The sequence below is a fragment of the Gymnogyps californianus genome, chromosome 7, assembly GCF_018139145.2.
Source record: "Gymnogyps californianus isolate 813 chromosome 7, ASM1813914v2, whole genome shotgun sequence".
Lineage (NCBI taxonomy): Eukaryota > Metazoa > Chordata > Aves > Accipitriformes > Cathartidae > Gymnogyps > Gymnogyps californianus.
This window is the reverse complement of record NC_059477.1, coordinates 9242850-9363198: the sequence shown is the minus strand read 5'-3', so window position 1 is coordinate 9363198 and position 120349 is coordinate 9242850. Positions and strand designations below refer to the sequence as shown.

General features: G+C 39.3%; 2 protein-coding genes and 2 long non-coding RNA genes across 6 annotated transcripts; 1 reads left to right on the top strand and 3 right to left on the bottom strand.

The window, feature by feature from the left end:
* Window positions 1–1849: 1849 nt before the first annotated feature.
* Window positions 1850–30869, bottom strand: MFSD6 (major facilitator superfamily domain containing 6). Its single transcript, XM_050900424.1, has 7 exons — window positions 30817–30869; window positions 20756–22355; window positions 15444–15541; window positions 9688–9849; window positions 9005–9103; window positions 6565–6845; window positions 1850–4058 (listed from the first exon to the last, which is right to left on the bottom strand). The coding sequence occupies exons 2-7, from the start codon at window positions 22300–22302 to the stop codon at window positions 3876–3878; spliced, it is 2370 nt and encodes a 789-aa protein (XP_050756381.1). The 5' UTR covers window positions 22303–22355; window positions 30817–30869; the 3' UTR covers window positions 1850–3875.
* A 19928-nt stretch (window positions 30870–50797) lies between these two features.
* HIBCH (3-hydroxyisobutyryl-CoA hydrolase) lies at window positions 50798–99248 on the top strand. 2 transcript variants are annotated; one of them, XM_050899776.1, is made up of 14 exons: window positions 50798–50879; window positions 52295–52337; window positions 53068–53208; window positions 54642–54726; window positions 55636–55716; window positions 57818–57870; window positions 76685–76763; window positions 81837–81982; window positions 82895–82981; window positions 84957–85015; window positions 85818–85899; window positions 91955–92074; window positions 93283–93316; window positions 98434–99248. In XM_050899776.1, exons 3-14 carry the CDS (start codon window positions 53071–53073, stop codon window positions 98547–98549), a joined length of 1080 nt encoding a protein of 359 aa, XP_050755733.1. In that variant the 5' UTR covers window positions 50798–50879; window positions 52295–52337; window positions 53068–53070; the 3' UTR covers window positions 98550–99248. The 2 variants fall into 2 exon arrangements, with proteins under 2 accessions (XP_050755733.1, XP_050755732.1); XM_050899775.1 differs by lacking the exon at window positions 50798–50879 and adding an exon at window positions 51251–51282.
* On the bottom strand, window positions 64977–97272 carry LOC127018264 (uncharacterized). Its single transcript, XR_007766733.1, has 4 exons — window positions 97198–97272; window positions 96096–96148; window positions 65353–65488; window positions 64977–65056 (listed from the first exon to the last, which is right to left on the bottom strand). It is a non-coding gene; the product is annotated as an uncharacterized LOC127018264 (long non-coding RNA).
* A 5330-nt stretch (window positions 99249–104578) lies between the features above and the next one.
* On the bottom strand, window positions 104579–114052 carry LOC127018261 (uncharacterized). 2 transcript variants are annotated; one of them, XR_007766732.1, is made up of 5 exons: window positions 113880–114052; window positions 109071–109145; window positions 108381–108457; window positions 105827–105991; window positions 104579–104744 (listed from the first exon to the last, which is right to left on the bottom strand). It is a non-coding gene; the product is annotated as an uncharacterized LOC127018261 (long non-coding RNA). The 2 variants fall into 2 exon arrangements; XR_007766731.1 differs by lacking the exon at window positions 105827–105991.
* Between the last annotated feature and the right edge of the window lie 6297 nt (window positions 114053–120349).

Genomic DNA, 120349 nt, shown 5'->3' with positions numbered 1-120349 from the left:
AAAATTATTGCAGAGTAGTCAAAAAAGGATACTTGAAGAGATGTCTTAATGTTGAATGTTTTTTGCATGTTTTAAAGTACACAGGTTTTTTTCAGTGTACTTTGTAGTTAGCTAAGACGTCCCATCCATGTGGTCTGAGGCCAAGGGGGAGAATCAGATTTGTCCTAGCTTAAACCCTCAGTTTTTCTGGATTTCCTCTCTTTACTGAGGTAGTGATGATTATCCTTCCCATAAGTAAATAATATGTATTTATATACAATAGCCCAGATAATACATTAAGATAATATTTTACCTAAGCAACGTGTTAAACAGAAAAGCCCCCCAAAAACAGGCAATTACATTTTTCAGACACTGTCCCTTTTTCTAAATTATTTAGAACAGTATCAGGTACACCTACTCCAACACGAAAAAAATAAAAAAATCAACCAACTTTTTATGTAGCTGTGAAGTCCATCATTTGCCAGGGATGGGTAAATACTATCCAAAGTAGAGCAGGGAACTACTAAGTACATCCAAGATGGAAGTGCAGCAACATATGAGAAAGATGACGACTACTTCAGTGGACAGCTGATACTGACCTTAAAAATCCTCCCAAGCCTGTTCCAACATTGGAAGCATTTCATAAACAAAACCTACCAAAACCAACTGCTGTCATTGGAGCCCTTTGCCAACAGTCAGTTTACTTGCACAATGCTCCTGTGATATATGGAGATTACATAGGTTTACTGAAACACAATTGTTAAGTACTGTCCAGTGTTCAGAAAATCTGGGAACAGAATCTAGATGTTAATCCATTGCCTTAAGCGTTCTGAAAGCCTTTCTTCCTTAACAAAGGAAGAGTTACATTTATCTTGTTTCATGGTGTTTAAAAAAAAAGTTAGAATTTCATATTTATTTTGTATTCACGGTACAGCATACTTGATATACTGTCTTGTACTTTCAAGATTTTTTAAAATAAAAGTATTTTTCAACTATGTGGTTCTCCTCCCTTATGCATTTACTCTCTTCAGAACAGCAGGACATATGACAAGGAGGCGCCAAGCAAACTGGGTGTGTTTATGTCCTGAGGTTTTCTCCCTTGTTGCAGATTTAAGCAGCAGTAACTGTGCATTAGCTGTGGTTGCTCCAGAACGCAGTGTCCCCTCTACCTTGAATGCATCTCCCTGCAGGGACTTGCCATTCCCATTCTCCACTCATCACAGATCCAAACAACCACAAAGCCAAATTCGTAAGGTGACAAGTGAGGTCTGGCAGTTAGACACACACAAACAACAAAACAAAACTAAGACCTCTCCTTGTCATCGCTTTTGTATGCATACCAGTTAAGCAGTTGAAACAGGAAAAATTTAACTCTCCTACACCTAAGATAAAAATAAATTCCAGACAAATGTGCCACTGTATAGGGCAGGTGCAATAGTGCAAATATATTTCATTAATCAGAAACAGAAATTGGAAGTATTTCCATAGAAGCTGACATGGCCTGCACTTGGCAGCCTCTCTCTCAAAACTGCTAGGTGACAAATGTAGTCCAATTTTGACTTTCACTCATGATGTCCTGCACACTTCCATATCAACCTGTTTATGATGCACACTGGTGTGCATCCCTTACATTCCCCTCACACCGCAGAAGGGAATTTGTGCCTGCAGTCAGATTTTACCATGAAACAGATTGTAACACTGTGCAAGAGCAGTTCCCAGGCTCTGGGCTCACTATCCTCCAGGCACTGTCCTCCAGTGAACCTAGCAAAAGGGTATTATCAATGCATTATTTTCAATTCAGGGGATTATGTTCACTGCTGGCACCATAATACGAGAAAATGTAGTAAAAGTTCAGATTGGTACTATTAAATACATTATAGATATTTTATATTTCTTACCACAGTTTTTACAGTTTCACAAATATCAAAACCCAGGTGTACATGTCCATTTTGCAACATAGAGTGACTATACAATTCCAAAAAGAGCAGGCATTTCAAATACACAATTCTGAAGTGTAAACACAGTGTACAAGCTCTTCGCCTCACAATCCAGGCGCTATGCAGTAGCAGCTGAGGTAACACCGTACAGCATGAACTCAACAAATGGTTGGTTTGCCTCAAGATGATTTTTAGCATCCTTCTGTCCTGTCACCTGTTCAGTCTTTAGTTCTCCCCCAAGTTATACAAACATACAATAAATACATTTCTGATTTTAAAGGACACTTAGACAAGTCATGAGGATTTACGTGAGTACAGTACATTTAAGTTCAAGTGCAAAAAAAGTAACTAGTGGCTAGTCATCGATGTTTCTTTTTATTGTCTATGGTGTTGGTCCCAGGCACCACCAGAACATGGGTTGTTCTAAAAGCACAGCTAAAGCACAGCTACGGGGCACCCCTTCAGTCAAGCTAACTGGGTGTCAAAAACTGCGCACCCCCTTTCCTGCTTGGCTGCTGCCATCTTCCCTAACCCTGTGCTCCTGTTAGTCTTGCCTCTGGATCACTGTACAGTCCCACAGCACGCACCTTCCCCACGGAAGGCCTGACACATCACATCCAGCTGATTTCAAGGAGGGCTGAGCAATACTCACTCAGTCCCGTAGAAGCCGAGTGCTCAGAGTCTCCCAGGAACGAGCTGTTAACATAAGCAAATGGGCCAAAACGCTGTCCTGACTGAACTCCCCAGACTCCTCCCTGAGCCCAAGGATTTCCCTCCAGCAGCAATTTTCACTATGCACCAGCAAGCGAGCTGGCTGCAGTTAATATTGAAAAGCCTAACAAAACATAATCCAAAGTCTTCCAGTGTCTTGACATTGGGCAAAGTAATTTCCTAAACATACAGCAATTTCGTTACGTTTGCTTCCTCCTGAGAATCTCTCACTCTACTCGATTTCTGCGTCAACAACTTTGCCCCTATAATCCTAATCATTAAGATTTGTAGGTGATTCCTCCCTACCCCCCACCTTCCCTAGGCACTTAAAGCTTACTGTTTTCTTAATAAATAACCACAGTAACTACACTGCATTAAATAAACCATTGTATAGATGATGAAATAAAAAACCCAAAAAGACAGTGTGTCCATTGAAACCCTTGATCAATCTCAGGTTGTGCAATCTTGATCAAAGATTCTCGTCGCAATACAACATCAAACCTAAATTACCCAAACGCACACAACCTATGCCCAACTGAAGGGCTGCAAGCGCAGAGGTTAACTTCTTCAGAAGCCTTCCTCCAGCTTTTTTGTTTCGCTAAAGCGCCAGTTCAAAATCTTTGCTTTGCAGAACTAAACCTTTATCTCAAACAAGATAACATTAGCTTCAAAAACATATTCTTTGAATATGTGTGCGTTTTACTTAATCCATCGCCATAACATGAAGATACGCTTTCTAAAGCTTCTCTGTTTCTGAGAACTCTTTACAGAGACAGTTTCATGCTGTTCCTACATTTATTGGATCTGATATATTCTAATAGACTATGCAGGGAAACTCAGTTCCTCTCCTAGAAAGTCTTTTCATTTTGTCTTGGGAACAAATTCAAAGGAGAAAATTACCCAATCAAGTCAGACACTCTGTGCCTCAACAAGTGAGGAGTGAACTCCCTCTTTCTACAGATGGCAAAGAAATCTCATAGCACTTGACTCAGCTTTAGCAAAGCAGCCAAGAATTCTTCCTACCGTTAGATCCGGCCACATCGCTTCCCTCAAGAATTCCGAACTTTTGGCTTCCCTGCTCATGGTGCTCTGTGTATTCATATGAATATTCTTTATATAGTTAAAAGCTTGCACTGCATCACATTATGATCGTTACGATGAAGGAAGTCCTACTTTTGAGCTCCTACTCCAGCGTTCCCAGGTGAGAAGCAGAATTCCATGCACTGGATTTGATAAGATGAGCGCATCTCAGGGCCCTGCAGCAGCAGGCTGAGCATCATGATCCAACACAACGCGGTCACCATCTACTTGGGCATCTGATGTTGCTGTAGGTGTTGGTGCTGAACAATTTCTGGACTGCCCAGAATCTGTTGGATTTGGGGGTTGTCTTGCTGAGCTGGCTGATGAAGCACTGCAATTCTCATTGATTTTCTAAAGAGGGGGGAAAGGATTGCATGCAAAAAGTAAGTATAAACACTCAGGACACTGTCCCCAGTGGTACACCCCCAGATGCATTCAGGCACTTCTGGAAATTCACAAAGCGCTTACTTTGAATGCCCGCAACATAACAAATCAAACTTAAGAAGCAAAGCAAAAGTAATACATTTAAATCCAGATGACACTAATAGCAAGCAGACAGTAGCTTACCTTCCATCTCTTTTCCTAACTGCACTTTCCCAAGAAGCATGCAAAAAACAAACTTGTTGTGTTTCAAGGGAAAAAAAGCAATTAACTGGACTTCAAAGTGTTCAGACAAGATCATTCTTTTCACCAAACAATTCTATAAAATTTTTTTCGCGCTCCTTACATACACCTTTCCTCAATAGTTCCCTCCCTCCCCAAGATACTGCTCAGAATTTCTGAATGGCAGACCTTTTGCAGTACTGATGTACAATTCCATCCAGTCTACTCAAACAGGCCTTACTAAGGAACCTAAGAGCACATTTAAACACCGGTTACTTTCCCCAGGGTTGAAACAGCAAGCCTTCACATTAATAGATTTCACATTAGAAGATGACACACTATCTATGATTATTTGTTTTGCATTGAAGAACAGAGAATATGGCAAATAGGTCCCTTTGCTTGAAGGAATATAAGCAAGCAGTAGCAAAATCGAGCCAAAATCTTAATGAAATAAGGAATAATTTTTGTCACTAATTTCATTTTCTGTGCACCGACCCTCCTTCCAAAGGATCTATTTTCATTTTAAGGAGGCTATTTAACAAATCTAGTAAGAGAGCTGGGCAGCCTTTTTCTAGTTTCAGTATTTTAATATCGTCAGCCTAAAATAAATGACTGAGCACAAAACCTGAAATGTTTTGGAGCAGGTTTGTCCTTTTGGGGCACTGAAACAGGGATAAGAAATTTCGGAGAATACAGATGATGAAGAAAATAATACACTGTGGTGCACTGAATTTTCGCACATCAACAAGAACTACTTTTATATCAGCACTGAATTTTTACAGGAAGGAAAGAATAATGAAGAGATCATGTGCCATACAGAACAGGCACGAAAGCCTTTCTGGCCTCTTCACAGTTCTTAGTGAAGAGGCTGGGTGGTGTCCAGCAGTGTTGGACAAGTCCCTCTCAGACACCACACAACTGCAAAACATTCTCTTCTTGCCATGTTCATTGCATAAGTTCTGTCTGACTGCTCTTCTCTGATTTCTCTGTTTGAAAAGGGACAGCTTATACTAACCAAGCCCCTGAGGACATTTACCAATGGGAAACAGAGCGGTTTGTCTGGACAAATTACTTTGATGTCAGAGACCCAGTGGTATCTTCAGTGTCACTATAAAAAACCACGTTCTTAGACTCAGGGAAGTTCAAAAACAAACAAACAAAAAACCCAACCAACCTAAAGCAGACATGCTGGTAAATATATTTTCAAGAATAAAGACAAATAAGAAAGGCAGGAGACCGCTGACCAGGTGAAATATATTTTCAAGAATAAAGACAAATAAGAAAGGCAGGAGACCGCTGACCAGGTGAAATTCCTACACACTCTGCTCTGCTGATTCACACTCATATCCCAAATTACCCATTTCTAAAGACAGCAGTTGTGGAAAAAGCATTTCTGTGTTTACACCTACCGGGTGCATAAGAAGGAACCTCACCCACTCCTTCCAGACAGGTAAACACAGTGGTTTGAACATTAACCATGCTGTTCTAAAACTTGCATTGACAGCATTTCCCTACTTTGCTTAAGCAGTATGCTTCAGCTCCATTCTGAAAGGCACGTCCAAAGCATTAGAAGTTCAACATCCAAGCCCATCCAATCATTGATGAAGCTAAAAGTATTAAAAGGTATTCTGGGGGAAGACTGGACAGAAGGGAAATGGTGCAAAGTAAGCACCAGCAATCAGACATTTTAAGTCACGGAATGGCTCTTATGTGGTGTAACTCTAGATAAAAAAAGAGATTAACTTCATTTGAACAGAAGGCTCTGTATGCCATCAGTAGTTGTCTGGAACACCTATTTCTGCAACCACGTAGACATTTGACACCATCACCCAAGGAAGCAAAACTAAATACAAATCATTTTACACTCTGTTAAGCAGCTGTGCATCTTCAAGTTCAATTATCACCTTGTAAATTCTGCAAAATGCATAACCCACACATTCCAACTAATATGAAAACAAATGTAAACTTAAAGGGAATTCAAGTATATCCAAGCCTGTAAAACAGAGTCTCTTTCTATGTCTCTCCCTCTCCTCTTATCTTCAGGAAGATAATACTTGCAAAAATAGTTATTCCTGCTGTACTATACATAGAAAACAACTCTATTTCATGCAGTATTTCAACTACTGTGTCACAACTCCAAATTTATTACAAGCTGACAGAGAATACCTGCCAGGTACTAACAGATTTACACAGCTATAAAGGTTTTCAAGCATCTAATAAATACATAAGAACTTCCTGTACATTAGAAGATTACCTGCAAGGGCTGATTCTCGGGAGTTGGATTGGTTTTGGATAGTTTAACCATCTCTTTTATCTGGTAGACAGCATAAGCTAAGGTGACCCAAGGAGAAGAGCTGATGCCCCAGGCAGGCTTGTTCACATCCTCTTGCTCTTCTTGGTGTTTAGTTTTCTTCAGAGGGAGTCTGGGCTCAGTCCGAGGCATGATATCTTCCGATTGCTGTTGTACAAGGTCAATAGTTGCTATGGGAACAGGACTGGAAGGCACTGGGATCCTTTCCGCCAGCATTGTCTTTTCTGAAGTTTAAAACAAAATAATCACTGGCAAAGCCAACGAGCTTAAAAAAAAATGCGAAGCAGACAATGAACACAAAGTGCTTCTTGCTTTCATAATAAGGTTATCACTGTACGGAAAGCAGAATACTGGCACAAACAGCCAGGAGCAAGACCCACCACAATCTAGTTAGGGAAACGTGACGTGGATGTTGCCTTACAAGCAAGGCTGTTCTGCAACTGCAGCGAGGTATGTTAGATGGCTGCAGAAACAGGAGGGGCTAACGAATATGAAGCGGTCCATTTGTTCCCAGCTAGCTATTAGAAATTCATATTTTCATGTTACATGGAAGAAGTAATTTTCATGTTATATGCAAACTGGAAATAAGTCTTTTAGACTTGTAGCAAACTTCTTTCTCTGCATAAAGCCTGCATCTTACAACTCACTTGTACTCATAACTAAACACTGGCTTCAAACAGGAACCATTCAGTGAAGTCGCATGGCCTACATCATCAGAACAGCTGTTTCTGATCTTAAAATTTCTAAACCTACTGATTTGACTTAAAGAAGTTGTTTGACATCTTCACCACTTTTTTCTATTTAAGAAACAAACCATCCCTCCATAGTTACTATGGAGTTAATGCAGTTAGTGAGAAAAGAACAAGGTTAGAGTGACACACTGGAGGAAACTAAGTATCTGTCACGGAGTTTCAGGCAGAGGAAGAAATCCTCCCAACAGACCTTTACCTCTAAGGTCTTTCGATAATCTGAAGTAGTTTTCAGAACTGTCTTGAAATGTCACCCATAAAATGACTGTCATAATCCAACACAATGTGCCTTACAATCTTGAAGAGCCAGAGTATTTATATATGAGAAGTAATTAAACAGATTGTTAGAAACTGTTGGATATTTTAAGTAATAGCTGTATGTTCTCTGTGAGTCTGTAAATAACACATTCTGTAAATTTTAAGAAAATATTTTTTCTAAGTAGAAATATTTTACCGATTAAAAAGATCTTTTTTCCAAAATTATAAAATCATATTTTGTTTAAAGACTCTTAGGTAGTACTGGATATTTTAAGCAATGGCTGGATGTTCTCTAGTAGTGAAGAAATGAAGAGACTAATCCTGCACACACTTGACCACATGCTTAGTTTTACTCATCCAACTGGTCTTGTTGAAAGCAACCTAATTACTGCCATGCTTAAAATTAAGATACACACTCTTAAGTGTGTATTAAATGAAAACCAAAGACTGAAACAAACTAAATAAAATAAGGCCACTAAGAACAAACTATTCTTTTGCAGGTTCACATGTAATTAACCGAAAGTTGATGGGGAAACTGAAGCAGCAAATATCCTTTTCACCTTTCCATTTTTTGCCATTATCATTCAAACAGAGGTGAAGAAAACTCTAGCAAAATAAATATTTGAACAGTTCAGTAGAGGCAACTTGATAACTAGTCAAGGACAATTCATTTAATATTCCAGCTAAAGAAAACTAACTTTCATTTCATACTCAAAGCTCATATTGGAAAGTAACATTGGGGTAAAAAGCAGCTCAAAAATTCATGACTTTTCAGAATTTGCCAAAGTTTTATTGTCTTTGTAAGAATTAGAGTTATGCTAAATCCTTAACTTTGCACTAAGTATTTCATTTCTGGTTAGCCTTTATATTAATAAAGGTGGAGATGAAAAAGTTCAGGTTCCACTTGAGGGGAGATTTCTCAGGTGCCAGAACAGAACTGAGGCAGCTATAAAAGTCTGTGTCCTCTGAAGCCGTCTCTACAACTTCTGGCAGAGGTGGCTTGGACTGGTAGAATATGAGAGCATGCAGTGGTCAAGGTGACCTTAAAGAACTGATGCAACTGAAATGACTCACTATACCTGTTAAGACTAACCTAAGGGATTCCCAGAACTGAGAGGACATACAGGTGGTAAAATATGTTATGCTTTCCTCCTATCGACATCCAAGAACTCAATGCTGCCCTTCTTAAACAAGAGCACATCACCTCAATTTCTATCATTGCTCAGGAAAAAACTTCTCACGTGAAAACAAACTGTTATGTAAAAATCTGAGTAAAGACATGAAACATACAAAATTAAAGCTGCAAGGAGCAGCTTCCGAGATATCTTTTTTCACTAGCTCTAATTTTGTAGTGTCTCAGTGACATGAATATTTACCTTCTTCTTCATCAGGAACCAACAGCCACTGGATCAATGCAAATAGAAGAAGAATCACTAAACAAGCCATCCCTATTCCTCTGAATGTGGCAGCAGGACCTGTAATGAGATTTTTTTTTTTTAATTGAGAATCCACTTACTTAATAAAGTAATACAAGATGAGTTAGCATTATGCGCTCCTTGGGTATGTATTGTCCCACGTAGACTATTAGCTTGTTTCATTACATTTTCCTCCCCCAACACTTCTTCAACAGGCTTTGCAAAGGATTTTTAACCAACTAATTAGATTATCATTTTTTCATCGAGAGGCTGCATAGTATCAACCTGTTCTCTCACAAAAGATCCATTCATCTTACTTAACGATCAGGTTGGAGCTTTGCTCACACAAGACTAAAAATATCTAGGCATAACATATTTAATCAATCTGTAACACTGACAGGACAAAGCCATAAGCAACCTTGTCTGAATCCAGTGCTAACCTTGCTTTGATCAGGGGCCTGGACTGGAGATCTCCTGAGGTCCCTCCCAGCCTGAGCAGTTCTATGATTCCATGATTTATACAAAGTGCATTACTCTTTAAAACATAACAATACTTTAAGCATAAATAAGTTTAAAGCTGGTAGTTCAGTAAAACCAGAACTTCAATAAATAAAATAAAAATCTTCAATACAATTTTTGCTTACCGAAGTAATTGACCAAAACCCCTCCAACCATAGCCCCGCATCCTCTGCCCAGACCCAAGTGGAGACCTTGCAGGATTCCCTGGGCTGACGTTCTCAGCTCCGGAGGCACTGCCGCGCTAAGGTACGAAATACAAGCTGCCCATATAGCCGCATGTGTGACACCTAGAGAGATGAAACATTGTGAAGAGTACAGGGTCCAGAGCGTACTAACACAACATCAGAGCAACTGCACTCATCAGTTGGAGAAAACCAACAAAAATCTCTTCACTGACAAATGTCTGTGAAGTACAAATCAGCTTTGGTAATGTGATACTGGCAACCAAGCCACAGGGAGACACGATGACTCCTCCTTCTGCAGAGTCTGTCAATAGCTCTTTCTCCCTCTAAGATGACCTCACTTCTCTTCTTGAGACACAGGCCCTGGGAAGACTAAATAAAGTGCCTTAAAAGTCTCTCTGCCAGATTTCTTGTCCCTTCAAGAGTGACCCAGGGCCTTTGAAATATGGTCCTGATTTCATAAGCTGCAGGCAATTAAAGCATCGCTGCCTCTCAGCAGTCTCCTTACTGCCACAATGAAGGCAGTGCAAAGGTCATAGACTCCAAACATATCAGAGATATCCATGTCATTTCAGAGGCAAGAATTAATCCCCTCCTGCCCTTCTCACTCCCCCCCCGCCCAAAACCAAACGCCTCCAAGCACACTCCTTCTGAACTCAACACCAACACGCTCTGCATTTAGCACTGAATGGTCTGGAGGGGAAAAGCACGCAAGCCCCTCAGGGTAGGCCAAAGATGCCGATTTACACGCCTGCTGCTTAGAGGCAGAGTCAGCATGCCCTTCCTCCCGCTACGACTGCATCCTGCATAGGCACTGCCGCATGCTGCTGCTGCCTCACATTTCACCCACTCCCGCCCCGGGGCCCGAGCACAGCAGAGGTCCTCGCTGCGATAAACAACGGCCACATATCCAAGACAGCCCCAGCTCTCCAGCAGAGAGGCTGGAAGTCTCTTTCTGGCACGTGCCTTGTAGGTTCGGGGTTATGAACATTTTTTTCCTACCACAGCAGAAGGACAGCTAAGGGGAAAGACAGTGACTGACCATCAGCATGCAGAAACGGGCTGCAGGTGGAGCCCTCGTCTTGGAGCTCGGTGGGGGTCTTGTGGAGTGGGGAAGAACAGGACGTGAAAAGGCAGGGTTGTGCAGAAGTTGGACAAACAAAACAGTTTTGTAGCTCATCACGCATTAAATAAGCCTGAACTATTTTGCCACCCTCAGATTGAGTGGGAATTTTTTTTTCTTATTTCAGTGGTGTTAAAAATAGCCATCATAGTTTACCAATGCCTAAGCTCTACTGCCTCGGTTTTAAAAAAATGTTGGCACAACTGACGATTCAGTCAACATGTTTCTGGCCTCTACACTTGACTTACTAATGAACAGCTGGACACTCAATAATTACTTAGGCATTTAGGCTGAAGATTCATAAGAGCAAGAAAACGTGATTTTGTAAAATACAGAATAACTTGGATTTTGCTTAGTTGTAAAATGATAAATAGCACTGTATGGAATTGATACAGTTCAGGTATAGACATGTTAGATGTCCACGAGGCTGTACAGTTCAATTTCATTCCAAATCTAAGTAAAAATTTCTCAAGCTTTGGGTTTGTAAAGGCCACCTTTATACATTGCAGAGCTGGTTTTGGTAATAGTACATCACCTTGTTGAAAAATAAAAGCTTACATTAGGATTAGCGTATTCTACCTTACCATTTACAGTTTAAGGCTTTAAAACTCACAGATTTTCCATGCAAAAAGCTCAGAGTTCTAAACCTCACTGAATACCTGTTTTTTTTTAATGCAGACCCATCTATGCATTGCAAATAGCAACCAAGAACTGTCCCAATAACAAAGCAAAGCTAATCTAATATAGATAATGTGTTTTTGTTTTAGAAAGGATATCAATTAATGTAAAACATTCAGTTTTATCAGCTGTTAAACAGTGAGTCTAGTTTTAAAGCCAGGCAAATCAAAAACACATCAGAAATTACTTGAACCGTGAAGCACAATACCACTGTATTTGTTTGAAAACAAAAGGCCATAACTTAACCAACAGGTTCTTGGATGTTTTCACGTTTACTAGGCAATCCAGACAGAACATTGTGTTCCCAGTTCTGCTGAAAACAAATCCATACCTTTAAACCAGCTTATTTCACTTGCCTTTAAAGACATGGCCTTTTTTTTTTTTTTTAGTATGTGTACATTACTAATGTGATTTTTATTATAATTATTTATACAACTGTAACTATTTGGAACATTTTTTACAACAACTTTTATAAGAAGTCTGGTCTGGATTACTGCTAACCACAATTCTTTTAAAAAGAAGTTGTTCACAATATATATATATGGTGACATTGATTGCTAAAACCACTAACCACCATTTCACCATCTGGACCATAGTTCCAACAAGTGTAACAACCCCAGTGTTATGCTTAGAATAATAATGTTTAGCAAACTTAGGATAATTTACATATAAACCAAGAGTTGAAGATTTGGGGAGCCAAATTTATTTCAAGAGAGATATAGCCTAATTATTACCAGTTAAAGACCCAAGCTTTTTGCTCTCTAGACATAACTGTGTTGCTGAAGCATCAGTAGGAGTCACTTCTTAGAATAGCACTTGTTTTGGAGTCTGTTGGATAACTGCCAAGTGAAAACAGCTAATTTTCAGGTTATCAATATAGTTTTGTAATTTAGAAAATTCCTGTTATGCAAATCGGTGAGCTAGCATAGCTGTTACCACAGAGTTTGGACCATTGCTTTGGAACAGTAAGTTGCAGCTAACTAGCATATCAAAATTTAATCTGTTAAGTGTGAAATGAACAAGATTGCTTGCGTGTTCGCAGACTGATGACACATATATACACTATACACATTTGCCTATGAGGTTGTCTTGAAATTTTCAGTTATTAAAGATTCAGCCTAAGCCCTTATTTTCATACATTGCATGTGCAAGTCAATACAGCATACAGATTCAAAACTCTAAAGAAGTGAGTTTACATCTCCTCATTTACTCCTTTGAGAGTGCAATGCACTTAAAGAGTCCGCCCCATCCCAGTTACAGACAGCAACTGAAACACAGCGTGGTTCTTATTACAATCAGTAGATGCAGTTTGCATAGTCATCTTCCAGAAATCTCTCCATGCCCTTCAGCACAGCACATGGAGATAATCCTTCTTGTATTGCAGAAACATATTAAAAAGAAAAATAAATTCTTTACAAAAGTCAGCTGAAACTGTTGTTGACCTTAAAGCCCCTCCAGCTGATGTAACTGGAATTTACACAGAATTTGACAGCTTCCTGGAAGAAGTTATGTACAATTGTAACAAGGACTTCACCAAAAGATTTAAGAGACCTATCAACTTGATGCAGTCATGCGGCCCACATGGTACCCACATGTTCTGCACAATCTACTCTTTTTTTGTTTTTAAATGGTTCTAATCCTTACATGTGCAAAGCAGCTACAACTCTTACCTCTCTCTGTCAACAAACTCACTTAACAAAAATAAGAGCTTCCACCTCACCAAATTTCATTAAGGTGTCACCTCTTATCCCTACCGACAGATTCAGTGGATAAGTAGGAAACAAAGCAGAGCCCAAAGAAACAGGATTTGGTAACTGCTGCAAAAGAAATAATGAATCAAGAAGATATTAAAACCAGTAAGAGCAAGGAGGCGAAAAGAATAAAGGGGGGGGGGGGGGTGTCAACAGTATTTCTACAAAGATAAACTCTATCTCCCATTCAGCAACACTGAATGAGACTACTGGAATGTAACAAATGTAGTGGCAGTAATCAGACACACACATAGCGTACCTATGGACTTCATGGACACTAATAAACCATGTTAGATGCAGGCTGAAAAGTGCACGTAGAACATGAAGAAGCTTTCGAGGGTGGGAGGGGTTGTGTGTGTGTGTGTTTTGGTTTGGTTTTAACTTTCTCATTTGCTGACTATAAATAACTGCAAATAGCAAGATTAACCCAAGTGTACATGATTCAGCAGTGGCTAGATATAGAGAAAATTTGGCAGATAAATTTATGAGAAAGTATTATTTTGAAGGTCCTTAGTTTTTTCTTTAAATCTCGATTACTCAAGATTACACCACACAAAAAAACCCACGAAAACAGCTCCCTCACAGCCTTGCTGTAAAAGCAAACCTATTAAGCAATTCATATTGAAATTACAGCAGAATAAAAACAAGATGCAAAGTAAAAGAAACTTCTTTCTCAGTCATGACTATAGGATGCTTCTGGGCACAAACTTAAGACTGTACTGTTGAGACACAAGTTTTTTCCCTATATTTTTAGTTGAGTCTTTAAAACAGGATTATCTAGAGGGTAATATCCAAAGCTTTGTATTCATCATTTGTTCCCCCTAGATGTTTAAGCGGACAAGAGTATAACACGCATTCTTCAGGTTCTTTGTAACATTTGCATATTTTAACATTCGGTATGAATGATGGTTTTAACTTTCTCATTTGCTGGCTATAAATAAATCAATTAAATAGTTGTGGTTCCAGTTTTTTTGATAACAAAATTCAGAAGCTTGCTGTTGTGGCAGTTTTATTACAGTAAATTGTTTTTGTTAGCAGGGAGGTAAGGAGCCAGGACACAAACAGATCTCTTTCTACATATATGTAGAGATCTACACAGAGCTCTCCAATGGCATTTTATAACTCAAGTTAAAATCTACCTTACAAATTTCTGTAAATATAGTAGAAAAATCTAATGCAAATTCAAATTATGCTGCACATAGAAGAATAAAACTTCTAAGTAGAATCTGTGGAAAATTTTCTAAGTCGTATCGTATAAATCCAAAATACTGGCTTTAACAAAGATGGTACAATTATTTTTAAAGGCAGGGAAAACATTTTCTACATTTAAATTAACCATTTTCATGCAAGCTTACAAACCCAAATACTTCAGTATTCTTCAAACACTGAAGAAACAGAAAGTAAAATAGTTTAGATTTTTCCTGGTTTTGAGAAGTGGTACCCACTACAAAGACACAAAAAAAGTCACAAAATCTAAGTTAGAACAATTTATACTTTAACATTGCAATGAAGGTCTTACAGGGCTTGAAAACAGGGCTCAAGTTACTTTTCATAGACCACACCTCTGTCCTTCTAATTAAATTAGTTGAAGGGCAAGTATCTTAAAGAAGCTCTATTAGCACAAAGCTATTGAAAGAAATTCCTCTCCAGCTATTAAAAAAAATAATTCTATAGTTTAAAGGTATTGATCAAACAATACCACTGAAAAACTACAAAATATTTTAAGAGACAGAATGATCCAGACTACATTTTTTTGGTTTTTTTGGTTTTTTACAGCATCCTTTCAAGAACCATGACCTTTTGCATTTCATGAAGTTCACATTTACCACCAAACAGGATTTGCAGTAGGTGTGTAGCCAGCTCGTGCTTCTGTCTCTTTGTTTAGTTAAAGGGTGTGTTGGTCTCGCACAGTTCTGTTTGAATAAACAGAGAACTGTGCACAATCAAATGCAAACCCACCCTTTTGACGTCAAATATTTCCCAAGATAAACAGTAATGTTTTATGAACCTGGGTCTTCTGGGATATTTGTGGTCAAAAAAAATATAGAAATACCAGATTTTTACTTACTCACAGTTCACTTGAAAACAAGATAAATGTAAGCAAGCACTTGATCTTATACTGGAAGGACATTACTGCACTGTCTTACCTTGAAGTACTTCCATCGGAAGAACAGTCCAGGCGTTTTCCAGATACGAGATGTAAATATATCGAGCTGTATTACAGGCAAGACCAATATAAAGCACTCTAAAGGAAGTAAGGAAAAAAGAAGTCGGGATAGTTTGCACTTTCCTTTTTTGGTATGTTGTAATATAGCTTACTGCTTCAGAAATCATTTGCACATATACAAACAGTTTGCCAGTCTAAAGCATTTACTCAACACAAAATACATTCTTGAAGTCCTACACCCAAACCTAAACTCGCCTCTTGCCCACTCCAAACACATATTCAAACTGAGGCTAAAGTTAAGACTTTCTTCAAAATCCTAAGGGGGGGAGGGGGGGAATCAAAGGGACAGCAGATCCACTGAACTTTTAACTAAGCTCTGTAGTTCCATGCCGTGCTCTACCCAGGACTGTATTTCAGAGAGACCATTTCTAAGCACATTCAACATCCCTTCCAAACAATCTTCTTTTCTAATCATTCAGAGATTCATTCTGCCATTTTAATGTAAGCCTGGTGCAGGTTTGTATTAGATGAATTAATTTTACCTCAATTAATATAAGTTTATAGTCCCAGTATCTGCAAACTGCTCAGAACTACTCTAAAAACACATCCCACAGAAGCAATATGGTTTATAACAACATGCCTCAGGATAAAACTTAACCATCCTGTTGAAAAGCAGCAGATGCTGCATCTCAGAACCAAGAGAAAAAAAGCTTATAACAGTTTTTAAACAATGAAGCACAAAGACTCTTCGTGCAGTGCATTTCCCATTGCATGTTTAACCTGATGACTTTTCCCTTCCAGTTTTCAGATTTAGCTTAGCTTACCTCTGGGGTGCTTATTCATCCAGCTATCTTTCTCTTATTTTTAGATGGATCTTAGGAAACACCGACTTAATTCAAAACATGTTTTTAGCTTGAGAAAAGATGCTATTGCAACCTTTAAAGATTTTTTCAGGGACAAGGATCATTTATTGTCCAAACATGGCTTCTTGGTTGACCCCTGGTTTGACACAAGTGAAATAAATGCAATTGATAATTAAGGTGTGAGCATAGACACTGTGAAAGGGCTCGTTATTCTTTGTGCTGCTTTTTTAGTTAGTTATTCTACAAAAGCAGACCAAGATTTAATTAAATGGTACATAGCCACTGAAAAATCTGGAGTGAGATGCAATCATAAAAATGCAACATCTTGTTAACATTTGAGCTCTCCAAATATACATGTTGACAGCTTAAAAACCAGTACCATAGTTTTCATCATGTCAGTGATATCAAAAAACATTCAAAATTATAAAGACAGGTCTGTGCATTTCACAGCAACATGGATTTACAGAAGACAATATATTTTACTTTCAACAAGTTGGGTTAGCTTGCAGGAAGTTCCCCCTCCCAAACCACACATCAGACCAAGCTGTGTTGCATCCATATACATATGAGGTCCATGAATAGCTGGTTTAAGCTGCCTTTAGGCAACACAAGCCCAAGCATTCATTGAAGAAAACACGGGAAGCCATGAAAAAGTTCGTTATTATACAATAAAGAGAACAAACTTGTTCTTTGTGCCATGCATCATAAATTTCATCTCCCCCTTTAATTAATGCCTTCTGTTCCAAACAAATAACTTAGTTCCTTTCATAGCCACAACTTAATGTAACTCTCATGTACAATCACATTTCTGAAGTGTATTAGGACACATTTGCCACAAAAGGTAAGCAAACATACAAGGTCTGCAGGATCCTTTCTTTATTCCCCTGCTAGTAAGGCCCAGGGTGATGCACATTCTTGGGGCTACAAAGGAATCACCTCACCATACACTTGTTTTTCCTCATCAGCAGTACAGATGCGCTCAGCTCTCTGTTTAGGACCAGTTCTTGCCAGCTTAATTGCACTTTTGTCCAGCAAAAACTTTGCCTGTGCACCAAGAACTTTCTTCCCATCTCAGCTGTTCCCTATCGCAGCCAGACCAGAGATATGAAGAGGTGTCCTCCTGCTTCATAGTTTTTCCATCACCACTAACACACTCGGCTACCTGTGCTTTTCCGCCATGTTACACTTGCAGAAAGATTTGGATTCAGAGTTTAAGAGCAGCAATTTAGTCAGATTCTACCTTTTAATTTTTTAGAATATGTACAGAGTTTTAGGTAAATGACAGTTTATGAAGATTTCTATAATTAAGCTTTTGGAGGGGTATGTCACACAAGAACTTTTGTGTATTTACGGAGTCTTTTCAAATATGTATTTATAATAATCATTTAGGCTCTTTATCAGACCTAAATGGATAACGTAAACAGATGTTCCTTATGAACCCTACATGCAGTATCCACAGAGACACCATATGCAATTTACAGGTTAAACATTTAAAGCACTGGATCTAGATTTATGTTAAGGAGGCTAAGCTGTTTACAGCCATGACTACCAGTCTCTGCTTCCTATAAAAACTCACATGCTGGAATTGTGGTCAGACAAACACATTCAAGCTTCAGGTAGGAGGTTATTTTCAGAGATTAACATCATCTTCCTAAACTCAATGGCAGTTATGAGTGCTTCTACACAGGATACCATTTAACAATGGCATCTAAATATTTGATAGCCAGTTTTGTATGCTTTTTCATCGCAATATCCTCTCAAAGAACTTGTGGCCTTCACCACACTTTCTGATTACTTATTTCTTTTTAACTCCTTAGTTTACTTTTAAATGAAAATCTACTCTGTCATCTCTCAGAAGGTGGCTGGAGGACACGAGGCAAAAAATACCCTTCTAACATCTGCAATACTCCCTCCCCTCATAAATCTGTACAATCACAGAACAGCTTTCTAGCGGAACCGATCACTGTCATTACTCCAGATTCATCTAGTGATCTGCTAATATACAATGTTAGAAACACTAGCAGCATGTATAACATGTGCACTGCATGTGTGCGTATGCGTATGAACAGTAAAGCTAAGGAAGTCAGAAAGCAGGTATTTTAATCAGCACGTTTAGTGTGGTCATGCTTAAAATGCTTGGACAATAATTTGAGTATTAGTTAAAAAAAAACTGTGAAAACCAATTAGGTTTCAAAATGTTGTAAGGGTCTTATATGCCAACAGATACAGTGGTAAAAACAGAAAGCTTTACAAGGCTAGAAAAGGAAAACTGAGCTTCTATCTGACAAGGGTGTAAAGCCTGTTTTCTTGTAGTTCTACAAAGGACAGTCAATAGCATTTTTTCCTGCTACTGTGACAGTGCATGCAATTCTGGTACTCATGCCTGTCTTCAAAGAATTAGGACAGGAAGGAAAGATTGAATGATAATGTTCAAATAAATACTGCAGAAAGACTGTCTACATCTAGGAGTCTAACAACCCAGAAGAAAAGAATTTTGAGCTATTAAAAAAAATATATAAAATACTGATCCCAAATGCTTCTGGCTAAAACGGTTCCAAGAAGGATATATAGTTGGAGGCTACTGGTTCTTATTAATGGGAGAATGAATATCTGCACTGTAAGGCAGCAGACACATACAGAACTATCAAAGAATATGAGCTATGAACTCCTATATATTCATCTTTAAAAAAAAAAGAAAATTGCCTCCTCTTGAACAAACCATGCATTATACAAAGTTCAAAAAGTACAAGAAGAAAGGCAACTGGAAGGAGACATCTTATAAACTGTGATGACTAAATACAAGTAAGCATTACATAACATTAAAATATGACTAATGTGCATTTCCCAGGTGTAGGTATAAAGAACGTTGTTTCATTGCAAATAGGAGCTAGTGTTTAAACAACTTAATCTTGATCCAATCTTGGCTTCATAGGCTTAACAGTGCAAAGAAAAAAAAGAAAAAAAGAGGAGTTAATCCTGTACATCATCTTTCTTTTTACTGGCCAATGCTCCTATCCCCTTCTAGTTCATCTTATTCACAAGCCTACCATTCTTGTGTTTTTCCTTCTTTCTCTAGTGGAAGTCTAAGCCTGAATTTTGTAGTATAACAATATACATTGACAGAGCATACCCAAGCTATCTTTAGCTATCAAGACTGTGATCTTTTCTCACCACTCCTCCATCATCATATCCTTCCTCCAGTCTTTGCATGCAAGGTGTCATATTTTCTCATACTAATTATTGTCAAATCCAGAGATTAAAAGACTGACTCAAAGTAAAGGGATCCTCCCCAGTTTAAAGGAAGAAAAAAACCATCTTTTAAGTAACCTCTCAAAGTACTGTGCTAAGCATCTCAAACATTTTTAGCAGAGGTCAAATGAATCAAAAAATTCATCCCAATAAAAGCAAAACAAAAAAAACAAAGAGCAAAACCACAGAACAGAATGCACAAAAAGAACAGTGCAGACAGCTTAAAAAATACATCTCAATGGCTGTATGATTATAAACAGGGCATTTGGAAAGGACATGATGCTAACAGCACTCAGAGCTCTGTGTTCAGTTGCACAGAGTACCTGAGTAAAAACAAAAAAACCTCTTTATGACTTCATTAACTCAGATTCCCCCCTATCTTTCTTCCCCCAAGCTTTTTTTAAAGAGTAGTGAAGATATTTAGAATATGCAGAAATTAAGTCAATTGTGAATTTAGTGGAAAACAATGTTCACTAACATGCTGGAAGTAGTCAGTTTCGCTTACACAAGGCAAAAACTACGGAGAAGCCCTGCACAGCCACCTCACTTCAGTAGCTAACACACGCAGCTGCAGCCAAAGGAACAGAGCAAGGAACTGAACTGGTAAGCGACTACAACCTCATTCTGCCAACACCCAGAGTCTGATTACAAGGGCATATGCACAGGAGGTGCTCACCTTGCTGCTTCATCTCATCCTCCTCCCCTCTCAGCGTGCAAGTGACACCTTTCCAGGCTACTGTGGGGACAAAGAACTGCCCCGCAAGGAGAAGCAGGCTAAAGCAGGAGGTTTCCAGAACACTGCTACTCACACGAAAAAAACTGTAAAATTAATGGTATTTATATGTCAAAACAGACAATCCTTGAGTGGGCGGCGATTTGTAAAGATCTCTAACAGAGCTTTGCATCAGTGAACTAGGATGTCTTCTGGAACCATCTGCAAAAGGTTACGGTGCCAGGCATAATGCACGTACTAACATGCAACTCAAATGCAAAGGAAGCATTTCAGAGCATTTTCAACTCCTAAAACAATAACAAAAACTCCATCAGGCAAGCTATGTAACTGAGCAGGACTTGGAATTTTAAAATAAAAGGATTAGCTTGAATTTCACTTTGTATCACAAGGCTAAGCCTGAAATTCAACATTTTTTGTATAGCGCTCTGATGATTGCTAACATCTTACCTGATATGACCAACCAATTCAATCAATTTGTGGCTGAAGAAGTAGGCAGTCAGCTCAGACACATGACTGAGCACAGAACAAACTCCAAAGAGAGTGGTGGTGCCATTCAGGTCTTCTAAGTGCCAGTAAAGAAAGGTGAACACAAAGCCATATCCAAACCCCATGAACCACGCCACGAAGAGCACTGAGCCATACTGGATACTACACAGCAGTTTTATTAGGTCCCAAAAACTGAAAGACTGCGACTGGGTTGTACTGGTAGGAGTGTTATCGGAGGATTCGTTGGAGGCACTTCTGTCCACCTGTGAGATTTCTACTTCTTTTCTCTTATTTTCATCTTGCTTGAAGTGCGCATAATGAAATCGAAACTGGGTGGCCACAATTAATGCCATTGTCATCAGAACACCAAAAACAATGAAAACTATCCTGTAGTTCTTGTACTCAGGAGCTTTACATCCTTGACCTTCAATGCCAACTTCCGTATGGGTATAGTCAATGCCAATTCCCACGGAGAGCATGGCCAGCCCCCAGCCCAGAGACCCCCACATACGCTGCAATCCATACCGGTCCCTGTGTTTGCCAAGGTACTGCAGAGTTACAGTGTCCACAATAGTAACCGAGGAAGCACTGAAAAATTCTCCTATTATGACAACCAGCAGAATGAGTAGAAAGATGGCTTCTACTTCTTGTTGATCATAAACGAGCACAGCTTGGTCAGAAGGCATCGGCTTTGTGGTGACAGCAGCTGGGGTGGTACTTGGAGTCACGTTCCCTGGTGAGACTGGGCTAGCAGTGGTGGTGTTTTTCAAAATGAAATGAGTACTGTTTTCCAAGACAAACTCCACATCGTTGCTCTGTGTAGGTAACAGGAATGTTATTTCAGGATTAGCTGTCCCTGTTGTTTCCAAAGTGACTGGACTGGAAGTGAGCACGTCTCTCTTCCCACGAACCTTCGGGGATGCAGTACTCACTGTGGTTAGCGGAGAAGACATTGAGGCGTTTTGCGAAACTGTTGTTAAAAGGCTGCTTGCATTGGTGGGATGTGCTGGGGGAAGGCCCTTTGGTACGCATCTTAAGGTGGCTGGTCTAACAAATCCAATCCCCAGGTTAAATAAAACCCAGCATAAAAGCGAAAACAGGAGGACGATCTTCCCTTTCTTGAAGCGATCTGCCACCACTCCCCAGAAGGGAGCACTACAGAACTCAATGAAGTACCTGATGCCCACCAGAAGTCCACTCTGACTGGGTGACATACCCAGCTGCTTGTAATACACAGGCAGCAAGGGGTAGAGAGAGCCATATGCAGAATAGAAGAAAAAATAAAAGACCTTTGAGATCAGAAGATCATTGTTTATTTTGACGCAGTGCTTTTCTAACCAATCTAGCTCTTCATCTGGGACAGTAGTTGTCTCCGTCGAAGGGGATTCATTATGGGGTGGCAAGTCTTGATCCTTGGAAATGCCATTGAAAGGATCAGCAAGCACATACTTTCTCTTCTGTTCTTCTTCGTCATCGGTTAAAATGGCAACCTTATCATCAGCTGCCATGGTTTACCACAAGCATCCAATATCTGGTGCACTCTCAAGGAGCTAGGGCTACCCTGCGAACAAATAAAACATAACATGGTGAAGGTACCGCACAGTAACAAACCTGCAATGCCAGTCATCAAGGACAAAGACAGCCTCTTTTTTATAAGTGACATTCCTGAGCAATAAATGTAATATCAGAGTGGGGAAGGCCATTTGTCTAGACTAGTGGTAAACGGTAGCATCAATAAAAATGTGTTTTATGACCAATTCTGTGAAGCTCTCCCAACAGCAGCTTTAATATTGTGCAATAAAACATCTTTCATGTTTAGGACAGAGAATAATTTATATATCCAAAGTTACTGTGGCAATTAAGTGCTAGTATTTGCAAGTCTGTTTTCAAGTTGTCTTTTCTCCCCCAAGGCTAACTGCTTTATTTCCAGTATTCCCTATTATACCAAAGGATAGCCATGATTTTGTAATTAAATAATGCAGCCACATATATATCTGGGTTTTTTTAATTATCAAACCAAATAATTATCCAAAGCCTCATGATAGCCTTCAAAAGGTTCGTCAATCTCCTCTTGAAATGTGATTTTCTAAGCACTCCACAACCACAGCAGAAATTGGTGGGAGGCTTGAGCTTCTAGGCTGAATGGGAAGAGAGGCGGGAATTAGGATGGGGCTCTAAGATTAAAACAAGGGACCCTCAAAATTAGGATAACAACCTCAAAGGCATCAAAGACCTGGAAGCAAAGAAACACAGGGACAGAAAATAAGTACAGGCCCTACAATGATCTCTTCAAGTCAAATTCTGAAAGTGAAGAAAGGTGGATTGGGAGATAACGGTACTGCAGCTGCCCACACTTATCTTTTGCAGAAGTAAAAGACTGCAAAACTGACAACCAACACTTGAAAACAAATTCACCACTACTTAGACTTTGATTTGACCAACTAGCTTTCACATTTAAAAACAACAAAACCATTCCAATAAGCTAGGCTAGCTAACAGAAGCTTTCCTTTCAAGGAATAAAAAAAAGCTCTGCCAGCAGGCTACCAGCTCAAAATCATTATATTAGGCAACTATTTTTGCTATATTAATATCTGTAAATTTAACCTAGGAAGATTAGCTCCTGTTCATTATAAGAAAGTTGAACATTTAATATACTTTGGTTTTGTCATCCCTTTGCTGTTTGGATTAATGTTACTATCACACAGGAACCTTTTCAAGGACCAATACTTGAAAGGAGCATTTTATTCCAGAAGAACCTGAAATTTCTCTAAGAGTACTCAATTTATGATTGGGAATATCTTCTCTAGGCATTGGAAGTATTTTTTTGCAGGTCTGCACTTTAGTCCCACTAGAAGAGCTCCAATGAAATCGCAGTCTTTCAAAACTCAACTGAAAGCACAGTATTGTCCCCTTAAAATTAGTCATGCATTGAGATATCCAGTGCCTTTAAATTATTTAATTATAATTCAGAATTTATTTAAATACTGACCATGGATTTGCAAACCGACGCAAGGCTAATAACAGAAAAGAGATTCTAACATTCACAAGTATGTTAAATTAATTGTTTCTTACTGATCCAACATACGCATAACAGCTGATAGAACAAGCCATGGATACGTCTAAAAACAACAGTCCATTAAAATAATCTAAACCTTACACAGTTCAGTGATAGACAAGTCTAAAAATACCATCATTAAAATCCCAAACACTCATGAGGTTTGTGTGTGTTTTTCACTTTTAAATGTCATTTCTATGGGATACTATCTACGAGGATCTCTGGTTTCACTTAGGGAGAAAAGGTTGCATAAAAATCTTGGAACCTTAAATATTCATGTATTCAAGGACAGAAGTTAATCAAAACGATGCCAGCACATACACACAGACTGCTTTTTTCTCCAGTTTCTTCAGAGACAATCCAATTTAAAAAAAAAAAAAAGTATTTCAAGTGTCAAAAGATTAGAAACAGTCCTGATTAAGTTGTTAGAACAGTCAAATGTGAAAACACATTTTCTTGCTCTTACCTGCTACCATCAAAAGCCACATGAACCAAAAACCAGCAGCTGTCTAGTTAGCTCCTGCACTTTTTGGTTCAGTCAGCCACTTCCACCTGACAGCTGGAAGGACTGTGGGATTTTTGCTCATATATTTGCCCATTTTTGGCTTCTATGTCCATAAAACAAGTCCTTCTAATGAGTAAATTAGATCAGTCATCATTGTACTTTTATTTTCTTTATGCCTTGCCTTGCTTTGACAACAAAGACTCCAGAACTCGTGCAGGGCCCCACTTATGTCAAGGGGACGTAACTGAGGTTTCAGTGTCGTTCTTGTGTCCCACCAAAACCAGTATATGCTCATCTATTTACAGCAACTTGCTTACTAGCTGTATCAGAGCTTTACAGCATTTAATTTTGAAGAATAAATTTCCTCTCCTGTCCCCATGACATGACAAGATAGAACTCACATTGTAACCACTTGGATATTAGGACAACTTCTCTGCAAGTATGAATTGAAATTATACTGATTTAAACAACGCAGCCATATTCCTTATCCCTATATATGAGCTCTGAACCATCTGATTTCATATAAATTACACAGAAGGCTTTTAGAGCAATTAGTATTCGATCTCTTTTAATTCAGTTTCCCTTTTCTGTTGGAATGGGACTTCAGTTTTGTATGTTTTATGAATAGTGGGTATATTAAAAATTGTTATACTGCTAATCTTTAAACACTTCAGTTGCTGCATCTTCTTCCCCCCTCCACAACTTGTATCTGCCCCAGCATCCATCATCTTCTAACCCGTTGCATGCAAGGATTAATCCAAAAGATCCACTCCTAGTATTTTGACTAGAACATCTCGGGTTAGAATGCTATTATGAAAAGTATATTTCATAATAATTTCAGTAAATATTTTCCCACCCTGAGAGTGTTTCATTGAATATTATTAATAACACAGAATATACTCTTCAGAAATATAACAGCATCAAGACTGGTAGGAGCCATATGGCATTCTTTAATGTTTTGATCACTAGCTTGTTTAGGAGTCAGGTTTTTGAAAGTGACTTTATTTAGCAATTTTTTAAATTCTAAAAATAAATTACTAAAAATGAGAAAACCAACAAAGTGGTATTGTTACTGAAAAATCTACAAAAACGTTAATAGTCTACGGGGCTTTCCTTCTCCTGACAAAAAAAACATGCCAGTCTGGGACTGAATGTGCCGCAAATCAAACAGATGGAAAACCAACGTACTTCTAAGTGAGAAGAGACTGGTTATCTACTGGTTATTTTAACAACATCCTTCAAATACTGTATCTTCACTTTGCAAAAACTTTTTCTGATCCACAACACAGTAGGAGAAGACAGCACTACTGGCAAGTTTAAAATGAACAACAGAGAATAGGAGTGAGGAAGAAAGGTTCAGAGAGTAAAGAGAATGGATTTCAGTGTGAATATAAATTTTAACTCATTTAAGGCTGAACGGAGCACAAAGTTTTCGTAGAGGCCTGTTGAATGGCATCAATTCAGCCAGGACAAGTGAGACCAGAGAGGTTGCAGAGTGGTAACATGACTCTGAAAAACAGGAGTAACAGTTTTGAAGCTATCTTCCCTACACTTAGGTTAAGTGCACAAACATACAACAAAGCCCTAACACGCAAACTGGAAGAAACTTCTGCAAAGATCCTGAGAAAGCCCTGCAAAGGGAAAGGGAAGAGGCGTAGCCAGCGGACAGCACAGCAGATGTACAGCACAAGAAAGCACCTTGGTCCTCCGGCAGACAAACAAGCTTTTGTCTTCCCACAGGTTTATGTTTCCAAACCACTACAGAACTCAGAACAGGGAACCGAGTCTTTGTTCCCTCATCATCCCATCACCCCTGACGTGGCTACAACGGAAAAAGACTTCATTAAAATCTGAACGGCCTGCTTCTCCCCCAACCCATGATCCTATCGTACCAGCCCAGGAGCATAAGTCCCTCGCTCGCAGCTGCACAGGAAGCTTGCGGCCGACCCAGCTTTCTCAGACTGAGCGTAAGAATTATTCTGCAAGATCACTCGCGCTCTGAGCCTTTTTATGCACAAGCGCATGCACTTCTTTTCAGATATAAAGAATACACTTGTTAACCACAAGACTGTTCTTCCTTCAAGCTTTGCACAGATAGGATTTTTTTAACATAAATACTAGAGTCCATTATTTTTTCTAAGTTTCCTGATACAGATTGCTGCCGCCTGGTTTATATCTATTCCTCCAACAAGTCAAAATCCACTTTCAAACCCTTACATCTACAACACGTCTTTCATCCAGTCATCTTCTGCAAACAGCTACAGCAACTTTCCTGCAGACTTGTACCTTTGAGCAACTATCTGAGGAACAGAGGAAAAACCATCTGTCCCAAGGAATTCAGTGATGACAATGCAATCGTCATTTTAATGACTGCAATGAGGCTCTTTGGCAGGTAGGTGGAAAGAGGCAAATATGGGTATTCTACATTTAGTTAAGTATCTTCTTGGCATTCTTGCCTTTTTTATTTCTTAAATCGATCCTCATTTACTCTGGCTCTCCTAATAATCACGAGGATTTCAAGATCAGAAAGGATAAAAAGCTAATCTATTCAAGACAACCTGACATTACAAGAAGTTCCCTATAAAACAAAGGAAAATGATAATAAGGAATAATATAGTGTATTAAAAACTCAGCTCTCCCCTTGGAGTCACTCTTCCCAAAACCTTGGGGAAAAAACCAAAAACACCTCAAAGCACCTGCTTTGCACTGTATCTCGGGGGAAAAAAAAAAAAGCCAATCAACAGATCGGACTGGGGTAGCAAATCCCTAAACCTCTCAGGGAAAATATCATGGCACTTACAGCACAAGGCATTAAAACTTCACTTGCAGACCAACAGAAAGTTAGATTTGGGGTGAAGAAGTACTGCTGGTTTTAAATAAAGTTTAATTCAGCATAAATATTCCATTCACTAGGCTTTGACAATTAAAGTATAATTAAGACTCACAAAGCAGAGCCTGAAAATCAGGGTTTGGATGCATACTGAATGTAAAAAAACAAACAAACAAAAAAACCCAGGACAGTTCATCAGAAGACAGTGCAAATGATCAAGAGTAGCTTAACCTGTTAATACCTAGCAAAATCACTGTAGAAGATTTATATTTATACAGTCTCAGAAAACATACTCTAAGAGTAGAATTTCAAAACAGGAAGCATGAATTAATCTCTCAAGCAACATGCAGCTGTAAGAACGGGGCAGACTAGCTTGCTGTTTGCATTGTGTGGATAAATCAAAGCCAGCCAACATGGCATCACATCTTATTTTACCCCTTTCAGACTTTCATGGACTAGCAAACTGACTCTGTAGCAAACGCATGAAATTCCACATGAAGTTTTCATATGAGCAGTTCTAAATCTGCTAATAGAAAACATGTTTCTTGAATAAACCTTTTTTTTAAAGTCACTAATTACTGTTTGATTCAGAACAGGTCTGTGCTAGAGAAGTAGACTTAAAAACTATCGATCTTCCAAAGAAAGCTCACCTCACTCGTCCATCGGCTGGTGAAACTGCCACAACAAGTGCATCCATCATATTGCTCATGCACACTACCTCCTCCTCAGCCCCCCTTGTCTCATTGATCTAAACTATAAAACCTTTGGATCAAAGACTTTCTGCTATTATCTGTGCAGCATCTCTCAGAATTACGCCCTGCATCCAGCAGGCCTACAAGGCATCGCCGTAATAAGATGAATAATAGACCATGTTTTCCATTTCCAAGCAAGTTTCACCCCTGAGGATCAGCCTGGTGCTGTCGCCTATGTCCATGCCAAAAAGAAGGAGAATGTTATGCAAACAACTTACATCATGACAGAGGAGTGCATAGACTTCATTTACTCTTGCATCACGTTCCCAAACCTCTCCCAGGTAGGCCGATCTCCAGGCAGAGCCCTTGGAGGGGCTGTCCCCTGCCAAGCCATACAGACCAACTCGTGCAGGCTGACCCACCTGCCCCACATCACCACCCCTGCTCTCTAAAGGTAAGCAGTCCTCCTGTGAGGCCCCAGCATGGACACCTTACTCAGAATTTATAAAACCAGGAATAAATCACATTTAGTGAATTAACTTGGTGCTGAGAAATATATTTGTTTCAAGTCTGAAGCAAGACATCAGTGTTGTAACATTAACCACCATAATTACGGTTTCCATGAAGTGAAACCACCTCGTTCTAAAACACTTAACTCTTAAAAGTGCTTTATTTTGTGTTGCTTGGCATGCACTTATTTAATGTGTTGGTCTATAGGTTTTTCTACTTCATTCAATACGAATATAAAACCCCACATACTTTGACACATTTAGTCAATTTGAGAGACGACAGTATGTCTGAAGCATGTCAAGATCAGGTTTATAATAGGTTTAATGCACTTTATAATAGGTCTGAAGTTGCTAAGTTGATACAATACTGTATCGACGACAAGAACACTATCAGATCCTCATCTGTTAAAGAAAAACCATTAAACTCACGTCTTAGGACTCCTGCTTTCCAGTCACGTTTTCCGTTTAATATGTGCAAATTAAGATGTCCTAGTAGACTCTATTTTTTAATCCGTTCATTTTTAGTCAGTATTAGACTCCAATTTTTTAACCAGTTTTCAATTTACCAACTACGTATCGACACTGCCAAGGTTTACGCTTCATTAATGATGGTAAATAACAAGCGTGCCTTCAACTACAGGCCAGGCAAATGCCCAGAGTCAGAGCCGCAGTACTCCCCAAGCACAGCTGCTTCCAGCGCTGGGGAGGGAGGCAGGCACCCAGCTGCACCACCACGTCTGGCAGCGGCAGGAGCAGCGGTCTGTTTCAAACCGGAGAGGCCTGCCAGGCAACACCCAGCCTCAGGGACCCACCGCTGCGACTGCGGCCGGATCACGTCACCGGTTCACGCTCTCCCACGCTGCTATATAAACTCAGGCCCGTTGCGCTGTAGCTGAAGATTAAAGATGAATTTTAGGTTGCGTTTAAGTTGTGCCCTAGCACCAGCTACATCAGTGATCAAGCACAGCTTCCTCACGTTAGCTCCTCACATCATCAGCTTTTGCTCCCATCTTCTCACTCCACCCGTTCGAATTTTTTTTTTTTTAAATCTGCTTAGGATTTTTACTGGGTTTATGACTGCTATCACAAACCCCACCCTTAAAAAGAGGATTGTTTCCTTCTCCCCTACTCCCCAGTGGGTCTTCGGAGACTACAAAGAATAAAATAAATGTCGCCTTTGTCCACTATTTATATCCAGGGAAACAAATACAAAAAAATAACCAAGCTAGAAAACTAGCATTTTACAATCTTTTTCCTTGGATGTTACTAAATACAGTGGAAAACTAGACCCTATATATCTTTGTAACGTAATAATGTTTTGGGCGAGTTTTTACTGAAATACTTCAGTGTTATGTTCATACAGCCACTCTCCTCTCCCCTAAACTCCAAGTTTATCACTCTTCAACACTGCATTTTTCATTAACGCAACATTTAAAAAGACCCTGCTGTTAAAACTTTAGAGCTGCTGACCACACATGGGTTTTAAACTCCATCTAACTTAGGACATAACAGGCATCTGTACCTCCAGCACCGATTTCTTCAACAAGCATCTATTCCTATACTTGTTTTAATAAACAGAGGAGCAACTGACAACCTGCTTACTAAAAATCATCGTATTTTCAGGATTTAAGGGTTCAGAAACCGAGCGACAGCCACACATAACACTACGCCTGGATGCTGGCAGCAGGGACAAGCACGGGGATGCCTGTGCAGGAGTTCCCGTGGGACACGGCCCAGCCAACGGCCACCTCCGGGGACCCCGACACTGTTGCCAGTGGTCATGCAGAGGGCACGGGGCATTTGGCGCTGGACGGCTCAGTCGCACGTACGGTGGTCACGCTTCAACCACAATGCTGAACTTCTGGAGGTGAGGGCCGGCATCCTAATGAGGTCACCACTTAGCCACAATTAACGTCAGGGGACCTCAACAAGAGCGAAGCCAGAGCACACCCGACCACCGGGCTCAGCTGAGGAGCAGCTGACGGGCTCCAGCGCGGCGCAGGCAGGAAACACCTCCGAGAAGGAAAAGCTGAACAGAGCAGCCGTCAAGGAGGGAAGGAAAAGGCTGAGGAAGGGCCCAACGGCAGCACCTTGGGCGGCTGCGGGGACAAGGCCCGTCGCCCCCGGTGGGGAGGGAGCCGGTGCCGGGTCAGAGATCGGGGCGGGAACGGCCTCACCGGCCCGGCGGCTGCCCGGCTCCCACCGGCAGCGGCGAGGTGCGCCACAGCCGGCCCGCCGGCCGCCTCGCCCGCCGGCAGCCCCGCCGCGCGGCTCACCGGGCCGCAGCGACCCCCGGGTCGGTACCCGCCCGCCGCCGGCGCCCCGCGGAGCGCGGGCAGGGGGAGGCGGCGGCGGCACCTAGCCGGGCGGCCTGCCGCGGGCCTGGCTGCCGGCCCGGCCCCCCGCGCACCGCGGGGCCGCGCTGACTCACCTCGCCCGGGGGCGGCTCCGGGGGGGCGCTCAGCCGGGAGCATCGCAGCCCCCTCCCGCCGCCGCCACAGCCTCCTGCCCGCCGCGGCTGCTGCGGGCGGCGGCTCCGCGCACCCTTCCCCGCCCGCCGTTCCCCCCCCCGCCCCGGGCCGTGCCGGGCCGTGCCGCGCCGCCGCCGCCGCGCAGGGGCGCTGCGGGGAGGGACGGAGCCGCCCCCCGCCGCGGGGGGGGGGGGGGGGCCGCGCACCCGCCCGCCCGGCGCCGCCTCCGCGCCCCCCGGGTCGGCGTCCCGTCCCAGCCCGGCCGGCGGCCACAGGGCAGACGGGGGCTGCGGGCAGGCCGGGGAAAGAGTCGTTTTACTTACGTGCTATGTTGAGGCTGGGGATGGCAGATCTGTACCGACGCTGGGCCGCGCGCTGGACGTTTGGTTTAAAAATAGTGCTTGGGGAGCGTTCGTGGACCCTAAACAACCAAATAACTCAACATTGACAGCACTTCCTGCTCCTCAGAAGTTCCAAACACGTATTACAGCATTAAGTATTAAATTATTACCTGTAGTGCCTTCCGCAGCCACTGGCATCATCCCTTCAGTAACATTGTTTCTAGAATTCTATACAAATAAAATTACGTAAATACTTAAAACAACAACAACATAAACTCCCCGAGCCCCGCAGTAATTATTGAGGCAGAAAAACACAGGCAAGGAGGATAACTTCCTGAGCTAACTGAGCCGTGTTGCACTATCAAAAGGTCAGCGGTGTTAAGCTGAAGAAGGGCAATAATCAAGACAGAAAGTGAAAGGCCAGCCTGAGATTTGGGGTGTTTATCAGCCCTGAACTGAACAGGAGGTAGTGAAGTTGTTTGAGGATTAAGCTCAAGCGCTCAAGTGATGGTGTTCTGTACACAAGAGCTCAGACTGGGCCACAGTCCAAGCAGAGTCCATAAAGCGAGTAGACTCCACCGGCCATCCCTCTCAGCGGCACAGCACAGGCAATTTCGACCCAGGACAGTGACCAGACTGCAGACAATGTTAACTGGGATACCACAGGGCAAATGCATTACTGCTTGCATCTTCTTATTTGTACCTCTCTTTTCTGAGGGAGGATCCCCCTTTCCTCAAGGAAAAAAAAATATTTGCATTATTTTGCCCAAGGGAAGAAATTGAGAGAAAACTGCAAGTTTGCATAACTGAGGCAGACGGAGAGGAACAGGAGCACCACGGGTGTTCAACCCATTTCATTTGAGTCCTCACCAAAGTGAAAGGGACACCAGTCCTCGTGGAAGGCAATGCTCTCTCAAGGTTGTTCCCTGCCACGCTAACATACCGATGGGGTGTGATCTTTGTATGTGGGTACGAAGGCCATTGAGGACACCACCCGATTAAAAGCTTGCCTACCCTTACAGTAAAGGCCTCTCCTGAAGGAAGCAGGACACAAACGCTGAATTTCATAGGTGAGGTGACCTGGGGGAGGAGGCGGCTTGTTTATTATCTGTCTCTGGAAGGATTTTCAAAACTCTTCATGTTTGAGAATCTCCCCCACGGCTAATTAACGCCAGAGAGAAACCACGTCTGAGGAGACCAGGAGCGCAGGCCTCCTGTAATCTTGCAGAATTCAGAGACAGACAGCTATCGGCTCATATAGTGGGGGTTTTATTACAAAATATTACTGTGATAAACCAGATGTCCGCCCCAACCGAAATTATTTAATCTTGATGGAGACTTTTTGGCAAATTACTACAAATGCTTTTAGGGAGAACGTGTATTTCAAATCATTTCCAGTCATTGTGAACTGAAAAGGGAAAGCTGATCTTTGTAGTCACAGACTACATTTACTGGAGCCATAAAAGCAGTCTTTCCCTAAACTCTGATAACTCAGCATTGCCCACCACACACTAAGAATGTGATCATCTTCTGCAGCTTTGCTTGTATTACCTTTTCTCGGAGCTGTGTTTTTGAGGAATTACACTCTGATCATCCTCCTTCCTTCTACTTGTTTTCGGAAGCGCCAGGGATATTTCCTTAAAAAAACCAAAACAAAACAAACCTCTCTGAATGGAGGAATTAAGACAAAATGTGTAACATTTCTTTGCAGGCTGTTGCATAACCTGGTATGTGAACAAGAAGTTACAGCTGAGGACCAGAGTATAGAATATGATTAATACAGAGTCATTTACCATGTTTTCTTTATATATATAAAAAATATCTTTATCTATATAAATATGTATATATATATCTTCTTTTATATGTATATAAATGGTTTCTTACTGAGTTTAAAAGCCCAATCCAGTACTGACTGAGTTTGGTCACATAGCTCAGACTGGGGTCCGCTGCCTCCATACAGTAAGCATCGTAAGGTAAGCATTGCGAAAAGCCGTAGCATTGAACAGTATTATTCCAACCTGACAAGCTACTCCAGCATGAGCAGAACTGAACATAATAGGGCTCTGCGTGGTTATTTCTTTCAGTGAGGCTCTGTGTAAAGATCTGGATTACAGCCTGTTAGAAATTATTGCACTTGCTCAGAGAGTTCTTTCTCTGTTCTCTCAGCTATGAAAATGAGGATTAGCAAAAATGGAGAAAGTGCTGCACTGCACACAACTGTCCTAATGTATTTTCATCACAAAAGGCTATATATTTCTAGCCAAAGCAGTGTTCAGAGACAAGGAAAGGTAGTTGCGAGCTACTTAAAGTACAAGTTTTCTATTAAAACACTTGCTAGTATAAAACATTACAGAAAATAAAAAGCTGAGTGAGGTGTAAAATCCATTTAAATTAATTGAAAGATCCCTTTTTTCAAAGACCTCTGGATTAAGGTCTGACTCACAGTAAAATGTGATATATAAATGTGATATACCAAACAACAATCTTTTTCTCTTAGCTGATAGAGTGACACTAATGAATATGTACCTGACCACTGGATATTAGAATATTCAGAAATAATACTTTATAAAATAAATATGATTCATACATATATATGCCATATAATAAACTCTGTACTATAAACCCACACCTGGGTTAAACTTATCCATGAAATTGGAAGAATGCCTGTGGATTTCTGTGGGCTTTTGGTTCAATGCATATGTTACTTCATAAAGATTTCAATTTATGTGTCCTATACCACTTTACCATATATCATGGTGAGAATACTTGCCAAAAATAGTTACAAATGCCTTACTGCTTAAAAAACAAACAAACAAATTTAATGTCTAAAAGAAAGCCCCAAATAAACTGAAAAATTAAAGCAAAGTAGCCATCTTTTAAAAGTAAAATAAACAAAATTACATACAAACACCTGCTGGAACTGCACATTGCTAACCATAGTAGTTTTTGCTTGAAAAGGACTCAGTAGTGTCAGCTGACTCAGTGACTTGTTCCTTAGGTTAGAGGAAAAATAAAGCAAATATAGCATAACACACAAAACTTCCATGGAAAAACATCTGGTATGTTATATGTATGATAGATGCATCTTGTGCTTCTGATATTTTCCAGTAATGGCAAAGGTAAAGTATCTGAGCCCCATCTTATGGAAATGGTTTCCAGGAGCTTAAATTTTAATGTATAGAAAAACTTCTTGCTTTCTTTCATAAGGTAGGGCTATACTTTGAAATCAAGAATTTCTGGCTGACACAAAATATTCTGCTGTCCTTTAGCAGCTTTTAACTCTGAGCCAAAAAAAAAAAAAAGAGGAAAAAAAATCTTTTATATCAGTCAGATTAGAAAGATAAATTGAAGGTGAGATTTGTGCTGCTAGGACTTGCTCCACAGTACAATGGAGACAACAGAAAAGCTTTCATTTCCATCAGACCTTTAATATATTTTGCATAACATGAACAAAACTACTTTTTCAGTCAATCCTTTGCTAGGAGAGGCACTGCATTAAGGCAACTATGGCATTTGTTTCTTCCTGTAAGTTCTTCGTAACACAACAGTTTGTATGTATCCCAGCGTAAATGTGGGAAGAAGTTAAGTCATTATGAGGAACAAAGTGGCTTTTCCCTACTATTTCAAAGACTAAAAGCAACTATATTAGCAGTAAGAGAAAAATCCTAACGGAACTGAGAAATAGTCATCCAGTGAATCAGCAAATCCTACAAGCTGCAAGCAATGCTAATGGTAACCAAGGACAAAATACTCACAGCTGGTAAGACAATGAGCTACCATTGCAGTGGTCCGTCTGGTTTGGGAGGGAAGCAGAGGATTCTCTTCCTCTGATTTTTAATCTAACACTTCTAGAAGTATTACATTCATTAGCAAAGAGAAGGCAACGCAATGCGCAAAAGCAAATACTAGTTACAGAAACTGTGTTTACTGTGACTATGTTTACTGCGTGTGTATATATATACTTTTTCCTGGTGGATAGGCGTTCTCTCCCCCCCCCGCCCCCCAAAATTAGATTTGTGTTTGCATGGTATCTGCTTATGTAGTACCTTACACAGTCAACCTTTCCTCACCCCAAGAACCTTTGAACCCACTGGCAGATGTCAAATTTGATGTGTGGTGACAGTCTCACAAATATTAAATTCCTACAAGGTTGTGTGAACATCAGTGGCTGGCGAAAAAAAGAAAGGCAAGACAGTGCCCTCCACAGAAGGAAAGCCCATGGCCTGAACTCCACAGCAGGCTCCCGTTTGTCCAGTGAAGCATTGTTCATGCCTGAGCAGCAGTTAAGTTACTCTGTGAAGAACTGCGGTTCGGGTAAGGGAATAGAGGAGGGAACTGGAGGGAAAGGAGAAGGGACAGCTGAGGCTTTTAAAGTGGTGGAGACAAGGGAGAGGATTGTAAAAGCGTAATACACAAACCCATAGGAAATCAAGCTTCATTAGTTTTGCTGTCCACAGAGCAAATTGTTTACGTTGGGCTGCTGCTAACATTGATGCCATTGAATACGTGCAAAAACATGATGACCTTGATCCTATCATAAGCTCCACTGCTACAGATTGGAGAGTGTGAAAAGACCCACTGACTCTGTAGCCCAGGCAGGAACTAGAGACAATTTATGCAATTTAGCCACTGAACCTGCAATGAAATCTGCATTGGCCTGTCTTCACGGAGGTAGGGAAGCTTAACGGCCAGGGCTTTGAGATGGATCTGCTTATACCTTCTTTTATAGTGGGTTCCCCAGAAAAGACGAAACTTCTCAAACTTAAACAAACAGCCCCCACATGCACACACATTTTATTCTAAATAAAAACTAGAAATGTTAAAATAAAAATACAAAATGACTACGGCAGGCAGAACAGTTAAAAATATGACATACACGCCCACCTCCTCTGCCCACTGTGTCCTGGCAGGATGGGTCCTTGCTTTCACACTTGGCTTCAATAACACAAATGTATGCCTTCTACGCTGTATTCTGAGCATACTAAATAACTATTGAGCCTAACATGTTTTTAATAACTGCAGGTATATGACCAAGGGACAGCAAACCGACCAGTTCTCTCTGATCCCTAGGGAGTTCCTTCTATCCCTACTGAGAGCAAAGGGTTCAGCAAATACTGGCATTCAAGCAAGAAATTCTTTTCTATCATTGTCCTTTACAGCCACAAAAAAATGCATATAGGGTCAGATACCCCTGTTTTCCTAATTACTAGTCAATGACTTGAGGTCAATGGGAATTTGAGTTCTCAGCTTTTGACTAAATTAAGTTTCTGAGAATAGCTTTTGAAGGAAATACAATACCACTGCACAGCAAAATACTCCCTGACCAAAACAAATTTTAATTGAGGTTCAGTATTCTACATATTGAAAGATTATTCAAGAAAATGACTTCTGATTTTACACAGCATTATATATTCTTGTCCTTTAATCCAAGGACTAGCTCTCACCATTTATATGGCTAAAAAAACCGGTGATAGCTCAAAGCAGTTTTTAACTGAACTGGGTTTTTTTGAATCAGATACAAGCACAGTCATATCATCTTATCTCCCTGATTAAATTCAGGTCTTCTACAATGTAGCTTTGTAAACCTAAACCAAGACTAAGACAGGCATTTCTATTTAGTACATGCAAATGTGATTTTTGATGAAAACTACTTGAGTGACACAAGCAGTGAAACAATCTTTTGTACTGAGGGACACATTGCATCAAATTCAGGCTAATGGTAGCTGCTGACTTCAGAGGCCTCACATCTAACTTTCTCTAGGGCTGAATTTGCCTCATTGTAAACAGGAGCAGTAAATGTCACTTTTCATACAGAAGGGAGTCACAGTGTTAGCCAAGCCATCTAACTTCTTTCCACAGAAAGCAGATTGATCTTTTTTGTTTTGTATTTAATCTCAGGACCTCCAGCATAACTGATGGGTTAATCTGTTTTAAGTTATTGGTTAATATGAGAACATCCAAGTGATACTGGTAGTTGAATTCAGTTTCAAGGTGAATTTCAAACAGTCCTCCCTCCCCAAAGTGTGAAAACAATGAGCAATTTACTGATGCCCTTCTTAAATTCTCGAGATGATATTCCTCACTATAAAGAACAAAGGACCGTAGTACTTAAGTGTCAGTAGGAGAATTGCCATAGACTTCAGTACACTGAGATTCAAAGTAGTATCTCTGGTCAAAAATGATCGTGAAATAAATAGAACCTTTTTAGACAAATAGAAGCACTGATCTATTTAAAATGTGTTTAGGACAGGTAAACTATGTTGTCAGTCATGCCATGGAATAGTAATAGCAGCTTTAATGTTCTCTGATAATATCAGAGAATAAAGTAATGTTTCCATTTTTGTATTCAGATTTCTGGCTGGAAATAAAAATCATTAGTAACATATAAATGGTTTAGATGTTTTCTTTTTAGGGCTATTGGTGCAATGTGAGATAAAGACTTCACGTAATGGTACAAATTGTTTCAGAAATATTGTGCACAGCTATTCACCTGTTTCCTACAATATCCCGATAATCACAATGTATTTAAGATAGGACTTAACATATTGTAGTATTCTCAGTGGAAAGCTTCAGAACATCTGTTTATTTCAGAGTCTGAAGTTGAAGATAAAAATAAGACAAACAAAATCTCAGAAGATATTAATAGTTCCATACTTACCAAGCTCATTAATAAATTCATTGGATTGCTCCCCAGCAATGTTTCTTTTCCAAACCTGGAAACTAAATTGTTGACAGTGGAAAAAAAACAACATATGTTTAGTTTCCAACAGAATGTTAATTTAGGTTTGAAGAACCTGATTCTGCAGTGTATTGGCCTAAACTTCTGTTAAAACCAGGGACAGTTGGAGACACACTTCAAACAAAGCCCAGGTCCTACATTAGTAGTGTGACATTGTATTTGGCAAAGATTGAGAATGTATAGCTTATGTCAAGCTAGTTGCCATGATACAGCTACTGTGAAACTCAGCCTGGTTTCAGGAAGCAGCTTCTCTTCAAAACAGAAACACATCGTAGAGAAAGTTTGTCCTTTCCACTTAATGTCTTATTTTACCCACAGTCATCGAATCATCCTTCTCACAGTCACTCTAACAGAAATAGATTGTCGAAAGATAAGAAAATGGACCTCAGCTATATGTATATGGCTGGAGGAATAATACCACTCCCAGGTTTCAGTGCAGGACAACTCCTTGGTCTTCCAAAGTCTGTTTGGAAGTGTCAGCAAGATCTAAATGACCTTATAAAGGGAGTACTCAAAGAGAAACAAAGGGATATTAGACTGTTTCCCAGTTTTGATTTTTTCACTGCCTTGTTGGACAAGGACAAGGTTTCAACCCTATGCTAAGACACTTCACTAAAGTTAAGGTGTTTTGGAGGCAAAGTGGAAAAAGGGAGCAAACTTGATGAATGCTACCAATTCAGAGTACACGAGTACTGCCAGAAAAATTATGGTGTAAAAGATACGTTCTGATTTAGTGGCTCTACAGTGTATAAAAGAGTAACTGCCTCTTGTGTTTTAGCTTCACAGTAAGGAACGGCAAGCTGCCTTCTTCTCATGTCATTGAACTGTGAGCTCCCAGAGACGGGGCTGGATGTCATTCTCTGCTTGGCACTGTGACCGAAAGTGCCAACCTGGCTGTTCCCCACTGCTGCACAAGGAGCACGGGTTCCTCTGCTGTGATTAATAAAGCATTTCAAACTGAGTACTTCCACTCTTGGAGACATCTGAAATCTCAATCCACATCTAAATTTTTCAGCTAACCTTTTACAATATTTCCATTCTCTTTGTCTCTTGCAGACTGTGATCTATTTATAACAGCTCAGCTATTTCTAAACCTCAAGCAGACAGAAATTGATGCGTCATTGTAAGGATATGCCTTTGAAATGGTTGGGTGGGAAAAGAAAAAAAAACACAGCAAGGTGACAAAAAGCAGAAAAAATAGTCTTTGTCTATGTAACAGTATTAAGATTTCTTACCTTTTTCTATGCCATATCTCTTGACTTCCTAAATCAGCACACCAACTATGAATTCTAAGTACGTATGCATTTTAAAGTCATTTACTAATTCCTTTTCTTCTTTCCCCTCTCTTCCCCCTGTTCTACTAATAGTTGAGAAAAGGTCTGTTGCCTGCAGGGTTGGACAATTTTATCTGCTTTTAGGATGTACAACCTAGCTCCCTGAGGATTTCTTATATTGCTACAGTGTGCTGTTCACTGTTTATTACCAGAAGGTTCAAAACTGTCAAAGTACTTATGAGGGGGAAAAAAAAAAGAAAGATTATAAGTGCAAAACCAATTGCAAAGTAAGAAAGAATTCTATTTTAGCATAATATATGGATTTTTTTTCACACGGAGAGAAATTCAGACATGGGTCCCATATGAATTATAGGAAAAAATCAGTATGGTCTCCTCATTTCAAAAAGAATATACTAGAATTGGAAAAAGTTCAGAGAAGGATGCTCAAAAGTTTGGAATGACTTCTCTGCCTGGAACAGCTGAGTAGCCTAGTATTCACCAGTCAGGAAAAGAGGCAACTTAGCAGGGATATAGCAGATTTACAAAGTCATGAATTGGAGAAAGTAGGTTAATTTACTCTTTCTTCTCATACATGGGTTAGGGAACATCAAATGAAGCTAGTAGGAGACATGTCCAAAGCTTGCAAAGATACTGTGGTTGCTAAAAGTCTGTCAAGTTCCAGGGGAGGCTGGACAAATGCATGGAAGAGAAATCTGCAGGTTACTAGACAGAAAAAAAATGCCACCACATCCAACTCAGGAGTCCCCTGAGCTGAAAACAGAGTGTGAGCCATGTTTGCCCTGTTCTTACTTTTCAGCCCCTCAGGGTCATTTTTTGGGAGACGATGTCCTGGGCTAGACAGTCCTTCAGTCTGACTCGGCATGGTTGTTTTTATGTCTTTTTGTTTCTAAGAGCTGTAATCTTCTGGGGAACAATTAGAAGAGATTAGAATAACAATAAATCAATAGTTCTCAAACATTTTGTACCACAGTTTATCTTCCTTTCAGTTTTTCCAAATATCATGCATTCTTATAATTAAATGTTTCAAGTAAACACTGGAACTGTTTTTGCAGATCACCTTTGGGCCACTGATGGTTTCATGGACCCTCGAGTTCCCTAGGCCACCATGTAATAAGTGCTACTAACCCTCATGCTTTGCCTTAAAGAATAGCTTATAGATGTACTGAGTTAGGAAGGCATTTTTCCTATTCTGCAGAGCCATTCTAATGTATTTGAAACAGTAGCATTTCCTGCTAGTGCAGGTCCGTCAGTATACGAGTCACAGGAGAAGCCAGAGCAAGCTATCAGCAGCTGGCTTCTTCTTAACATCAGTCATATCTGAGTCAGAAAAGCAGTAGTCAAATGTTCCTTGTGTCTTCCATTGCCTTGGCCACGGATAGCAGCAACAGCAGGGAATGTTGAGGAAAGCCTAAGGTCTCTGTTCCTTCTTTCTTTGTAGCACGCGTGCTGAATAATATCACTACAAAGAGTGCAAATGCCATCAGCTCTGAACTGTAAGTTTTTTTCTTATTCAGGTTGTAGTGGAATAAAAAAGTTAAACAATTACCCTAAACACTATGGAGGACAATTGCGAATCACCCCTCCTGATGCCTAAAAACCCTTCTGACAGCACTCTCAGACTTCTAATCTTGAAAATTCTCCGCTAAGCTGGGCTATTTATAATTTCCATTAACAAAAATGAAAATGTGTATGGACATAAATGTACATGAAACATAGGTTGCCTGTCTACCTTGTATGTCTCTCTTACTTTCTAAATTAATAATTTAAGCATCAACTACCATTCCAAATAGTAATACTGGAGAAGAAGTTTAAAGACCTCAAACTACAATATATTTTAAATTTTGACCCAACAGTACTGAATTTTAAGTCAATGCGGCATCACTAAAATAGAATGCAGTAATTGGTTTACAAAACCTGTCTTATCTTACCCACCTTTAGATGTATTAGCTAAACAAAACTGGTAAACCTTTGGACTCTGAGCGGGGTGGGGGTGATCTCCTTGCAACAACAGTGGCTGAACAAATATACAGGGTTTATACACAAAAGGCTCAAAAGGAGGAAACAGGTATTGGAACGTTGGCTACTAATTAACTCAGGCCTATCTGGGAAACAGAGACAGAAAGTGAACTGAACTACAGTTTCAACTCTATAGAGTTGAACTTTCATTTAGCTATTTACTGAGCTGAAGCACTTTAAAAACATGGCTGAGCTATAGGTTTTTATGACGTGGGTAAATACTGCCCACATTCTACATGTTAGATAGGTGTGAAAGATTAACACGGCTCTGCAAACAGTTCCCCTTCCTGGACAAGAAAGGTGAAGGTTACACAGCATGGGTTACTGAAATTTTTGGCAAAAAGTTTCCAGGTATTTAAGATGAAGTGACATCTTCCAGGGAGGATGTTTTCCTTCACCTTCTAGAAATAACTCCACATATTCCTGAGAGATCTGCTTCTGGTTGTTATTATGCAGTGACAAAGTCACAATCCATTGTTGCAGTCATTTTGTAGTGAGTAATTATGTTACCTACAAGCATTATGACTGCTTATTGTGAATAACTAAAAAAAGTGAACAAATTACTGTGAAACAGAGAGCTGACTGCTTGTGCAAATACCCTACAACCTCCTGAAATTGCATACTGGAGGACCTGACAGAATTTTGGGCTTTTTACTTCTGTAAATACTAGGCTTTTTTTACTGAAAAAGTGAAGAAAGAGGGAAATTCCCAGATAGGTGTGAAATTTCCTCAGAAGAAAAGATAATTGAAATACTCTTGACAAGCGTGGCTGAGTGAGCGCATTTTAATATGGCATGGATTTGTTTGTCCTGTGCTAAAAAAAAATTCCTCATTTCCTTCTGTAGAGCTGGGTAACAGCTGATAGATGGCAGCATTACAGGCTTGCATGTGAAGCAGTGGTCAGATTATTTGTTTAGAAGGAAAAAGCATGCATCCCTTCGAACATACATACAAGACCCTGGTTGGATATCTGTTTATAACAGTTTACAGAACAGCTTTTCTTTTCTTTTTTAAAGAAGCGGAAAATATATTCCATGTGTTGATTTGTAAAGCAACACAGAAATTCAAGGCATGTGGTACCTGAATCCTCTTCCTCTGGATCCCATAATCCTGGGTCATTGTGCTATGTGGCATTTTCTGGTATACGCGCTGCAAACATATAGATAAACTATACTTATGCTTTAGCTCAATAACAGGAGCTATCTTTTTTGCAATGACAAGATGCCATTTGTTATCACCAGTGTATAGCATCTTACTGTTTCAACTATAAAGTTAATGTTGATATAAAGGTTACTTTCTTCACTTTACAGAAGTGAAAACTAAAGCAGAATAGTGAAAAAGCTACAAACTTATTTCTCAATGTCTGCTTCTTCTGACTATTTAAAGAATGTCGAAAATTGTATGTTGCTATTGTAATTAAGATGACAGACAGCTGTACCTGCAAAATTCAGCTGTCTCTTACTAGGGAGAAACTAGTCAATGGTGAATGTTCCAAAAGGCTCACAAAAGCTACAGGGATGCTAGTGGTGGCACAGGAAGAGGAATGCACAGTCCAAATGTGTTTCATGATTCTCCTGCTCAGTCATGGGGAAAAAAAAAAAAAAGATTTCCATTAAAATCTCAGATTGAAAATGGATTTTTCTTTTTTTTTTTTTTTAACATAAAGTCTCTGCTTGCTTAGAAAATTGTTTAACTTTAGCATAAAACAAACAAAAGATGTTTCTTCTTGGTGCTGGCCAGAACTTTCTCTTCTTTAATTTTTTTTTAGGCTACAAATGTCAATAAAATCACTTTTCAAAGTGTCTTAAATTTACAAAATAATGTCCCAGGCTAATTGTACATGGTGCTACGTCTCCTAGGCAGAAGCACAGCCTTTAATTCAAGCAACAGATTTGTGTGCTTTAGTATCTTGGCAGGTCCCAGATTGAAACCCTGCTGTTAACTCCTGCAGTTAACCATATAATAAAGCATCTTCTCACTCCTAGAGCCTGAAGAAGTGCTCTTAGCAACAGTTCTATAAGGTAGTGCCTGCATTTTTCTTGGCAGACAGAGGTGTGTCAAAGTATGACTAAATCACACTGTGTTGCATGTTATTTCTGAAATAATTACATATTCCCATATACTGCTCTTAGCAGCATGAACCTCCATTCCAGCCTGCTATCGCAGAGACAGAGAATGAGCGCGAGAGAAGGAGGGACTGTCCAGGTCTGGACAGGAGAACCAGTGGCATCATGCAATCCATGGGGCAGACGGAAGATTGAGATTACAGAGAGGAACTAACGATATTAGAGACCATGTATTTCCTTGTGAACAACTTAGCTCTACATTGTGCCCTGCTACGGCTGCCACTGCCTTTCTTCACTGAGCAGTATATCTCTGGGGAAGTATATCTACTGAATATACTTCAGTGGGCTGAAGGGAACCAAGTACTCCATCCCTGTCACTTCCATTGCAAGTTTCTTTATGATCCAGGATGACCATATTTCTTTTTTAAAAAAACAAGCAAACACTTTCCCTTCTGACTTGCTACACATCTTTCTACCAGGTTAATAATTATACACAGAGCTGGTAAATTGAGTTGCATTGAAGCTAGCATTTGCTCACCATATTGGAGGCTGGTAATTTATACTTACAAACAGAATGGATCTGCAGCAATGAATGATATGTGTTTATTTTTTAATAGCTTAAAGGCCTCTATTTATTCTGCTGACCTATTTTTTTCCTCATTTTTAAGTCCTCCAATCTGCTCCACTGTCCTTTGCATCATTTGTGGCATTAAATGAGATATCTTTCCCTAGGCAATGTTCTTCAAAGGCATTATTTTAGGAACAGTTTTAGTTGTACTCCAGAATTAAATAAAATAGAAAGAAATTTTGAAAAATATTCTTAATATTGACTTTTAAAATCAAATGTAGATCTTTTCAAGTGAAAATTAAATACCTGTGTGAGGTGTCAGATGAGTAACGTGGAAAGGTTTGAATACACACACATCCATTTAATAAGATACTGACTGTCATGCTGTCAGCCAAACTGCTCTGCTGAAGAGCCTCCCTTTAATTTAGAGCAACAAATTCTTAAAATAAACATCTGAGGTGCTCTCTGTACTAATCAAATCCCTGGACTGTCAGAAAGCTACTAATTAGCATCAAATGCTTTTGTGCTTAATTAACTATGATTTTGATTGAAACAAAATGAGGTAACTAGATGTTCACTACGACCCCTGAGAAGGAAAGGTTCAGTACCAGATGGTTCAAGACCAAAGCGTGTGACATTCCGGCTGAACAACAGATAAAACAGGGAGGCCAACAGGAATGTTACATACAGGACTGAGCTCCTAAAATAGATTTTTAATGATTCTAAATGTTTGGGGGTTTTTTTTACTGCTTCTGGAATAATATCATTCCACCACAATAGATCATATGAGGAAAATTTCAGGCTAACAGTAGTTGGCAAGATAAGCATATAATCTGCGTTTAAAATCTGATGTACATTCATTGATATAAAAGGTATGAAAAGCACTACCTTTAAAGTTAACTGAACCAATGCTAAATGCGAGACAGAATTACAAGCAGGCCAATAGTGCTTCAAAATGCTGCTGACAAAGGAATTACTGCAATGTTTTAAAGTAAATCAGTCAAGTGACATGAACTTACTATTTGGAATATTGTTCCTCCTCAGGGTGGGTATGTAATTCCAGTAGATTATAATTATGAGTTACATAAGATTCAGTGGAAGGTTATAAAGATATATTTAAAATATTAATCACCATTCAGAAATAAGACTTTTAAACCATCAGGATAATTAGTTCCATTAAGGTTACATCTCCATTGATACCGCTCTAGCTCTTGCTAACATAAGTCCATCAGCTGATCTTTATGTTGTGTCACATGCAAATGTGTTAATTAGGCTTGTTCATAACTTCCTTTGTTTCTGAGCTGTTCAGTATAAGGAATTATGCCTGCATTTTTCATTCCTACTCTAGGGTAAAATCTCCAGAGCTACAGGAGACAGGCTGGTGGGGGGAGGCACTGAAGTCAGTGAGCCCAGTTCCCTACTGCATTGTATCTGTGCAGTCTGGTCTGTGAAATGGGTCTGGCAAACTGCTATGTCTTGACTGGAAGGTACGTTGCCTTGTGACGGGATTTCACACTCCGGTGTGCACTCCTTTTCCATGAAGTTACTTCACAGGGCTAAAACCATTCCAACGTCAAGTTTGAGGTTTCTACTCACTAGGAGAAAATTACATGCCCTATGCAATATTTTTTAAAAATCTCCTATACTTTGAGAGTCAAATTTCATTAATTGGCTGTTATTGCATCTCTTTGAATCATTACAGACCACATCCTGTTATAAGATTCTGCATCAGTAATACATATGCAAAGTCTGATGCTGGTGAGAAATCTAGTAAAAAAAAAAATTATGGGTAGAGTTTTGGATTGAGAAGAATGCATGTAACTAACTCAAGTTAGGACAAATTTCATTAGGATTACATATTGTAAAACCTGTATTCCAGATAGAGAAGTCAAACCAAGTCAGAACCTGAAAGCTGTTCTGTACCCTTGGTTCTTGGAGTCTATCAGAGAGATTTCTTAAGAAACAGCAGTACCACTTTGCACTCTATACCACTAGTCTTACAAGTTCTGTTTTCCTATACTAGTTTCACTGCTATTTTCATGTAATACAAGCAAAGCATCTCAAATAACATCCTGTTAACACAAATAAGCTTGAATTTAATTTCTTATAGAATCACAAATTTAGAGTAAATCTTGAATTAACTGATATTCTGGGATAGTGCTATTTCAAGAGGTCCAACAGGGATAGTATTTTGAAATACAGACCCACACTGTGTGAACACCACATGCCTTCTTCTCTTCCTACATACAGGCAGCTCTGACTCTCACAGAATCAAGCACATACATCGTGAGCAGAACAAGAGACGTGATGACACAACGGGATGCAATACAAATATCATTTGCTAAGCAGACTCCTGAAGTCTTGTAGGCAAGCTTCTCTGAGTGAGGAGTGCTGGCTGCCATTGTACCATCACTTGCACTACCATGGAAAAAGAAACGCAGTTTCATTCTTTCCAGATCTGGGAAACTCAACCTTAAGAACTAATTACACACCCAAAGACACCCTCAGCAGTAAGATATCCTTGGGGGATTTTTTTGGTCCACTAGAAGTTAACTGTCCTACCAACAGAAAACTCACTTTCCTCTGGCCCCATTCCCACACACACTCCCTACAGCTATTTCCACCCACACTACAGCTCTTTTTAACTGTGTTTAAAAAGCAGAGAGAGAAATGTGCTGCTGCTGCTAGTGCTCCTCCTCCTCAGGTGGGCGGGTTGGTAGCTGGTCAGTTTTCTGCAGCATTTCTCATTGCTGGATGCGTGGGAGGCCGAGAGCAGGAAGGGAAGGAAGCCGTCCTCTTAGGAAGGGAGGCATATCAAAGCAAGTGGGAAGCAAATAGCCCCTTCCCACCTGCACATGTGCAATTATATGCAAATGAAAAACTAACACAATAGATCTGCAAGCAGAGCTTTCCAAGCTGTGGTCCTAAAAGGCATCAAACAGCTTGGGTCTCAAAGCCAAATTCAGGGGTGACCAGATCTCCAGGAAGATAGCATTTTTCACCCACGAAGAAGAACAGACCCGTGGGGAGGGAAGGGAGAAGGGAAGAGGGCGTTTCTTACAGTTATGGTTTTGTACGTAGGTGGAGGGTGGTTCGAGGGGAGGAGTGACAGCTTGCCTGTGGCAGCAGGGAAGAAAGACGTAGGAGGGTGTTTGCCCAGGGTCCCGTCTAACCTGGGGGGTACTGGCACGGTGGATGCAGCGTGAGTGGTATGTCAAAGCTGGGGTGGTGGGAGGGGAGGAACCCACTGGTGGATGGACCTTGCTTGGAGCCTCTCTCCCGGCCTCATCAACACGGCAGCAGTGTCTGCAGCAGCACCCAGCCACCCCCACACTTTCCCCGGTGCCCTCTGAGGCCAAATGAAAATGGAAACTACTTCACTCACACAGTTTCATTATGGATTTGCTTTCATCCTTTTCCAAACACTTCTAGTTCCCCACTGATAAGATGCAAATTAACTGGTAAAAAAAAAAAAAGGCAAAAAGAAAAAAAAAGGGTGTTTTTTTTCCCTCTCACACACTTTCTTGTTACAGGAGAAATTCACTACTGCATGCCATTAGCTGTGCCCTTATCCCAAATCTATGACTTCAGATGTTATATGGATGCATTATCTGAAAAGTCTCTGACCAAAAGCCCTGGGGAAGGCACTCTGTTCCCATAGGATTACTCATGTTACAGATGAAAGCAAAAATTTGCTTCTCCATATTACCTATGTGTTTCCTGTGTTTCAGTCCTTCCCTGGGCTGGCCTATTGTTAGAGAGTGGAGAAACAGATTAGTTTTCCACTTATTTTAAGTCTACTTCTACTCTCATTTATCTCAATGGAAGACTCTCCACTGCAGACCTGAGCCTTTAGTACTAGGTGTCCACGTTAGTGCAAGGAAATTTGAACCTGTGTCATCTGTGGAGGTGTTTTAGAGTATTGTCAACTGAGACTGGACTGAGAAAAAACAATTTGAGGACTGCTTTTCAGTACAGTAATAACTGGTTAGCAGGAATGAACTGGAAATTTTCCCATTCTATTCCTCAAGCCTTCACAGACTCATTTTTCCTTACCTTCATACACTGTAAGGACGCGCTTACTACCCACACATAGAGAAATTAGATACTAGCTGTTAGACCAGCAGAGGAAAAGATTAAATTTACAGCAAGTCTGGATGCAGAGGCATGGGACATGATGAAGTACTTGTACCATTTATTATCTGGTCTTGGTGAACTACACTGTGAGCTCTCAGAGGCAAGTGAGAGGTGCAAATTAATGATTAATTAGGGGTATATATGTGGCATACAGAATGCAGCTGAGCTGCTCTTGGAATCCTTCTTGGGAGCAAGAGCTCCCACATCCTGAAGTTGTATGTTTTTCTGGAAAAGAAACCAAAAAACCCCAGAAACAAATCCTGAAAACATCTGCTCAACTCTGAAGTCCTCCTACAGTCTGCAATTTGTTTTCTCTTTCCAAACCTGCTGAACACACTGCCAGGAAATTTCTCCAAGGGGAGGAATTACAACCTGCCTATCCTTCTGGCTATTGCACTTATACTCCCTGAATTCCTGGCTTGGTTACTAGGGGTGCTGCTCACCCCTAGTATATCCAGTCTCCTGCAGCCCTCTCTGCTAATAGTAGTATCATCCATAAACTCCCAGGTTAACGGTCATCTCATGCCACTTATTCTCATGCAACTCCATGATTTTGACTCTTTTTCCTATTTCTACTTATAGAAGTCTTTTATTTACTTTTTAGAAAACATTTTCACTTTGATATTCCACTCTGCAAAAAATGGGGTGTGCAGGAGAACTATTAAAAACCAGGATGATATCTGAGTTACTTTTTGGACTGGCTTGCAGTCACTAAATGGCTGTCTGTGAGAAAATTGCAATTTTCTAACACCTACAACCCCCCTACCCCCAAAAAATCTATAGGTAAATTCAAGCCATCACCAGCATGTTGTAAAATGAAGAAGAACACTAGTCTCAAGGAAGATGGCTCTTCTGTCACCACCCCTTCTTCTTGAAACCAGTTTAAAAAAAAACAAAAAAAAAGGAAAGAATTTAAAGAAAACATTAAGCATAAATTCAGTGTCAGCACCGTGGAAAGAAATCAGTAGCCATCACACAAAAATGCTTGCTGTTACTTCATTGTTTACAAATGAGCAGGCCCCACTCTTGTTCTAAATCAGACATACAGCTGGAAGATAACAAAGAAAGGACCTACACCATTATTTATACTGAAGCCGGAGGGAACAGATTAAAATCAGCATAAGTAAAAGATGAATCAGACCACCGACTTCTATTTTGGACTCTAGAAACAGACATCCTATGTAATCATGTCCTGATCACAGCCTTGCCCATGTGCACCATGTGCAGGTGGAATTTATTAAGAGATTTCCAGGGGTTTCAAACAGCCTCCACCTGCTCTTACCCAAGGTTAGCTTCCACACGCTGATTTCTTCATTTCCACAACAATGCTAACAAAAAGATTATCCTACAGAAAGGTTCTGTTCATATTTGTCTGTGAAATGTACAGACTTTCAGACACAGGATATGAAGTACAAAAATGTTATCTGCTTATCAAACTCCCCATAATTTGGTTATGCCTGGATGAGAGATGCAGAGTTATCTCATCCTCAAAAATCATTTTTAAAATATAAATCTAAGTAAGGGTTCAGATTTGGCAACTGTGATAATTTGGTGTCATTTAGACTGGGTTAGATTTAATTGCATGGTACTTGCTGTAAAACAGCATATAGGGCTGTATATACTCAAGATGACACTAATAGGCTACATCTTTGTTGATCATATAATCTGTAGGTAAAAGTTCGAGTAGTCTGGATTGCCTAATGAATTCTGCAATTAATTAGTTTGCAGTAGGCAGTCTCCCAATGCCTGCAAAAGCACCTCATGTTCTGTTCTCAGTTATTTTTTGTTCACAGTGTACAAGACTGAAAACTGAGACTGCATAATACAGAAATGTTCTCTGTCTTTTTGGTGCCTATTTAGTTTGATTAAGATTTTTACAACCAAATTTAATATACCCTGAGAGTTACTGCAACGGAAATGCCAATACAGATGACACTGCTATAAGCAGGGGCTGAATCATTTCTTGAAATGAAGAGCAAGGTTGCCCTCTGGGGACTTCTCTAGAAGTGCTTCAGAGAGCTGGGATTTTTTTGTTCCAGCAAAATAATTTTGCTACAAGGTTTTAAGGTTATTTTTTTAAATACAAATGTGAATCAAGACAGTGCTAAGAACTTGCTACATCGAGAAATGAAGAAGCTACATTTCTACCTAATGCACTGTATTGTCATTTACTTCATGGTTCATCACACTCTTCAGTATCAGTCTCATGCTGGTATGTGTCAGCCTAAAAAAATCCATGGAATGGTCTGACTTAGCTACTGAAATAAAAGTGAATTTAGTACTATGGACTCCTAGTGTGACAGCCATAAATTGTCAAGTGCCTTAATCTTCTATTTTTAAAAAAAAAAGGCAATTTTCCCAGTTGCAATTTCTGAGTCTATTTATGCTGAACACATGCTGTGTTTGAGCTCACAGTTCTGTCTGTAGCTACTGTCGGGGCAGTAACCATGCTAGCTGCTTAAACCCTGCAGGAGTCAGGTTTTGGTGGGATGTTACATTAGAGCAGCTCCTTAATCACGGCTCACTAATCTGTGTGTCAGTAGCTAAGAGGGCAGCACAGGTGTGGCTGCAGGTGTAAAGGATGAGGAGAAACCGGGAGGCCAGAAATTAAGAAACTGGTTTTGCTGCTGAAAACAGTACATCGTCAAAATGCAGTTCCAGTCCACAAAGTTCAGCTCTGAAGGTAATTTGGCAATGCCGGCCTTCTCCACCTTGGCCAGCAACCACCACGGTTCATGTCATTGCTACATACGGCATCATTTGCTTCACCGACGAAGGAATAGCCTCACCTTCATGTCCTCACACCTCCCGGCCTAATCCAGGACGGGGAGCAGCACCCCTTCAGCCCAGATCCTGTCAAGGTAAGGAAAACCCTTCATAACAACTACCGAGCAAGGGGCCTGCAGCCTTCCTGACAAACCCCATGCCGTCGCCCGGCTGACATTCTACCTTTGTTAGGCGCTATGTTGACTGGAAAAGGGCTGCTCGGCGGAGATGGGGGGGGGAAGCAGGCGGCCGGCGGCCCCTCAGAGCGGCCCGGGAGCAAGGGGCCCCAGAAAAAGCGGCAGCCCCTCAGAGCTGCCCGTTTACCCGGAGCAGGGTGAAGGGAGAGGGGTTGAAGGGAACGGAGCCTGGCCCGCCGGTGGCGGCTCCCCCGCGCATGCGCCTTACCCCACCCCCGGCGGTCGTACCGGTTACCCGATGACGGCGATCGACCGCGCCGGCTGCCGCCATGGCGGCCCGGGTGCTGAGGCCGCTGCCCAGGTAACGGGGAAGCGGCGGTGGCCGCCCTGAGGAGCGGCGGAGAAACTTCGCCGCCCCCCCCCGCCGCTGAGGGGCTTTAAATGGCGCCGGGCCGGCCGCGCCCGCAGCTTGGCGGTGCCTTGCGGCAGGGAGCGATGGTCTGGGAAGGCCGCTAATGCCGGGGATTGTAACCCCCTGAACTGGTATAAAATGTAATTTAGGCCTAGATTAGCCAGGCCTAGATTAACTTTCCCACTCTAAAACGAGCATGTACTTAACAACTAGCTCAGGACGCCGGGACGTTAGCATGTAACATGTTAATTGGCTGTGTTTTGTGCTCTTGAGCAGCTGAAACATGAAGTTGCTCGTTAATGTTGATGCAAGCCAGATGTCTGCAGTCCAGCAAATGCCGTTGTTAACTGTCTTCCTCAATAGACTACAGTGACAATTAATAAATAACAGGCTCATTACTTAAATTGAGTAACATGTTCACAAAATGTCCCAGCATAGGTGTCTCCTGTCAGCAACAGAAGCATGAGCCTTGTTCAAGCTGTTACATAATTGCTATGTAAATGTATATACACACAAGGACATGAGGGCAGGTTTGTTGTAAAGGAAAATTTGGAAATGCACAAGTTTTTGACAAGACCATTTTTTTTTAAATGCTAGTATTTAAATGTCTGGGAAAAGGCTGTAAATCTTTAAAAGACACACACTGCTAAGTATCAAACATATCCCCCAAACTCTGTCTTATTATTTCCAGGTTCTCCTTCTAACTTGAACACTTGAACACGTCAAAAACATTAATAGTTGGCATTGGTATCTACTATCTATTTACTAGTAAGCAAAGACGTTTCCAACTGTTTTGATATCAAAATTGTACTCTATTTTACTTGATTTTAAAAAGGAGAATGTAGAACAATTGTGTTCAGAAATTTTTCTGACAAAGCTTTGCTTAACCCAGCAGTCATATATTTGGGGATTGTGTAGATGGTTTATGGTTTTGGCTATCTTTTTAATATTTCTTTTTCAGGCTGAAGCCATTCAACAGACTGCAAGTAATATTACAACATTTGGTAAGAACAGCATCTTGTTTGACCGAGTTGGAAGCTTTTAGGACTCTTAACTCCCCTGAGACAGACAGCACATGCAACTTGTAATGTGTCTGCTCACAGTGGTTCTGAATGGCATCATTTATTGCTGAGGCAATAAATGTTGCCCACGTCTTTGAGCACTTTGTTACAAGTTCCTATTATATTGTAAATTAAGGCTTAATTATTTTGGCCTTACCTACTTTTATAGTTATTCCTATGTTAGCTTCCATATATTCCTTAAATATCATTCAACTGTGAGTTTGAAATCAATTGTGAAAATATTTTAGTGATTTGTTCTCTACTGTTAAAAGTTACTTACAGACAAAGCAGTGTGTACGTTTGGGTTTGCAGTGTCAAACTGCCAGTAGGGACACGTGGAACTGTCATTGTTATAATTGTTGCAGGTATTTTCAGAATGTCAGTCTTGAAGAACTATGGTTGTGTGTTTTATTGGGTGGTTGTTTTTTAATGAACTCAAATGTCATTGTCAAAGAGTGTGTGGCTCAAAAACCTGTCTGAGGTTTATTACTCTGAAGGACTCAAACACAAAGTGGTTTCAAAAGAACTGTTTAGGAATGCAAATAAAACTTGAAGTACAGTGGGAAAGCCGTAGCATTTTGAGAATATATTTCCATAAACACTCTTGTAAGTATGTTACTCAAGGTGTCTAACTGATGACATTTGCTGTATTTATTTGTTTTTGCATGTACAGAAAATGTCCAAGCAAACAGATTCGACAGCTGAAGTGTTGTTGGAAAAGAGAGGAGGTGCAGGAATAATAACTTTGAATAGACCCAAGGCTCTCAATGCGCTAAATCTTTCTATGATCCAACAAATATATCCACAAATAAAGGTTAGTAGCTCTGCTTCTACCCATCCACTATTTTAAAATTCAGTCTGACACTTCTTAGTGTACTGATTTAAAGAATGCAAGTCTGTGTGAGTGCATTGGCCAATAAGCTCAGATTTAGAGGATGGGAAAGAACAGACAGTTTCAAGCAAGTCAGAAAGAGAAGACACGTCAAAGAAACAAGCTGTCAGACAAAGTTAAATTTAGCATCTGGATAGATAAAGAGACACCCATATTAAAACCAGAACTGAATTAAAAGCAAGCAGTGCTCAGCCTTTATATGTTCCTTTTGGCAACACCCAGCTGGTCAGTCGGCATGCACGAATTCCAAGCTATACAGTGGTGTTGCCTCTTGATTGGGTGTGCGTTTTGTGGGAAGGCTGCATGGCTGAAATAAAAGATACAAGTCTTTAGGAAGCAAGGTGCTGTCAGTGTCATTCCTTAAAGAAGAGCCTTATGGATTTACAGGCACTGTTTCTACAAGCTAGTAAAGTAATGTGAAATTTTAAGTATGCAAATAGTCCTTTTTAATTTAATGATATTATTTATCATATGCACAAAGTCAAACTTATTAGATACCAGTATTTGTTGGATAGTTGCCCGCCTTTTGGTATTTTGATAGATGGTTGTGTTGCAAATTTATGCATTCTTTGAAGAACATTTAAAGAAAGAAATACTTAATCTGTAGTGCTGAGTACCGGGCTTTATTTGAAGCACAACCTTAAAAGGTGGCATAATTTTAAGTACAGTTGCTGGTATACAGAACTGTCTTGTCTTTCTTTTATCTGGGTACACTTACTTGAATAAGGGATATATAAGCGTAGTTTAAGGGGGAGAAAAGGCTGTAAAAGGCATCTTTTTCTCAATAACAGTTGTACCACTGCTCAAGTCTTGTACCAGTGTATTTGATTCAGAAAAAACCCAGCCATAGTCTTTGTACCGAGCAAAACATCTGTACACAAATTGATTTGATCCAATCCTTGATTAGCATTGATTGCAGTCATTTTGACAAAATCCATCAACAATTTAAATGCTGTTTTCCTTGCCATGCATCTTAGATTTACACAACTTTCATGATTTGGCCTGAAACATTGTTGTTATATCTTCCATATTTCCAGCTTTCTGCCCCAGCATTGTGTTCCTATTGAGATTTATGTTGGGCCCTCATTTAGGGAGTGCTACCTTTCTTCAGAGATTGGCAGCTCTGCACAGGCGTTTTTCTGAAATATGCGAGGTAGCTCTGCTGATCTCTGATGTCAAGGTTGAATAGGACACAGGAGTGGCAGAAAGACATTTAGCTCTCAAACTTCAGATTAAGACAAACTATTTTAAGTATGGTTTGATTTGCTTTTTGAAAAAGTATTACAGACAGTATACAGAGAAAGCATTTTTTGCACAGACTTTAATCTTACGTGGAAACATTTACTTCTTTTTAGACTTGGGAGCAAGATCCTGAAACTTTTCTAATAATTATAAAGGGAACTGGAGGAAAAGCTTTTTGTGCTGGGGGTGACATCAGAGGTAAGGACTATAGTCACTTAAACATTTGACATATCTTTGCCAGTTACTACTTTGCGTTGATTTCCTTTATTTACTGTGACTCAGGTAAACAGAGGCTTGCTACACAACAGTAAGAGAGATTAGTTGTGCTGATTTCTTATGACACCTTGATGTGCAGATGCTATTTAAGTTATTTGTCAGGAGACGGCTGTCAGAACATTGTATAAAAGAGTAAAAGTTGGATTTTTATGAATAACTGGTAATAGCAGCCAGTCATTCCTGGGAAGAGAGGGTTCTTGTCTCTACCTTTTTCTTCCCAGATTTTCATTACTGACAGCTTCTTTACAAGAAATTTGAAGGGTCCTAATAGGTAGCTCTGTTACTATTGGATAATTTGTGTCTCATGTTTGAGATGGCTAGATACAGAGCTGACAATGGTGATCAATGTATCTGTGATTATTTTGTAACTATGAACTGTAGGAAATCTCCAGACTGTGAAAATTAGCAGTTGTTTTAAATTTTCGGTAAACAAGCAGCACAGGTTATTGTTAAATTATGTCCTGCTCTAATTGGCTTCTCATTTTTAGTCTTCAGAGTCTTCAGTATAATCAGTTTTAAGTGAATGTTCTATATATTGATATGAAATATCCCAAACAAGACTACCGGACATTAGGAGGGGTTCCATAGCGTAGAAAATGGACTGCACTCCCACAAGTATGTGACAAAGTCTCCAGCATAATAGAATTGACTCAAATTTGAAACTTTGCATTCATAATTAAGTTTGAGCAAATTTTCTCAAATAAAATAAAGCAGGATTAAGTTGCTGTTTGATTGCTGTAGGAAAAAAACTGTTATCATGTGATAGTAATTTTTTTACTTGTATTTTCTATTAAACTTATAGTTATCTTTAGAATTTTTGTTTCTCTTAAGCCATCACAGATGCAGGAAAAGTTGGAGATAGACTGGCACAAGATTTCTTCAGAGAAGAATATATCCTGAACAATGCTGTTGGTATGTTTAATAGCAAATTCTGAAGCAGTACAGTTTTCATAATAGTGACTTTGAATGTAAGTTCACTTTTTCTCTTTGCTAATCTGTAAAAGACTGTGGTAACATAATAGAAGTAGTAATTTTTTTTTTACCAAGTTCAATACCAGTAGTGTAACATATCTCATTTTTATACCTCGCACGCAGAATTTGTTTCTTTTGTTTAAGCTATTATGATAGCTACCTTATCCCGTCCCATTGTTCTGGGTAGTTATATTTCTGTTATGGTTGAATTAAGTCTTAGGTGCAGACAGTGCAGTTCTGCACTAAGTATCATTGATCTACTTCAGAGAAGACCTGGGATAAAAATAGATGCACGGAAAATCATTAATATTCAGTCAGAAAGCAGATCAAATTATGTTAAGGCTTTCCATTTAAATAAACTGCATAAATGAATACTCAAGCTAGGAGTTAACTGCCTTAGTTTATTGCAAAGAACCTAGGGGTATGTGGTCTTAAAATAACTAGCAGCAAAGACACTGGGTAAATTTTACTGGGATAAAGGATATTAAGAAAGGATATTAACTCTTTAGGGTAAAAGTCAAGAGTTGAATGTTTTGGTGAGAAGAAACTTCTCCAATCATACTTTAATTGAATACAGTTTGAGTTTTTAAACATTGTATCCAGTGTTAGTCACTACAGGAGGAGAGGTAAACATGTTGCATGTCAACTTAGGTTGACAGAAGAGCATAGAGTTATTAGAGTAAGAGTAATTTCTGAAAAGTTATTTTTACTTCCTTTGATAGGGTTTCCAGTTTTACCATGTTTGTCATGTACCTTTCTTGCCTCCATCAAGAAAAATAGTTTAAGGTTTCATGTACTTGGGAAAAACTAGTATTACCATAGCAGTTGGACTAGATGATAGTTGTAGGTCCCTTCCAACTAACTATTCTAGTCTATTCAAATATTGCAAGGGTACATACTTTAAAAGTTTGGGGTTTTTTTTAAAAAGATTAGGGTGTTCTATGTCTATAATGCATGCAATTACAAAACCTAGATTTTTGATAACTCTGGTATGATTGTATTCCTTTAAGACTGAGATTTCTGCCGAAAAGATTTATTTATATCTTATATATTGCAACTAAAAAATAGACAGGGGAGCTGCTTTTACAGCATTTGCTATTGGAAAGGCATGCTTCTATAGAAATTTAGTTCGAAGACTAGCATCTAGAGCCCGTGCATTAGCTTATATGTTCATGTAAGAACAAAGTTAAAAATGCAATTGTTATATTTTCTAACTACTAATTTGAAGGATTGAACTGCCTTTTAAAATAGTTCTTTTTTTAAACAAGGATCTATAGTTGCTGCAGAAATGTAGCAACATGGTTGCAGTGGATACACGTATCAGCAATCTGACTGAACTTTAAGTCTGACCTGAAAATAGTGAATATGAGGCAGCGGTTTCATTCACAGTGAGCTTCTGAATCTTTCCATGAATGGTAATTGAAAGCATCAGGTCTTTAGTTTTATGCCTCCTAAAAACCCCAACAAATGAAGTTGATAGATAAAACTGCGGTACTTTAGGACATTATCATCTCGACCTGCCTGCACCACATTCAGGGTTGTAACACGCAACAGAGTTGGCGAGACAGAACATATTTGCATTGCGGTAGTTCGTAGTCACATTTTGGCTGAAACCTATCAATGCATCTGGCTTTGTAGTAAAGTACTGGAGTGCTGGTACACACTCTATGCTGTTAATCCAGGCTGGGAGATGGGGCGAAAGGGAAACTGTTGTGTCCCAACATCCCACAAAGCTATTTATAATAGCCAGATGCGGCTAAATTGTCAGGTACTCACACAGCAAACAATCTGACATTTGATGGTTGTATAATGTTTGCTTACAACACTCAGAATGCAGTAAGTCAGTAACTGGTGTTTCTTTTCATTGCTTAAGAATTACATGAAGTACCTTCATTATAAGTTGATATTTTACTGTTTAATTTACCATTTATTTTCTGTTGCTCTTGCTGAAGTAAGACATGGGGAAATGTGACATGTACACAGTTAGTCACAGGTCCACTCTTTTGAAAAAATGTACAATTTTTTTTTACATTTCTTACAGGCACTTGCAAGAAGCCGTATGTGGCACTTATTGATGGCATTACAATGGGAGGGGTAAGTTAAGTACCTTGGTGTGATATCTGATGTAATTTGTTTTAAAGTAATGCAATATTCTGTACTTGAGTTGAATGAAGTGCACACATGGCATTTCAAACATTTCAATTCAAGAACAAGCATCGTAACCTGAACCTTTGTCTCTTGCTTGTCAGGGTAGGTTGCTGCTCTTCTAGTGCTTCTGCTGTTCTTTGATAGCTAGTGCAACTGCTTTCTCTGAGGATCTGGGGATTGTGTTGAGAAAAAGAGCAGAATCCTGTCACTGTGGGAAACACCCCTCACAAAGGTTTTTAGAATACTGAAGTGTGAGTTTGTAGATCATACAAGAGCTGAGAAGAATTTTCCACTCACAGTACATTAAAAAATAGAACTATATAAAAGTACAATTAAAGGATGGCTCTTTGAAAAATTGGAAAAATATCATTCCAAGCTATACTTTAACAGACATTCATGAGTTCTGTATTTTTCCAATAAATAATCTGGAAATGCATCTACTTTCTCACCTCTGCAGTACTCCTAAAACATGAGTTATAAGATCCTGATTCCCGCCCCCCCCGCCAAGGCCACACCTTATTACTAAAGCAACATGGAGAAGACTCCACCACGTTGCTAGTTATGCTTAGTGCTAATAATTGTTTCAGCAATTGTTGGCTCTAAACACCATGAGTAGGTAGTTAAAAGGGCAATACCATGCTTTGCTGCGTGCTAAAATGCTATTCTCTTCAGTTTAACATCTGTTGGATATATTTGCACCATAGCAGGGACTAGAATACAATAATCTTAATCATTTTGAACAATGAGTTTGACAGTGATGTCCATCTGCCATATTGTCACTTAGATTTATATTGTTTTCTTGCACGTCAGTATGATATGGGTATACAGTCTATTTAAATTAAGTTTGTCAAAGATGGGATGCAAGAAGTGGAACACTACATGATCCGTCACCTGCCATGACTCTTCCCTTTCCATCTTTCCTTACACATTTCATTTTGTCTATTTTGGTTGCGGTCTTTTTAGCTTGTGGTCTAAACATGCGATAGCTCTCTTCCCCTTTGCTTCTCTGCTACCAAGCCCCAAAGATCTCAGCTAGATAGCCATTTTTTCCCCCCAATCTAGTATATATAAATTGTTTCCAGCATAAGGGGGACTAGTCTGGTAGCTCTTCTTGCAGAAAAAAGTTTTTTATTGAAGATAGGAGACCTAAAGATTTGTGGATAAGAGATAAGGAGTCCATTTATTTTATGGAGTTTTGAATAATAGCCTGGATAGCTATGAAAAAGCAAAACTGCCCAGCAGCTGATGTCTTTTTAGAGGTCCTGTAGATTGCTCATTATGATTGTGGCCTAAGCAGGAATAGAATTTTGTCTTTTGAAAGGAAAGTATTTTTTTGGACTGAAAAGAGTATAACTGAGTCAGATGATCCTGCGTTACTAAGATTCTTTATTAGTTCCCTTTCTTTTAAAGAGCTTTTAAAAGACAGCAGCTAGTCTGGAACTTTAGTTGGATACCCAAATTTTAGTATAGGATACCCAAATTTCAGTGGGACCTTGACAGAGTTTAACAGCCATTAGAGTTTGAATGACAACTTACTTGCTTATCCTCAGTTTGATGATACTAGTAGCAGTTATCTTCATTTGGGGGTAGGGGACTAGATTTTGATGGAGCAAGTACACAACCTAACTTAGGAGAACAAGCAGGTAGGTCTCAAGTTCCAGGCTACTTTTAAACTTTTTTTTAACCTTGAGTGCTATTTAATTTCCACTTGTTAACACAGCTGCAGTTTACTGTGAGATAACGTCCTTCCTACAGGAGTGCATGTTTTCATCAACACACTTCCCCCCGCCCCTCACTGGCAGTACATGGAAGTATCTACTGATAATTTAACAAAGGAGGTCAGCAGTAGTATTTCTCAACACTGATTAATTTTTGTGTATGTGTTTTGTGTTAGTTTTGAATTGTCTTCTACGCTTTTCCTTTCAGCCACCTCCCCTGTCTGTAAGATTTGTTTTGATTCCTCTAAATGGATCAATGCTTACATAGGAAAAGTGCATTAGCTCCCATCTTGCCCCCACCCTCTTCTCCTCTTCTCACCATTTTCAGCACTGGGAGCCTCATCACAACTGATATTAACCAAACTTAAGGCTTGCAGCAGCTGTTTTCTATTGTGGTACAAATAGGTTCACTGCAGTGGGATTTTATAGATTAAAACCTCCAGAACACCCCTTGAACTTGTCATGGTCATACTGTTATCTTGTTCTGCTTGCTGTATGGAAGTACTCTGTCCTACTGTAATTATTCACTAGAACTGCATTCATACGAAGGAGTTATTCTATTCATAGTATAATTAAATGCTTTGTTTTAAATCACTCAGATGCTAGGTTCTATCTTTTTAACACAATCAGGTCATATTTCATCTATTTCATATGCTCAAGATCTGGCTATCTTAGTCCCTACAAGTCAGTGGGAGCTAGAAACATTTGGTACTTACAAACTACAGTAAATGCCTTTAAAAAAAATTTACATTCAGGCCCTTGGCTGTAGAAGCAAGTGGTTTTAGCTTGGGCTTAAACATCAAGGGACACCTCTTAAACACTGCAATTTCACTATACACCATTTATCTATGAATGAAAATGCAAGCAAGGCAATCTCAACCTTGCTCAAAAAAGCAGCACTATGCATATGGAGTGCTCTGTTGTTCTAATTTAAAACAAATTAAAAATCACACAAGTGTATTAGAAACTCAGTTGTTATGTGCTTAGGTAGTAAAAGTTGCTACTGATGCACAGATATCATAGATTTGTGATGGTAAAACTTGGAATTGTATCCAAAAAATGAACTGGTTCCACTTCAGCATTGTTGGCTAGAGGCTGGTAGATGGCTTTCCTGAGAGCCTAATTAGCCAACAGATGGGGCTATGGAGCTTGTTTTCTGCACCGTCTTGTCTATACTCCTGTAGTTCATCAAAAATTGATATTCAATATAAACGTATCTTTTCATCTTTTTGTACTTATTCAGAGCCGTAAGTTCAAGTGACAAGTATGTTTGATGAAGCAAAGATGACTGCATTTTACTAAAAAATAGTAAAACAAGTTATAAATACCACATTTACTGCTAAAGGGCATATACTGTTGAAGGGAACACTGGGCATATACTCTTATGTTGCTAAAAACTACTATTCAGATTATTTTAGTTTACTTCTATCCATAGATTTTTATTTCCTTGAAATGAAATAGTTGAACAGTAGACAAGAAATGCGGAGTATTTAAACATACTTTTTTTTTAATATTATTGTCTGTAAATGAGATCCTAAGTTTGGGCTTCTCGGTTCTAGAAAAGTCCTAATCTTCGGAGATGAACAGAAGTGTGCTTTATAAGCTCAGTCTAAATCTATGGTTTTAAATAGAGCTTTGGCACAAAATATATTACTGTGTCAGATACTCTCTCTAACAGACTAAAAGGATTAATAAAAATTTATTTTAAACCTGTTTCAGAGCCAAATAAAGTACACTAGACAGATTTGAGTGGTGGCTTTCAGATGACTAGGCTTAGAATTCAAGGTGAATATTTGACAGCAAAAAAAAAAGAAATACAGGGCATAGACTTTGGAAGTTAATGAATGTGGTCCAGGTCACTGGACTAACTTTATCTAACTTTATGTAAAGCATACTTAAAACTTAAGTGGAATCTGTCACAGTGTGTACAAAGTACCTTCTTCCTTAGTATCGTATTCTAGAGCACACACGATTTAGAAATTTCCTGAGCTAGGCTTTATTTCAGAACCATGCTGCTAAATAACCATCAGTAATCACACTCACCTCTCTATTCATCTAGTATTTTTTTACGTTAAGTATGCTTGGTCTTCAGAAAGGCCTGTGGCAGTCGGTTTCACAGTTGAATTTTGTGCTTTGTGAAGAGCAGTTTGCTGCTGTTTCAGGCCTATTGTCTAATATTATTGAATGCTTATGTGTTTAGTTATTAATAAGGCCAAAATAGGTCCCCAAATATTTATTTTTTTACTGATGAGTAAAGACTGTTGCTCAAACATAGGAATTCTTGGCTTTGGACAACTACGTACAGGATTTAATCTGTTAGTCTGACCTCTTACACAGTATATTTGCTAAGTTTATTTTAGCAAGTTACAGATTTATAAAGGTTATAGAATCATAGAATGGTTTGGGTTGGAAGGGACCTTAAAGATCATTTAGTTCCACCCCCCCTGCCATGGGCAGGGACACCTTCCACTAGACCAGGTTGCTCAAAGCCCCATCCAACCTGGCCTTGAACACTTCCAGGGAGGGAGCATCCACCACTTCTCCGGGCAACCTGTCCCAGTGCCTCACCACCCTCACAGTGAAGAACTTCTTCCTTACATCTCATCTAACTCTACCCTCTTTCAGTTTAAAGCCATTACCCCTTGTCCTATCACTACATGCCCTTGTAAAAAGTCCTTCTCTGGCTGTCTTGTAGGCCCCCTTTAGGTACTGGAAGGCTGCTGTAAGTTCTCCCTGGAGCCTTCTCTTCTCCAGGCTGAACAATCCCAACTCTCTCAGCCTGTCTTCATAGGGGAGGTGCTCCAGCCCTCTGATCATCTTCGTGGCCCTCCTCTGGACTTGCTCCAACAGGTCCATGCCCTTCAACAGGGCCCCTGTTGAGGGCCCCAGAGCTGAATGCAGGACTCCAGGTGGGGTCTCACGAGAGCAGAGTAGAGGCGGGGAATCACCTCCCTCAACCTGCTGGCCACACTCCTCTTGATGCAGCCCAGGATATGGTTGGCTTTCTGGGCTGCAAATGCACTTTGCTGGGTCACGTTGAGCTTCTCGTCAACCAACATCCCCAAGTCCTTCTCCTCAGGGCTGCTCTCAATCCACTCATCACCCAGCCTGTATTTGTGCTTGGGATTGCCCCGACCCATGTGCAGGACCTCGCACTTGGCCTTGTTGAACTTCATGACATTCGCAGGGGCCCACCTCTCAAGCCTGTCAAGGTCCCTCTGGATGGCATCCCTTCCCTCCAGTGTGTTGACCGCGCCACACAGCTTGGTGTCGTCAGCAAACTTGCTGAGGGTGCACTCAATCCCACTGTCCATGTCGCCAACAAAGATGTTAAACAGTATCCCAATACCGGCCCCTGAGGAATGCCACTCATCACTCCTCTCCACTTGGACATCAAGCCATTGACCACAACTCTTTGAGTGCGACCATCCAGCCAATTCCTTATCCACTGAGTAGTCCATCCGTCAAATCCATGTCTCTCCAATTTAGAGACAAGGATGTCACGCAGGACAGTGTCAAATGCTTTGCACAAGTCCAGGCAGATGATGTCCGTTGCTCTTCCCTTATCCACCAATGCTGTAACCCTGTCATAGAAGGGCACCAAATTTGTAAGGCACGATTTGCCCTCAGTGAAGCCATGTTGGCTTGTCACTAATCACCTCCTTATTTTCCATGTGCCTTAGCATAGTTTCCGGGAGGACCTGCTCCATGATCTTGCCAGGCACAGAGGTGAGATTGACTGGCCTGTAGTTCCCCAGGTCTTCCTTTTTTCCCTTTTTAAAAATGGGGGTTATGTTTCCCCTTTTCCAGTCAGTGGGAACTTCCCCGGACTGCCACAACTTCTCAAATATGATGGATAGTGGCTTAGCCACTTCATCCACCAGTTGCCTCAGGACCCACAGATGCATCTCATCACGTCCCATGGACTTGTGTACCTTCAGGTTCCTTAGATGGTCTTGAACCCAATCTTCTCCTATGGTGGGCGGTTCTTCATTCTCCCAGTCCCTGCCTTTGCCTTCTGCGTTATACAATTATGTTACACTTCTTGCTTTAAAGATTAATGCTTTGAGTTTTAGGATGAGAAAACATCTTCCTGTGGGCCAAGTAGATTTTAACTTATATGGTAACGTGCAACATTTTCAGTACAGAAATGGAGTTTGGTAGAGTTGCCAGCTCTCTTAAATCCTTTGCAAAGCCCTCTGCTTTGAGTTATTCCAAGAATCTTATTTTCTAATCTTCATGTTTAGGGAGAGTAATAGGAAGTTGGAACTTTAATATAGCTCGCAATTTAAAGAGATAAAGGTCACCCAACCTTATTTCCATCCCTGACTCCCTCAGATTCTAGGGCCCAGTTTGTGAGAGCAATAGCAGTACGCAGTACTGACTGCTTTATTCTCTCCTCAGTAGAGAAGGACCTCGGGTATACGGACTGGGAGTATGAGAAGACAACCTGTTAATTGGGTCTTTGGGTTCATGAGTGGCTTTCCATTAGTTTTGTCAACACACGTAGCAGTACAGTTTTTTTAGGCAAGGTCTTTTACTTAAACTGAGAGTCTACATCTAAGTTACTTACATAGAGTATCTTTAAGGTGACTATTAGAGAGTAGAATTTTTTAAAGAACTGTTTGAGTCTATGTTAGTGACTCAGGTAGTAATGTCAAATATGTTAAGCTTTAGACTATACAGAAGTATAGAGCTGAGAGGAGCCTCAGGATTTTTTTTTTTTTTTTACACTTGAAGTAGGGTTAAATATAGCTAGATGATTGCTTAGCAGATTTTCACCTAATGTGTTCAGAACCCTCTAACAGCAGGAATTCTGTTTTTTCTAGATATCCCACCTGAGTGCTCAGTTATTCTTTCAAGTTAAGATTCCTTAGTGTCTAACTTAAGTCTTTAGTATGTGTAATCAATATATTCCAGTCTTAGTTGCAGCTCTCTAAGAACATTTTGAGATACTTGCATTCCTTGCTCCTAGCCATCTCTCTTTAATAGGGATAAGGATAGTTATTCAGCCTTTACCATAGATTAAGTCTCTTGGTCTTCTCGGAATCCTCTGGAATCTCTCCAATTTGTGTACTTTACAGTTCATTACCAGACACCAGACAATATTTCAGCTGGAGGATTCATCAGAACCAAGTAGAGCAGAATAATTATCCTCCATATATTACAGAGATATTCTGTCACAAATAGCCCATGTAAATAGCGGCTTCTCAAAGCATTGGGTGCTAGGAGGCCACCACTTCTAGTTATTCATAAAGCTATTACTCTTACCTCTTTCCTCCTTGCATAACATAAACTTCCATCACAGTACATTTCTTTACCGCTTACCTTTTACCAATTTTTAAATCTTCTTCCTTGAACAGAACTTGTTTGTCAAAGAGTCAGTCTTGCGGAGCTACCGTTTTCCTCAAAGACTACAAAGAAAAAAAAATAATACTCATTTTCTCCTTCAAGAAACCTGAGTGCCATTTCAGCTGGCATTGCCTTTTATAGCTCCACCACATCAATCTGATAAGGCTTCCCAAGTGTATTAAATCTAGGCTGAGTGGGTACGCTTCAGCCCTTTGGTGCCTGCTGGTAGAGACTCTGCTGTAGCATGATACCTTAAGTAGTTCTTTTTGCAACAGCATTGCATTATTATTTGTGTTAAGTTCATGGTTGCTATAAACCCCTGAAAAATGTCTAGGCATTTGTTCAATAGAAAACATACTTGTAATCTCTGCATTTGATTCTGCTTTCTTAAGTGTAGTTGTCTTCATTTTGTTAGTTTCTATCTGATCTCCAAAGTGAGATGGTTTTGAATTCTGATCTTGCCCTTCAAAGTGTTTGCCTTCCCAAAAAGTAATCTGTAAATTATAGAAATCCTTGTTATTTCATCATCCAAGCAGATAACGAAAATATCAAATAAAAATTCATTAATGATTGGCTTCTGTATGACCTCAGCTAGGGTACCCTCTCAGTTTGATTGCAAACTGCAGGTAACTTAATATACTTTCAGATGATTGTGCCCTCCATTTCATAGTGATATCATCTAGGCTGTGTTTCCCTAGTTTGTTTATGAGAGGAAACTGCTGTGTATGGGGAAGCATCAGAAACATTACAGTTCAAAACATGAAGCTTTTTCAGAATGCTGCTTACTGAGCAACAACGTCATTTTAATCAGGGGGTTATGTAGGGGTTCCAGAGAAACAGATGCAGCCAAATTCCTGAACCTACTCTATGGTTTGGAAATATTCCTTCTATTGTGCATCTAACTGTGCTTCCCTTCTGGACTACAGATTCAGAATTACTGCGTCTTTTTATGTTGCTGTAGAAGAGTGAACTGCATACCTAATATTTAGCTTTACGTCTTTTTTGTGTTAGTGTCACTTCATTTTCAGCAAAAGCTTCCAGAGGCTGACATTGTTAGAGGAATCTGACTTCCCTTGTAAATCAGATCTCAGGACCTTTAAGGCAGAAATTTGCTTAGTTGAAATTTGTATCTTTCCTCTGTAATTATTCTCTGTTGCATCATGTAAAGTCCATTTGTCTTAGTGAGGGTTTAAGGAGAATTTGACTTTTGGGGAAGGATGAAATTTTAACCCTCTTCAGGAAAAAGTAGAACACTTCTCTGTTTTAAGCTTTTACTCTGCTTTAATCAATAAAGACTTGTCAAAATTTTAATTAGTAATTTTCTGGAGGGAGTTTGCAGTGTTTTATTTCAATTTTAGCCTGGCATATTTGTGAAATTTTACCTCACAACATTCTGAAAAGGTTTTATAATTATAGAAGTTTGTTCAGTAATGCTTTGTATATTTCCAATGTTAACTCTTTATAATAATGTTCTGAGACCTATGGGGAAACACTTGATAGCAATTTACATCAGATGTGTAATTTTTCTTGGTAGCAAGGTTCTTCAGTAGGTGAAAGTAAATGCCTGACATGCAAAAATATTAGATTAACTGCAAGTGCTAGTGAAATCAATCAGCAGTTTTTGAAAATAATAATAAAAAATATTAGTCCCTTGTGGGGGATGTTTGTTGCCAAAAAATGTATGTTGGCATGTCACAATAGGAATTGGCCTACTTCCCCTGGCTGCCCTGTATGGAAAAAAACATAGTCGCTTATTTCTTAGTTGTTTGAGGTTCTTGCATGGAATAAATAGCCAAAAGCTGTGGAGGAATTTGCTCTAAAGCTATCATATGAAGTTGTCGTCTTTTTTCAGGAATTGGTATTTCTAATAGAAATCATTCTCAATCACAGAAATAAGAAGAATTATGTGAAAAGGCGGCCAGTTCCTAAAATAAAGGAAGTTCTTACAAGGAGAGGTGAAGTCAATTTTCAGGAGTATTTTTACACTTTGCACTGCTTACATGTAATTTAAGCTGTAACATCTTTTTCTAATGCTTATTTTAATAGAAGAAACATCTAAAAAGTTTTCCAACTCAATATTCAAAATATCAGCTGCATCTTGCATTTTTCTAAACTACTTAAATTGAAATGTTATCGAGGGGAAGATGTTCAGTCAGTATTTTGTTTACTTAATGTATTAGTTATTTATTAGCATGTCTGTATGTTACCTTATGTAACATATAGCCTATATATCAGTGCTCTGACAGATCTGGACCACATTCATCAGAGAAAATGAGGGCTTAGATATGCAGTACAAGTTTAAGAGATTTTACTGAGACTAGAAATGTAATTTACAGCGAACACTTTCCAACAGCTAAATTAATATGATGTTTTCTTGAACAATGTTGTTAAGAGGCTTGCTACAGGTACCATGCAGATTCTACCAATATAGTTACAAACGTCTAAACTTACACTTTAGCAGGATTTGGTCAACAGTTCTTATTACATTAATATTTCTTATCAAGTAAATTGGTAGTGATGTCATAAGCAGCTTGTGTATTATACATTTTAGTCAGTAGAATTCCAGTACACAAAGGAGCTGGAGTTGAGCAATAGCTGTCCTTATCCTGTCCCATTTTTATCCAGGCTGTGTGGCTGTAACTCTTTAGGAATGTTCCTTTCACCGCCAACATATATGTAAAATTTCTGGCATACATCTGCAAATAACATTTTTTTTCCTTGTTCTTCCAAAATATGTTTAAAAAAGTGATCATCAATGTTGAATTTAAATTACATATTTGTAAAGTGGAATTATTTGGTTTTTTGATTGCCTGATGTTCTGTAGTCAGGACCAAAGCAGCATAAGAAAAAACACACCTTTCTTACTGCTGCAGATAAAAGCCACAAATAAAATTCTTTATTCCCAGGCTTTACAAGTTATCCTCTGAGTTACAACTGGCTGGACTGCTGCAGTAGGTGGGAGGAGGAAAGGGAGGGAATGTCTCAAAGATTCAGTGGTCCACAGCCTGAATCTGCCCCCTACCAAAACCAGTTCCCAGTGATGTAAAAGTAGGAGAGAAGAGTCTGTCCTCGCTGTCTGTGCCATTTGTGGGTATGGACATCTACGCAGACAGAGTCTTTCCTTCCGAGCAAGTTGCCTGGCATTGCTGTCTATCTTTTCTTGCAGACTAGTGAAACAAAATCATTGTGAACATAACACCTGATGTTTGCCTGTTCTTTTCCATAAAAAAAGTATTTAAATAAAAGTTGTGAGCCTGTATCTAAAACCAAAGTTAAAATCTTCTAAACCACTGAATAGTGGCATTTTGGTATGTTTAGCTGAAGTGACTGAAGACTGAAAGAGGAAGGTGGGAAGTGTAAAGACAACCGATTGCTTTACTTCATCATGATCTCACTTGAACTATGAGCTGTTAATAGAGAATCTCCGGAAAAAGAAGCCAGACAAATATCATAGGCTGCAATAATTGCAGCTGCTACATAAATGTTTAAGTTAGGTGTCTTCTGATATTCCTCAGGCATATAAAATACTAGGGGGGTGGAGGGGAAGCTCCTCATTTTCCTCTACATTGTAATATGTCTTTCCATCTGTTTATTTATTTGCTTTTAGGATGTATTTGTATAAGTTGTGTGCATATAGCTTTTATACAGAGGTGTAGATAGCAGCATTTTAGACTAACATTCAAAAACTAGGAAACATTAGAATTAACCATATCTGTAAAATCTCACATTTTTTGCCCACTTGTGATACAATTTTTAATTAGAGGAATGTGCGTTCATGAAGTGCACAGGTGGATATTGCTCACAGAACAAACAGCTATTAATTTGTTGTTTAATCTGTGGTGCAAATTTTATTGCAAACTATAGAAATTCTGCTTATTAGTTATTAATATACATATGTGCTTTGGGTGACTAACTGCAGCATATAAAAGTTCATGAAAAATTATTATTTTACATAGCACAGCACTTCTATACTGTAATGGACATTATTACCCCTTTAACCCTTTTTTTACAGCTAGGAAACTGGAACTTAGAAATGTTAGTGCTTCTTGTGACTTCTCCTGATTCTTCTTTTTCTTCCTTTTTATAAATATGTCATGCCTCTTGTCAGTCATCATGCTCTGAAACTTGAACATCTTTGGTTTTGTTTTAATTTATGCTCTAAAATCTGCCCTGAAGTAAGAGTAATTGTCATACTAAACCTAGATAAGCTGCTTTCCAGTTCTCTCTCTTCCTCTCCCCCTCCCTCTGGAAACTCGTGGATGCATACCACATAGAAGCTTGCGGCCTGTTTTGTTGCCAGTGCTTCAAAGCTGAAGGCAGCTTTTACTGTAAAATAGAATACAGATTTTGCAAGTAGTTATTTGTTGTACTTTGAAACAAATCTTTGTGAGATTGACTTGTGTACCACTTAGCTTCTGTAATATAGGATGTTGAAAGCAATGCTGAGGCAATGCTACGAAAGGATTCGCTCTTTGCTGATACTACAGTATATTTACCATCTGGCACATTGGTCTGCCTGCTAAGCTCCTGAGTATGATCATAGGGACAAATGGTGCACTTCATTTTGTAGCTAATCGGACTATAATATCAGCAGCTCTTGACACAACAGAAAATAATCACTGAATATTCAACGATTTGCATGTGATGTTACTCCCCAAAGGGCTTATCATAAAGCACTGTCTTGAAAACAAGTATTTTAAATTATGGGTCAGTACTGGTGCAGTAAGTAAAACTCCTCTCCCCTCCCTCTCCCAACTCTACAATGACCGAGTTGTTTAACGTACTCTATAAAAAGGAATGGATGCCACTATTTTACACCCAGAAAAGAAAGGCAGACTTCCTGAACGTACATTGTACAGATGTTGGTATTATACAATTGTACTGCACTGTGTTTGCATTTCTGTGCAATGTAATGACATATAGATCACATCATACAGCAAACATCACTTGTCTACTCTGAGACTAAAGTTGAAGTTTTAAGCTGTGCTTTCTAGATTTTTTTTTTTCCCCCCTGAAGCCTGTGTATGTTTAAAGGAGGTTTTATTTGTGGCTTTATGGGAAGCTTTCCTACCCCTGCACTGTTGACTGTCATTGCAGAGATTTTTGCAGGCTTCTGCACAGATTTGTTCTTTCCATTTAACACCAGACTCTTTCTTGCTAAAAGTTCCACTATTTTTCTCTAATTCTAGGCCTTCATATAGATGCCTAGTCTCATATTAAGAGTTCTCTCATTATTTCCCTCTCCTTCCCTTTATTACAGATCAAGGAAAAAAAGTTCTGAAGAGAATTATCTTTGCCTGCTTCTCCATTCTTTCATATTTCTGCTAATTTTTCTCATTTCCAGAAGAATTTGAATGCTCATTTTCTCCTTGAGTTAGTTTTAATCTGTTTTATACTTTCTAAGCACTTTTTCCTGAGAAATAGAACATCATTACAAAGTCCCCTCAATTCACGCCTGTCATCCCAAATAACTGTGCCCCTGTTTAAATAAAGTTCTGTTGCATCTACCTGTCTTTAAGAACAAGAAGTGTTTCTTCAGTTTTAAGATAAAGCCTAAGAGCTTAGTTATGCATTGATGCAAGTTGCTGAAACGAGTTCCCTCCCACTTGCTTGCCCTCCCTGCAGACATTAAGATGTCGTGAGATGGACATACAGATTTCTTGCAGTAGCTACATTTTTAGGTGATACAGAGGGACAAAGGGACAGAGCTTGTCTTCCAGAATTTTAGAAGTAATAAAACCCCCACACTTACTGTCTTTTTCTGAACATACATGGCCAGTTATGTATAGGGAAACACTGGAGAACAGCATTTGGGAAAAAAGAATGCATTCTAATTTAACACTAGAAAAAGTTTCACTTGCTAGTAATTAATTACTTTTGCTATAGGCTTTTCAGATCTAAGTCTTCTTACATCATCTCTTTTCTTTCTGTTGCAGCAGAAGTCTTGTGTCCATAAAAAGTTCTGCTTCCTCTGACATGAAAGAGTATTTTTTAACAGACATAGCGGACTGTTGATGCCAGGAAGTTTTGTAGGCTTACTAAATGTAAGTCTTAGAAAGTAATACACAGTAGTGAAAAAGAAATGAGGAAAACATTCTTAATTCTGGAAATAAGTTATTTCAGAAAATTCTAAGTAATCAGAAGGAATTCTTGGTAGAAATTTTAATGTTTGCATCATGGTTGTCAAGGCGCAGTGTCTGCAGGCCAGACTGGACCATGAGACCGAACTGTTCAACCGGCTGCTTTTTGCTTTGGAGGAGCCAACGTACATGGAAAGGGAGGACATGAAACTGCAGGCACTCAGTCCCTGCTGCGGAGGCATGCGTTTAGCTGCCACCGTGGCTTCTGTATGGTCTGCCAGGTAGGATCGCAACACTAGTCTGGGTGCTCACCATCAGAAGACCAGATCAGTCCCTGCAGGTTACGCAGGGGAAAAAATATGGCTATTGCAGATAACTACCCTAATAAAAACGGTTTGAGATCATTGATAAGTTTTGGCTGGTAGTAGAAAAAAAAAAAAAATCAAAACAGGGCTTTTAAAAAGTCAATCTAAATTCTGTTGATAAAGGACACTCATTGTAGCAGCATTGGTGCACAGAATGGCCTATATATTTTTTTTTCCCAGGTTTCACTGTAAGAAGAACCTGACCTAAATGATTACTATTAATGTAGTTGGATCAAATTTGTTTAAATAATTAGGGGTCAAGAGAACAAGCCTGAAACATCAGATATTATTACAGATAATCTATGTCCAGTCAGCTTATTGTGCTTCTGTATGTCTGTAGGAATTCGAACTGAGAATCTCTAATACATAATCAGTATGTGGAAATTAATATTTTATATTTAAATTACATTAATTTTTTATGTTTTAAAATACCACACTAAATGATTGAAAAGCTCACAAAAAGCACTGTTTTTTAATTATATTTTTAATACTTGTATAGAGTTGATTTATATGTCATCAACCAAAGAAACTGATATTCTTAGTCCAGATTGATCTGTTATGCTGCATTGCTCTGGTTCACTAAGTCATCTTGTCTGTTAGTATCTACAGATAAAAATGGATTATGCTCTTTGGAGTGGTCCATAACATTAATGATGAATAAAGATTAATTTTGATTCAGTTTAAGATTTGCTGTGTCTGGATGCAGGGGGTAATGCTCTTACATCAGTGATTTTTGATCTAACATAGCTATAAGCTCCTGCTGCTTCCTGAATCAATTCCATTCGCTTACTTTGCCAACTAATGCTTTTGAAAACATTTTTGCTGCACCTTGGCTATTTTTACACATCTGTATTCAGATATATTTGCTGTTTGTTGTGTTATGCTCAGTTTGTTTGTTGATTGCCACATTTCTCTTGTGGTTCTAGCCCTACCAGGAACTGTATTCTCATGCAGTTAAAAATGAGTGTAATCATTGGATGTGAACTGTTACAGCAGGACCTGCACTGCAGACAATATTAATATTGTCTATTATCATAAAATTGTTTGCTTGAACAGCTAAAAATTCTTTATCAGCCTAGTGAAGATGATAGAAGCAACATTCCTGAAGGCCTTTTCTGTTTGTATTTCTTTTATTCTGTCACTTATGCTTTCCTAGGCAGTGATTCCTTTACTGTCTGAGTTAGGTTATTTAGTAAATAGACAAGTGTGATTTACGGTTTTGCTGTGACACAGATCTACTTTTCTGTATGTGAACAGATGTTTATGTATGTCATTCAGGAAGGGCATATTTATTTTGCTCTGTATGGTTCTCTGTTGTGGTAGCCCTCAATTTCTTAATAACTTCCCTAGATGTGATTTCTCTGATTTACTAATATGGGTCATTCTCAATTTAAGATAATACAGCCTTCTGGCTACAACTTAACTTTTATGATTTATAGTAGCTGTATTCCATTTCTCCATCTATCAGTAATTTGCACCTTGTTTTTCATTAGAAAAATACTTTTAATAAGGTTCTGTATTCATCATGAGAAAAAAATGGAAATCAGTGATAAATTTTATATATACAGTCACATAATGACTTTTGAAATATGGCATTGAGTAGGAAATATGTGTATGGGAAGTAAAATTCAGATACCCTACTGGCTTTTTCAGAAGCTTGTTGAGGAATTCAGACCAAACTGCCTATAATATTACATGCCTCCTTGAGGTGCGCTGAGTCTAATGCTGAGTTGAGTTGTAACACAGTGTTTTTAAGATGAATATTTTAATATCCATGTAGTAATAAATCTGGAATTTGTAAGCAAACACCTTCATAACCAATCTATCTCCAATAATATATTTTCAGACCACCATTTCTGCTCTTATCTATGTTTTTGATTAATTCATATATAAACCCTACAGAAAGATTGTTTAAATTGATTGCTTGTTAATTTCTTAGCTCCTTAACTTCTAGTCTCATTCTTCAAGTATCCTTTACAAAATTCAAACATTCAGCTGTCAGTGGAAAAAAGTTTCATGCCGGTATTAAGATAAACTATCTGGATTAAAAAACAAGCCTGATTCACCATAGGAATCTATTATCTTGGAAAAGTCTGAAGGAAGACATTAGCTTTAGTATATATTTTAAGATCATGAAAGGTAGGACTCTGACAGTGCAGGATATAGTGTATTTTAATAAAGACATTATAGCATCAAGACTTGTATGTGTAAATGCTGGGACTATTTGGTGAAGTGAACACAGCCCAACTGCAGATATTTTAATAGTGTGAAGGGCCTCCTAGGTGGGACTCTAGCTGTGTAAGATTTCAGTTAATTAAAAAAAATAAATTACAAAATCCAGAAATGGAGGAGGAATGTATTTAGACTTCTGACTGGAAGAGTTTGTTCTTTACACAGGATACTATTAAACTAATAAGTCCTCTATATTAGATGGAGCAGGTTAACATACAGTGAATGTGTTAAAATAACCATTTGGGAAGTTGCAAATAAACATATGAAAGCACATGATCACCAGTTTAATAAATTACTGGGGTTTGTACCCTCAAAGCATTAACTCATTTTTCTCTCCTAATTTTATCTTAATGTTGGATTATTTAGAAATTATCTTCAAAGTAGTAAGGACATATTTGCACCATTTTCTTTATAATGGATAAGAAGAAAATATAGTTTTACTCTTTTAAATATATATCTGAAATTAAGCTCTTATCTATACTATAAAACTTGAAGTCTATCTAGAAAACAAATCCAATTATGGCTTAAGCACTTGAGAAAGTGAAATCTGATTTAATTACTTCTTTTAAAAGAAATTACCTCTTTCATCTTTTTATTACTAAAACTCTACCGTTATTTTTATCACTATGAAAAAGAACAAGCTTGGAAGAGAAGCTCTCTTCATGGAGTTCACACTCTAGTCTTTGTTACTTAATACTCAGCAGAAAATTTGAGTCCTTATACAAACTTCTGATTGTCTAGAAAATAAGCCAGAAAAAAATGCTTTATGATAGATAGCATTTGTATTCTTAGATATGGGATTAGAAAAAATTAATTTAAACATTAGAAAGAGCTAAATGGGCATGCTTTTTTTTAAGTTTAGTTATCTTTATAAAAAGGTCGTCATTATTGCTGAACATGCATAAAAATAACAGCAGGCTTTACCCAAATGCAGTGAAAATATGCTGTTAGGATATAAAAAAAAAAGTTGGACGTGATGAAGTCACATTTCCATTTCATTTAAGAGTTCTAGAGCTGGTTTAGGAGTGAATGTAGCTTTACATGTAGCTTTGCGTTAGCAAGAGAACTAAATACAGGGCCCTTGCCCTTGCGGCTGCCCAGATGAGATCTACAGCCTCTGACCAGTCCTCAAGTGAAAGGGCTGAAGGACAGATAAGGGATGAGACATAAGATTGTACCCTATGCAAATAAGATTCAGATATTTGCTCAAATCCCATTTGGCTCCTTGAAACAGCAATACCTCATGTGTATAGATTTGGCTTGGTCTGTGGATATAAAATTAAGTATGATAACCAGTTACTTTAAGTGTCCATTTCTCAGGAAATTAGACTGGAATCTTAAAAACTTCATACATCTATATTAAAACTCGAGACTGGCAGATACTCATTTTACAGAAAAACTTGAAGATATTTTCAAATTTAGTCATATATCACTCTAATGGAATAAGCAGTGACAATTAATTTCTTGCTGGGCAGAACTGTAAAGAGAGGCCAGGGAAGAATGCATGAGAATGGTGTGAGGAAATGGATGTAATTTTTATTAAATTGAGATAACTTTTTAAAATTTTAATGTAAAACCCACCCAAAGATCTCTGTAGATAAGCAAAATGAAAAGCTGTTCTTCTATGTTCTACTCTCTTCTTAAAAGCCTATAAAATATATAACGCTGGTCCAAGCAAGTATTACCCAATTAATCTCAGTGTTTTTGATGGAAAGTATGAAATACTGCAAAGACATTTGTGAAGACTAGTAGCCTTAGTTGGGTAAAGTGCCATTTTTCTAGCATCTAAACAAGTAGAAATGTTACTTAAAAATCTATTACATCTTCATTAGACACTGACTTCTTTTGGCCAATGATATTTAAGATATCTTAGTTTTAATAGAAAAATTGGATGGATAGAAGGACTAAGCAAAGGGAAATTTAACAGTGAGGAAAGGAAGTAAGCTGAAACAGTGGAAAGGAAGAGAAAGAAAATATTTGTATGAAGAAACTTCTTGTGAAATAGTAGAGGGTTTTGTCTCCAGGTAGGATCTAACACACATTTCTATTGACATGTATCACGTAGATAAGCTTTGAGAAGTGGGACTCCTTTACCCATGTGTTGTGGTTGTACCCACTAATCCAAATATTCTTGGATTACTTCAAATATTATTACTAAATAATAGTAACTTTGTCAGATAACCATTTTTCTTTAAATTTGTCAGTTTGCCTCTTGAACATTTATCTAAATTAAATTAATTGTGTGAACTTAAAATATGTATTTTTATTGGGCCTTGCTGCTGCTCACTGCCTAAATCAGAAAATATGTGATAGACAACACCAGGAGCTCTTCTGCTCTTGAGGGAAGTGTCTCATCAGGAAGGACTGCTAGAGAAGAGGGCTAGACACTTAGAAATGTGAATTCTATTTCTGACTTGGAGAATAAAAGTCCCCAGGTTAAATAAGTGAGTTTCTAACCACATACTTTGAATTTTAATCAATAATGCTGAAGGCTTTCCTGCTTGAAGTACTATGTTGGTAAAGTAGGTAATTATCACATTATAAGAATAGTTAATTATTATTTCTTTAAAAAGTATTATAATTACAACTTTGTACAATTCAAGTATATTCAAAAAGTATTGGCTTTTTTTTTGTTGGTGGTTTGAAGTATGTGCAAAAATTATAGATGGGGTAACATTAGCAAAAGGATGTCAACTCCCTTAGTAGTCTAATGGAGAAAATGGGGTCACTCGTTTCTGTTGCTGTCACTCATGGGTTTTTGAACTTAATCTCTGTATGACTCATCAATCTTTTAAAGCATAGACTGCTATTTCAGCCAAATCATAAAGGTAATATGATGCTTTATTAGTATTTGAACCATAAAAGGCCTTGTAATATTTTGTTGAGATGTGCATGGTAAATCTAATATTTTAATTGTAGAGCAAAGCAAGAGGTGTGTTACATTGGATTATGGTTATGATTATTTTTACCGGTAATTTTGTAACTGTGTCCTTTGCTTATGCTCCATGCATAGGGAGTTGGCCTCTCAGTCCATGGACGTTTCCGAGTTGCTACAGAAAAGACACTTTTTGCAATGCCAGAAACAGCAATAGGTAAGTATTTTAACAGATTATCACATGTTAATGTGTTTAAAGTTTCACTGTTTGTGTGATCAGGATGAAATGTCTTTGACTGAAAGCAGTGGCGGTAATGAAAGAACTTTAAAAAGGAATTGGAGATGACCATATATGGAAAGTATTTTCTATTAAATTAATAGAAACTTATCTGTATTCTGGGAGGTTGATCATTGAGGTTCTTAACCTGCGGTTTACTGTCTAGAGTGACACAAAGACTGTCAGGATACAATTTTTCACAAATGGAAGTAGATCTGAGGAACTAAGTTTTTGCTACAGATACAGGCAGATGAAGTCTGAAGATCCCAGTGCAGGTATGTCAGCTTTACATTTGGAACTCAGTACGAGTTGAACTGGCTGTACTACAAGCTGATCTGCAATGTTAATGAGACAGATTTTGAAATTCCAGCTTTTCTTGTAGATTATTAACATAGACCCATTACAGCTGTGTACAGGTGAGATCACAGTGTCTTTTTTTTTTTAAATAGCAACATGTACCTTGTGTTTTCTAATATTTGATCCTACAGCTTCTTTGTCAACTCTGAGAAGTACAAAAGAAAGTGTTGTGTCTGAGAGCTATATGAAGATGGTGGTATGGCTCAAGAAAATTCAGTCAGATTAAAGTGAACCCTCCTGTGAAATCATTCACGTTTCTCTTCAAGCCAATCCTGGCACCAACAGGGTATCCACATTGAACCTATTATTGTCTGGCATATATACTCCATTAATGCTTTCATCAGTGTTTAAGTCCCTTCTCCCTGCCTATCAACAGTGTTTATGAAGAGTGCTCAAAACCTATAACCTATCCTGCATTTCTCTCCTGCAAAATTTCTAGTTTCTACATCTTTAAGGCAAGGCAGCTGAAGGATGATTGCAATTGTTCTTATCTTTATGTCCTCGAGCAGGAGAATGAGGCTAGTCTAATATGTGGCCCTATTGAGCACATTTATTCAGAATGGAGAACGTTATCTGGTGGTTAAACAGCTTAAATGGCACCAGACATGGTGCTATTAGGTTCAATCATAGTTTCACCTCAAAGAATTAGTTGTAAGGAGTAGTGACCATTATTTTCTTAAAAGAATTTCCAAATAGTTACATAATGTTAAAACTAAGAAATAATGTTAAAAAAAATCAGGACTCAGTTCTGAAAAGAGAATAAAAGTTATAATATTCTGCTTTTGTTGAGAATATTTTAAGTACAATAATGTCATTACAACTAAAATTAAAGTGCATGCTTAGCTAGTGATTGGATTTTTGTACTGCCCCCATTAGTAATGCTTAAAAGGTCTAGCATTTTTCATATTTTTAAAGGGTGTCTTACACATATTATCTATTGTTTATTGCTATCCAGTCTTTTTGAAAGATTTCACAAGACTTATTCTGAAATCCTTAAAATATTAAATAAGCTGTGAGCATCAGGTCAAATAAAACATAATAAATCTCCCCAAATGTAAGCAAGCTCATTATCATTTTAACTCCTGAAAAAAATATTAGAGCAATTCCTGCTAGATGATAAATGTCGTGTAATTTTTCTGAACAAATAAGTTTGGGATGAGAAAAACAAACCTATCGCAGCCCTCCAAATATTTTTCTCTGCTGAAGGAAAACTTAGTAAACTAAATAGTTCAAGCATTAATACAACATGAATTTGCTAAACTCCTGAAGTTCATAATCAGTTGTTGTACAAGAAAACCATTTGAAGGAAACAATATATATATTTTTTTTAAAACTAAACAGAGAGGTTCTTTGGCATATAAAATTGTTCTAATAATAAAGATACCTTCTTTGCTTTCTTCTTCAAAGGTAAAGATATGAGTAGTCTTATATTAACAAAAATGATGTACTTTATGTACGTTTTGTGTTGACAAGGACTTAAACAAAAATAGACTGTGAAGACATGTAAAGGAAAAGCTTAGAACTTGCTTAGGAAAGAAAGTAATTAAAACCCTTTTAGGATCAATTAGAAGTAAAGCCACTGAAATCTGTCTGGATTAAAGGGCTTAGCTGTTTTGATCTCTGTGGTGTATGTTTAAAATGTCTAGCTGTCTAGATACTGTATTAATCAATTTTTTCATATGTTCACTTATTTCAGTAGGCATTACACCTTTTCTGTGAAATGAAAACAAAGCGTTCATTCAGCTGCTACATTTTCACACAACTATACTGCATTTATACACTACCATAAATAAAAAGATACAGATAGATATACCAATTTGCAAATAGAAATAAAAGGCAGTTCTAGATTATAGGAGTTTGAAACTGACATAGATAAGATAAAGCACTGGAAAGCAGCTTAGATGTAGGAGGGTGTGGAAAAACCACTGGTAGGAAGAACAAAAGGTGAAAGTATATTGTAAGAGGTGGGCATTAAGGTGATGTTATAATAATAGTGGACACTTTCTTGTATATCCTTCTAAGTTTTTAGCTTTCTATAAGTCATTTACTAATAAATTTCCAACCACCTCTGCAAGATAAGGTAGGAATGTAGTAGCACTACCTTTATCTTATGCTTGGCAACTGCAGCGTTTCACAATTCGGATTATAGTGAAGTGTGTTGCATCTGTCTCAGCACAGATTGCAAGTCAGCTTTACAGCATACAGGTTTTTAGCCTGGTCAGCCTAGCAGACATTCAGTTCTTCTCTTATTTAAGTAGGGATTTGAGAAATAATTGGTAAACGCTATCAAAAGGAAAAAAATCAAGTATATGGAATACGTTAAGAGAAACCCAGTAGCAAGCAGAAACATATGGGAAGCATTATTGAGAGAATTAAGAGGAATATGTAGAACAGGGACAAGAGGAGTAAAATTATAAGAAAAAAGGAAGACAGGGACCTTGAAAAGGATACAGTACAAGCTATAGCAGACTACGTTTATGCAACCAAGTTTGAAGGTGTAACTAATCCACTTTACTAATCCTGTTTGTAAATTCCTTAATAATTAAAGAAACCTTCATTCAATTTAGTTTTATTCACCTCTAAAGCAACTTAAGCTAATCAACTTCACAGTTTATTTAGAACTAATTTCCCTGTGTATGGCCATGTGGAAGGGCCCTATAGATCCCAATAGGAAGATGGCTTTTCCTCTGGAAACCTACTGGAGCATGGGGAGAACAGTACTTCAGCATCGGTATTTTAATTACAGCAAACAGGAAAAGGTTGTTGCTCTTGCTGTCCTAGTGGATGGGGAGAATAATAATTGCCTTTTTGCTTTGGAGGGCATTTGTAAGAGAAGTTTCATTTTGAAATGAGGGATTTTTTTTTTCAGTACTAGAATATCCAAGGGGAGACAGATGAATAGAAACATAAAATTAAATGACAGTCTTGGCATCAACATTATAGATATGATGGCTCAAACTGAGAAGGTAAAATGCAGAGTAGACTATTCAGAATGCGCGTACAGATGGAAAAGAAGGTAAGTGATGAATTTCGGTTAATACAGCTTAGGGCTTTTAAAGGGCGCCAACAAGACATTCAGCATTTTAGGAGAAGAACTGTATGTCTCAGTAGCCTGTGGGATGAGGAATAAATCAGTTAATGGCAACACGCACACCAGTGGGAATGGGAATAGAATACTACAACTATAACTGATAGGAAGTGGCTCCTAAAAACAACGTTGTGATGTATTAGAGGCAGCAGAACTAAGGGAGGACCAAGAGGGAACCAGAGGAGAAGCTGAGAGATGGGTGAGAACATAAGGCAGTGATGAACTTTAAAGATTATTGAGAAGAGGAAAACACTGAAGAGAAGCTGTCTGAAAGAAACCTCCCCTTGATTCCGTCCAAGGGGGAGGAATATTCAGGGACCACTAATTTCCCACATCTTAAAATACTTGTAATAGGGTCTTTCTATAATACATACATTGACTTTTTTGTCACTGAAACCAATTAATTGTGAGTGAAATATTACCACCTTCTATCAGAACCCCATTTAAACTCCTTACATACATCTTAATGTTCCCAGTTAATATCTCCGCTTTGGCAAGTGTTTTCCAAGTTTCTTATTGCTCATTTGTATTCTTTTTCATTTATTTTCATGTTTCATTTAGTCTCTCAGTGAAAAAAAACAACACCATACCTTTAATTTCTTCAAAAGACATTCAGTTTCATGAATGCACCATTGGTGATTATTTTGAAGTAGTAACTGGACACTGCTTCTTTCCATGTCAATGTCTGAGATTGATACAGCTAAGCTTAATTTTTAAGTTTAAGTATGTTAAAAGTTACAAAAAGTGTTTGAATTTATTTTGTGATTAATGTATATAACAGAATAAGGTAGATGTTAACAAAGTGATGATTTTAAATACTTGAGCTTTGATAAAACTAGTTATCTATTTCTCAATTACAACTTTTAAAAGTCTTTTAAATTTTATTCACAGCTTTGAATTTTTAAAAGTTACCCTACTCTGTAGATTTAAAAAAAAATATAAATGTAAGACAGTCACTAAACTGGAAAGTTTTATAGTTTTTTTTAAATTGCATGTTAGTTATAGTCCTGTCAAAAAGCCAGGTATTAGGTCAGCATCTCATGCCTCCACCTTCAGGAAGACCCTGGCAATATTGTTGATCTATTAATGAATTCTCAGCCCCAAAATTTGTTCAAACTTGGCTGTGCAAAAGTCACTTCATCATTGCTAGATATTTTTATCATAATAAAAGATTTCAGAGAAAAAGCAGCATCCAGTTTGAGTTTGCACAAATTATTTCACAATTCTTTGTGTCACTTCTGTTTTTTGCTGAGAGCACGCTCGATTCTTCAGGCATCTAAAAATTTCTCAAGTTGTTGCCAAATAGAATGAACACTGTTGTCTGGTATAAGTTTGTAAATTATGTGCCAGTGGAAAGGATACAGTTTGGAAGGTGTTCAAGAGTTTGCTTTTAGGAACGGTTTTGATGACAGAGAAATGTCAAACCAAGTCAAAAAGAAACTTGGGCAAGAGAGCAATGCCTAAGTCAGGGAGATAAAAGTGAGACAAGAAGAAATGGCTACTAAGTTACATGCACGATTAGGGCAAGTTCTTCTCCCTTCACATTTTTTTTGTTTTGTTTATTGCAGGCCTTTTTCCTGATGTAGGTGGAGGATATTTCTTGCCAAGACTATCAGGAAAGATTGGCTATTACCTTGCACTAACAGGATTTAGGCTGAAAGGAAGAGATGTACTAAAAGCTGGCATTGCTACACATTTTGTAGAATCCGAAAAGGTAAGCTGCTAACCAGTGCTAGCAAGGGCACAGCCTACAACCATAATGACAAATGAGTTGTGTAGCACACCAATATACTTTTACCAACTTGAGCGTATGCAGAGGCGTAATTATATTAGCTGGCCGTGCACTGTGAACGGGGATCATAAGATACTCTCAAGCTGTCATTGTAACACTTGCCAGCTAGTGACAGCTTTGCTTGGAAGAGGGAGCAAATGTTGCTGTATTCATGGTTCTGCTGTTGAGGGGCATGATTTACTGAGCATAATTGAAGTTGCTTGAAAAATTGTATAATTTAGACAGCAGTGTCTGAAATTAGAGATTATTTCTACAACTGCAAAGTTTTTAAGCTAGGTAACACCCCATTAATGTGTTCTTTATCAGTCTCCTTAACAGATATCCTATTTGTTTCTTAGAGTGGCTGTAAGAAAGTGTAAAAATTAGTATATTTGATAAAGTCAGTCATAATATTCCAGTAACTTACATGGACATAAGTGAAGGAGAAGCAATGACTTGCTTTCCTTCTCTGTGTAAAGACCCGTGACTGTCATTGTGGAGCTGGTTAGATACTATTTTGAGCATAGCATGGTTGCCAGGCTCCTGCTCTTTCCTCTCAGACTGTTGTAGGCTGGCTTTACCTGCTGCAGCTGTAGCACTGCATTGGGGGTCGGCTTGGGAAGCGGAGTTCTTTGCTGCTCCCTGCAGACGTAATTAAATCCAAATGGTTCAACACTGAAGAGTGAACTCTGGCTCCTTGTCCTGTTTACTTGGTACCTCTAAGATCTGTCCAAAAGTTGGTGGGGTGGGGGTGTTTATATACGTATATACTATATAGTACTATTACCATAGCAGTAATAATCCAAGTAGTACATTTTGTTGTACTTACTTTTAATTAAATCTTATTTTTAATAGCTACCTGCCTTAGAGAAAGACCTGATAGCACTGAAATCTCCTTCAACAGAAAATATTGCAGACTTATTGAACTCTTACCATGTGAAGGTAATCTGATCAGTTATGGAAATCAAGCAGAATTGTTAAATATATGTAAATACAAATTCTTTTTTATCCATGCTACTGATCATTTGTTTTATGGTTAAAAAATAATGGGTTTCCAAACTCTTTGCACTCTATAAAATACTAATTTGTAGCACTAATGCCTACAGTGGTCAAAATTAAAATTTAAAAATCTTTCTTCACTTTTTATTCATTTTGGATACCCCTCAAATTCCTATTGTGATCAGCTCGCTCTCTTTCTGTGTGTGCATGGAAGTTTCCAGCCAGTAGCATGATGATGCAGAAAATATATTGCTGCTTAATTTTCCCCCTGTTATTCTTGGATTTCTAGCACACTTTGCAGAAGGCAAAATAGGTAGCCACTAGCAGACTGCACTTGCCATCATGTACAACTCCCAATCTGGGGAGTTAGCCTGAAATTCAGGGAATCTGACAAACACAAACTACAGGGGCAGAACTACTGGCCTAGTCCAGAAGCTGCAGAAGTTATAGTGCCAGTTACTAAATGCTACACTGCTGACTGGGAAGTGGATGTTATACTTCCATCCCAGAAACTTTATCGACCTGAAGAAATATTTTGCTAGCTTGATGCATTTGATGTAAATCTTAGCATTATTTTGATGCAGACCATCTGCAGTCCAGATTTGAAGCCTGAATTTAAAGGCTGAAGTTGTTCCTTTAATTTCTCAAGTATTTTATATGTTTGTAACCTTGAGATAATTGAAAGACTGTGAATAAGCACAGCATTTATCAATAGGATAAGTATTAGCAGAGTACGATACATTGTAGGGAAAGCATCTGAGGTCTTAAAGCAATATTTCCAGGGGGAGAAAGGTGCTGTTTTCCCAGTGGACAAACTCATAGTTCTCTGTTGTGATTTTGGAGGTGAATGTAACTGTATTGATAATACATAATTAGTATTTGTAGTAGTCCCATGTAACAATGGGCATGAAAATAAAAGGTTTTGGCTTTATAATCAGTTTATTCAGTGGTTATTTGAGCTGTTTTGATGTGCATTGTAATTTATTTCAAAAGAAACTTCTGGAGTCAAATCAGGGTTCAATGTATTCAGTCATTCTGAGTATTACTCCCCAGTTGTTTGGCTTTAAAATGAGCAGTGTCTACTCTTGTTATTTCTGGTTTGGAATTACTAAGTTCATATATAAAGATTAATTAGAAAAATAAATGGGATAAGCTAATTTAAAGAGTAGTACTGATTATTGTGACAAAATAGAAAGCTATGAAATAAGAGTGATTACATGTTGCAGTATACTGCTTTACAAGATGATATTGAATGGAGAAGGAAGCTGTGTACTTTTAGTTATCAGAGCTGAAGTGACAGGGAACCTTTCTCAGCTTCAGCTCTGTTACTGAAACATCTGCTTATGTCCTAAACCGCTTAATGCCAGAAGATATGAAACATTTGACAGACTTTCCACATAAGGCCAACAGATCTTTCACATTCTTTAGTTGTCTAAATAAAATTTTGTAAAATGACAGAGAAAAGCTAGAGAAATGCATTTTTTTCTTTTTTAAAAAAATAAATATATACATGCCTGTATATTTTTTAAGAAAATCAAACTTTTTTTTAAACATTCTCAGGTTTTTTAGTAGATTTATCTACACTGGTTTTCTTAGTGTATTTGATAGAAATGTATTGATAGAATAATCATGATTACTTGTGTACAAGATAACCACCCAGTCAAATATGCATACGTAGTAGCTCAGAGCAAGCACTGCATTGAGGTGACATCTTTAACATTCACAAGATAAAGTGACAAGTTCATTTATACACACTGCAAAATTGTAATTCATTAAAAATGTCAGTGTCTTATGAATATTAAATGTTCAGTTATGATATTATGATATTTCTGTAACACAAGTCATTGAAATTTTTCAGTACTGATAAGCTTTTCAGTCTAAAATACCGAAGTAAAATATGTATTTGCTTTTTAAATAGAGCAAAGTTGATCAAGAAAAGGAGTTTGTACTTGATGAACATATGGAGAAGATTAACAGGTATTCACCAATCTTTCCTCTTTTTTATTCTTTTGGATAGAGAACATGAAGTTAAATCCAGTAACAGTATCAGTGTTCCACAGATAAGGTGATAGAAGTGACATTCAAGTTAGTAATTTAAACTATTTTTGTCTTTAGGGAGCTTTATCTGAAGCTCATTAAATATTTCACTCATCAGTATATTAAATACTTCAGCATAGTTGCCCGATTCATACACCCTTATATTAAGCAACTACCCTATGGCACATTAAAATGAACATTTTCTATAGAAATTGGATGGAGATTTGTGAGAGTAATTGTTCAGTTGGACAGGAAATGTTACGTAGTGCATTTATACTCATTGGTATAAGGCCATTTCTATGATTGTTTGGAACTTCGGTGTATCAGAAGGAGAAAGAGAAATAAGTGAGAGTCATAAGAAGCAGATAAAACTCTTGAAGAAGGATGGCAGTAACTAAGTTTAGAGACGAAAGATGTTGACACCAAACCAGTGGAATGGAGCTGATATCTGTATTTTTATAACACATCAAATCTTTAGCTAAGACTGATGGTAGTAATTAAAGATTCTGTATAAATGTCAGAGTTTGTGAGTGAGGTTTATTGAAATGCTAGAGATTTGTAAAGGAAGAGGAGATGCCTGTCAACTGAGTTACTTAAAGCTGAACAACATGGAACACATTGCTAAGAAAAGCCAAGTCAGGTGGTTACGCTCTGTTTCTAATGTCTGTGTTACTAGCACTTCATAGGGAAGAGGAAGGCTGAAGCAGTTCATTCATTTATTAACTTATTTTTTTTCTTTTAGTCTTTTTTCAGCAAATAGTATGGAAGAAATTGTTAAAAAATTAAAGCAAGATGGTTCTCCTTTTGCCATTAAACAGCTAGAGGTAATGTCTTCTATGTTATTTTTGTTACAGATTTTAAGTCTAGTTCTGTACTTTCTTATCATGGGGCAGACTTTAGTCACCTTATTAACATAACTAATACACTACATAACACCAGTAGGACATTGGACTGAGATCCTCAGGTTCTTACATATAGTCCTGTGGGATTGTCAGTAGTTCTACTCAGACAAGAATATTCCTCTGTAAAACCACACAATGAATACCATCATATGTTGCATAAAATCATAATCTAGTAAAAAACCAAACTCCCTTTCCCTTTTCCCCTCCCCATGGTCAGGGGGTTGTTGGTGACAAAGGTTCCTTTTACAGCTTCTCATTTAATTGCCAAGGGTCGGAATAAAACAGTGCCAGAACAATGCTGTTCTTTTTCTTCCATTCCAGATACCTCATTTGGATAAACAGCAAGCAATTTATCATCACAAAGTATTTTTTTATCTTTTTAATGCATTTCTGAGTGTTGGATGTAGTCACTGCTAAAAAATGTACAGTAATACTACACACTTAATACACACTTCAGCCTCAAAAGCAAGAAGCAACTTATATTCATTTATAAGTAATGTATTTTCTCTTTTTCCTTTGAAGTAGCTGTATTCAGGTGCCTTGTAGAAGTTTGTCTTGGAGCTATTAAAATAGTACTTGCAATTGGATAGAACACAAGCATTTCTCCAACAAAAGTTGGAGTTTAGTTACAGCTTTTAGTTAACTAAAAAGTTTAACTTTAGTTACAGCTCACAGAAGAAATCCTGCTCTTGTAATAAAACAAAACATCCATTATCTTTGGACTTTCATTTGAGCAGAAGGAATATAATTTCATAATGTAGTATCATTAACATTAGGAATCCTGTCCCAGATACACAGATACACTTTTGATTTTAGTTTTTAATTAAAGATTTAACATTTTGTCACTGGAACTCTCAAACAGTTTTTGAGAAAGGAAGTTTTAAAATTGTCTTTGTGCCAACCAGTATGCCTAGTACATTGCAAGAAATTTAGCATATGTATTACAAAAGCAAAACTGATTTAAAGGGAAAGCTAATTTTTTTCCCCACTTGTATTCAAGTTTCATTGAATGAAGTAGTCAAATGAGCTAGTGCCAGAATAATAGTTTTCTGTGTTTGTAGACCTGAATTCTACCATAGGCTACCATCATGGTTTTCCCCCAAACTATATAGGCTGTATGATTCAGTTCTTCACTTTTTCCCCATGTTATAGGTGGCATGGAAAGTACTTATATTAAGGTCTGTTGAGACAGTTTGATAGCACATTAATAGCAGTCACTTTTGGTGGCTCTTATTTCTTTATGGTATTGAGTTACAAGGCAGTATTTTATTTGTAGATTTTATAAAGTTTAATATAATTCTGCAGGGATATTATATTGATTAGTTTCAGTGGAGGTTGAAAACAATCAAGAATTATTTGCATATAACTTTTCCTAAGTTAATTTCATACAATTTTATGACACTTTAAAACATAATCAGACCTAGTGGAACTTTTTAAAATAGCATATAGCCTTTAAAGGGTGCTTTGTTCAAAATACAGTTTCTACTACAAAAGATGCAAGCAGTCTGGAAACACTTTGTTACTGAAATATGTTAACTAGATAGTTTGTTCTGCCACATTTGCTCTAGTTACCCAAACCTGCTCAACTTGCTTCCTTCATCTACAGCCTCATAACTCAGATCTCCCCTATTAAAAAAAATGTTGTTGTTCAGGGGGGTACATTTGTTTCATATTTTTAATTTAGAACTTAAAACTATGTCATCTACTTCAAAGTTATGATTTTGTGTAACTGATTTTTAATTCCTGAACAAAAAAAAGGCTCTTTTGTTGCTTCTTTGGTTTTCTTATTTCATGTCTTTAATAGGACTTTATAGCAGCTTTTTTCTTTCATATGATTTGTAAATGAATGACTGTCCTTGGAGTTGACGGAAGTTCCTGAACAATTGTCTGTTGTATGTTCTGTTCAAGAAGTGAGACTGTTAATATGAGTTGCTTCTGTCCATACAGAAATTTGTGAAAAAAAAACCAACACATTTTCTAGCATGTGCAAGGCTTATTAGTGTGAACAAGTACATAAGTTTCAGACAAGTTTCTAACAGCACACATTCTATGCTAAGCAGTAGGATTAAGGAAGCTTGTAGGATCAGATACTTCATTTCTTCTGTGAAAAATCCACAAAACCAAAGAAGGAAAATGCATTTGTGGGGGGAAAAAAAGTTAAAGGGATTCAGGTATAAATCTGGCTTTCTCCAGGAAATGCTTGCCAGTTAAACTGGAGGTCTTGTTTTACTAGGGAAGCAGAATTGTAATTAAACTTAATTGTAGCTGGAGGAAGAATGATAGCTTGCACCCTGGCAGTTGAGCATTTTACAACACCTACAGACAGCACTGGCCTGCTGTCACATCGCTCAGAGGAGCAGAGTTCAAAGAACTGGTTAGAGCAGGGAACATGTAGCAAAACCATGACAGTCTAAGATTATCAGACATTATCCTTGACAGAAGTTCACTGACTTGTGTGAAGCAAGTAATTTTCCTCATCAGTAGTATCACGGTACCAAGAGTATGTCCATAGGTGATAGTTTCCTGTAACTTTGTGAAACCAAGGTTTTACTTCAGTGTCCAGGTACAGGAGCAACAGCACATTCAAATGATAAATATAGATACTGTAAAGGATTCAGTAACAGCAATGTGTATGCTTATTTTCTTTGTTTCCCTGCATATTTATTATGATATGTATTAGTAAGCTTATGGAATAAGCCCTAACTGAAAGTCTAATACAAATACCCTAATTTGGAGGTACACCTTGGTACATCCATACCTTGGATGTACAGATACCTTCCAGTATTAATAAAATGGAACTACTAGTTCTGCTGTAATCCAAGTATGCGGTGAGCCATGCTATCTCAGGTATCCTGTTCTGTTCAATCTACAGTACTTCTGCTTTTTACTTTCAAAACATGCCTGCTTGGCAGGCTTTCATGTGTCTGATACTTAAGTGGTTTGCATGAATAAGAATGTAAACTTGTTAAAATTCTACTTGAGAATGGCTTCATGATTTAAATCACATTTTGAACCCAGTTACAAATAGGTAGAAAGCTAGAGTACTAACACATTTTTTGAACTCATAGTGAAATATTTTTTAAAACCTTTTACTTTATAGCATTACTATGTTTTCAGGATTTACATGAGCCGAAAAGCTTTAATCTGAGTGACATAAGTACTACTTCTAATTGGATGAAGTAAGCATGTGGGGTCAAAACCTGAAAAGCATCAGATATTTGACTTGGTTTTCACATGATGCTTTCTTACAGCTTTTTTTTGGCAGGACAGCACACCTTCTGAGCACTGATACTTCATATGATTTAATAGCCTTCATTGTTACTGAATGAATTCCAGTGTAGTGTGCAGGACACTGCAGAGACTAAGAATTACAAGACACCTTGTCCAGATCTACTGGTCAGGCTGGGATGCAGACACTAGCTCCTGAAACTTTAAATGGGTATGCAGCAAGTAGCTGAGATAGATTACAGGAATGAAGCTGGATGGTAGTGTTGAATTCAAGTAAAGAAGCACTCTGAAACTCTGTTAACAGACCAGTAAGAGAGCAATACATCTGTCCTTAAGCAGCTTTCCTGTCATGCTTTGGCTAGATAATAATATTTTGTCAAAGCTCATCCAGAACCATTGTTCAGTGCAGACAAACAAATGCTTTGGTATCTCGGAAAGTAAGTGATGGGTGTCTTCATCTATTGCAAGGGAAGTGATAAACAAAAAAAACCTCCCGGAGGTCCAGTGTAAGTTAAAGAAAGCCTCCTTCAAGAGCCCTCAACAGCTCAGGTCAGAAGCTTTAATGGGCCTTGGAGACAAGAGATGCAGCCACTAGTCCAGCTCTTATTTTTGTAAGGCACTCCACTGAGTCAGTGCCACTTAATTCAGTCACCTTATGATAGTATCTTATTGGAATTCGGGTCTATTGCAAATTCAGCTTGTAGCTTTCAGGATCATTATGTTGAAATCAAGCTGGTCTCAAAGATACTGGAATAGATGTCAAATACTTCTATGAAGACATCTTTGCATTTTAGTACTCTCCACTTCAGCCTATCCTATCTCCTTTTCAGGCTTGTTCCCTAGCACCAATCCCCTCCTCCTCTTTGTACAGATAATTTATTTATAGATACACTGGTGACTCATTTTTCTGCAATTACACCTACCCATTTTCTTGCCTTGTTCCTCTTCCTTCAGCTTGATTTATGGCAGTGCCTCCTCCACCTTCAACCTCATTGATATGCCAAGATAAGGCAGCTGCTGGATGCACTAAACTAGTTAAGTGCTGTTTTCAGATCTTCCCTGTTTCAGTGCTTTCTTTGACCAGAAAGAACTTGCCATTACCATTTCACCTAGGGAACCATCTGGTTGCACTGTGCATACCATTTAACCTGGTCTGAGCAAAGACTTTCTAGATGACAGAATGTGAAACTCAAAGGAGAAAAGGTCCAGTTCAAAGGTAAAGCCAGCAAGAGCACATTACAGGAAATAAGGGGTCCAGTTAAGAGTTGCTATCCATCTGAGACCTACATAGTGATGTAATTAGAGGTATAGCTGGTTTCTTTATCTGCTGAAAGGCAGCTCATTATTAGAGAGCTTTACCAGAACTCAAGAAATGTTGACAGTTTGAGCCCGCGTTAGTTCTTTCTAAACCAGCTTCTCTCTCAAGCAAAGTGGTCAATGTGCAAATAACAGAATGACAGAACCAGTGCTTTTGAGGTACAATTGCATAGCCTCCTGCTTGTATAGCAATTGCATGTTTTCCAGCTTAACTAGGCAAAATGGGTCACTGCTGTATCAGCTGGTGTCTGGAGAGGGATGAAGAGTAATTGGGAGCCAGAAAAAATGTTAATGTTGATGACTGGAAACCTGCCATTTCAGTCCGTGGGTAAGGAGTCTGATGTCTGCAATGAAAATAATGTAAAGAGGCAAATCTTACCATCTGCTGCTTTTCAGTGGTGGTAAAAATGTCCTAATTAACAGGAAATTTCTATTGTACTGTGAATAATATATAGCTTTTAGTTGGGTTTACAGGGGAAGAAGAGTCTTGTTTAGAGTAAGAAAACAAGGATCAGCAACAATAAGATTTATCTCCTTTCCCCCACAACCCTGAAAGCTTTAAAGCTCAGTTCTGTTTTCTTAACTAGGTTTTTGTCTTTCTCCCCACCTCCCCCTACTGTTTACTGGCATACTGTTAATTGAAGGATAGTCATGAGAGCCAGATTTACAGCATTTGTTTGTGTGCCTTAAACAGATCCTGTCTGTTGCATAATATTTATAGCCTGTAGCTCTGTCAAAAGAAGGAGGGCAAGACCTCCAGGCTTCCTATCAGCAGAGCAATGCAGGACTAAATTATTGCAGTATCTGTTGATCCCAGACAGGAATCCTGGACAAATATGCATTTATGTTTGATTTAATATTTTTTCTTCCACAATTTTCTTCTTAGTATATTGTCTAGTCTTTGCAGATGATCATAAAGCAACTACTTAAAATTTGTGGCTAATCTCACTATTATTACCTTACTACTCTGACTATTGTACCAAATAAAACTTAAATGCTGTACAGTACTAATATCAGCTACAATATCAGTAACATCTAAGAAAAATTCAGACTATATATAATATTCAGAAATGGAGTATAATTGCTTGTAACACTCGCCTTCACTTCTCAAAAGAATCTGTTTTGAAATCGCTTTCAAGCTGCATTAGATTCTCTGGCCAGTAGTAATTTGATCATAAATGATGTGACCTTAGGAGTACTAGGCTTTCTACAAGTCATGGCATACATCCCAGAGATCTTGCTGATAAGAGTTTATGCAAGTAAGTTCATTTAGTATGACAGCATGGTGGGAGGGAGCAGGACGAATAGGTATCACATAAGTGAGCTCAGGGAGAAGAGTGCCATCATTTACTTCAAAGTTTAAAATGCAAAAAAGACTTACAAATGTGTCTAAATTGAAGAGAATAAAAATAATTGTTAATGTCTTCCCCAGACTATTAATAAGATGTCACCTACATCCTTAAAGATGACTCTTAGACAGCTCAGAGAAGGAGCTTCCATGAGCTTACAAGATGTACTCACGATGGAATACAGACTGAGCCAAGCGTGCATGGTAAGCAAGCAGGCAACACCTTTGTCTCTTTCCAGCCACAGAGGGGTAGCAAGCCTGTCAGAGACTAAGTTTTGTATAGATTACATCAAGGGCTCACAATTTATAGGTTTTTATTTTCAATATCTTCTTTGTGTGTTTGTTAGGCTGTCACTTTCTTTTTTCCCGTTCCATGTCTTTATATGCAGCTCAAAGGAGACTACATTAATGATGGTCAGATGGGAATGGTAAAGGGCTTTTGTTAAGAAAACTATGATAATATTACAATATAGAAAGTTTTGTATTTGGACCATAATTTTAAAACTCTGGTGTTCTTGAACAGATTTACTATTTAAATAACTTAGTTCTCAGTGCCTCAGTTCCCATCAGCAGGATAGGAATAGTTGTATATCACTGCCTTTCGGGAGTGCTGTGATAAATTTATTAAAGAAAACAAGAAATTTTAGTACTATTTGTAGTAAGATCTGAGTACTTGGATAACATATGAGGAAGTGATCCTTTCAGTAGAACAGAGTTGCTAACTGAATTATCTGAACGAATTCCTCATAAAGCTTCCCCATGGCATCCTTATTATTAGTTTTGTCACATTTTAAAATAAGATTTTTATGTATCTGATTAAATGATTTGTGATAGTTGAAGTAAATGCTTTAAAAAAAAATATGAGTGAAAACGTATCTAATTTTGATATGTTGTAGTGCCTGACAGTATCCTTGCCATATCTTTCCTGAAACTAGTGTTGCTGCATTGCTAGTGAAGATTTCTTAGGGATTTAAATGTTATGTTTGCCTTTATAAAAAATAACCGGATCCTTCCAGGATGCCATTTAACTGCAAAGTGTTTCAAGTATGCAGAATACATCACAATTCCTGAAGACTGGCCTTTCTCTGAAGAATTTCTGATGCTACACACCTTAGCCCCCATCATGCAAAACTCTTTAGAAAAATTGGAGATGTAACACAGAGAGAGGGCTTGCACTGCATAAAAGTTGGCTGATCAACTACAGTTCAACAGACTGATTTTAAGAGCTCTGGCTGCATTTAAGCAAGAGGATATAGAGCTCTTTAATAAGTAAAGAGAAAGTAGAACTAGATGAGAACAGTACAAGTGGGATTTAACTGAATCTTGAGAACTTGCATTTCAAGCAGAAGTGGGATAGGGAGAGATGGAATAAATAGAATCTGTCATGTTACAACTTTTTTTTAATCTTTCAGAGAGGCCATGACTTCTATGAAGGGGTTCGAGCAGGTAAGCAGGCACACCAAAAACATTTCTCAACCTTAATATGCAAACTCACTGTTGTGTTGCTTCTCTGGAGATAAGAAAAGTGCATGCAGCAACAGCCCAGAGAACGCTTCCCAGCTTGCTCCAGCTTTTGCTTATTGGACTCCTGTATGGCCAAAATTTATTATTTGTTCCAAAGTGTAACAGCCATGTGTAATCTCAGTTTCGTAATGTTATTTATCCACCTGGTAACGCAGCACCGTGAAAAGGTTTCACCAGTTCATTGGGAAAGTTCAAAATACATTTAATGCTGACAGCAGTGAGTAGCTATGTGTATCATTTGTGTGTCCAGATTTAGTGTTGCCACATAGCTGGTTCAGCCAGCTGTAAGATGGTTTAAGACTCACAGTCAAGAACAACTGTTTGTGTAGAAAATTGTTAGAACAGACACTACTTTCACCCATGTCCAAAATATCTCTGTATAGATGTGTCTTACTATTAAAAAACTATATATGTAAACTTAATGTTAAATAATTCAGCATTTTAAGGCATTGGTCAAGATAGGTAGTGGTAAAAGTAGAGCAGCAGCTCAGCAAGTTCATCTAGGGGACAGACTTAGATTCTGTCCTTGATTCTACTGCTGATTCACTGTGCAGTTTGTCAAACCCAATGTCACATCTGTTAGAAACTGTAATAATTATTTATGTACTGTTCAGCACAAGATGAAACAAAGCAGAGGCATTTCCTTTTCCAAGGAACTTGCAGTACAAGACATTTGGATGAATAACACTTTGGGGTTGAGGCAACCTGGCTTTTAATTCACACAGTTGTATACTTGAGTATGTATTATCACCTCCTCCTCATTTTTTATATCTGTCTTTTTAAAGTAGTTTTAAATCCACTTGAGTAGTAGATATTAGTTTCGAGTGTTCACTATTAGTAATACTGTATTAAAGATAGCCTGAGGTGAGAGATGCAGAGTTTGTTTGTACAGCATGGAAAAAGTTTCTGATTTTAATTAATTAATCTTTAGCACTTATTAGCAGAGACTCCTTTGAAGAATTTACCACACATGTTGAGAAGTACATGGTTTTCATAGTGTTGGTAATGGGGACAAAGATACCTTAAAAAGAATATTCCTAGGATATATTCTAAATCACCATATAAGCTGCTGAAATGTAGTTATTCAGGGAGTGACAAACTCAAAGTCTGAGAGTCAGATGAACACCAAACCAAATTCTCACTTGTAATGCACAAGGTCATTAAACCATCTGGGGATGCGGTGGAGAACAAAAGCAAATCACTTGTCAGTATGGCCAGTGAATTACACAAACTGCTTGTAAAGAAAAACCTGCAAGAACACCAGTTGGGAAGCTTCTCTTACATAGGATGATGTAGCAAAGGCTTAACTATATCAGGGGAAGAAAAAAACCACCACCAGAGATCCAGCTGCACTGAGGGGACTGCTAAGAATAATAATTTGTTCTTGAAGTACTTTTGCTCTCTGCTTACTGCATATATCTTGTTCTCAGATTTGCCTTCTTAAAATTGTTTCTCGTGTTCAAGAGTGGTGCAGATTCTCACTCAAGATCAAGATCATTTTTGTAGTTGGGTCTAATCTCATAAAAATCATTATCCAACAATGTGCTGAGCATCCTTTTTAATAGGAAGTAAGATTATTAAGTATTTCACAGGATCAATGATAGTGAATAAAACTGAAAATGATAAAAATGTTAACTTAAGTATTAGCTTTTTCTTTATTAAAACATTACATTCCAGGCATTTAAGAGCCAGCTGTTGACCCTGTCTACCACAAGAGTATCTACCACAAAGTAAAGTTAAGATAGAATAATCAGATTTTAGTTTAAGATTGTTTTTCAGAAGCAATGGCCATAGGTCAGGTTTTAATAACAGCTTTTATCTGCTTCAAACCATAATTTTAATAGGCATGCTAGGGAAGTAGGTTGTTTAAAAGCTTTTTAAACCTGCTTTGACCTGAGATCAAAATTTCGTCTTTTCTTTTAGTGAATTTTCTTTCAGCCAGACTGAAAATCTGCTGGCAAACAGTCTTCCCCATTTATGATTCTTGTGATTGGAGCTACTAAAGAAAAACCAAAACCCTTAAAGCATGAAATACACAGATCATATTTCATCAACATTTTCCCATATAATGGTAAATGTGATCTTTGAACGCTTTAGGTATCCATTTTTCACCTTGATTTATAGAATAATACATAAACTAAGAAATGCATAGCTCTGGGTAATTTCCAAGAATTTTGTTTTTTAATTCTTACTGCATAAGAAAAGTGGTCGTTTTTGGAGTCAGTGCTCAAACACATCCAGGTAGACTACAATCTCAGCAGCCTCAGGGGACAAAAATCTGTTAAATTAGCTTCCTATTTGTGCAGGAACATACGCTTCAAATGGAATTGTAAAGGCCGCCTACATATTGCTGATCCTGCAAAGATCTTATTTCTGTATGGCTTCTGCCCTCTCTCCTGCAGTGCTAGCAGCTGGCAGATGTGAGCCTTACCCTGGGCACACAACCCCCCTGCAGTCAGTGAGTAGGTAGAGAGATTTCATCGCAACTAACAGAATTTCAGGTGCTTAGAAATATCAGCGTTTTGACTGTGCTGAATGAAGCTAAGCAACAGAACACTAATTGAAGTACGGTAAAGTCACTGCTACTGAACAGAGGGGTTTTGAATTTTTTTTTTTTTTAAAGGTAAAAACACAAGAACAAACCCTTAACACAATGTCTATGTTCAGTTACTTTTATCTTAATGAACTTCCCTTAGCCTACCTTAGAAGTCTTCAGAATTTTTGTGCTGTTCTTGTAGTGATCGATATCTCAAGCTGGAGAAACACAAAATATACAGAAGTTAATGCAGAAAGGGAATATTTTCACAATACTATTAGAAAACAAATATTTTAACTCCTATAAGAGTAAAGATTTCATTGGAGAGACCATTATGAGCATTCAGTTTATCCACCAGAGTAAAACTGGCCACAGATCCAAACAGAAAGATTAACTTGATTACACAGTAGTGCCACAGAGCAGAGAATTATCAGCAATTACTACTGTATTTCAGAGTTGAAGCTGTAGTAGTATACACATGGACTTTTTTTTTTTCCCTTTCTCCTCTCTAATTTAAAGCTTCTGTAGTCAGTGTTGGCTTTTGTGGGTAACAGTTAAGACTATTTTGGCCCGATTGTGACCTTCAACTAAAGCTGAAGAAAATCATTAGATAAGTACTACTCCAATGGAATAAATATAGTTGATTTGGGACAATTATGTATTTTGACCCAAACCAATCAATTGCTTCACATCACAATGTTTAAAATTAACTTGTAGGATCATAACTTTTCAGTAAGTTACCCAGTTGAATGACCTAGTAAAATCACTCTTCTACAGCACATTTCTTCTAAAGAATTGCCCACATGGATTCTACTCTCTGTGGAATTGCAGCTTCTATCTATATAATGGGTTTCTTTTCAAAATTAGTGTTTATTTGTATCCAAGGAGTCCTTAGTCCTGTATTTGCAGATAAGCGGATGCAGGGCTCTGATTCTCCTTTCTCTTTGGACATGCAATCTAAAGAGTTGTGATGCCTGTGTGTCTTCAGCTACAGAAACATTAATTAGTGCAGTTGTCATTTGAATGGTATTTATTTTCTAGGCACTTTCCAAGTGTTGGTTATAGAGGGAAAAGTTAAAAAGAAGTTTTCAAGTCACGTTTTTTACCACAAACTGCCATAACGCCTGTCTTTTGATAAGACACAATTTTTAGGTCGGTATTCTTCCCACTGAACTTAAAATCCAACTCTTTTACACATTTCGTATCCTGGATGGTTCTAGTTTAGTCACCAAGAATGAAGTCTGTTTAGAAAGACATGACAACTTACCAAAACACCAGCTGTTATTCTTCAAAATATCTAGTCTCTGTGAGTGTCTTCTGTCCACACACCTGTAGAACTATCCTACTCTGAACTCTTTGTCAAAAAAACCCAAACCAACAAACTTATTTCTGTTCTCAGCAGAGGAACTTGAGAGGTGCTTCCTGCCCATCCTCCCTTATATGCTGGGGGCTGTGTTGGTCAGGAGGTCTCCCAGGACACAGGTGCATCTCCAAATCAGTTGCTGATATCACACATCTGAAGGGAATGTGTGTTGAGGAGGGATGTTGGGTAGTCAGTGCATCCTAGAGAGCCACAGTTACTATAGCTGTTCTTTTTTAAGTCATAGAAATTTCACATTTTGAGTAATACCTTTATGGGTTTTCTTGGAGCCAGAAAGGTGCTCGGAAGGATGCTCTGGAATTCCATTCATATTGGTCATTTTTACACACAAATAAACTCTCTCTTGTCTTATTGTTGTTTGCTGGTGCAGCTCTTCTTGCTGACATGCCTTCAACATTCCTGTGATACAAGGAATGATTTTTGAGAATTGATATTTTCTTGTTACACTTTTACATGCGATTCATTCACTGATGTTTTTATCTTCAGTGACGTATTTCCCAGGATACAGCGTAAAGTATACATACTAAGATTATACAAATCTTCACAGTTAAATCTACATAGGTCTGCAGTATCTGTCAGTAAATATTCTTGGTTTTCCTACAAAGATACTCTGCTTTACTCTTTCCTCATTAGTTATTTCATTATTAGTTTATATGATGTGTTTAAATTAGCTTTAGGCATTTAACACGTAGTTTGAGTCATCTCCTATACCCTGCAAAGAGTCGGATTTTGCACAGAGATGTGAAAGCCCTTGTCCAAAAGGAGCATCATGTGTACTGCTCCCAGTTTCACATGAAAAAGCAGAAGTCAGGCAAGAGTAGTAGGTCTAACAGAAAGCACTAATTTCGGGTCTATTCCTTCAAAGCTTGGGCTACTTCTGAGTTGATCCACTGTTCCTTGTATCATCAGGCAACTCCCAGATACGTCTCTAGACAGGTGACAACTCAAGAATTTTTATTAGAGTAGCAATATGTATGTTACAGAAACTCTGTCTTCTCCAGCGTATATTGATTTTTCTCCCCCATGTATCCACTGTAGTTGTCTGTCTTGATGCAATCTGAAGTCATCTTAATTAGAGAAAGTTTACAAGTAACTTTTGTGTTTTTATACTCCACCTGACAGTGCTGATTGACAAAGACCAGTCCCCCAGATGGAAGCCAGCTGCTCTAGAAGAAGTCAGTGATGAATTTGTGGACGATTGTTTTAAGCCACTGGGAAACAACGATCTCAAGTTGTAAAGATCAAGCCTATTGACATCTTATACATCTGCGTAATTCTATGATATAAAAATTAATAGTAGTGTGATAAAGTTTGACAAGACTCTTTTAGCTAGCCTGAGATTCGTAAGTCTAATTTTTTGCATTCAGGAACATTCTCTTTTGTTCTGCTGCCATAACAGCAAAATAATCATATCTCTGGTTAATAAGGGGAAAAATTACTTCAAGGCAAATAATTGTTATTTTTATTGCGTTACACAATGATTAACATTTAATTTCTTGCATCAGCTCTTAGTTTAGGAGGAACCTTTGGGGGAGACAGCATAGTTAAGGGATGATCTAATAAGCAAGAAGTCAGGAGACCTTTGTGTTCTTGGCTCTGTCGCTGATCTGTTAAATTGGGATTGTGCCTCAGATTCTTCTCTATACAATGAAAATAGAATATACTTAAAGCTTTAAAACAGTCAGAGCTACAAAGGAAAATGCAAGACATGCTAAATCCATGGTGTTACGTAGTCTTTTAAATAAAAGGTCACTGACACATTATTAGTCTGAGAGCAAGAAATTGTTCTATTGATTTAACATTTGGTCAGTATTCAGTCTTGCTATGTGATGTAGACATTGTTTCAAATGTCATAATATTGCCAGAGCCTAGAGCACACTTCTGTTTGCTTGTAAAACCATTTTTTTTTAAATGCCATTAAATTTGCTTGAACTGCATAATTAGGTTTTCATGATTTCAAAAATTGCTAGTTTTTCCTGGTCTTAACAGTGGTAAAGAAATAACTGTCTCAGACCTTCCTCTGAACGCTAAGCAGCACATTTCCTGTTGATGTTAGTGATTGTCTAATGATTTTAGTGGTAGAGGTCAGCCTGGCCCTAATACTACAAGCGGCTGGAGTTTATCTGTACCAACTAGTCTGGGTTCCCGTTTGCTTGTGCCCATCAACATCCTGTCTGCTGGGTGGAAAATTTGTGAAAAGTAGGGGGAACACAGCAATATGTACTGAAGATAATGAATAGGGGAAAACATGAAATATCTGTTGCTACCTGGATCGTATAGTTTTTTAACGCAACATATCCTAAGAAATGTATTTGTTGGGATCAAAATTTAAGTATACATCAAAAAAGCCTTGTTGTATGTGCATTAAAGGTTGCTGGGTTCTGATACTAGTAATACTTGACGTTATATGACATAACCAGAGCCCCTTGATAAAAGTATAATCTTTTGGGGGGTAAAATTAATTTTTCTATTGCATATGCAACACATAGCTACTAATCTTTCTTCAACATTAAGACCACATGCTTTTTTATGGTTAATCAAATCATGTATCAGTATATCTTCCTACTTGTTTCTACAGTTATAGGCAGGTCACATACAAATTTTGGCTTCTCTGAAGATGAACCACTGAGACTAAAGGAAGAAAACTTTTGTTCAAATAACATACTCAGTAATCAGCACTGGGGACTCAAAAATTCAGAGCTACAGCAGAACCGTTACGGAGTTTTCAACATTGGGCATTTTTTATTACCGACAGTAATGGTCTACGCTGGCTTAAGGCTCCTTCCTTCTTAGAAGCTGTTGCCTGGAAACAAAGTCCAGGAAATTCAGGCATCAAGGTGAACTACTAGAGTGACTTTCAGAGAATTAGAGGTGAGCAAAATGGAGACCAAAATCAAGAAGAAGTGGCACCTTGGTTTCTCACTAGAATCTTTACGATAAAATTGTTAAAATTTCAGCTACAAGTTAATGTTACCACGTGCATATTTGTTATGAGACAGTCCTTGAGTTTATTTTCAAAAGTAGTTGAGAGATTTCATTAATACCTTTAAGGTAATTCTGAAAATATGACTTGAATTTCTACCTCACGCTGGTTCTGTAAGAAATGTAAACCTCCCCCCTTATTTTTTGAAGTTTTTATATGTTTTAGATTCTTAAACAATGGCTATTTTAAATTTATTTTTTAAAAATTGGTTCATTCCATTATTTTTGTGCAAAAGGAGCAATCTTCAGCGACTGAATTCAATGAAAAACATAGTAAACCCCAGGGACTGGGGATTGCTTCCCCAATGCCTTCTCTGATTGAAAAGGACTTACATTGTTTTAGCAAGAGTATACTTCTGAATCAATAAACTTTGACTTGCATGTTCAGTTGCTTCCAAAATTTATGTGAACAGGAATTATCCCAAACTCATGGTAACAAGATCCTGTCCAATCTGTGCATTTTTATCAAATAAAAGTCGTACAAGCAGATGGTAAGTTTAATTTTATTTGGTCCACAAGAAAATATTTTCCAGAAAAAATACTGTAAAAATATACTGTAGTGTGTTTTATTTGGGAAATACTGATGTGTCTTACTCCAGAAATGTTAATTTTACAAAGTTGTGCTGCAGTTAATGTGTTTTGAACCATTATTAGAATATCAAGTCAGTCACATCATACCCACTCAGACTATACTTATGTTTCCTGGAGAAAATATAAAGCAAATGTATTTTTAACTCCTAAATAGAAGTAAATGGTTTTGCAGAGTATGCCAGTCCCATACTGGACTGCCTTTATTACACAAAATCAACTCAAAGAATCAGTGGCAACTTAGCTGGAAAGACTACAGCACAGCTTAAAGTAATCTAATGATAACTAAACAGATTTAATTTTATTTAGGTAAAGAAGTCTTTATTTTTATTATTGTTATTATATATTAGTATTGTGCCTACTCAAAATACAGCAGAACTCTGGAAAGAGATCTCCTCCTATCTCTCACCAGACTGTAGTATTGAACAGATTTTAATTTTTTTTTTATTAAGGGTAAGTACATTACTTATTAATGACAGCGTCTTGTAAAAGAGATTATTTTCCTGGTGAGAAGCTGTCTCCCTGTTGTTTCTAAGCTTGTTTGCTTTCCATTTGCTGCGTGCTTTCCCTGAAGTGCCAATGTCACAGAAAGCATCATAAACCAGCTGGAATTGCACTTCAGGCCATATTGAAGCTGCTGTAATCTTCAAGCATTAATGAGGGAAGACAAGCTTTGTGGTTGCAGGTAAGTGGCAGGTTGGACATAACAAGCAGCAGGCGATTCAGTCACTGTCGCGTTATGGGTGGCGCTCTGAGCAAGCAGGGCAGCCGTCCCGCACGGCAAGTACTCCAACAGGAAGCTCACTGTGATGCAGGTTTAATTATACCTAGGTAACTTTCTCCTTTGGGGAAATTTTGAGTATTTATCAGTACGGATGCTATGCTGTAACTTTAGGCTACTTTATATTATTTTATAATTCTGCCTCCCGTTGGACTGTGCAGTGGCAGCCTGCCAATGGAGAAGCTGCTTTCAAAAGTGCATCTGATATTCTGACTCCAGAAGAGTGTCAGATGCTAAGGCTACATCCAAAGAAAGGATTTGAGACATTGCAATAGCAAGCATTGCATCACCTAACTCCCCATGGCAGCCACCAAGGTATTTGTACAAGGGTCAAGACAGATATACCTAAATGCACTCTTAAATTGAGTGCAGTTTTCTATCTGCTATTCACCTATCTGGCAAATTATGTCTATGGAGTTTGGGCTTTTTTTTCTTTATTTTTTTTTAATTAGTGTCTTTGGCAGTGTTAACATTCTTGAGTCAAGACTAATGTTACACAAAGGCTGGCCTTTTTCTGTAATAAAGCTTTATTTTAGCTATAATAAGAATAGTGATTTTTTTAGTACTGTGGTTAAGCAATATCCAATTAATATGTACTGATCTGATCAGTGTTTTGGTTTTGCTTTTTAAGTCACCCTAGTATATGGCATGGAGTTTTTTTAGATAGAGCAAACGTAGGGTATGATCTAATGTTTTACATGCTTTAGAGCTTCAACGAACATCTCTGTTAGCAGCAGAATTTAAATGGGCCATAATACCTTAGTCCCACTTTACATATAGCTTCAAAGAAGACTACATTACTTCAAAAAAAGAAGACATTACAACATAAGCAGATTTTTTTCCCTTTTTCAGCAAAAGCCTAAGAACAGTCTTAATAGCAGGGTCTAGTCTGGTCACTGTGAATTAATGGCAGTCTTGCGCTGTGTTACAACGAAGCATTTTTCACCGTTCACTCTTGATACAACCACTTCCCCATATAGGTGAATTTCAAGTAACTAAGTTTGTGTCACAAAGTTTGCAAAACAGCTCAATTCATAGACACATCTGAGAATAAGCTAAAAGTAACGGTTTACATGGTCCTCTTTCTGCTTGCTTCCCATTGTTTGAAAAATCATGCTTTATATCATTTACTAGAACTATGTGTACCTTTTAAAAATAGTAACAGTTTTTGCCAGTATGGAAAGCATTTTTCTATAAAATGAAGACATAAAATGGAAAGCACTAGGAAAAAACCCCAAGTCTTTTAAACTGGCCATAACAGAAAAAGGAACAAACAGGTGCTAAAACCCCAAGCTTTTACAAGGCATTCATTTTTTATAAAATGTCAGCAAAATTGTAGCTTTAAGATGACTATGATTAATTCATCCCTTTCATGATATCTCAAATGCTAGTTACGAGTACAGTAGGTCAGGCTGCAAGTCCCGGAGAAGCAGGGTGCAGTGTGTGGATGCAAGCTAGACAAAATCGGTAAAGAATGCAGCCCTTTAGCTTTGGGCCTAAGGCTTAGTCACTAATTCAGTGCACTGCTCAGGCTTTAGGTTTCTGGAGCTCATATTTGCATCGCCATACACAGTTTTACCAACGGGTAAGCGACGAGCCTACAGAAGGTGAAGGAAAGCGTACTGTCCCAAGGGTGTTACTTTAGAGTGAAATTTTTGTGTAATGCAGCCATAGTTCCCATGAAACAAATAGTCCTAAAACATTGTTACACCTTTGAAGGTTCATTTCACTAGTTAGCATCAGTAGTTTTTGCACGCCTATCTGGGTTACAGTAAAAAACCAAAACACACCCCCCCAACCAAACCAGCACCCTAACACAAAAAAAACCCCAAAAGCCCAAACCAAAAAACTGAACAGCTTTCGTCTGAATACAGTGATCAGATGCCATTAAACTATCTTACTGCAGGATTTTAGAGAATAGCCTTCATGCATTTATGGAAGCCAGAGCATCTGTTAATTATAATGCACTGTTTATCAGTATTGTAATGTTTCTCACTGGTTGACTTAAGAATGGAAGTTGAATAGTATCATAATCCATATGGTTCCCTGAATACTGCTTGGTTTTATAAAATGCTTCTGATCACCTTCATTATCTTGTGGTTTAAGGATTTAGTCAGGTCAAAGAATCAAAGTAAAATTTATGCCAGCAGTCATCTTTGCTACATGCAGACCTTGGTTTCACTTTAGCAAAACACGGACACATTTACCAAGCATAGAGAATTCTTCTCTTTTCACCTACAAACAGGCCACTGATTTTTTATGCAGTACATAAAAATAATCCATGCTTTGTTGTTAAGCATCTTTGGGGCCTCTGTGGTAGTGCTTGTACAGTTGCAGGGCAGCCACATTCTTCTCATCCTCTTTTTTTAACACTAATTTCTGATCACATTCAACACATACAAAGACAGAATATACTCGACGTACGGCTGATAACAAATGACACTTGATTAATACATTCTACTGTAATCCAATTAGTTTCTTAGCAATATAGATTAAAAGGCAAAATTTTTCAGCCTTTCCTTGCAAACACATTCATATCGTGGCATTATGCTCAAATCACAGCTGATTTTACTTTATTTGCACTAGTACCAAATACAAACTGCTTAACAGACAGGACACTCACTGTGAAGACAGTCCTTGCCAGTCAGGGCTCAGGGCACATCACTTTCAATAAAAGGGATGTCGCTATATTTGCTTTCAGTCACTGCCCACTGTTTCACCGCCTGATCAAGAATCTCACGGGAGAGACGGTGTGCATAGTCTAGCACTATAGTGCTTGATGGACTTTTCTCATCCACCTTCACTGCTATCAGTGATGATTTCTCCCCAGTGCATCCTTCATTACCTTCCCTGATACTTTCATCCTGGATAGCATTTGAACCTGGAAAGGTATCCTTGGATTTGATGCATCCCATGGTACATTTGAAAACGCAGCTGCAAAATTCAGTTCAACAGCATGTTTTGAATAACCTGGAAATGGTTTCCTTGTTTGATGCACAGTGTTGCTGCTTCTTGCCAGTGGTTCCAGTTATTTTCAAAGAACAGAACGTCTCCTTTTGTGCTTCTTTACTTCTGAAGAAATCTGTCAAAATAGTGTTTCATATAAACGCAATAAATAGTTTACCATTCTCAGTGAGCTCAAAGGAAAAGCTAAATTCACTACAGACGCTTGTAGAAGCAACTTTAATAAATCTCTGCATGGTGTGCGTAAAATGTTTTTATCAGTAACATCCATCTACTACAAGCAGGCAAAGCTTGACCTGAATTCAAGCTGCCTTTGAATGCAATTCCCAGTAGATGATGTAAGCCATCTAGGAATGTAAAGGTCTTAGGGGAAAAAAAAAAAAAAAAAAAAAAAAATCTGTTTCTTCCAAACTGACAATGCAGCACTCTTTTCCTGAATCTGTAAACAAATACTGATTAACTCCAGTGACTGCTGCTGCTAAAGAAAATAAAACCAAAAACCAAACACCCCACAGAAGCACCACACAACCACCACCTAACAAGAGCCTTGTGTCATGGCTGTTGTACACCCTTTGGGCAGGAGTGACACTAATTCTCAGTGTCATTCTGCTGTTGCTCAGGGAGGCTTGAGGACAGAGTCATGAGAAGGCATTCATGAGGAACAAGAGCTGCTTTTCGTTTTCTCCCTTGAGAGGTTAAGGAAAGCAGCAGCAGACTGCTGTGTTCAAGGCAGTTCTGACAGAGCTAGAGCACCATTTACTAAAGCAGGACAACTCTACACCTAGAGAAGGGAAAGTGGGGAACGAAACACCCGACAGGGTCCTTTTGTCAAACTCCTCAAGAATCAGAACTGGTCAGCCCCAAATTCTGGTATATGGGGTTTTTGTTTATTAGCCTCCAAAGCTGTTTCTCCGGCTACTTTCTCTATACAGGCAAAGCAGAATCTCATGATATGCCTGACTTTGCTTGGCATGAGCTTACCCACTTATCAGAGTTAATAGACTGCCAGCAAAAATAAAGACTCTGCTACACAGAAACCAACTGTTCCCTACAGCTTCACCCGATGACGTTGTACTAAGGTCAGCCAAAGTTAAAGATTTTTTTTGTAAATAGCCTTTGAAAACATAATCGTGGCAAAGATGTTAAGCCTTATTTATTTGCTTTATATACTGGGGGAAATAGGGGCTCCAATCCAGTAACCTGATCGCAGGCAAATATTTGCAGAGGACGTCAATCCCATTTGCAGGCAAATGATGCTTCACGGGTAGGACGGGACTTCCCCAGTCTAGCAGCTGACTCATGAGAACCAGGTTCACGGTGACAAGCTTCTCTCCTCTTTCTGCTAGTTCATAAAAACGTCGCTACCTGTTTAGAATACAGTTTGTAGGACTGAAGTGCCAGTGCTCGGAAGTGGTGGGTGGTGTTCCTGGCAGAAAGTCAGACCTAAAGGGCTTCTGAAACCACGAAGCACGTACAAATGTTTTCATATCTTTAGCTTTGTATCAGAACATTTCAGCGTTTATGAGAAATTTTTGTAAATCACTTCAATAAAATTCAGTGTTTCTTTTGTGCATAACGACACGCTGCAGCACATGCCAGTGTATTTTAGAGTAGGCAGTATAGTTAACAAGCCTGTAACATAAACGGTGCTGCTAGCATTTGTAGTTTTACCCAGCACAGAGGGGAGCTAAGCTATCAGTGAGATGTAAATGAATTAAAGGAAGGATTCCCTTCACTGCACAAGAAACCACATTTATCCCTATAGAGGTTTATAAAAAACCCATGAGCTTTATACCCATGTCTATCAGCTGCATACATTGATGAAACTTAAAACACTTACAGAACGTGCTTACAGACCAGAGGCCAAGGAGATGTCTGAAAGCAATTCAGACATCTAAATAATTCAAAACTTTCTAATAGTACTATCTTGTGCATGTCTAATTTCAATATTTACCATTAATAAAACATTAATAAAAATAATTTCCACTTGCTCTCCTGGACAAATACGTAGCTCAAGGTATCTAATATGGCAAAGAATCACTAATAGCACCTATAACCCAGCATTGCCGATACCTGAAAGCTGCAGTCTTTATCCAGCCAAGGTAATACACAAGCTTCACTGGGAGGTACCCAGGTAAGCTGTCTAATCCCTTCTCACTACACTACTGGTAACAATTAGAAGTTTTAGATTAGATATCATGTCCCCCTTAGGCTTAGCCAGAACTGTAAATATTGTAGATTTAAACCTCAGATTCCCCAACCATACAAATGCTCTATGCCATAGTTGATACAGCAACGTATTTTATCAGTTTCATCCCTGACACTGTATTTAATGACTATTCAGATTTAGATTTTTTTATCTAAGTTTGGAACCATATTCTTTTATATATTATACTTTTCTTGTGCTTTTTAAAGGAGATCTGTTAAATGGTAGCCAGCTTTAGCTAGCATTTTATCATTGTTTTAAGATGTTTCCGTCCTACAACTGGAGACTTCCTTTCCTCTTCTGTTAGGGGACACCAGCAGATGAGTTAGTGCCTTGCAGAAAGGAGGAGGGAATGTGAGTAGAGGAAGGACAAACATCTCCTAAAGCAGGTAGGGAGAAATTCCCTAGGTCAGCATCTTCCTCTGCAGGATTTACCTCTGTTCCCAGCTTCTTACCTCTGCCTTTTCATTTGGGCTACATCAAATGTTTGTGTGACTGTCCTACACAGAGGAAGAGGTGGGCTATAAAACTTCTAGATAGCAAGGCATGCAAGACAACTAAATTGTTCCAAATTGATTATTAGTTGAGCTTAAAAGCAAAGTTATCGACCCTAGTTTAAATTCTTGACTGTTGCTCATTTCATTATTTATAGAGTGCAGTACTTTCTAAGTCACTGCAGTAAGTTTTATAGTTTGCCCGCTCTACTTGAGTTAATAATTGTTGGCACATAAACGATCGCAAATGAAGCTGCCCTCAATCTTCTGACTGCTTTCTTGTTTTTCTGACAACCAGTGCTTGCACATACATGGTGAAGCGCTGTTTAAATCCTCTCCACCTAACTCATCTCCAGAGTGTTAAGTGCTGACAGGGCTTTTAACATCTCTAGCTTTCCTCACAATGCTCACACCCTTGGCGGGGGGGTGGCGGGAAGCAGCTCATTTTACTCCCAGCACGATGTTTCATTCAGTAACTGCACAAGGCAAAATTGTCTGATAGGAGTCTGTTTCTTTCAGCGTCCAAGCTCTAATCTGTTGCCAGTTGCGTCTCAGAAACCACTGCATAGATGGTTTGAGGCTCAGGCCAAAATGCCTGCAGATGCGGTTCCTCACGTGACAGGCTGCTGTGCTTAGCTGGAGGCAGAGGTTAGGGAGCTGCAGTCTGCTCTGTTACACTGTCAACCAGGAGTTAAAGCAGCACCATCACAAACCTTAACATATCTTCTCTTTTTAAAGACCAATTTTACAATAAGTGAAATGTTGATTTAATTAATCTGAAAAATACAGGTTCCTAGTTGTGCTCAATTTCAGTGGACATATAGTCAATATGCTTTTAAATACCTCATTTAACTTCATTACTATAAACACTGTGTATTATTTTAAGAAGAGTCCTGAAAACAATCGATTCCTTTCCATATCCCTAGAACTGGAAGTTCCCGAGGACAAGTTCAGGTGTTGTTTCACCTATTATGTTATTTACTACATGTGTGCCCTGTGGTAATACAAGGAGAGAGGAAATATTGAGGGAGTCATGCCACATAGCTGAACTCACCTTACACGAGAGGGCTAAGCAGTCTCTTTGCCAGCCTGGCTAAGTGTTTCCTGCCAAGGTCAGTTCATTTCTAACCACTAAAGGAAACAAAACAATGGTAAAAGGATGCCTGCGATTTACTATTATACAATACAAAATACAGGAAAAGAGCATTAATAGCATAACTGCAGTTTTATTTAGATAAATATGACTTTTTAAGGTATTAAAAATCATCAATAAGAAATAATTACAAAAGGATAAATGCGAGCTATCAAAAACCAAAGAGTTTCGCCTGCCTCTCTGGAATACATCTTCATATGATGAAGACAGGCATAAGAGCAAGAGTTTTGCTGTTATGCAACATCTCTAGCTATCACAGGCAAATAATTTCCTGCTACCATTTAAATGGTTTCCATCCATAAGACCTTTGAAAAAATCTCCTTGAAGTTCAATGCTATACTGCAAGGAATCGCTTTCTATAACACTTTCTGTTATAACAGTCACCAGATTAAAAATAAGTCGTATTTTTCAAAATAGCTTAGTGCAGCTTTGCCCAATTGAACACCACGAGTAATTTCTGCTGTGACAGAGCCAGGCTCCTCACTTTCCAAACTTTTAGGTTCAAATATGACTCCTTGTAACCCTCCACCAGCCAGGGAGGCTTTTATTTTTTCCTCGGTATCCACAAGAGAAGCTCAGTATGCTACTTACCAAAAATCGTGTCTGCTTTTAGCAAGTTGTTCCACTTGTCCCCAGTACAGCACAGACAGCTTCACGACTGGGACTCTGCAAAGGGAACCAATAAATAAAACTTAGCACTCGTGAAGATGTCAAAGTTACATATTATCACAAAGTTAGATGAATGTGTCGTGCTGGCCTTGCAGAATTCTGTTTGCCTGTTCACCCACAGTATTTGACTCTGACAAAGGTAAAAGGATGATACAGCACTTAAGAAATTAGATTGAATGGCAGGCTGCAACAGTTTATATACAGCACCTAATCCCGGGCGTGCAGTGGAGCCACTGCTTGGGCAAGCGGCTCCTGTACTATACGCAGGATGCCAACCTCCTTCCACAGCAAGTCCAGTTAAGGACGATTTCAGCAATGATATAGGAAGGGTAATACGCCAGCAGCTGGGGTGCCCCATCTTTTGCCAAAGCTTAAAAGTTCTCTCCTGTTTTCCCTTCTCCCTCTCAGAGCTTCTACTGAGACCTGGACCTTTATCATCCAAGCGCATAGGGAGAATGGTCAGATAATCATAGTGCTGTCATTATCATGGAAATAATAAACATTACTCTTTGTAACAAAGATATTCAAACTCAAGGCAGGTGACCCAGCTGACATACCAGCAGAGGTAAACCAAACAGCATGTAGGCATCCAGACCTCTGAACTGCACCTAATCGTGTTAAATATTTACGTCCTCCATGTAATAACGGAGAGAAACAGAAACCCAGAACATCCCATGTCTGCCTTTCCTCTCCCTAACAAGGTGGGATGTTATTCAGGAGGATATGTGATACTATGCCTTTGGATATTCTGCAGTTTTGAACAGAGCACCAGCACATAAATGGTAGAGGGATGAATCATTCACTTAGTGCACAGCATCACCTCCATCGCTGCAGGACTCAGAGGCTCCCCATGCAGAGCAGCCCCAGGCAGGGGCTCTTAAAGCAGTCCAGTCCACCAGTTTTAATTTCTGCCTCTCCTTAACACTCAGTTTTCTGCAAATCCTACAGAGGAGATGCACTGTAGTAACATTTATTGTAAGGACTCCCTCTAATCATAGGAAAAGGAAGTTTTAAAAAGCTAGAGTTATTTTAAGACAAGCACAATTCCCAACATCCAGCTACCTCAGGCAATCACTGAAATACCCAAATACCCCGAAACAACTCGGGCAACAAAGAGCAAAAATGGAGCCCTCATTCCTCGCAGGGCCGTCCTCTCCCTCTCGTGTCGCCTACTGCTGAGAAGAGATAAGAGCTACAGATTGGAAAGGGCTGGATGCAGGAACTGCAAACAACCGCTGTGCAGGATTAGCATGTAAGTGAAAGTCTCCTGGTTACCTGTCTTGGGGTACATGCTGGAATTTCAAAGGCTTGGGTTTTTCCCCCCCATGGCCAGAATTGATAAAACTTTTGCAGGCTTCTAAGCCGGTTTGTAAGTGAATGGGGAAACCACACGCTCACTTTTCAGAATTAGGCATGACCGCTAGCTTACTTCAAAAGGCTTTTCAATAAGAGCACAGTTGATTTAACAAGCAAAGGTGAAGTACAGCAAGGAACCTTTAGGTGAAAATACCAATAGTTCAGAAAACAGCAAGGCCAGTAGGTACAGCCCTCGGCAGCCACAAGGTTAGTTTTCATCCAGGAAAAAAAGTCTTTTTAAAAGTAAAGAACACTGTGTGCTTGGTAGCTGTCTAATTTCATGAAAGTAAAACTGTACCCAGTCAGCCTGTCCTGAAATCCTCCCTCCTCCCTCCAGTACAGCAGTTTATTTACCAGAATTGCATGCAGCTCGGAGAGCAGCCTGAAGGCAAGAGGGCAAGAGGATGCTGAAAACCTCTTACAGGTTCTGCTCTCATTTTAACTTAGCTGCTTGTCCAAGCAACTGTACATAGAATCACAGAATGGTTTGGGTTGGAAGGGACCTTAAAGATCATTTAGTTCCAACCCCCCTGCCACGGGCAGGGACACCTTCCACTAGACTGGGTTGCTCAAAGCCCCATCCAACCTAATAACATACTACTATTTTCTCCCAATTGGGACAGAAATATGTACAACATATTAATTCTGCTTCATTTTTCAATGCCTGGTGTTTTTTTCCCCAATGTCTCAGAATACAAGTAAGCAGACATTTATCAGCACAGACTCTCTGCCAGACCACGGACAAGGGGGAACTTTAACTTAACCTACCCTCATACATGGCGGGATGCCTACTGTTTATGAAAGCCTGTTTTCTAGATGAGCAAGAGTGGACCAATGGACTTCCTTAGCAAGTAAGGCCTCAGAGTGAGGTTGCAGAAGAAAGGGCATGAAGAAGATGCAGGGCTTCTCAGAAACTCCATCTGCAGGAAGTTTAGCCAAGATTTAAGGAACCCAGCTACAGAAGTTATAGAGGAATGCCTTGGTTCAGAGGAAGGAAGAGCTAATGGTCATAGAGGAGATCTGAAACTCTCTAACAACCCAAATACAAAATAATGCTCAAAACTGGTGAGTGAACAGAAACAAAATATAAGAAACGGATATAAAGTTTTTTTTATACACATACATGTACAGCTGTTTCCTTGCCCTGCCTAACATGGAAAGATATGGGTTCAACATATCTTTCAGCAAAGCCCACAGTCCTTGCAATTATCAGCCCACCCCCCCCAACTGTATTAGCTGCAAATCTATAGCCTGAAGACCTCCACAAACATTTTCCCCACAGCAGGGGAAAACGCAAGGCGTACCACAAAGGGTGTCAGAGACACTGGCCAAGTCCCACACTGAGGTTAGACTGCTCTAAAGCATGGCACTGGGTCCAAACGAAGCAGCCTGTTGGTTTATTACAATGCGATGACGCTGTTTTGAATAAACTAGAGCAGAAACTAGTATTTTCCTATATATACCACAAAACTTCCATCCCAACAAGTCAACTGTGGAGTCACAGCCTACCTATTAACAGCCCTCCTCCAGGAACATGTTAAAATATCAGGCTACTTATACTTGTGCTAAAGCTTAGGATCTAGCCTTGTTTATAAAGGTATATTACTGTCCTCCACAGGTGCCAGCCAAGGACAGACTGCTGCAGACGACGAACGGGGATGCACAAATCTTTACAAGCAAGAAAGCCCCTCCTGCCGTTATCACTGGCTGCTGCCCAGCCTGGGGATCCTGCCAGCAAGAACTGATGAGCAGCAGCAGGTAACAGTGGATCAGTATCTCAGTCTGACAGGGTCGTGTTTTATTGTAGTATCTCTCACAAGATTCAACAAACATATGGAGCTGCAGATCATAAGATATGAACGAGGTACGTCGGTTTGCTTTGTGATGCCCTTACGAAGGCAAAGGCCCCACTGGTTTAACGCAAATGAAAGTCAGAAGGAAGGAGACGGCCAGGATCTGCTCAAGATCAACCAGAGAAGAGTACAAGAAAAGCAGCACACAACCTCATTCTGTTCTTTAATCTCCCTATACAGAAGCCAATTGTAAAATTGGGAATCGTAATTAGGAATGCAACAGAAGACCCGTTTTTCCACATCTCACATAGGAACACGCAGGAAAACACAACCCCATGTTTCAAAACCACAACTACGTTACTAACGATTGGCAGAAATCAGCTGAGGAGTTGGAGAACAAAGTGAGGAGTTAATGACCAGATGCTCCAGCTGTACGAAAGCTGCCCAGAATTGCAATAAAGAACTACGTCAGCCTTAAAAACCACTGTCTCACAGCTCTCCCCCAGTATTTGTTTTCTTGGATTTCATCACTCCTAACGTGCCAGCTTCTACTTCTAACGGAGCTGCTGCCTTCGCGCCTGAGAAGTGGGGTGGCCGGCAGCCAGGCAAGACAGTCGTGCCCCGCGCAGCCTGGCGGCACTGCCGGCTCTCCTCCCCGGGACCCTGCCCACGGAACCACTTTGCCCCCAGAGACACGAGCGTTGCGAGGCTCTACCCAACCCCTTGTGCGACTGGTACAAACTAAAGTGATTTTAAAGGAAGAATTTTCTCAGCAGAACATAATGTTCAGAAGAAAACTAATTTGTATGTACTTGAAGGTTAAAAATGCCACTTTGTTAAGACTATAGTATAAATCCCTGTATTTTTCCTTTTTTTAAAAATGGCTATATTTAGAAACCTAATTTGGACTCCTACTTGCTGAACTATGAGAAAGCATAAGATGTTTCTAAATGTTTTACAATTTTTGCCATGGCTGATCTGACACTACTAAATCTGTATTTTACAAGGTGCTACATCAAGGTAACCTTCCCTGTTCGGGTTTGTGCTGAAGCTTGGAAAACATCCTCATGGCAGAGCAGGGGCAGACACACACCACCTTGGCCAGCAAATACAGTTGTCTCATGTCTTCCCCGCAGCAGGAACGCAGCTTACAGAGCAGCAGCCGCGCCATTTACCTTCCCGCTCTACATCGCTCACATCGCTTTACATAGTACTACCTCTTCTCGGGTGATCCCACGGGTGCCCAACTGGAGCAGCACCTCTGTTTTGCTCAGTTTTGAGGACTTTGTTGCTAGCAACCTCGCTGTGAGACGGTGGGAGGAGTAAGGCGTCACCGCTGCCTCCTGTCCTGAAAAACCCCACCTCAAAGCCCAGCTCTTCTTCCTTCCCTCCATAGCAGAAGCTTACGATGCTGAAGGCCAGTCCTGCCCGCGGCCACTGCGCACCCCATGGGCCACCACGCATAGTGATGGCTGCGAGGGGACACGGCTCACCTCTCCCGCAACACAGCACCAGGCTACCCCGCTCCTCCTTGTAGGTCCTAAGCAAGACGCGATGCGAGCGAGAAACCCATCTGACATACCAGCACGGTGGGGGTGGTTTAAGTGCAAAGAGCATGTTGAAAACGCGATCCCACCAGCACGCCTCCGTCCATCGAGCAGAAACTCCTGCAGCCAGCCAGCTTGGAGAGGGCTGCTCCTTCCTCCAAAGGGGCCCGCAGGATCAGGCCCTCGTCCCACCAACGCCGCGCCCTCCAGATTCCTGTCGGTAAACAACAAAGACGCAAACCCACCGTCAAAGCCCGTTTTGACAACACTTTCGGGAAACTACCCGCAAGAGCACCCAGAGCAACCCGCACCGCGGGGCTCCCGGCGGGCAGGGCCGGGCGCTCCCGCCAGGCAACGCCCTGCCTCCGCCCCGCGGCGGCACCGACGGCACCGGCATCCCCCATCGCCGCCGGAGCTTCGCGACCGAGCACCCGCCGCCTCCGCGCCCCGCTACCCCGCCCTGCGGGGACCGACCCCCCCCCGGGCCCCCCGGCCGCGGCGCTCGCACAGGTAGCGGCCACGGAGGGGCCCGCACCCACCGCCGCTCAACGCCGCTCCGCTCCGCCGGTCACCCTCCGCCCTCCCCGCGGCACCGCCGGGGCGGCCGCGGGCTCCCGGCGGCGGCGGCGGCGCTCGTGCTCCCGGGCGGGGCGGGGCGGGGCGGGGAGGCGCCCCCGCCCCGCCGTGCCCTTCAGCAGCGCCGCGGCCCCAACCTGCCGCCCCGCCCCGCCGCTCCGCAGCGGCACCTGCCGCCCCGCCCCCCCCCGCCTCCTTCCGCCCTCCCCGCCGGCAGGGCCGGTGGCAGCGGGGGCCTGCGGTTTAAAATTTTAAAAAAATTTAAAAAAAAAAAAAAAAGGGAAAAAGGAACCAAAATCACCCACCCAGGAAAATCGCCTCTCATTGGCTTCTCCTTCTTTTACATGAGGGGAAGCGTTTTTAAAGGACGGAGTCACCCTATAAAAGCTTGTGGTTATCGAAATCACGTGCTCGGCTCGGCCTTTTGGTAAAACACTGGCACGGCACAGAACGGGGAACGGTGAGGTACTGGTGAATATTAAAGTGAAGAAAACTGTGGGAAAGGCTAAGGGGTGAGGCCTGGGTGATGTTTCTCCTATTTCATCCTGTCGGGCAGCATCAAATCATGTACAACTGCAGAAAAATATTAATTATACCAAAGCTTTTTTAAAAATCTCCCTACCCTAAAAGAAGGCTTCCTGAATGAAGGACCTGAACAAACTAAAATAACATTTTTAATGTTTCTAAAGTAAAAGTGACGCTAAAACTGAGAAATATGTCTCAACAGAGGCTGAACAGACATCTCGGGTAAAGCGTTCCTGCCTTTGGGGAGTCTTGACATCAAAGCGACTGCAAGACACATGAGCGCACACCTTGGGTATCGCCTCTGAGAAGCTGCCGTGGAGCTCACCCCTGGCTGGGGCTGGAAAACAGCACCCCAGGCCCTGCAGCGGTCTCCTGGTCCCGCCGGTGACGGCCTCTGTGCTTCGGGACGCGAGGCTCACGCTGGGCCCTGGTTTCTTCCACAGCATCAGGCTAAAAGCCAGGGGTGCTGCCCGGCTCGGGCCCTTCGGTGGAGGTAGCACTCGCGTTAAATGCCCGTGCTGACCTGTGGCTAAGTCTTCCTATGTATTGAGGCAACAGTTTTATTGTCAAGTAGGTTTTTAACGTTTTTCCAGTTGGGGATCGGCCAGCCAAGGAATTTATTGCAACGTTATCAAAGCCAAAGAAAACACTACACTGGTAATATTAGTCAAGAAAAATGCCATTCTAAATGTAGCTGCTGGGTCACAGTTAGTCCATTGCACTGCTGTTATCAAGTCCCGGAGGGGCTGTGCAGGGCCAGGAGAGCCAGGGGCTAGCTAGGCACAGAAGAATACACGCCACATCCCTCCGGTCTCCGCTGCCCGCTCGGTGACTGGCAAACCCCAAGCCCTCCTCCCTAGCCCGGGGAGCTGGGGGGCTGGGAGCGGGCAGTCACCCCTGTACACCGCCACAAACAAAATCCAGCCGTTTGGTTATGCCAGTTGAAAAAGGATCATTGCTTACAGCTGTTGTGACCATTTGACAATAGCACACAATATTACACTCATTACCTGCAAACAGTCCACCAGTGAAAAAAAAAAAAAAAGTGTTTTACTAATTACTGCCTTCGGGGCCCGGAGAAAGCATTCAGCTGACAAGCGCTGTGCGGGGTTTGTACACGCTGCGTTTGCTGCGTCATTTCATCCAGCTCTAATAGGAACCATGCTGCCCTTGGAGACCAAAGGGAGAGTTTCTGGGGCTGGGGTGCAAACAGGGGCAAAGCTCGACCCACCCTGCCAGCCTCCCTGCAGCAGCAGTTCCCAGGGCAGGCAACCTCAGGTACCAACATCGGCTCCAGTTCCTCACACGTGCAATTTTCAAGCGATGAGTTCCCCAGCCAGGAGTAAGCCCCTTGGGAGCTAAGCACGTGTATGCCAGTGTTTGCAGGAGCAGGTTTTAGGGGCTTGACCCAAAGCCTATTAAAGCTGGCGGCACTATACCCTTTGATTTCAAGGGGCTTTGATTCGGGACCTGCTGACCTGGGTAGATTTCGGTCAGGTGTTTTTATTACTGTTTCAGTTTGCCTCCGGGTGGGTGGAGGAGCAAATCAAATAAAATCATAGCCCTGAGAATTAAAACAAGACAGAGTACTGGAAAGGAATGGTTACCTTGCATTAGCACAGTGGCATTATTACAATAGTGATTTTTAAACTGTGTAAAAACACAGTTTTTAAATAAGAATTTCATAACTAAATTGTGAATATCTTTGTAGCAGTTCATGGCTACTGTGCTCTTTTTTATTCTAGCCTGGTTTCTAATGCAAGGCTCCACTTTTAACTTCAGCTTTTAAGTGAGTGCAGTTCCCACCGAGCAACTTCGAGACATGGGGCAGACATTTCACAGGCGGTCTTCCTCTGCACGGCACAGGCTGCAAGTACATCACTAGCGCCCGATCTGATCACTTCGTTACATCCCAACAGATAATAACCGTACGGCACTTGTGCACTGCTCGCCCTCCCTGTGTCACGACCCGACAACAAACCGTTCAGTCCGAGCAGCAGCACTTCAGTGTAAAGCAGGGAAGGACAGGGAGTTAAGGAGAGGGAGATAGGTGTGATGAGAATTTTGAGCCGGTATTTATTTCTGGGTGCCAAAACGTATTTAATATTTTATTAGCTGTGGAGTACGCAAGACAGCTTGTTATGTTTGGCTCAAGCAAAGCAGTCAGTCTTTTTAAATGCAGAGCATCCATTTGAAATGACTACCACCAGGCGCAGACCAGGCAGTCGATGAAATATTTAGCTCGTAAAGGATTTCAGTGTGAAAGGCCGGGGTCAGACACGGGTGCTACGATGCCCAAATCCAAGGTACCCCAGCCCCAGCACGGAGGCCTCAGAGGTACAGCAGTTCCCCAGGGAGCAGGGCCACGGGGTCCCCAGGGTACCCTACCCCCTGCCGGGGTGCAGGAGCCTGTGCTGCGCACGGACTGGTTTGGGAGGACACAGGCACCAAAGCCTTTCCCGGGACTCGGTTTCCCAGGTCATGCTGCCTCTTGCACCCCTCTCCCCAATTTGAGTGGCTGAAAGCACTTTCCTATAGGGGTAAGGAAGGCACTCTACCTCCGGAAGAAATCGTTTTGAACCAAGTTTAATGTTTTTGTTGTCATAAGGTCTGATATTTATTTTATTAGCTATTTTTACTAGTTATTTACTTATTAGAGTTTGCTAGATCTTCCTATAATGTAGTCCGAACCCTCTGAATGCTTGGCATGCCCTGCTCTGCGTGCATGTGTTCACCCCGGTGGGGGACAACTGCTTGGATGTCCCCACAGTGATACAAGCACTTTCCGATAATAAGGTGCATGCGGCATAAATACACTTGCAACGGGAGGAAAATGGTGCAAACTGAACCGTGGAAGTTACCGAATGGCGCTAGTATTGGCATTGCTGGAACGGTAACCAGGTGCCAGACTAGATGATAGCTATGCTGAAGTTTCAGAGGAACGTCGGTATGAAATTGCTAACGTACTACTTCTGGTGCAAAATTTGTTGCTTACCAGCCTCTGTACCAGATGGCAAACTTTTAACAAGTTTGTCCAAGGGTAACAGAACAAAGGAAATCTGGTTTCTCCCTCCCTCTGATACAATTTCACAGTTCCTGTCCTCATCCTTGCGCCTGCTACCCGTCACGGCTTCTCCACGTCTGCAAACCCTTCCCCCTCCAAGCCTTCAATTCCTCCTCTATGTCCCATAAACCCACAATATCCTACGCTCATTTCCGTACTACTCAGATCCTTTTCTGCTTGGCAGTATCTCAGCCCCCTCCCATTTCACCTGTACCCAATTTACAATAACCCCAGCTTTCTTCCACATCTTCTGACCTGTGCTGTTTGGCTCTGGCCAGGTGGGCAAAAAGTAGCATGTGCTCTGGTTTTGACTAGGTGCTGCCCAGATGGCCGGTCCGTCAGTCCTGCACACCGACAAATGCTGGGTCAGATCCTCCCCGCCTTTCTTTCAGAAAGCAGAGGGAAAAACCAAATCCTTTTCCCAAGCAGTGCTTAAGTTAATTTAAGATCTCATTGACACGGGATGTGGCATTCAAAAGGGGCTACAAAACTCCGTGGAGGAGTACTGGATCTGTCCAAATCCAACCACCAACTCAGTCCCTAGTCATCGGTTGCTGGCTGAACCACTTCATACTTGCTCTGTTTCTCAAGTCTTTTTTTTTTTTTTTTTTTTTTTTTAACCATACATGCATACACCTGTATTAGGGAGGGCTTTATGGAGGCACATATTTCTAATTCGGTTGAAGAGTTAAAGAAGGGAAGCTAGGACAAGCATTCTCTGCCCCAGTAGCTCCCCCCCAGCATGCCCACAGTCACGTGGTGACTTTACAAAATCTATTTGTACGTGCAGTAATCCACTAACTGTATGGGTTGGAAAATGTTACGCAGTCTGAAAAGAATCAATATAGAGTCTGAAGAGCTAAAAAACCCCAAAGTTTTCTCATCGACTAAAATCTCCTAATAATCCAAAAGCCTCGAAGTTTTACCCGACGTGCTCTGACCGCCTTGCAATAAGGTACTTTGGTAGAGTTTCAGAATCAAAACCATGATGCAAAGGTCTACTTCACTGCAACAACCAGCTTCACAGGCTAAGTAACCGCCTTTTAAATAAAGTGCTCTATTTTCAAAAAGTTTGTTGATGGGAAAGATGTTCCTTTCCTCAGCTATCTATTTTTCCTCTCTTTTTTACGTAATTCTTGTTTTATTATGCATTGCACTCGTATTCTGTGCACAACTGAGATTTACCAAAGCCTTTTCTCAGAGCTCATGTTTTCTTAAAATATTTCCTTGATGTTTGCAACCACATTGATTAAAAGGAAGGACAAGTATGATTAGAGTATGCCCAAGCACAGGCCACAGAAATCATTCAGTGCTGCCCAGTTTTCAACTCTGTTACTACAAAAGTACATTGCAGTGGCGACTGCATGTTTGCTCCAAACCTTAGGGCACAACATTGATTTCTAGATCACGATTATTTTTGGAACATCCCATCCTCCCACTCTGAAAGAAGGGTTTGATAGTTTTTAAATTTAAGTTTAGAATATAAATATAAACCCTAATTCCACTTTCTTGTGTGAAGACATCCTGAATATTTAAAATATAATGTTTAACCCGTTGCTATTAATTTCTTTTTTTCATTGCTTGAATGTGCATCTACTGCTATAGCTCAAAGGAGAAAAACAACATGAATCATCAGTATATTCACTGAGCTTTGTACACATTAATGAATCCCCAGCACTATCTGAGAATAGCTGACTTTTATCATCAGTCTTCATCACGATCGCAATGAGATATTTGGGGAAAGACCTGGTTTTTTCCACAAAATAGGTGAAATACCCCATTTAGCAGCAGAACTTGAAGCACGTGCTCAGTTTTACTCTTGTACTTACACATCAGCATATGCTGCAGTATTTCAGTGGATAGAGGCTGAGTTGCAGTAGTTCATTTCATCCAGTCACCAACACCTGTGCGAAGACATTTGGAACTATTTAAGCCACCATATTTGCAAAATTTTCCATGCAGAAACAACATTATTTACTTAGAACTTTTCTAGATACTTACAAATGTGCTAAAAAATTAATTATGACAATATGTTACACTATAAAGGCACTCTGCCCAAATAAAATGAGATGTAATGTGTGGGTATTAATTCTTTTCTCCCCTAGAACAACTATACTTATCAGTAATAAAAAAGAAGAAACCAGAAGAGGGGTTGTAAAATAAATTACACATTTCTATACGGCCCAAGTTTTTAGCCAATTGAATGTATAAGTTGTTAGATGGTTTTGTTTCTTTGTAGTGGAAGTCTGTCTAGGGCAATCCTAGGAATCTTTAAAACAAAGTTAATTCACAAAATGGGTCTTGGTTGTTTGATAAAACCTGTAATATTTTCAAGAACTT

What these genes read in the sequence shown, in the direction of transcription:
- MFSD6 (XM_050900424.1), bottom strand. Translation starts at nt 22,302, where the DNA reads ATGGCAGCTGATGATAAGGTTGCCATTTTAACCGATGACGAAGAAGAA. An exon ending in GGTTTTGGTCAATTACTTCG is followed by an intron (nt 9,104 to 9,687) that starts GTAAGCAAAAAT and finishes ATCTCATTACAG; the next exon opens with GTCCTGCTGCCACATTCAGA. An exon ending in CCGAGAATCAGCCCTTGCAG is followed by an intron (nt 4,059 to 6,564) that starts GTAATCTTCTAA and finishes CCCCCTCTTTAG; the next exon opens with AAAATCAATGAGAATTGCAG.
- HIBCH (XM_050899775.1), top strand. Translation starts at nt 51,251, where the DNA reads ATGGCGGCCCGGGTGCTGAGGCCGCTGCCCAG. An exon ending in GTGCTGAGGCCGCTGCCCAG is followed by an intron (nt 51,283 to 52,294) that starts GTAACGGGGAAG and finishes TTTCTTTTTCAG; the next exon opens with GCTGAAGCCATTCAACAGAC. An exon ending in TATCCTGAACAATGCTGTTG is followed by an intron (nt 55,717 to 57,817) that starts GTATGTTTAATA and finishes CATTTCTTACAG; the next exon opens with GCACTTGCAAGAAGCCGTAT.